The sequence below is a fragment of the Trichomycterus rosablanca genome, chromosome 4 (genome assembly GCF_030014385.1).
Source record: "Trichomycterus rosablanca isolate fTriRos1 chromosome 4, fTriRos1.hap1, whole genome shotgun sequence".
Classification (NCBI taxonomy): Eukaryota; Metazoa; Chordata; class Actinopteri; order Siluriformes; family Trichomycteridae; genus Trichomycterus; species Trichomycterus rosablanca.
The window spans coordinates 8492232-8636410 of NC_085991.1; the positions used below are offsets into that span (position 1 = coordinate 8492232).

At 39.6% G+C, this 144179-nt stretch overlaps 2 protein-coding genes across 2 annotated transcripts; one reads left to right on the forward strand and one right to left on the reverse strand.

Moving 5' to 3' along the window:
* Positions 1–24191: 24191 nt before the first annotated feature.
* On the forward strand, positions 24192–24583 carry LOC134311371 (uncharacterized protein KIAA0040). Its single transcript, XM_062993015.1, has one exon. The coding sequence runs from the start codon at positions 24192–24194 to the stop codon at positions 24525–24527; it is 336 nt and encodes a 111-aa protein (XP_062849085.1). The 3' UTR covers positions 24528–24583.
* Positions 24584–32280: 7697 nt separating this feature from the next.
* tnn (tenascin N) lies at positions 32281–83404 on the reverse strand. Its single transcript, XM_062993921.1, is given in 17 exon segments — positions 32281–32438; positions 34343–34506; positions 36907–37071; positions 37163–37259; positions 41120–41271; positions 56069–56207; positions 56297–56427; positions 60035–60120; positions 60122–60260; positions 60448–60477; positions 65596–65859; positions 70662–70751; positions 70870–71052; positions 76080–76343; positions 82036–82155; positions 82714–82968; positions 83047–83404. Coding segments are annotated over 17 exon segments (2760 nt in total). The 3' UTR covers positions 32281–32315.
* Between the last annotated feature and the right edge of the window lie 60775 nt (positions 83405–144179).

A 144179-nucleotide genomic window follows, 5' to 3' on the forward strand; every position in this document is an offset into this window, starting at 1 on the left:
CTGTATTTTGCCGTTTTACTTAGTGCCTTTACTTTCCTAGTCATTGTGCAAATGAATGTAATTTCCCTAACAAGAAGCTTAAACTGATACGTTTTGTTTTCATTGCAAAACAAAAGCGCACAATAAATTACGGCACAGCGGCCAAAATCCAAAACACAGCAAAAAAATCATAACCACTGCTTACCTTAGCTTCTGTTCTTCCAGATGCTATTATATTAAAAACTGTGTGTCCCATTAGGAATATAATCCGTTATTTTGTAAATGTACTTATAATTAAAAACCTCCAAACTTTTCCTGGTTGTGAAGTAAAACACGAACTCGTTAGAAAGCCAATCAAGCGTTTCACTGACACATCATCTGTGTGATGCAAACTGAATAAATGCAAATAACAGCAATTCTTATTAAAAATTCAAATTAGAAGGTCTGATTGGTTCAGAAATCCATTAGCGCCAATTATGTAGGAGCGTCCCATTCACCCGAGTTGTTCCTGTGAAGTGCACTACGTAGGGTATTCCACAATTTTAAGTGAGATTCCAATCCAAAGGTAATGAAAATGTTCAAATGAAGTGAAGTTTAAACTGTGTAGGGAGTAGGGAGCGACGCTTCATCACTACGCCGAAAGCTGGCTGGAACATTTAGCCATTGTGTGCGTTGCAGGTTAGGACGGCCGGAGCGTTATTAGAGAGCAAAATATTTATAAAATATTTATAATAATAATAATAATTATTATAAATAATTATATATATATATACTGTGTATACAGTATATATATTATATATATATATACGTATATATATATATAAATATAATTGTCACACGTAACTAATGTTAACACATGCTGACACTAGTGACTTTTGTTGTTCGCGAGTCATTTTTTGCGAGTCATAAGTCATTTGAAACGAGTCCGAGTACCGTGGCATCCTATCACGGTACCACGCTGGAATTCACTGAGCTTCTGAGAGCGACCCATTCTTTCACAACTGTTTGTAGAAGCAGTCTGCATGCCTAGGTGCTTGGTTTTATACACCTGTAGCCATGGAAGTGATTGGAACACCTGAATTCAATGATTTGGATGGGTGAGTGAATACTTTTGGCAATATAGTGTACATCAAAGACTGTGATCATTTTTTTTTTATTTTGGTTGTAAGAAGATAACCCATCGAGCCACCCCCTCAGCCCAATACCTTATTAAGACTTAAGTTAATGGCATTGTTGTTTTTTTCCATTCAAATTGTTTTCTTGCATATACAGGGGTTGGACAATGAAACTGAAACACCTGGTTTTAGACCACAATAATTTATTAGTATGGTGTAGGGCCTCCTTTTGCGGCCAATACAGCGTCAATTCGTCTTGGAAATGACATATACAAGTCCTGCACAGTGGTCAGAGGGATTTTAAGCCATTCTTCTTGCAGGATAGTGGCCAGGTCACTACGTGATGCTGGTGGAGGAAAACGTTTCCTGACTCGCTTCTCCAAAACACCCCAAAGTGGCTCAATAATATTTAGATCTGGTGACTGTGCAGGCCATGGGAGATGTTCAACTTCACTTTCATGTTCATCAAACCAATCTTTCACCAGTCTTGCTGTGTGTATTGGTGCATTGTCATCCTGATACACGGCACCGCCTTCAGGATACAATGTTTGAACCATTGGATGCACATGGTCCTCCAGAATGGTTCGGTAGTCCTTGGCAGTGACGCGCCCATCTAGCACAAGTATTGGGCCAAGGGAATGCCATGATATGGCAGCCCAAACCATCACTGATCCACCCCCATGCTTCACTCTGGGTGGTACGCTTCTTTGGGGCTTCTCCACACCGTAACTCTCCCGGATGTGGGGAAAACAGTAAAGGTGGACTCATCAGAGAACAATACATGTTTCACATTGTCCACAGCCCAAGATTTGCGCTCCTTGCACCATTGAAACCGACGTTTGGCATTGTGACCAAAGGTTTGGCTATAGCAGCCCGGCCGTGTATATTGACCCTGTGGAGCTCCCGACGGACAGTTCTGGTGGAAACAGGAGAGTTGAGGTGCACATTTAATTCTGCCGTGATTTGGGCAGCCGTGGTTTTATGTTTTTTGGATACAATCCGGGTTAGCACCCGAACATCCCTTTCAGACAGCTTCCTCTTGCGTCCACAGTTAATCCTGTTGGATGTGGTTTGTCCTTCTTGGTGGTATGCTGACATTACCCTGGATACCGTGGCTCTTGATACATCACAAAGACTTGCTGTCTTGGTCACAGATGCGCCAGCAAGACGTGCACCAACAATTTGTCCTCTTTTGAACTCTGGTATGTCACCCATAATGTTGTGTGCATTGCAATATTTTGAGCAAAACTGTGCTCTTACCCTGCTAATTGAACCTTCACACTCTGCTCTTACTGGTGCAATGTGCAATTAATGAAGATTGGCCACCAGACTGGTCCAATTTAGCCATGAAACCTCCCACACTAAAATGACAGGTGTTTCAGTTTCATTGTCCAACCCCTGTATGTTTTAATTGTATTTGTGTGTTTAAGATATTCACTTCAGGGATTCATTCCAAATGTAAAACTGTACCAAACCAAAGTTTTACCACAGCAAGTTTTGCTTTCTGTTCTCTTTCCCTTTCCCTCTTAGTCCCCTGAGTTCCTTTTTCACTGGTATATTGCACAGCAGTCTTGTGATGTGTGGATAGTTTCAAAATGTAAAAACTCAAAGCAAGGAAGAGGATGTTTGTTGCAACTTTGTAAGGCAAAGGCAGAGCTACATATAATACTGTATACATTAAAAGTAAGTAAGTAAGAAGTAAGTTAGCAAAAGTAAGTAAGAAGTGAAGGTAAACAAGTAAGGAAATAAAAATGTCAAAAAAAAACCCTGATCAGCCATAACATTAAAACCACTTCCATGTTTCTACACTCACTGTCGATTTTATCAGCTCCACTTAGCATATAGAAGCACTTTGTAGTTCTACAATTACTGACTGTAGTCCATTTATTTCTCTACATACCTTTTTAACCTGCTTTCACCCTGTTCTTCAATAGTCAGGACCCCCACAGGACCACCACAGAGCAGGTATTATTTAGGTGGTGGAACATTCTCAGCACCGCAGTGACACTGACATGGTGGTGGTGTGTTAGCGTGTGTTGTGCTGGTATGTGTGGATCAGACACAGCAGCGCTGCTGGAGTTTTTCTGATCCACTCATACTACAAAGTGCTTCTATATGGTAAGTGGAGCTGATAAAATGGACAGTGTAGAAACAAGGAGGTGGTTTTAATGTTATGGCTGATCAGTGTAAGTTAAAGTAAGTAAATGTAGGTAAGTAAGTAAGTAAGAAATAAAAGTAAAAAAGTAAGTTAAAGTAAATAAGAAGGTAAGTAAAAGTAAGTAAGTAAATAAAAGTAGGTCGGAAGAAAAAGTAAATTAATAGGTAAGTAAAAGTAAGTATGGAAGAAAATAATAAGTACAAGTAAAAGTAAGAAAGTAGGAAATAAGTAAAAGTAAAAAAGAAAAAAGTAAAAGTAAGTAAAAAAGTAAGAAATAGGGAAAAGTAAGAAAATAGTTAATAAGTAAAATTAAGAAATAAAGAAAAGCAAAAGTAAGAAAGAAAGAAGTAAAAGTAAGAAATAAAAATAAGCAAAATAAGCAAGAAAGAAAGAAGTAAAAGTAAGTAAGAAAAAAATAAAGAAAGAAAGTAAGTAAAAGTAAGTAAGAAAGACAAAAAGAAAGAAAAAAAGAAAAAAAGAAAGTAAAAGTAAGTAAGAAAGACAAAAATAAGTAAAAGAAAGAAAGAAAGAAAGAAAGAAAGAAAGAAAAAGAAAGAAAGAAAGAAAAGCAAAAGTAAGAAAGAAAGAAGTAAAAGTAAGAAATACAAATAAGTAAAATAAGTAAGAAAGAAAGTAGTAAAAGTAAGAAATAAATAAATAAAGAAAGTAAGTACAAGTAGGAAAGAAAGACCAAAAGAAAGGAAGGAAGGAAGGACGGACGGACGGAAGGAAGGAAGGTAGGAAGGAAGGAAGGAAGGAAGGAAGGAAGGAAGGAAGGAAGGAAGGAAGGAAGAAAGAAAGAAAGAAAAGTAAAAGTAAGTAAGAAAGAAAGAAAGAAGTAAAAGAAAGAAAGTAAAAGACAGAATATTTATGGTAATTTAGATTTGAATGGTTCCTGAATTATAAAATATCAGTGTGTGTAACAGAACAGATCCATGTATGGTATTGCACCACATCTCTCGTCCCTCCTGCTTTCACAGCACCATGTCAATACATTTCATTAGTCTGACTCATGCTGTGTTCATCAGCGCTCATAAACAACACAATCTATATTTAGCTTTAATAACCACTTCATTTTATTTCACTTACACTTTATAAATAAAGTTACTTTGTGTGGTTTTGTTTTTAATTCCCACATTAGGAAATTTGCCTTCGTCACGCTCCAAAATGCCATTAGGCTCGATACCAGCACTGAGGGGAAAAAAGGTTGGCAAGAGTATGATTCTTGGAGGTCTGCCTGCTCCATTTCTCTAAAACAAAGTCATCTTTTGTATGAGCCATATGGCTCGTTGGGCTCGACTAAAGTGTCAGTCTGTGCTTTGAGCTGCAATATGTTGACGTAGCCTGTAAACCAAGTTAGCATGCAGGTAAAACATTATCTGAAGTTCACAAACACATGATCAGTGTGGTTTTTAATTACAGTTTTATGTCATCTTGACTGCCAGAAAAGTATGTTTTGCAGTGTATTATGTATCATAAATAGGAAGTTTTTTTTATTTCAAGCTATATACAAGTGTGTGTATGTGTGTGTTAGTGTGTGTATGTGCATGTATGAGTGTGTATATATGTGTGAGTAATAGTGTGTCAGTGTGTGTGTATGTGCATGTAAGTTTGTGTTTGTGTATGAGTGTGTGTGAGTTTTATATGTTTGTGCATGTGTGTGAAGTTATGTATGTGTGTGTTTGTGATTATGTGTATGTGCATGTACGTTTGTGTGTGTATATACAGTATGTGTGAGTAATTGTGTCATATTGTGTGTACATTGATCAGCCATAACATTAAAACCACCTTCTTGTTTCTACACTCACTGTCCATTTTATCAGCTCCACTTTGTAGTTCTACAATTACTGACTGTAGTCCATCTGTTTCTCTGCATGCTCCGTTAGCCCCTTTTCATGCTGTTCTTCAATTGTCAGGACCCCCACCGAACCACTACAGAGCAGGTATTACTTGGGTGGTGGGTCATTCTCAGCACTGCAGTGACACTGACATGGTGGTGGTGTGTTAGTGTGTGTTGTGTTGGTATGAGTGGATCAGACACAGCAGCGCTTTTGGAGTTTATAAACACCTCACTGTCACTGCTGGACTGAGAATAGTCCACCAACCAAAAAAATCCAGCCTACAGCGCCCCATGGGCAGCGTCCTGTGACCACCGATGAAGGTCTACAAGATGACCAACTCAAACAGCAGCAATAGATGAGCGATCGTCTCTGACTTTACATGACTCTACAAGGTGGAACAACTAGGTAGGAGTGTCTTATAGAGTGGGCAATGAGTGGACACGGTATTTAAAAACTCCAGCAGCGCTGCTGTGTCTGATCCACTCATACCAGAACGCCACACACTAACACACCACCACCATGTTAGTGTCACTGCAGTGCTTAGAATGATCCACCAACTAAATAACACCTGCTCTGTGGTGGTCCCGTGTGTGTGTGTGAGAGTGAGTGTAATGTACTACCACTGTACAGCAATTCCCACTGCTGTTGGCATAATATTTTACAGAAACACAAAACCACAACCTGCAGTTTCAGTTCTGCTTCCTGTTCTAAACTAATTATCTTCATAAAAAAATCCAGGTAATAAATCTCACTGGCAGTTTATTAGATACACCTATCTGGAACGTACGTTCAGTAATTATTATATAAGCAACATTTACCATACAGATAGATGCCATCTGTCCCTCCATCCCACCCCTAACCCCGTACCCAATTTAGTGTGTCCCACCAGGTGAGATCTTGCATGGAGCTCCAGAGTGAGGGTGATTGACTGTGATCTTGTATTTCTTCCATTTTCGAATTATCGCACCAACAGTGGTCTCTTTCTCACCAAGCTTCTTGCTGATGGTCTTGTAGCCCATTCCAGCCTTGTGCAGGTCTACAATCTTGTCCCTGACGTCCTTTGATAGCTCTTTGGTCTTGCCCATGGTGGTCGAGAGATTTGAACGGAAGAAACTGATTCTGTGACAGGAGTCTTTTATATAGGGACAGGACTAATTTGTGTGCCTCATGGGCACATAACCGGTCTGTGGGGGTCAGAATTCTTGCTGGTTGGTAGGGGATCAAATACTTATTTCCCTTAATTAAATACAAATTAATTTGATATTCTGTCTCTCTCTGTTAAAATAAACCTTCCATAAAAATTATAGACTGTTCAAGTCTTTGTAAGGGGGTAAACTTACAAAATCAGCAGGGGATCAAATACTTATTTCCCCCACTGTATGTTAGTGTGTGTATGTGCAATTGTGTGTGTGAGAGGACCCCCATATGACGAGACACAAACATTAGAGTTTAATTAAGATTCACTGAACACCGCTGAACTGAATCAAAATACGGAGCCGATTAGCGCGATCAGGATTGGCTGGAAAGTAACGAATTACATTTACTCGCGTTACTGTAATTGAGTCGTTTTTTTTGTGTACTTGAACTTTTTAAAGTAGATTTTACAGCCTGTAATTTTACTTTAGTAAGTTTTGTACTAAGAATTGAAATTCGCTACATTTTAAATCACATCCGTTACTGAGTAAAAAAAAATCGCGTCTGGGAAACTGCTGCAGTGAATTCTGCGATAGGGAGTCGGATCTTTTGTCTCGGTTCCTTTTAAAGAGCCGTATGTATGTAACGACTCCCAAATGCGCGAATCGGTTCCTTTATTCTGGCTTAAAGGGCCGTTCAATAGAATCGAATCATTCTACGACACATAATAGTGGTTATACAGTTTGAAAGTTTTATGGGACTAAAATGACACATTACACATCCTTAAATGTTTAAAATGTTGTATCCACCCCCCAAATCACAAGAGGACAAAATCAAAGCTGAGCTGAGTGATCACTTGATCCCCTCCCCCCAATGTAGATACTGATACAGACTCACTCAGTGGTGGAAACAGCACAGTACAGGCTCGTGTTCCTTTTAAGAAACCTGTAAAGAACTTTTTGTAGTTTTTTTCCTAATGTAAGGAGGTTCTGCTGAACAGTATTTAAAATAAAAGTTGTTTGTGAGCTATTCTTAGATATAGATAGATAAGGATATAGATAATTTAGATCTATTTAGTTTTAATTATTGTTAATTATTGTGATATCGTTATTGTTATAAAGTTTGAGTCCCTTAAAAGGATAATTATAGGTGGTGTTGTTACTATTTTTGCACTTCTGCAGCCTTTAATTACAATGCAAAAAAAGAAATTTTAGTCTTATTTTAATTGCATTATACAAGAACAAAAAAAAATCGAAATCGTAATCGACAATCGGGTATAATTTTAAAATAATCGAGATTTATTAATTTTTTCGCAAAATCGCCCAGCCCTAGCACCAACATGGTAATGACATGGTACTCGGGCATGCCGTCTAGTGTGCACAGTATGAGACTTCTATCTCTCTCCGAATTTGAATCTCTGATACTGGTTGGCTGGGCGCCCTCTAGCAGACACAATTGGCAGTGCCTGTAGCAGGCAAATCGGCCACTAGTCCGAGGGACCCTGACGCTGTGCGAGGACCTTGGTTAGTAGCCCGAGGAGCCTGTACAGAAGTGAAGGAAAGCGGAGGTCAGTGCGTGACTCTTAGTGCGCAAGACTGGCCTCACATGCCGAAGTATGGGCGAATTTAGCAGACGCTTTAATCCAAAGCGAGTTACAGTATTGTGAAAGTATATTGTCTAAGCAAGCCTTGCTTAAGGGCCCACCAGTGGCAGCTCGGCAGTGGTGGGCCTTGAACCAGTGATTGCTAGTCCAGTACCTTAGCCACTAGGCTACAACTGCCCTAAAGAACTGAATGTTTTTGATCCAGTGTAATGTGTACATAAATTATTTAATGATGTAAAAAGCGTACGTTTATATACTGATCAGCCATAACATTAAAACCACCTCCTTGTTTCTATACTCACTGTCCATCAGCTCCACTTACCATATAGAAGCACTTTGTAGTTCTACAATTACTGACTGTAGTCCATCTGTTTCTCTACATACATTTTTAGCCAGCTTTCATGTTGTTCTTCAATGGTCAGGACCCCCCAGGATCCCCCACAGAGTAGGAATTATTTGGGTGTTGGATCATTCTCAGCACTGCAGTGACACTGACATGGTGGTGGTGTGTTAGTGTGTGTTGGGCTGGTATGAGTGGATCAGACACAGCATCGCTGCTGAAGTTTTCAAACACCTCACTGTCACTGCTGGACTGAGAATAGTCCACCAACCAAAAATATCCAGCAAACCACTGATAAAGGTCTAGAAGATGACCAACTCAAACAGCAGCAAAAGATGAGCGATCGTCTCTGACTTTACATCTACAAGGTGGACCAACTAGGTAGGAGTGGACAGTGAGTGGACACGGTATTTAAAAACTCACAACACACTAACACACCACCACCATGTCAGTGTCACTGCAGTGCTGAGAATGAACCACCACCCAAATAATACCTGCTCTGTGGTGGTCCTGTGGGGGTCCTGACTACAGTCAGTAATTGTAGAACTACAAAGTGCTTCTATATGGTGAGTGGAGCTGATAAAATGGACGTGTATTCAGTGTACGTGTATATAACTAATAATACCTTACAATTATACGTTAAAAATATCGTCCCATTTTCTTATTTACTCGACTGACTCAACAGCTCTTTTTTCTAGTCTATTTTTAGCACTCCTTCAGTGGAAACATGAACTTCAGTTACGTTATTTCTCTATACCACAATGACTGCTTACAAATCCTTCTTGAAGCTTTTTTACCCTCCTTCCCACCCCACCCCTTTCAGCCTGTGAGTGACATCACAGGGCAGTTGAGTGTGTAACCTACCCACAAGAATGTAAGTACGCCAGGCAAAGGAACATGTGAGGAGGAGACACACAGAACTCTTTCTTTCACTCTTGGCCTCGTAGTACCTCGGAGTGCCTCGTAGTACCGAACACGCTCAACGTTCAGGTGAAAAGGAGGAACTAGGGATCTTAACGGGACCGTGTAATGAGAGGCAAAACATCTGGACGCCGTCTGTGATGAGCTGGTAAGGTGGAGCTTTGATGGTGTTTGTGACTTGCTTGTTTGGGAAGGTGATAGACAGCTGTTTTGGTGTACAGCTGTTAGTCACATGGATACTTAACATGCAGTCGGGGCAGGTTATTACAGTTCTGGACATATGCTGCTTCTTTTAATGTAGCATAGTGGCAGTGAGTACAGTTTGGTATAAGAAGGTTTATTTTAAAAGGCCGTCAACCCATGTGAAGGGCCTGTTAACACTAAGTTTGTGTATGTGTGTGTGTGTCTATACGTGTATTATATACTGTATATAATCAGGCATAACCTGATCCAAATAAATGCTGGACAAGTATTGGTTGAAGTACTGGAGTCATCTTTGTAAACATTGCCTTAATAGGTTTAAGAGCAGAATATGATGTCATTGTTGGGACAGTTTTATTGCAGACAGGATGAACCTAAGATATTTCATGTTTTGTCTGCTTCATTTCATTTCATTTATTATTCCAAAAAAAGTTGGGACAGTAAAGCATTTACAACTTTGTAATGTTGCCGTTCCTTTTCACCACACTTAAAAGACGTTTTGGCACCGACTTTGGCATTGTCTTCCACAGGCATGCCTTTGTAATGTGTGCAGCATGTGGTTTTGCATTGTCTTGTTAAAAAATGCATGGACGTCCCTGGAAAAGGTGACGTCTTGAAGGCAGCATATGTTGCTCTAAGGTCACAGAAGTGTAAATGACCTTCGCCAAGGGCACTGACACAGCCCCATACCATGACAGACCCTGGATTTTGGACTTGTTCCTGATAACAGTCTGGATGGTCCTTTTCGTCTTTGGTCCGGACCACACGGCGTCCATTTTTTCCAAAAAAGACCTGAAATGCTGATTCGTCTGACCACAATACACATCTCCACTGTGTGATGGTCCATCCTGGATGCCTCCGAGCCCAGAGAAGTCGACTCCGCTTCTGGACATGGTTAACATGAGGCTTCTTTTTTGCACAGTAAAGTTTTAAGTGGCATTTGTGCATGTAACTCTGTATTGTAGTGCTTGACAAAGGTTTGCCAAAGTAATCCCTCACCCATGCGGTTATATCAGCTATTGTTGGGTGGTGGTTCTTGATGCAGTGTCGTCTGAGAGATCGTAGATCACAAGTGTTCAGCATAAGCTTGCGCCCTTGGCCTTTACGCACTAAAATTCCTCCTGGTTCCTTGAATCCTTTAATGATATTATGCACTGTAGAGGGAGAAATATGCAAATCCATTCAGAATCAGAATCAGAATCAGAATCGGGCTTTATTGGCCAAGTATGCTCACACATACAAGGAATTTGTTTTTGGTTACACAGATGCTTGCAGTGCACGAAAAAATACAGTAAAGACAATCTTATTCAAACAGCTCACTCTCTCTAACACACACATTCATACCTGTAAACATAGAAAACATTGTAAACATTTAGCATGTGCAATTTACATTGTAATTTTAAAAAGGTGCAGTTTTGTGCAATATAAAAACTATAGAAAATATAAAAATATATAAATATGAAATGGAAGTAAAGGTGAAAATCCTGTGTATGCCATTACATAAATGAAATAGGTAGTTTTTGATGTGCAAGTGTCCCGAGTATTAACAGTACAGTAGTGTTCAATTGTTCATGAGCGTAATGGAGTTTGGATAAAAGCTTCTCTGTAGCCTGGTCGTTCGGGTCTTCATGTGGCTGAAGCGTCGGCCTGATGGAAGGCACCGAAACAGGTGATTCCAATCTTTCTTTGAGGTACATTGTTTTTAAACATTTCAATCATTTCTCACACATTTGTTGACAAACCATCTTTGCTCATCAAAGTCTCAGCCTTTCCTGGATGCTGCTTTTGTACCAAATCATGATTACAATCACCTGTTTGAATCATTATTTATTTTTTCACCTCATTACTAGCCCTAAATTGCCCTCGTCCCTACTTTTTTTGTAATGTGATGCAGGCCCGAAATGCAGGAATGGAGGTATATTAACAAATGAAATTAAGTTGAAATATATTGGGTTCAAACTGTCTGCAATCAAATAAAAGTCAAAGTAAATGTAAGGAACACTGCGTTTTTATTTTATTTCCAGTTTCTCAGTTTGCTTGTACAGCTGTGCATAACTTTATTTATTATTTCTGTACCAGGGCGGGTTGCGCCTCTCTACTGAAGCGTGAGCTGAAGCCCTGCACCTGCAAGAATGAAAACAATTCAAATGCAGGATGCTTAACCAAGTCAGAGACACGAAAAATGGAAAAAACACAAATAAATACAGTGGACAAGATAACGGAAATATTGTTAACATCCGCAGCCTGTAAAGGAGAGGTGGATAGAACAAGGATAGTGCAGAATTGAAAATTGGACAAGCAATGGTTGGCACTCCAACCCCACTAACTTTCACAGCCCACACAACGCTGACAGGTCATCACAACACCTCTAGGGTAATGTGTTCTGTCTGCACAGGAAGGACCTGTACCACTCCACCTGGGATTCGAACCCAGTACCTATTTACTGTGAGGTGATAGTGCTACCAACCGAGCCACCACGCTGCCCAATTCTTAACATCACATCCTGTATTTGTGTCAAACTAAGGAGTTTTTTTCATGAAAAATGGGCAGCGTCCTGTGACCACTGATGAAGGTCTCGAAGATGACCAACTCAAACAGCAGCAATAGATGAGCGATCGTCTCTGACTTTACATCTACAAGGTGGACCAACTAGGTAGGAGTTTCTAATAGAGTGGACAGTGAGTGGACACAGTATTTAAAACTCCAGCAGCACTGCTGTGTCTGATCCACTCATACCAGCACATAACACACACTGACTAGAATGATTCACCACCCAAAAAATACCTGCTCTGTGGTGGTCCTGTGGGGGTCCTGACCATTGAATAACAGCATGAAAGGAGGCTAACAAAACATGCAGAGAACCAGATGGGCTACAGTCAGTAATTGTAAAACTACAAAGTGCTCCTATATGGTAAGTGGACAGTGAGTGTAGAAACAGGAAGCTGGCTTTAATGTTATGGCTGATCAGTGTAAGTTAATAATACAGAAAAAAAAAAACCTATATAGGGAAGTGATGCTTTCCTGCATTTCAGGCCTGCAACACATTTCAAAAAAAGTTGGGACGGTAAAGCATTTACCACATTATAATCCTGCAAACACGTTTAATAAATACATCTGCTTGTCACAAACCAACAAACGTGCAGTAAACAATTCTTATTACAGATAACAAGGTAAATCATATCTCTTGCGATTATTTTGAAAGCTATAGGTGGCAAGGTTTTCAGATACACTTTGTGGTTTCCTGTGCTGGAGGACAGCAAGTTTCTTTTCACACCTTCAGGGTAATGTGTGTTTCAAAAGCTTTGTTAACCTGAGCAGAGTACAAAGACTTTCCGCTGCAGGCTGAATAATATTCAACTAAATACAATCAAATGAGGGATGAAAATACTCACTAAATTATGTGATTATTACATTTACTGTCAACTGTGTAACAGCAAACATGGTAATTCACAATTTCTAATTGTATGAGTTGCTATGCTGGAGTTATAGGGTCTGTCTGAAAACCTATTGAGCTCTACATAGACGCATGTACGCATTGTACATCACTCCAGAGAAGAAGGATGCCTAAATTCTTAAATGGCTTAAAATGCTGCCTATTAAGGTGCCTTATTCTGGAAGATCAATCCCAGAATTCAGTGCGGCACAACCTTTCTCCAAAAAAATCCAATAAAGAAGACAGAAACAGAGCAGTATATAAGTATAATTTATTTGCAATTTTGGGTTTTTGGTAAACAGAGGGCAATCTGGCATGCTAACGAGTTGTGTTGCCTCAGTACATTGGTTTGAGTGCGTCTAAATAATCTGCCTCCTAAATTTCGATGTCAGTTAGAATCCTCTCTACTTAGGCAGTTGCCCAGGTCGGCAGTAGGAAGCAAGGCAGCTCACTAGGTTTAATACTAGGGATGCACGATACACTCTACCCACGATGCGATTCACGATACTGGTTTCACGCTACAATTTTTCCCTGACTTTTTTTCAACAAAATTAAATTGAAGACAAATGATGACAGTTTCCTTTTATTATTTCTTAAAAAAATAAAATAAAATACTGTATTTGTACTTATCTTTTATTTATCTAAATAATGAATGCCCTTTTATTCCTGAGGTAGGTACAAACTATGCACATTTCCCTTTTTATGTAAAAAAACTGAAATGAAATAAATCCCACATTAAATAAATAGATGAATAATACAAATAAAGAAAATATCCTTACATATAATATATATTTGGCTGGAAAATACCGAACCTGGCAACCCTGTAGTGACGTCAACCAGGCGAGGTGAATAGCGCCAGTGCCCTCCGCTGTTTAAAGTAAATATTGATTAATTATACATGTAAACCGAATCAAATTTGAATCGTTGCACATGTGAATCAATTTTTAACTGTCTGGTGGTGCATCGTTACATCCCTATTTTAGGCAGACCCATAGACTCATGCTAACACACACTGGACATGATGCCTCTATATAACAGGGCAGCACATACGCAAATGTACTAATTAGTTCCTCTTTTGCTTACTTTGGAAGGTGGAGACAACTGACCAATTCCCCAGAGCCCATGTTGCTGTGCTGCACCCACTTTAACAGCCGTGACACCAAAAACAAGTGAGATTTGTCTGTATAGAGTTAAACCATTCTATTCCAATATTGAATAAACAATTATAATAATAATACATTTTATTTATATAGCGCTTTTCAAGATACTCAAAGACGCTTTACATAAGACAAATAATCAAAACAAATACGTACATACACCATACAAATCATAGTACAAAATCAAAATAGTACATCAACATCAAGAATAATTAAGATAAAAACAAAGAGAGCAGCATAAGACAGTTCATTAAAAATTAGCTAAATTATGAGAGAGAACAACAAATATAGAACATTATTAATTATAAGCCGAAATAATAATAAAAGAAAAAAATAATAATAATGCTTCTTAATGCACATTTGCTTGGAATTCAGAATTCAGCAATTTCGCCATTTACAATCCACAACATTATTAAAAGATTCAGGTAATTATATAAAAAAATATATATATATATGTTTCTGTGTTATAACCATGTGGGCCTGGGAATACATTTACAAATGCAAAGACCAATGCAAGGTTTACAGTTCAGCATATGAGGGTGTTTTAGAGACATGGAAATCATTACTACTGAGGGGTACATACATATTTTGAGGAAACTTATGTGGCCATTTAGATCATTTCTTTCTAAATGTGATTCTTGTTTCAGCAAGATTATGCCAAACCACGGTCTGCAGATTAGAACAGCATGGTTTCATGGTAAGAAAGAGCAAATGCCGGACTAGCCTGCCTGCAGTCCAGACTATAAAAATACACTTACACTAGAGCAACTGCCGATTTAACAGTTATTATTTAATTTTGGTTTTTTATGGAGTGGGTGTAAGTCTCCATCACCTCTGTGTGGTATTGTAAGATGTAACATAAGTTAAGTATCCGGAGGAAGCCACAGTGACAAGATCAAACCCAATTCGTACAGATTGACAAAACCAGGATGTGCAGCACCTACCAGCTGCACCGCCGATGCACATCAAGTCAAAATTTTACATACATAAGAAAAGTACTTGTATCTCATGGGATTTAAATGACACACACATACACACACACACACACATATATACAGTATATGTATACCAATCAGCCATAACATTAAAACAATCTCCCTGTTTTAACATTAATTTTTAGCTCTACAATTACTGACTGTAGTCCATCTGTTTCTCTACATACCTTTTCAGCCTGCTTTCACCCTGTTCTTCAATGGTCAGAACCCTCACATTCTCAGCACTGTAGTGACACTGACATGGTGGTATGTGTGGATAAGACACAGCAGCGCTGCTGGAGTTTTTAAATACCGTGTCCACTCACTGTCCACTCTATTAGACACTCATACCTAGTTGGTCCACCTTGTAGATGTAAAGTCATTGCTGCTGTTTGAGTCGGTCATCTTCTAGACCTTCATCAGTGGTCACAGGACACTGCCCACGGGGCGCTGTTGGCTGGATGTTTTTGGTTGGTGGAGTATTCTTAGTCCAGCAGTGACAGTGAGGTGTTTAAAAACTCCATCAGCATTGCTGTGTCTGATCCACTCATACCAGCACAACACACACTAACACACCACCACCATGTCAGTGTCACTGCAGTGCTGAGAATGATCCACCACCCAAATAATACCTGCTCTGTAGTGGTCCTGGGAGAGTCCTGACAGGGTAAAAGCAGGCTAAAAAAGTATGTAAGGAAACAGGTGGACTACAGTCAGTAATTGTAGAACTACAAAGTGCTCCTGGATATGTTAAGTGGATCTGATAAAATGGACAATGTGTGTAGAAACGAGGTTGTTTAAATGTTATGGCTGATCAGTATATACATATACATATACTGTATATATACAGTATATACAGTGTATCACAAAAGTGAGTACACCCCTCACATTTCTGCAGATATTTAAGTATATCTTTTCATGGGACAACACTGACAAAATGACACTTTGACACAATGAAAAGTACTCTGTGTGCAGCTTATATAACAGTGTAAATTTATTCTTCCCTCAAAATAACTCAATATACAGCCATTAATGTTTAAACCACCGGCAACAAAAGTGAGTACACCCCTTAGTGAAAGTTCCTGAAGTGTCAATATTTTGTGTGGCCACCATTATTTCCCAGAACTGCCTTAACTCTCCTGGGCATGGAGTTTACCAGAGCTTCACAGGTTGCCACTGGAATGCTTTTCCACTCCTCCATGACGACATCACGGAGCTGGCGGATATTCGAGACTTTGCACTCCTCCACCTTCCGCTTGAGGATGCCCCAAAGATGTTCTATTGGGTTTAGGTCTGTAGACATGCTTGGCCAGTCCATCACCTTTACCCTCAGCCTCTTCAATAAAGCAGTGGTCGTCTTAGAGGTGTGTTTGGGGTCATTATCATGCTGGAACACTGCCCTGCGACCCAGTTTCCGGAGGGAGGGGATCATGCTCTGCTTCAGTATTTCACAGTACATATTGGAGTTCATGTGTCCCTCAATGAAATGTAACTCCCCAACACCTGCTGCACTCATGCAGCCCCAGACCATGGCATTCCCACCACCATGCTTGACTGTAGGCATGACACACTTATCTTTGTACTCCTCACCTGATTGCCGCCACACATGCTTGAGACCATCTGAACCAAACAAATTAATCTTGGTCTCATCAGACCATAGGACATGGTTCCAGTAATCCATGTCCTTTGTTGACATGTCTTCAGCAAACTGTTTGCGGACTTTCTTGTGTAGAGACTTCAGAAGAGGCTTCCTTCTGGGGTGACAGCCATGCAGACCAATTTGATGTAGTGTGCGGCGTATGGTCTGAGCACTGACAGGCTGACCCCCCACCTTTTCAATCTCTGCAGCAATGCTGACAGCACTCCTGCGCCTATCTTTCAAAGACAGCAGTTGGATGTGACGCTGAGCACGTGCACTCAGCTTCTTTGGACGACCAACGCGAGGTCTGTTCTGAGTGGACCCTGCTCTTTTAAAACGCTGGATGATCTTGGCCACTGTGCTGCAGCTCAGTTTCAGGGTGTTGGCAATCTTCTTGTAGCCTTGGCCATCTTCATGTAGCGCAACAGTTCGTCTTTTAAGATCCTCAGAGAGTTCTTTGCCATGAGGTGCCATGTTGGAACTTTCAGTGACCAGTATGAGAGAGTGTGAGAGCTGTACTACTAAATTGAACACACCTGCTCCCTATGCACACCTGAGACCTAGTAACACTAACAAATCACATGACATTTTGGAGGGAAAATGACAAGCAGTGCTCAATTTGGACATTTAGGGGTGTAGTCTCTTAGGGGTGTACTCACTTTTGTTGCCGGTGGTTTACACATTAATGGCTGTATATTGAGTTATTTTGAGGGAAGAATAAATTTACACTGTTATATAAGCTGCACACAGACTACTTTTCATTGTGTCAAAGTGTCATTTTGTCAGTGTTGTCCCATGAAAAGATATACTTAAATATCTGCAGAAATGTGAGGGGTGTACTCACTTTTGTGATACACTGTATATATAGATGAACAATCGTTTTTACATAACTTTATCATGGATTTTATAGAAATATAACATAATAAAATATAAATTCATCAACAAAGATAACAAAGATGTTGCATGTGGGTGTAGAAACTCGAATTATTTCCTGTTTCGGCAGCAAGTTTCATTTTACTTCAGGTTTCTCAGGGCCTAAAAGTCTGGTTTTATCAATAATCATCAACAGTACATAGAGTTGTACGATGACTAAAGCAGGGGTTTTTGACCTTTTTGGACATGCATCCCCCTCCGTGTGCCGACCGTGAACTTGCGCCTCAACCCCCCCCACACAGAAACCATTGTGAAAGCTCTTGACACGCTAAAATAACATAATTAACGTTGTGCACATGATACATACGATACAATTTTGCTGATTGAAAATATTACTTTAAAAGATATTATAGCCCGATCCCATCTGAGCCGATTCTATGAGCACATTATATAAATGGTTATAAGTGGTTCACTGTGGTAAATTGTAAGCGGTTCTTGCTTTTGATGTAGATTAGGGCAGAAAACGTTGCTTCACAGAGCCAAGTAGAGACAAAAGTACATCAGTTGCATCCGAGCGGCTCCGAAGAGAGATTTCTAGCCTGTCAAATATCTAGATCTGAGTCGCACAACTGACAGTGAGTGCTATGTCGAACAGCCAGTGAGAACGCAAGATAAGGGGTGAGGAGGAGGAGAGGAGTTGTAAAAAGGTGGGACAGGGGCATAATGTAGTTTATATCAGAATACATCGGCACACACACAAGCTTAACAGTATTTCTGACCTTATCGTTCTCTACAAAACATAACACCAACGTTGCATTGCAAAAATATTTATTAACCTCCAACTCACTATAGAACAGACGATCCACGCTGGTCGCGTAGACAAATCCGCTCAGATTCATTTATTTTTCCCCTTGATTTTACGCTGCACATCAGCACACAAACTTTGATGAATCGCTACTTGTTGACGTGCATTTTTGGACACGGTATCATTAAACCCCTCGTCACTTCTTGCGTTTGTTTTCGTGACAAAACGTAGTTTGGGAGACCAGAGAAGCTCGCCTACGATTCCAGTTGGTGATAGATGGTGTAGTGTGAAACCCCCTATCGCCGATCAGTCGTGTAGTGTGAAATATACACCGACTTGAAAGACTCCCGATTACAAGAGATCCAGTCGTGTAGTGTGAACCGTACAGCGACCTGACGACTTGGAAAGTCGTGTAGTGTGAACTGTAGGTTTCCTCCCACAGTCCAAAGACATGCAAGTGAGGTGAACTGGAGACGAGTGATGAGTAACTACCGTTCCTGTCATGAATGTAACCAAGGTGTAAAAACATGACGTTAAAACTAGGGGTGGGCGATATGGCCTTTAAATAATATCACGATATTTTCTTTTATAAACACTTTTGTTTTCCAGACAGTCAGGAAATCTAAGGTACAAATGTTACTAAATGTACATTAAATTAAGCATCACTTCCAGTAGTGCTGGGCGATATGGCTAAAAAACTCTCATATTTCGATATGCTTTTGAGAAGTAGCGATATACGATACGATATAATGTAAACAAAGTACAATAGCAGGCCACTGCCCATGTTTTACCTTATAATGTTTATAAGTTCTCTTAAAAACACACAATATTGTAGTTCTGATCAATTCTGACTAATTACAGTGTTTATATTTTGTATTATTACAGGCTGTATTTGTATTCATATTGACAATATTTAAATTAAACAAACCAGCAGAATCTCACAATCTTCAAATAAATGAGCATCAAAAAAATCCCGGAAACGTTTAATATTTGATAATGCTTTGATATCATTGCAAAATGAAATCGCAGGGTAAACAGCAGCACCGCGACCCAGATCAACCACACAACAGTATAAAATCATAACAGCAGCTTACCTTGGAGGCCATCTTGTATATTTCCAGAATATTTCCAGAATATATAAATCCATATTTAACTGTGTTTATCCACCTAACTAATGAAAACTTAGATCATTTAACTTTATTGATTCTCTCGGCTGTCCCGGCTGAAAGCTGAAACTGGTAATTCGTTCACTTATCTGTCAATTATACAGCAACCAATGAAGAGAGAGATTCCGCCCAAAATTAAAATTCGGAAGCTCTGATTGGTTTATACATCTAAATCTCTTGAACCGGAGTTGTTTTGCCCACAGAGTCAGCCAAATGAATGAATCTTTACCATAGATAAGAGCACAGTTTTCTGATTCGATTCCAATGAATAATTCGTCTGAAAAGAGTCGTTTCTGACTCATTGCCTCAGTGATTCAGTTTCCATGCTCATACGCGAAGGAAAGCGTTCCGCTTAGCGCTCTTGTGTTTTAAACGTTCTCAGATGGTAACCTGTGTATTCTGTGTTCGTTCACTGACACAGTTTTTGGCCTCACATCATTCTCGGACTCACGCGGTGACCGACACTCCTCGTACTCACGCGGGTGCTTTTGGTTTAGGTGTTGAAATAAATGTGATGTTGCCACCTTTTGTCACAGTATTTTTGCACGTTTTGCAAATTACAGTCGTTTGTTTGGAGTCTGACCTTCTGTATCCGAAAAACTTCCACACTAGTGATGTAGCTCCCCTTTCAGGGACTAGTTCATCCTCAGTGCTAACTCCGGTACGACTCTCTGCATTGGTCGCCATTATTTCACTGTTACGCGCTTGAGAGCGAGTGATGCGCGTTTGCTAACAATATCGCGATATGGCAAAAATCATATCGAATTTACAACTATACCGGTATTATCGTGAACGATATGATATCGCCCACCCCTAGTTAAAACTCTAATAAACAAACAAACAAATATACACTGAAAATAGCAATACAAATACAAAGGTCTCCAAAGCTTTCCAACACACAAAAACAGATTATATTGCGGAAAAAATATGTAATATGAATTATTTGTTCTTTATCGTGTCAATATTCGATATATTTACCTTTTTGGCTCTAAAACTGTCAGACTCTGTCCATACACAGGAAATCCACCCCTCCCCCATTTCATCTGTGAAGAAGAAAACTGAATCACTGAGTAAAAACAAGTCAGAAACAAACAGCTATTAGTTCAATAATTGCAAAATAAAAGCGCACTGTAAACAGCAGCACTGCGACCCAGATCAACCACACAGTAGAATGAAATTATAACCACTTTTACCTGAGCTTCTCTTGAGACCAGCTCTACAGTATAACCGTGTTGTGCCATTAGACATACAGTGCCTTGCAAAAGTATTCAGCCCCCTTGAACTTTTCAACCTTTTGCCACATTTCAGGCTTCAAACATAACGATATGAAATTTTTATTTTTTGTGAAGAATCAACAACAAGTGGGACACAATCGTGAAGTGGAACGAAATTTATTGGATATTTTAAACTTTTTTTAGAAATAAAAAACTAAAAAGTGGGGCGTGCAATATTATTCAGCCCCTTTACTTTCAGTGCAGCAAACTCACTCCAGAAGTTCAGTGAGGATCTCTGAATGATCCAATGTTGACCTAAATGACTGATGGTGATAAATAGAATCCACCTGTGTGTAATCAAGTCTCCGTATAAATGCACCTGCTCTGTGACAGTCTCAGAGTTCTGTTTAAAGCGCAGAGAGCATCATGAAGACCAAGGAACACACCAGGCAGGTCCGAGATACTGTTGTGGAGAAGTTTAAAGCCGGATTTGGATACAAAAAGATTTCCCAAGCTTTAAACATCTCAAGGAGCACTGTGCAAGCGATCATATTGAAATGGAAGGAGTATCAGACCACTGCAAATCTACCAAGACCCGGCCGTCCCTCTAAACTTTCAGCTCAAACAAGGAGAAGACTGATCAGAGATGCAGCCAAGAGGCCCATGATCACTCTGAATGAACTGCAGAGATCTACAGCTGAGGTGGGAGACTCTGTCCATAGGACACAATCAGTCGTACACTGCACAAATCTGGCCTTTATGGAAGAGTGGCAAGAAGAAAGCCATTTCTCAAAGATATCTATAAAAAGTCACCTGGGAGACACACCAAACATGTGGAAGAAGGTGCTCTGGTCAGATGAAACCAAAATCTAACTTTTTGGCCACAATGCAAAACGTTATGTTTGGCGTAAAAGCAACACAGCTCATCACCCTGAACACACCATCCCCACTGTCAAACATGGTGGTGGCAGCATCATGGTTTGGGCCTGCTTTTCTTCAGCAGGGACAGGGAAGATGGTTAAAATTGATGGGAAGATGGATGGAGCCAAATACAGGACCATTCTGGAAGAAAACCTGTTGCAGTCTGCAAAAGACCTGAGACTGGGACGGAGATTTATCTTCCAACAAGACAATGATCCAAAACATAAAGCAAAATCTACAATGGAATGGTTCACAAATAAACGTATCCAGGTGTTAGAATGGCCAAGTCAAAGTCCAGACCTGAATCCCATCGAGAATCTGTGGAAAGAGCTGAAAACTGCTGTTCACAAACGCTCTCCATCCAACCTCACTGAGCTCGAGCTGTTTTGCAAGGAAGAATGGGCAAAAATTTCTGTCTCTCGATGTGCAAAACTGATAGAGACATACCCCAAGCGACTTGCAGCTGTAATCGCAGCAAAAGGTGGCGCTACAAAGTATTAACGCAAGGGGGCTGAATAATATTGCACGCCCCACTTTTCAGTTTTTTATTTCTAAAAAAAGTTTAAAATATCCAATAAATTTCGTTCCACTTCACGATTGTGTCCCACTTGTTGTTGATTCTTCACAAAAAATTACAATTTCATATCGTTATGTTTGAAGCCTGAAATGTGGCAAAAGGTTGAAAAGTTCAAGGGGGCTGAATACTTTTGCAAGGCACTGTATAATCCACTTGTTTTCTTCTTGGCGGCCATCTTTTATGTTTCCAGAATATTCCCAAAATATATAAATCCATTTCCAACCGCGTTTGTCCAGTTAACTATCAAAAACCATTTTAGTTGGATGATTTATTCTCTCAGCTTTCCCAGTTTAAAGCTGAAACTGGTAATTCGTTAACTAAACTATCAGTTCATAAGGAACAATATCTGAATTACACTGGAAGCTCTGATTGAATCACGACTGAATCGCTGAATCAAATGTGCACTGATTCATGGATAAACGAATGATCTTTACCATAGATATGAGCACAACTCCCTGATTCGATTCGAATGAATCATTCGCTTGAAGGAGTCGTTTCTGACGTGTTTAGGTGAGTGATTCAGTGATGCTTTTTCACATACTGATGTGAAGAAATGGGGGAGGGTAAATTTCATGTGTATAGACAGGGTCTGACGGAGCTTTCGAGCCAAAAAGGCACAAATGTATCGAATAATGACACTATTAAGTACAAATAATTCATCTTATATATATATTTTGTTTGCAATATTATCTTATTTTGTAATGGAAAGCTTTAAAGACTTTTGTATTTGTATTTTTAACTGTTTTATATTACAGTGATCAGCCATAACATTAAAACCACCTCCTTGTTTCTACACTCATTGTCCATTTTATCAGCTCCACTTACCATATAGGAGCACTTTGTAGTTCTACAATTACTGACTGTAGTCCATCTGTTTCTCCGCATGCTTTGTTAGCCCCCTTTTATGCTGTTCCTTAATGGTTAGGACTCTCCCAGGACCACTACAGAGTAGGTATTATTTAGGTGGTGGGTGATTCTCAGCACTGCAGTGACACTGATATGGTGGTGTGTTAGTGCATGTTGTGCTGGTATGACTGGATCAGACTGATGACTGAGAATAGTCCACCAACCAAAAATATCCAGCCAACAGTGCTCCCTACGAGCGTCCTGTGACGACTGATGAAGGTCTCCAACTCAAACAGCAGCAATGGATGAGCGATCGTCTCTGACTTTACATCTACAAGGTGAACCAACTAGGTGGGAGTGTCTAATAGAGTGGACAGTGAGTGAAAAGCAGGTTAAAAAGGTATGTAGATAAATAGATAAACTACAGTCAGTAATTGTAGAACTACAAAGTGCTTTTATATGGTAAGTTGAGCTGATAAAATGGACACAGTGTGTAGAAACAAGGAGGTGGTTTTAATGTTACGGTTGATCGGTGTAAATGCAGTTCCACGGGACCTTGGAACACAATAACAGGTTTTCCCATAAATCCTTAGGGGAAAAATACCTTAAAACTTAACGCCTTTTAAACCCCACTCCCAGAACCAATTGACGTTGAGTTTTGAGGTACCACTGTAGTTGTAATTTGTCATACTGCTGTATAATAGTTATTGCTATTACATAGTCAATATTTTTATTTAATACTCTATTTTATTTACTTTAACTGTATTTACTCTATGCTGAAGCTGCAATAACACTTAAATTTCCCCCATTGTGCTTATTATAGGATTCTTATCTAATCTTAAAAACCCAACTGTCAACCTTTCTCAGGTTAAAGGGTATACAATAGGAACAATAGTTTTGCTAGACTAGATTCAAGTTTTGAATTTGAACCCTTTTGGACTGTACCAAAAGTCCCTGTCTAGTGGGAATTAAGTATTAAAGACCTTCTCTTTTTCTCTTTGTTAGGATGCTCTGATGCCATGATTTCTGGAGACCTCTAGCAGACAGAACGAAGATGAAGCTGCAGTGTTTCTAATCAGGACCCATCATCTTTGCTGTTGCTTCCATTCAAATCCAACAACAACAAAGACAAATCCAATAAAAAAAGACACGTTTCTTAAGCAACGCTTTGGTCTTCAACCAATCAGAGACACTGAAGACACTCAAGTCTCTGAGAATGCTGGTGGCGTTGGATGGGATGTTAAACTTCATATCTTCTCTTGAGTAACCAAAGTCAAGATCGTCTATTTGCGCTATGCAGGAGGACATTGCTACGTTTTTTAATAAACTGTGGACATTCGCAAGCCAAAAGCACGAACAGGGCGTTTACAACACCGGCTGTCTGGTTGTCCTTCTCATACTTCCTCTGATTGTTATTCTCACCTTCCTGGCCGTCTGCTGTCACTGCTGTTGCTGTCATACAGGAGGACGCCGGTGCTGCCGGCATCGCGATGGCGCCATCAACAAAGGAGCGAGGTCTGAGAAGAAGAAGAGGAAGAATGGCAGCCAGAAAGAGGAGGACTTGTGGATTTCTATGGATTTCAAAGCAGACCCTATGAGTCTGGACAAAATGAGCCACACTGTAGTGTGATAATATATAATACGCTTATACACTGATCAGCCATAACATTAAAACACTGTCCATTTTATCAGCTCCACTTGCCATATTGAAGCACAATTACTGACTGTAGTCCATCTGTTTTGCTACATACCTTTTTAGCCTGCTTTCACTCCGTTCTTCAATGGTCAGGACGACCACAGAGTAGGTATTATTTAGGTGGTGGATCATTTTCAGCACTGGAGTGGCAATGACATGGTGGTGGTGTGTTAATGTGTGCTGTGCTGGTATGAGTGGATCAGACACAGCAGCACTGCTGGAGTTTTTAAATACCGTGTCCACTCACTGTCCACTCTATTAGACACTCCTACCTAGTTGGTCCACCTCGTAGATCGCTCATCTATTGCTGCTGTTTGAGTTGGTGAAAGTGGTCACAGAACGCTGCCCACGGGGCGCTGTTGGTTGGATGTTTTTGGTTGGTGGACTATTCTCAGTCCAGCAGTGACAGTGAGGTGATTAAAAACTCCAGCTGCACTGCTGTGTCTGATCCACTCATATCAGCACAACACACACTAACACACCACCACCATGTCAGTGTCACTGCAGTACTGAGAATGATCCACCACTTAAATAATACCTACTATGTAGTGGTGCTGGGAGAGTCCTGACCATTAAAGAAATAGATGGTGCAGCGGTAAAAATCTCGAATACATCGTATTGATTCTCAGCTCTGCCTTGCCGGCTGAGGCTGAGCGGCCACATGAACAACGATTGGTCTGTTGTTCAGATATGGGCGGATATTCAGATATTTATACTAATCTTATTTAAAAAGAAAGCCAACAATCAGGAATTTTTAGTGTTTTAATTATTTAGTGTATGACAATTTTCACGACAGTTTATGAAAACATTTGACATGGCTTTCCAGACTACACTCTAAAAAATTAAACATTGGGTCAACAAAAAAAATTAAGGCAACGTTTTGCATTAGTCTTTTTGAGTTATGCCAACTGCTCTTGGAATTATGTTGATCCAACACAATATTTTAAGTTTGGTGGATTAGCTTTTCATAATTTAGTAAAAAGCATTTTTAAATAACATGAACTTAATAACTGTCAACATGAACAGATATTTTTAAGTTGAATGAATATTAAAGAAATCAAGCGGTCAACAAAAACAAATTAAGGCAACATTTTGCATGTCTTTTTGAGTTATGCCAACTGCTTGTAGAATTACTTGATCCAACATCCTGTAGCCTAATATCTCTAAACATTCATTTAAATGTTTGTTGACTAGCTCCTAGCATTGCACTGAATCTTTTTTCACCCAGCTCATGCTTCTTTCTCAGTAATGTCAGTCTTTCTGAATAAAGTCAACAAAGCAAAGACAATATGGCATTAGACAATACGGCTACCTTTATTCTGCACTGTGATTTCACATCACATTGTACTCAAAGCATAAAAAAAGATAGAAACTTAAATATTTGGCCTACTGTACACCATTACAAAACACTTAAGAGCCTCTGTTTGATTCTGCTGAATGTGAAACAATTTAAACAATGATACAAGAACATGGAAACATGAATTATTTTCCAAGACTGGATGATTAGTGACAGAACGCATCTACTTTAACATTCCAAGTGGGCAACAATAAAAACTATGAAAAAACAACATCACTTTTGTAAAATGTTTGTAGCAGTTATAACACGAATTCATGAATTGTCCAAAATCAAGAAGGTTTGTGCCTTGAGAACTTAGACGATGCATATGCAGAGGAATTTGAATTTGTTAGTGTGGTCGGAGCGAATTCAAACTATTGAGAAAATAAAGTTGAACAATGTATGTATTTAAATTGGTAAAGCTTATTTTTGTTCTTTATTATTTAATCAAACATGTTAAGTTTAGGTAAGTCATTATAATGTGTTGAAACAACACTTATAATTTGTGAGTTATCAGAACTCAATAAAATAACAACTGCAGGTAAAAAATCTGGTAACATCATGTAACTTGATTTTTTATCATACAACAGTGGGCTAAAGGCCATCTGAACTACTTTTTAGAGTGTACTTTTTAAAATACAATAGTATTATGATACTCTCCTTTTTAGTATTTCATAAATCACATACTGTAAGACCCTACGTCCATGATCAATCACGTAAAGGGTACTAACCTGTCATTACAAGACTCGTAGCATGAATGGTACAGCAGTGCTTTGTGTTTAAAAGACATGTTTTGTGCACCTTTGTGTATATATGTGTGTACGAAAAGTACATTTGTGTTTTTTATTAGTAGTATTTTTATTATTTATAAAAGAGAGTTTCTTCCTAATGTGTAAAATATCTATACTGTAAAATACAGAATGATTTTAAAAAAATAAATAAATAATTTGAAGCACTCAATAAAAATGTATTCAGACTCAATTTTGAGTACAGTTGTTTTTCATATAGGCAAATAATAAAAAAACACAGAGTTTCTTACATTTACTTTGACTTTTATTTGATTGCAGACAGGATGAACCTGAGATATTTCATGTTTTATCTGCTCAACTTCATTTCATTTATTGATACAACATCCATTCCTGCATTTCAGGTCTGCAACACATTCCAAAAGAAGTTGGGACTGTAAAGCATTTACCAGTCCAGTACCCGTACCCTCTTCCTCCGCACCCATGCCTTTGTAATGTGTGCAGCAGGTGGTTTTGCATCGTCTTGTTGATAAATGCATGGACGTCCCTGGAAAAGATGACGTCTTGAAGGCAGCATAAGTTGCTCTAAGATCTCAATGTACTTTTCTGCATTAATGCTGCCATCACAGAAGTGGCACTGACACAACCCCATACCATGACAGACCCTGGCTTTTGGACTTGTCGCTGATAACAGTCTGGATGGTCCTTTTCGTCTTTGGTCCGGAGCACACGATGTCCATTTTATCCAAAAAAAGACCTGGAATGCTGATTCATCTGACCACAAAACACATTTCCACTGTGTGATGGTCCATCCTAGATGCCTCCTAGCCCAGAGAAGTTGATGCCGGTCCTGGACATGGTTAACATAAGGCTTCTTTTTTTGCACAGTAACGTTTGAAGTGGCATTTGTGCATGTAACTCTGTATTGTAGTGCTTGATAAAGGTTTGCCAAAGTAATCCCTCACTCATGTGGTTATATCAGCTATTGTTGAGTGGCGGTTCTTGATGCAGTGTTGTCTGAGGGATCGAAGATCACGGGCGTTCAGCTTAAGCTTGCACCCTTGGCCTTTACGCACTGAAATTCCTCCCGATTCCTTGAATGGTTTAATGATATTATGCACTGTAGAGGGAAAAATATGGAGATCCTCTGATCATCTTTGCTCATCAGAGACTCAGCCTTTCCTGGATGCTGCTTTTGTACCAAACCATGATTACAATCACATCATTATTTAGTTTTTTCGCCTCATTACTAACTTGCCCCCCTTTCCTTTTTTTTGGAATGTGTTGCAGGTCTGAATTGCAGGAATGGAGGCAAATTACCAAATGAAATGAAGTTGAGCAGACAAAACATGAAATATTTTGGGTTCAAACTGTCTGCAATAAAATAAAAGTCTAAGTAAATGTAAGGAACACTGCATTTTTATTATTGTATTAGCATTTTCCATACTGTCCCAACCTTTTCTGATTTGGGGTTGTAAATACATAATATTGATGTCTGATAGCGTTTCTAATCAATCCACAACAAGCAGGTGAGAAATTCACTAGACCCATGTACAATGATACAGGATGTCATTAACAGCTTTCAAAGCTTCGTCAAGATTGCTAATGCCGAAGAGAGGTGATGAGTAACTACCGTTTGAGTGTTTCTGTTCCTCTCCAGCTGCAGGGGTGTAGCCAGTAATAAGTGAGCGAGTATTTCCGAAGATGGAAACAATCTGAAACTAAAGTGTTTTTGAGCTGTAAGCCTAACTGTAATCCACCTACGGGTTTATTTCCTCCACCCAAACAAACCCTCATTGTTTTGCATTGGCTCAAGCTTCAAGCTTTTCTGAAAGGGGAGGAAAATTTGACAAACCTAAAAGGGAAGTTCAACCTAATAATAATAATAAAAAAATGAATAAATAATTGACATAATTGACAGTCCAGCTCACCGTTGAAATATGAACCTCCTTCCTGATGATGTGCTGCCTAGGGGGGAGATCATGGCTCTCGTTGGTGTAATGAAGAAATGAGAAATGCCCTTATCTCCACCATGCAGCTCCTGACAGGTCTTAGATTTTACGCCTCTGGTGGATTTTGGCAGACTCTTGATGATGCCCATGGGCAAAGCGAAGCTGCTGTGTCTAAATGTGGGCATACTGTCACTAAAGCACTGCTGAGCCATGCACCAACATACAGTATATAACAATATCTATGCACTAGGGATGCATTCTCTGGGTTAAATGTGCAGGTCATATGCAACCACCAACACTGTGTGACTCCTTTGTTTGGGCCAATTCTTGAGTGTGTCAGATGGCAAGGGACAATGCATTTACAGGTAGATATGTACCGCCTGAAGCTACTAACCCACCCCTGTATTAAATCCCCAGACAGAGGCTGAGGAGAGATACAACACGGCACTTCGCAAAAGATGCATATTGAGAGAGCTTTGGGTATTTGGAAAATGTGTTTTCAGTGTTCACCAGTGAGGCATAACATTATGACCACCCTCCTAATATTGTGTTGGTCCCCCTTTTGCTGCCAAAACAGCCCTGACCCGTTGAAGCATGTACTCCATTAGACCCAAGGTTGGCAGGACCCAAGGTTGCCATGTGTTCCCCAGGTAAGGAAAACGTGATTCATCAGACCGGGCCACCTTCTTCCATTGCTCCGTGGTCCAATTTCGAAGCTCATGTGCCCATAGCAGGCGCTTTCGGCGTTGGACAGGGGTCAGCATGGGCACCCTGACTGGTCTGCGGCTATGCAGCCCCATACGCAACAAACTGTGATGCAGTGTGTATTCTGACACCTTTCTATCAGAACCATCATTAACTTGTTCAGCAATTTGAGCTACAGTAGATCGTCTGTTGGATTGGACCACACGGGCCAGCCTTCACTCTCCATGTGCATCAATGAGCCTTGGCCGCCCATGACCCTGTCGCCGGTTTACCACTGTTCCACTTTTGATAGATACTGACCACTGCAGACCGGGAACACCCCACAAGAGGTGCAGTTTTGGAGATGCTCTGACCCAGTCGTCTAGCCATTACAATTTGGTCCTTGTCAAACTCTGAATTCTGCTTTGGAAAAATTGTGGGTCTTTAATCATCTTTTGAAGATGGTGAGAGTCTCCGACAGGGGACGTCCGTTCCACCACTTGGCAACTTGTCTTCCTCAACAAGTTGGACAATCAAGACGTAATTGTTTCATTATTATTTATCCAAGATTATTTTTTAGATAATGACCAAGCATTTCAGACAAGACAGCCTTTCATTGTTCATCATTTCCTCAACTGGAATTCTTGCTTCTATTAAGTTGCCAGGTGAAAAAATCTGAAGAATTTCTGAAGCATCTGCTAAAAACGGTACTACTAAAAACACCTGGTTGTTAAAAATAAAAGATCATCCATCTGTGTATCTCTGTGACACACACAGAAAGCAATTTGCATTCGAATAATAATAATACCTACTGTGAATACAGAGCCGGATCTTGCTGGATACTGATAGCAGACCTTACCTCACTGGTTTGTTTCTTGTCGAAACAGATGCTTCATCATTTGAAAGAAACTCTTATAACACTTTATGTTAAAGTCCATAAGTATTCAGAAGCTGAATGTCTGCCTAGTGGGTTAAAGAATAAATAATGAAAGTAATGCACAAGAAGAAAACAGCCATGTTCAAAGGTTTTCACCACCCGTGACTTTAAAAGCAAGGAAAAAAGGTATATATTTTTATTATTACATTAATTGACAATAATTTAAAATAGTATCACATTAAGGTTTTAGTAGTATAGTGTATAAAATGTAGCTAAATTAATAAATATTTCTACAAAAACTACCAATAAATCTGATTATTCATATATACTGTAGGTCAGATGCTATGATCCAGGAAGAATTGTTGACAGCAACCCAATGGGGACAATCTTAAAATATATAAATAAAATAAAATAATTCATTAATTAAATACAAAAAAATGCTGCTCAGAGTAGAGGAATAATGCGATCCGGGTGTGTCTCTCCCTGCACAAGGCTGATTCGCATATGAACTCGCCTCGTGCAGGTGAAAAAATGCGGCCGGCTACTGCTCACGTGTCGGAGGGGACGTGTGTCAGTTCGCTCTCCTCAACCAGGGGCGGGGGTCAGCACCAGTAGAGAGGAAGCATAATGCAATTGGGAAAAATCGGACGCACTAAAAATCGGGAGAAAATTTAGAAAATGCATAATAATAATAATAATGATAATAATAATAATAATAATAATAATAATAATAATAATAATAATAATAATAATAAACAGAGAATAATAAATAAAAAACCGAGTTATACATAAATAAAAAAGAGAAATAAAATCTAGAGGGCAGGTAGCTCCCCATGTAGCACCCCAACCACCTACAGTAAGAACAGAAAGACACAACTACGAGTTTGAGGTGTTGTCTTGGCCTCTAAATTCCCCAGATCTCAATCCAGTCGAGCATCTGTTGAATGTGCTGGACAAACAAGTCCGATCCATGAAGGCCCCACCTCACAACTTACAGGAGTTGGTGCCAGATACCACAGCACACCTTGAGGGGTCCAGTGGAGCCTATGCGTCGACGGGTCAGGGCTGTTTTGGCAGCAAAAGGGGGACAAACACAATATTAGGAAGGTAAATACATAAGCCAATGAGTCATAATAGTATTTATCCTTATGGTCAGGGAGAAATTATATCTCTGTGTGATGGTGGCGGCTTCTCATACATGTGTTCAATGAAGCTGATAAGGGCCAGATCGTTATGGCTGGATGCTGAGCCAAAGTATGTCTAAACCAGCAAGGGGTGATTTTGGGCAGCTCATTGCATTTGGATGCACTGAATATGAGCCATCCTGCAATGTATATGGGTTGAAGGTCCTGCTGTTTAGCTGTTTATGGCCTTGGTGGGTCAGAGCTGTTTTGTCAGCATATTAAGCTACTGACTTTTACTTTTCTGCTGGTCTGGGATGATCTTGATTACTAGAGTTTCCTAATGTTTATTGTTTCCATTAGTGGCCTTTTATCCACTGTTGCATAAAGCCAAGTTTAGTTTAACTCCGAATCCTTACTGCAGTCACGACCTATGCAACCAGCACCACACCACAGATGTCCACACTATTATATATTTCTTTAAAGAACTTTTATTGATAAAAGAGCATGGCTCTTGAATGTTACAAATTATTTAGTACAGTACTACAGTACACCCACGTCTTTTAATATTACATACAAGCTTAATACATACAGCGTTTAGCTCCTACTTTTAACTCGTTATAATGTCATTATAACAGCTATTAATTAAAAAAGAAATGGCATTTGCATCTTACATCTGGCTAATTTACAGTTCATATGTTCATGTTGGAAGTAGCTTGTATTACAAAAAAAATACACTGTGATTATATCACTCAAACGCCATTAATTCACTATGTGCCATAAATGCTTAGGAAATGTTCCCATAATGCTTACTGTGCACATTGTAAGATTTATTAAATCATAGACTTAGGGTAGTCACAGGATATACTTAATTAATAAAAAAATACAATACAAATAATGCATTATTTTTATGCTTTGAGTGTTTCTGAACAGTATACTATAGTATGATGCTTTAGTTCATCACATGTTCTACTATGTGTCGTTTTGACTTGTAGTGCAGTGATGATCAGACAGCTTCCCTCCTCCTGAGTGATCTCTTCTTTCGGCTAATGGTTCCCACCGGGCGGATCTTTATCTCTGAGAAGTCTAGCGACGTGAGATGGCCCTTCCATGGCTCCCAGTTCATCCCCTGGTGGTAAAAGTTCAAGCAAAAAGTACGCTTTTAACCTCCTTGTGAGATTCACCAATTTCTCAGCTAAATTACGCAACTACAATGACAGCTTAATAGCCGTAATTCAAGACTGTATTTGTTTTATAGACAAGAGGAAAATTCATTTAGTCATTTAGTGTGTACGGCTGCCGTTTTGTTCAGCGCTCGTCTTGAGCTTGATCATCAAAGTGACAATATGAGACGAAGCTGCGTTTGTGTGGAATAACCAACAAATCCAGTCTGAAAGCATCCACATGTATCTGTGTCTAGCTGGATTTTCTGCTTATCATTAAAAAAAGCTTAATGTGACTAAATGTATTTAAAGAATGACACAGGAGCAATAAACGTCTCCTAATTATTACTGCTCATAAGTTCTCTCCACTAATTAAATACCTGGCTTGTTGTTTTAGTACAATAAGTCACGTTAAGCTTCGTGCACCGACACACTACATTGGAAATAACGGCACAGCCAGCGCAAAAGTGATTTTGCTGTGAATGCGCCTTTCATGAACGTAATACAGTATTCCAAGATTAAGCATCTCCATGATTAAGAAGCACAAGGAAACAATAAAGAATTAAAGGTAAAAAGGTTTAATTGTATTTAACTGTTTTTAATTGTATTTCAGTGTTTTATATTATATTTGTGTTATTTTCAGTGTATAAGTGTCAAAAACAACCCCATTATTTTACATTAGCCCTAAATATATGCAGTTCCACGGGACCATGAAACGCATTAACAGGTTTCCCATACATACTTATGGAAAAAAAATACCTTGAAACTCAACACATTTTAAACTTGATGCCAGTCTCAGAACCAACTGACGTCGAGTTTCAAGGTTCCACTGTAAATAAAACTGAATTGTAATTATTTTCAGGTACATCAGCTAGAATTTAGTCATGAACCATTAAAAACACTTTAGGAAACATTCAGGGAACACATTTTGATAGGCTCATGTTAGGAGAGTAAAAGACTATTTTAACAGTAATAGTTCAAATAATACTATTGAGTGAAGTGTTATGGTTCAGTTCAGGAGTGTGATTTCATCAAATTTTAACAGAAGATCATAAAATCAACTAATTATTATTATTATTATTATTATTATTATTCATTATTATTATTTTTATTATTATTTATGTTATTATTATTAGTAGTAGTAGTAGTAGTATTATTGTTATCCTTATTGTTGTTATCATTATTATTATTATTACTAATATTATTATCATTATTGTTATTATCATTATGATTATTATTGTTATTATTATCATGATTGTTATTATTATTATTATTATCATTATTATTATTATTATTGTCATTATTGTTATTATTATTATTGGTTGTATTAGTAGTAGTATTACTTTTTTTATTTAAAATGAATTTCTTACTTGTATTTGAGTGGTGTAAAATCCTTATTCTGGAAATCATATATTTAAATTTTAAAGATATTTATCTTATAATATTTATGTAATTTATCTTATTTATCTTATAATCTTATAATATTTATTTTTATATTATATAATCTGTTTGCAAAAAAAGCTAAATTAAATCATGTTTTAGTAGTGATTTTTGGCCAACAATGTATATTATATGGACTTCCATCTGCATATACATGTAAAATGTCATGATCAGTGTGTCAATATTGTGGCCAAGAGGCTTTAGGTTATGGTGCTGTAAGACATTCACAAAGTTGAATCAGTTCATCTGGACACAAGTTCTGATTCAACTTTGTGGATTTGTGTACAGGGATTATTAAGCATGCATCAACAGATGCTGTAAGACATTGTTTTAATGGCGCCCCCTGGTGGTCATTTCACACGTTTGGTTCAATCAGTTCAAGACTTTTAATTTATGCAAAAGAGGAACCAAATGTTCAGGCGTGTCTTACTATGCTGTGATTGTTGTCCCCGTGTTTGCCGTTAAGGTTGGCCAGATGGCAGTTTTTGTACCACCAGGCTCCATGGTGGGTTAAAGCACAGTTACCCAGCGCGATGTCATTGTCTGAATCCACTGTGGTGAAAGGTCTGCCTTGGTGGTAGGTCATGGCATCACCTGTAGAAAGAAGTGAACAGGTAATTAGGCTATATCATAGAAATACAATCTATATGTTATACTGTTAGTACTAGTAGGTTTTATAGTCTCTGTATATATGTGGTACATGCATACATGTGATCTTACTGACTAGGTGCAACATAACAAAATAAAGCAATAATAATGTTTAATGATTGCAATACATTTTCATGTGCACAAATTGTGTGATTTCTGCCATTATCTTATTATTTATGAGGGCTTGTAAACATAATTAGCTTCTCAAATTAGTGGAAAGATAGTATATTATTTAAAGGTTAAGGTTTAAACAAATTTATTATTATTATTACTACTACTACTTTTGTTATTATTATTACTACTACTATTGTTATTATTATTAGTAGTAGTATTACTACTATTGCTATTATTACTACTATTGTTATTATTCTTATTCTTATTACTATTGTTATTATTATTACTATTGTTATTATTATTACTATTATTATTACCATTATTATTATTATTATTATTACTATTGTTATTATTATTATTACTACTATTATTATTACTACTACTACTACTATTGTTATTATTATTATTATTATTTTTTTTTACTACTACTACTATTATTATTACTATTATTATTATTATTATTATTATTACTACTACGACTATTATCATTATTACTACTACTATTATTATTACTTTTATTATTATTATTATTATTACTACTACTACTATTATTATTATTATTACTACTACTACTATTATTATTATTTTTATTATTATTACTACTACTACTACTATTATTATTATTTTTTTTTTTTTTATTATTATTATTTTTATTATTATTATTACTACTACTACTATTATTATTATTATTATTATTTTTGGCATTTAGCAGACGCTTTTATCCAAAGTGACTTACAGTCTAAAAAAATGAGGGTTAAGGGCCTTGCCCAACAGTGGCAGCCTGGCAGTGGTGGGGTTTGAACCAGGAACCTTCTTTTCACTAGGAGTTGGGCCTGTGACTGCACAGTGTGTGTGGCCACAGTGGCCCCTCTGTTAATTCATACCACATGACATAGCTTTTTTTGTCCTATGACCACTGATGGTCTGTAACGCGTTACTTAGTAACGCGTTACTCTAATCTGACCACATTTTTCAGTAACGAGTAATCTAACGCGTTACTATTTCCAATCCAGTAATCAGATTAAAGTTACTTATCCAAGTTACTGTGCGTTACTATTTTTGTCATTTTCCTTAGTGAAAAGATATTTTTGCTTTCTTCTTGGCAGGGGCGGAGCCAGGGGGTGGCCAGTGGTTGCCATGGCCACCATAAAGTGATCTTCGGCCACCCCTCTGCCCACCCCCCCCCACCACCGCTTTGCCGGCAATTTTTTGGCGGAAGCATTTCTGCACGCAGGAGCAGCGCACCTCAGATGAGTAGTTCTTCACCAAAACAGTGCAGTAATACACTCAACATAAATGTCAACCACCAACACTATTACAGAAGTACAGTAGTACTATTTAGTAGTATTCGTGGCGCGCTACCAGTAAAAGCGCCAGTTGGCTCTGCGCATTCCAGTGTTGCCAGACTGGGCGATTATCCGCCAAATTGGGCGGATTTTGTTGGAAAACAATTTAATAGCAGGTAAATAACACTTCTATTTAAAAGAAAATCTTCCGTTTTAAGAAGCTCCAGCATTGTAGAAGGCTATTAAAAGTAAAGTCAATTTTCAATGCTGATTTAGCGTAATAGTGTTGGTCAGTCTGTATCATATTCTTGAAAGAAAATTTAAATTTGTTTTCCTAGCATTCACACTGGCATGTTCTGGGATTCAATTGAGTCTCATCAGTACACACAAGTTGGCAGCCAAATGATAAATTATTGCAAAGGAATATCTTTGAAATATTCCGCATTATTTAACTAATAAAGTAACTTGTAATCTAACTTAGTTACTTTTAAAATCAAGTAATCCATAAAGTAACTAAGTTACTTTTTAAAGGAGTAATCAGTAATCAGATTACTTTTTCAAGGTAACTATGCCATCACTGCCTATGACAGCCCAACAACCTGTTTGTGCCTTGTCATTTATACCCAGTTATTTATACCTATATTTGATAATTGCTATCAAATTGGTGGTTCTGATATATTGGCTTGGTATCTTGACACCCTGTACAGGGTGCCAATCCATTGCAGGGCTTCGGCCACCCTCTCAGACATATCTGTGTAGATGCCAAACCCGGATCTCAGCAGTGGTGGGCTAGCTTAACAGACTGCTGTGCCAATTTTGCGTTTATCAGTTATAATCAAAGGCATGTCTGCTGATGCGGCATCATTTTGGCACTTTGCACATGCACGATGTGTCAAATATATGCCAGTTATAACAAAACAAGACACTATTTTTTGTATTTACTCACCTGCATTTCCTCTGTAATTACCAACGGTCAGTTTAAACTTCTGCCTAGCCTGTCCTAGTTTAAAATCATCGTAGACCGCATAGACACGCTCGGCTCGCAGGCCCAGATCAAAACGCACTTCATATTTTGTAGGAGTGTTGGTGAGCTCGTAAAGCTTTTCCAAGCCTGAAAAGCACAGAAGAATACAGTTACATTAGCTACATACATAGTACATCCATAATATGTAGCTACTGTATAAAAGGATTTTGCTGTATACCAAGCCAGAATTCATCGGTCAGTTCTCCGAAGCCGTTCACGTACTGTTTCCAGCCTTTTCTAAACTCCAGTCTACCAGTGTTACGTCTCTGGAAGACCTGGGTTAATAAGAAGCACAAACAAATTTTAGACATGGCATGTAACATACTGTATAAGAGTAATGTTATGAATTACAGTCAGTCTAACACATGATATGTCAGTCATATGGGAAGTCCTGAGATGATCATGTTTGATACCCATCTCAACTGTAATGGATATATAGATTAGGGCTGGGTGGTATATTGTAAATATCAATATACAGTGTATCACAAAAGTGAGTACACCCTTCACATTTCTGCAAATATTTCATTATATCTTTTCATGGGACAACACTATAGACATGAAACTTGGATATAACTTAGAGTAGTCAGTGCACAGCTTGTATAGCAGTGTAGATTTACTGTCTTCTGAAAATAACTCAACACACAGCCATTAATGTCTAAATAGCTGGCAACATAAGTGAGTACACCCCACAGTGAACATGTCCAAATTGTGCCCAAATGTGTTGTTGTCCCTCCCTGGTGTCATGTGTCAAGGTCCCAGGTGTAAATGGGGAGCAGGGCTGTTAAATTTGGTGTTTTGGGTACAATTCTCTCATACTGGCCACTGGATATTCAACATGGCACCTCATGGCAAAGAACTCTCCGAGGATGTGAGAAATAGAATTGTTGCTCTCCACAAAGATGGCCTGGGCTATAAGAAGATTGCTAACACCCTGAAACTGAGCTACAGCATGGTGGCCAAGGTCATACAGCGGTTTTCCAGGACAGGTTCCACTCGGAACAGGCTTCGCCAGGGTCGACCAAAGAAGTTGAGTCCACGTGTTTGGCGTCATATCCAGAGGTTGGCTTTAAAAAATAGACACATGAGTGCTGCCAGCATTGCTGCAGAGGTTGAAGACGTGGGAGGTCAGCCTGTCAGTGCTCAGACCATACGCAACATACTGCATCAACTCGGTCTGCATGGTCGTCATCCCAGAAGGAAGCTGACGCACAAGAAAGCCCGCAAACAGTTTGCTGAAGACAAGCAGTCCAAGAACATGGATTACTGGAATGCCCTGTGGTCTGACGAGACCAAGATAAACTTGTTTGGCTCAGATGGTGTCCAGCATGTGTGGCGGCGCCCTGGTGAGAAGTACCAAGACAACTGTATCTTGCCTACAGTCAAGCATGGTGGTGGTAGCATCATGGTCTTGGGCTGCATGAGTGTTGCTGGCACTGGGGAGCTGCAGTTCATTGAGGGAAACATGAATTCCAACATGTACTGTGACATTCTGAAACAGAGCATGATCCCCTCCCTTCGAAAACTGGGCCTCATGGCAGTTTTCCAACAGGATAACGACCCCAAACACAACCTCCAAGATGACAACTGCCTTGCTGAGGAAGCTGAAGGTAAAGGTGATGGACTAAACCCAATTGAGCACCTGTGGCGCATCCTCAAGTGGAAGGTGGAGGAGTTCAAGGTATCTAACATCCACCAGCTCCGTGATGTCATCATGGAGGAGTGGAAGAGGATTCCAGTAGCAACCTGTGCAGCTCTGGTGAATTCCATGCCCAGGAGGGTTAAGGCAGTGCTGGATAATAATGGTGGTCACACAAAATATTGACACTTTGGGCACAATTTGGACATGTTCACTGTGGGGTGTACTCACTTATGTTGCCAGCTATTTAGACATTAATGGCTGTGTGTTGAGTTATTTTCAGAAGACAGTAAATCTACACTGCTATACAAGTTGTACACTGACTACTCTAAGTTATATCCAAGTTTTATTTCCATAGTGTTGTCCCATGAAAAGATATAATAAAATATTTGCAGAAATGTGAGGGGTGTACTCACTTTTGTGATACACTGTACATTATATAGCCAAAAGTATTTGCTCATCTGCCTTCACACACATATGAACTTGAGTGACATCCCATTCTTAATCCATAGGGTTTAATATGATGTCGGCCAATCTTTTGCAGCTATAACAGCTTCAACTCTTCTGAGAAGGCTTTCCACAAGGTTTAGGAGTGTGTTTATGGGAATTTTTGACCATTCATCCAGACGCGCATTTGTGAGGTCAGACACTGATGTTGGACGAGAAGGCCTGGCTCACAGTCTCCACTCTAATTCATCCCAAAGGTGTTCTATTGGGTTGAGGTCAGTCAAGTTCAACACACCAAACTCGCTCATCCGTGTCTTTATGGACCTTGCTTTGTGCACTGGTGTGCAGTCAAGTTGGAACAGGAAGGGGCCATCCCCAAACTGTTCCCACAAAGTTGGGAGCATGAAATTGTCCAAAATCTCTCGGTATGCTGAAGCATTAAGAGTTCCTTTCACTGGAACTAAGGGGCCGAGCCCAACTCCTGAAAAACAACCCCACACCATAATCCCCCCTCCACCAAACTTTACACTTGGCACAATGCAGTCAGACAAGTACCGTTCTCCTGGCAACCGCCAAACCCAGACTCGTCCATCGGAATGCCAGACGGAGAAGTGTGATTCGTCAAACCAGAGAACACGTCTCCACTGCTCTAGAGTCCAGTGGTGGCGTGCTTTACACCACTGCATCCGACACTTTGCATTGCGCTTGGTGATGTAAGGCTTGGATGCAGCTGCTCGGCCATGGAAACTTGTTCCATGAAGCTCTCTACACACTGTTCTTGAGCTGATTTGAAGGCCACATGAAGTTTGGAGGTCTGTAGCGATTGATTCTGCAGAAAGTTGGCGACCTCTGCGCACTATGTGCTTCAGCATCCGCTGACCCCGCTCTGTCATTTTACGTGGCTACCACTTCGTGGCTGAGTTGCTGTCGTTCCCAATCGCTTCCACTTTTTTATAATACCACTGACAGTCGACTGTGGAATATTTAGTAGCGAGGAAATTTCATGACTGGACTTGTTGCACAGGTGGCATCCTATCACGGTACCGCACTGGAATTCACTGAGCTCCTGAGAGCGACACTAATGTTTGTAGAAGCAGTCTGCATGCCTAGGTGCTTGGTTTTATACACCTGTGGCCATGGAAGTGATTGGAACACCTGAATTCAATTATTTGGATGGGTGAGTGAATACTTTTGGCAATATAGTGTAGATGCCAAGTCTATGGGGACTGTTTCAGCAGTCAGATAATTACAAATCTTACAAATGTAACAAATCATAAACGTGATTCATAGGCACGATTAGATGATGTGCATTGATTATGTTATTGCAGTTTTTTTAAACCCCATCTGACACGATTATAAACATTTAAAGAAGATCTGTAAGGTTGTTAAGGGTAATGGCATGTACATCATCTTCCCATCCTCAAGATGTTTACTTGCAGATGGTAATGGCATCCCTATTAGTGAACCCAATATTTATAAGTTGATGCAAGCGCCATCTTCTGCTATAGTGGCTGTTCCAACTTCTGTTTTCTACTTTTTATAGCTGCCAATTATTAATGAGGTGAAATTAGAACATGCTAGCCCACCATTGCTCAGCTATTGGCCGTTGTGATTGCCTGAATATATGAGAATAGTTGGGCTGAACTGATTCCTCATGTCTGCTGCATTGGTGGCCTCTGCTGGCTATCAGAGGTACTGCACAGAGATGGTGAATAATGGAGAGCAGTGTGTGCCAGGGTGTGTGTTTGGTACAGGGTAACTGAGGAATTGGCTATGACTAGATGGGAGAAAAAGGGGAAAACAAAAGTTCCCTCTTTTTATTGTTATTTGTTTGAGAACGTAGGATGTCACACACTGGTGGATTGAGCAGCTGGCAGATTTGTGACTACTTGTTCTCTGTCTGTTTCAATCAATATCTGTTTCCCTGTCTTTTTTCTCAGTCAGCCTGTTGGGTTCTGTATACAGTACAACAAAATTTGCGGTTCCTATCCACCACTTAGTGCAGCTAATGAGAAAGAGTTATGATTTATTTCCAGCAATAAATTAACTTACAATCCAGCCACCGCCATCAGTGGTCATGTCGCAATACACCTGCATGGGCTTGCTACGATTGTTGGCCACGTAGATAGTGAAAACTCCACTCTGTGTGTTTCCATTGTTCATGATCTGTGTACAGTCCATGGGGAAGGGGTAGGCCGCTCCCACTACCAAAAGCAAAAAAAGGATTACAATAAGAGATGATAATACAACTAGAGCAATGTTTGTCTTAGTTAAACACATTTGAACATTGAGAATATATATATATATACAGTATATATACTGTATATATATATATTTACAGTGGAACCTTGACTTACGAGTTTAATTCGTTCTGTGACCAAGCTCGTAACTCAATTTGCTCGTATATCAAATCAAATTTTCCCATTAAAATGAATTGAAACGCTATTAATCCGTTCCAGCCCCGCAAAAACCACACCGATTTTCTTTGTTACGTGTTTATAAATAAGAAGAATTTACTTTATAAATAACAAATAATGTATAAAAAAATAATAATACATAATAAAAGAGAATGTAAAGAAATAAACTGGTTTTATTAAGTGTATTTACCAGACGAAGATGCTGGCGGAGGTGGAGATTGGCGGAGGAAGTTGGGGGAGTGTTTCATTTCGTGCTCTATCACTTAACTTACTCACTACACACTTAATGCTACAATATATTGCTAAATTTAACGTACACACTATGCTACACTTTATCGCTAAGCTTAATTGCGACTTTTTAAAAATACATATATTTTTTTTACTTCACTTAATCTTATTCTTCACGGACTTTTGGCTTTTTCGTCACATTTTCCTCTCTTTCACTTGCTTGTACGGCAAGATAACCAGGTAAACTGAACTCAGCTGACCTCGTAACTCAGATCGCGGCTCGTATCACAAAGCAAAAAAACGACCAAGTGACAGCTCGTATCTCGGAAAATTCGTAAGTTGGGTCACTCGTAAGTCAAGGTTCCACTGTATATACAGGGGTTGGACAAAATAACTGAAACACCTGTCATTTTAGTGTGGGAGGTTTCATGGCTAAATTGGACCAGTCTGGTGGCCAATCTTCATTAATTGCACATTGCACCAGTAAGAGCAGAGTATGAAGGTTCAATTAGCAGGGTAAGAGCACAGTTTTGCTCAAAATATTGCAATGCACACAACATTATGGGTGACATACCAGAGTTCAAAAGAGGACAAATTGTTGGTGCACGTCTTGCTGGCGCATCTGTGACCAAGACAGCAAGTCTTTGTGATGTATCAAGAGCCACGGTATCCAGGGTAATGTCAGCATACCACCAAGAAGGACAAACCACATCCAACAGGATTAACTGTGGACGCAAGAGGAAGCTGTCTGAAAGGGATGTTCGGGTGCTAACCCGGATTGTATCCAAAAAACATAAAACCACGGCTGCCAAAATCACGGCAGAATTAAATGTGCACCTCAACTCTCCCGTTTCCACCAGAACTGTCCGTCGGGAGCTCCACAGGGTCAATATACACGGCCGGGCTGCTATAGCCAAACCTTTGGTCACTCGTGCCAATGCCAAACGTCGGTTTCAATGGTGCAAGGAGCGCAAATCTTGGGCTGTGGACAATGTGAAACATGTATTGTTCTCTGATGAGTCCACCTTTACTGTTTTCCCCACATCCGGGAGAGTTACGGTGTGGAGAAGCCCCAAAGAAGCGTACCACCCAGACTGTTGCATGCCCAGAGTGAAGCATGGGGGTGGATCAGTGATGGTTTGGGCTGCCATATCATGGCATTCCCTTGGCCCAATACTTGTGCTAGATGGGCGCGTCACTGCCAAGGACTACCGAACCATTCTGGAGGACCATGTGCATCCAATGGCGGTGCCGTGTATCAGGATGACAATGCACCAATACACACAGCAAGACTGGTGAAAGATTGGTTTGATGAACATGAAAGTGAAGTTGAACATCTCCCATGGCCTGCACAGTCACCAGATATAAATATTATTGAGCCACTTTGGGGTGTTTTGGAGAAGCAAGTCAGGAAACGTTTTCCTCCACCAGCATCACGTAGTGACCTGGCCACTATCCTGCAAGAAGAATGGCTTAAAATCCCTCTGACCACTGTGCAGGACTTGTATATGTCATTTCCAAGACGAATTGACGCTGTATTGGCCGCAAAAGGAGGCCCTACACCATACTAATAAATTATTGTGGTCTAAAACCAGGTGTTTCAGTTATTTTGTCCAACCCCTGTATATATATATAGAATATTCTATATATATATATATAGAATATTGCTCAAATTAATTTATTTTGTCTGTTATTTGTTTGTTTTTACTTAGATTTTTCTTTATGATTTTCCTTTTTTGTGGTTGTATATTTTTATTTTTAGTTTTAACTTAGATTTTTGTTTTGTGGTTGTTTATTCTTATTTTATTTTACTTAGATTTTTCTTTACTATTTTCTTTTTTGTTTTGTGGTTGTTTATTCTTATTTTATTCATTCATTCATTCATTCATTGTCATTCTTATTTTATTTTTTATTTTTACATTTTTGTTTTGTGGATGTTTAATTTCATTTTTAAATTAGATTTTTCTTTATTGATTTTCTTTTTTGTTTAATCTTATTTTATTTTACTTAGATTTTTCTTTATTTTTTTGTGATTGTTTATTCTTATTTTATACATAGATTTTTCGTCATTATTTTTATTTTTTTTGTGATTATTTTTTTACTAAGATTTCTCTTTACCATTTTTTTGTTTTGTGATTGTTTATTTTTTTACTGAGATCTCTGTTTACCATTTTTTTTGTTTTGTGGTTGTTTAATTGTATTTTTTAATTAGATTTATTTTTACAATTTTTCTTTTTTGTTTTGTGGTTGTTTATTCGTGTTTTATATTTACTTAGATTTTTCTTTATTATTTTCCCTTTTGTTTTTTGTTTGTTTAATTTCATTTTTAATTAGATTTTTCTTTATTATTTTTCTTTCAGTTTTGTGGTTGTTTATTTTCATTTTATTTTTACTTAGATTTTTCTTTATTATTGTCCTTTGTTGTTTTGTGGTTATTCTTATTTTTATTTTTACTTGGACTTTTCTTTATTATTTTCTTTTTTTGTTTTGTGGTTGTTTATTCTTATTAAATTTTTACATAGATTTTTCTTTATTATTTTCCTTTTTTGTTTTGTGGTTGTTTATACTTATTCTTATTTTTTACTTAGATTTTTATTTTTACTTAGATTCTTATTTTTACTTAGATTTTTATTTTTATTTAGATTCTTATTTTTACTTAGATTTTTATTTTTTCTTATTTTTACTTTTACTACTTTTTCTTTATTGAGATCATTTGGTGTCTGCTGCCAAGTTTTCAATTCAGTGAATCATCAGGCACAGAAATAGTTTTGCATGATCATGTGATCACATTTAAAAACATTGATGTTCTAGTATTCCATGTAAAATTGTTTTGTGGCCTCCTAAAATTATGAAATGTAAGCTATATCTGAAGCACAGACTACCAAGTAGATGACCTCTCAAAAAACTAAAAGATTTTTTTTGTTTAGGAAGGCTTGGAGCTAGTTGGATCTAAACCTGATTATTAACATTAGTGTATAACACATTTTGCAATATGCCAGTTTTTTTTTCTGTGTGTGTGTGGGCGCCCACCTGCCGGGTCCACGTTGACCAGCAAAGGCTGTGGAGGCAAAAACTGTCTTTGAACTGCACTTCAAAAGCATTCTCTGCGCCTAATTAGCGTGACTTACTTCACCTAGGGGAAAGTTCTTCATAAGTGGCCTGTAGCTCTTAGCTTAGCTCATGGCTATGTTCCTGCCTGTTTGTTTGTATCTTCTCTTTGTTGGTTAGGCAGATAAGCTGGGCAGAAGGTCAGACTTCACAACATGCCTGGGTTTTCCTTCTCGCCATCTTTATGTCATTCTTTTCATCTGGTTTCTGGGGACTCAGCTGGTGGTGTGGCATTTCGTAAGCAGCTGTCATACGAGAAACCTCCTAGATGCAAGTGGTGATCTGGTGATCTTGTGGAAGGGTTTGCTTGTGTAACCCCCGTTAAGAACATACCCTATACTTGAGTCACCCCTACAGAGCATGCGCATTCTTTTCCCTCCTTTATTCTCTCTCTGAGTGAGTGTGTGTCAGTGTGCAGAGGAGCTTGTGTTTAGTCACAGCCTCTATACAGAATATTAGGTTTATTAGAACACTGTAGTTGTGTTAAAAGTTCCCTGCTGCAGTATTTTTCTGAGTTTTGCCCTGAGCTGAACAAACTGACATTAGATGCTGTTATACTGTGAAGGAAAAAAACTCCGGTTGTTTTTTAAGGACAGAAAAGTTATCAGATTCCCGAGATCCAAGATGGCGAGCCAGACTGAAACTACGATTCCCAGCAGGCTGTGCTAGTGACGTCAGCAGCACCTGAGCACCGAGCAGCGCAGCAGAGAGAAGGAGAGAAAGAGAGACGCGCAGATAAGGGAGCGAAACACACACACACACACACACACTTTAAGTCTACCCGGGTAGTGAAGCATAAACACACTTTCTTTGAAACACACACCGAAAAAAGGGGTACAGAGAGACGTGATACACGGAAAGAAACCAGATCTTTGTTACTGAAATTTTACATTTTCTCCTTTTGGACTAAAAGGGGGTTATAAAAAAAACTGAACGTTATTGGTTAATGGTTGTGGATTGTGTTAAGTTTAAGCCGAGACTGTATGTAAATATTTGCTATTGTGATCCTGAAAGACAATTATTTCAGGAAATTGGGTTAATTTGAACTGGGTTATATCGCAGTGACTGGAAATATTTGTTTCTTTTTGTTTTTTTTGTATACACATATCAACATACACCCTATTATATCTTAGTATTTTAGATACACATTCCCTACACTACACTTTATTTAACTATTTCTTTTAAGTTCCTGGGTTAAGTGTATTACTGTAGTGGGAAATTCCTTTAAATTGCTACTGAAATTGAGCTCTATGTGAATTTTGTTTTATTGTACTTTATTATAAGAGTCACTTTATTGTTTTGATACTGTTGTGAAGAGCTAAAACCCAGAGTGTGGAAAAATTATTTTCTATTTAGTATTTTCTGTAAATAAATGAAAGAATTTCATTTATAAAACTATCAACTTTCTGTCTGTTGTAATTCTGTCCAAGCCCTCCTCCTAGAACCTAGTGAAGTACTGATATTGGTCCATAGGAACTATATAAAGTATTCACAAATCTCAAGGTTTATTTGTGATCTGTGTACATGTAGAGCTGGTGGTAATAATTACGATCAGAGTGAAATTATTCCACTACGGTTCAAGCCGTGCGTTACATCTTTTTGTGGCGAGCCAGCCAGGAGGGCTTCTGACAATTTGCAACCAGACTGTTTTTCACAAGTTAACGTTTTCCCCCAATTTTAGTACTTTTCTCTGTTCTTTAAATCTTGTGGTTTTGCACTTTCCATAATGGATATTGGGGAGGTATATGCTGTGAATGTGAGCAGATCACTTTATGTGTCTGGCATTTCGGGTAGTGAAACTCATGATGAAATGGTAATTGCCTTAGAACAATTTGGTACTGTGACAAAAGTTGTCAAGCTCCAGACAAAGCAGACAGGTGATACTATAGCCATTATCGAGTTTGATTCTGAAGCTCCCATTCTGAGACTTGAACCTGATTTTCCCTATGACCTTCCGAGAGCAGCAGACGCACAATGGGTTCTTGATGGCATAAAAAATTTGCCAGAGCTCCAGTCTGTGGTTCGAGGTAGGCAAAAGATACTGGAACATGAGTGTAAGAGTGTTGATTCTGACAATTCTGACAGTTCTTCTGATTCCTCCACTACAAGTGAAATCTCACCACGCCATGAGACACTTGGCAGTACCGTTTCTACTCCCCGAAAGTCCTCCCAAAGTGCAAGAGGGCCATGCCCCATGAACCCTGAGACCTTGAATGATATGATAAATTCTCCAGAGGTACAAAGGGTAGTGGTAGAACACATTATTAAAAATGAATCTGGGCCAGCACCGAACTATGGATCTAAATGGTTACGAGCTTTCTCAGGGAAAACACCAAAACCACCTGGGGAAGTAGACTTTGAAACATGGTGCCTTCATGTAGAGCTTATGTTTCAGGACCGCCTTCCTATTGATGTTCAGAGGAGAAAGATATTAGAGAGTCTTCTCCCACCAGCAGCAACAGTTGTAAAGCAACTTGGTCCATCTGCTCATCCTGAAGAGTATGTCACTCTACTTGAATCTGCTTATGGATTTGTTGAGGATGGAGAAGAAATTTTCGCAAAGTTTTTGAACACTCACCAGAACTCTGGAGAAAAAGCCTCTGATTATCTCCATAGACTACATGTTCTTATTGGTTCTGCAGTTAAACGAGGGGGTGTAAAACAATCTGATGCAAATCGCCACTTGCTAAAGCAATTTACCCGTGGTTGTTGGGATCACACCCTGATACTGAGTTTACAGTTGGAGGCAAGAATAAGTAATCCCCCAGATTTTTCAGAGTTCCTTCTTCTGCTTCGAACTGAAGAGGACAGAAGAGCTTCAAAACTAGAAAGAATGCAGAGACATTTCAGCAGTTCCAAGCAAAAACCATCTTTGAACGTTCACTCTGTATTTCACATGCCCTCACCACTGGATCCATATACTGAAACAATGCAAAAGTACATGAGTGAAACAGAACAGCTAAGGAAAGAGCTTGCTGAAGTAAAGTTACAACTTAGCGTACAAAAGTCCAACAAAGAGAAGAAACAAGATTCTTCGGAATACATAGACCAAGAGCATTTATCTGGGGTTCAGGCTAACTTTTCCCCCCACCAGGAATCTACCACCCTCAGGGCTGCTGTACAGGCCCATCAGGCTATGCCTAAGCCCCAGCCAAAGGCTTGGTTTTGTTTTAGATGTGGGCAAGATGGCCACCTTGCACGACAATGTGTTGAAACTATAAACAAATCGCTTGTTGACCAAAAGTATAAAGAGTTAAAAGTCAAGCAGGATGAGTGGAAAATCAGACACGGCCAGCCGTTAAACAGGTCAGGGCCACAGTAGAGGGACAAACTGGGGCCCACAATTTTGATCTTAGTCCCAACCAAACCAGGTGTGAGAGCTTACTTGAAACCCAACCACGTAACGATCTGATGTATGGACTAGTAGGCCCTAGGTGTATGGCCACTGTTGTTATTGAAGGTAGACAATGGCAGTCTATTTTGGATTCTGGTTCCCAAGTAACCACCCTGTCAAAGTCCTTTCATGAACAGTACTTACCTTCACATCCTATATTTCCTTTAAATGATCTCCTTGAAGTAGAAGGTGCTGGAGGTCATGTTGTTCCTTATCTTGGCTATGTTGCCATTAACGTCTCTTTCGATAGTAGTATTACTGGGCAACCAGCTGAAGTAAACACGCTGGCTTTGGTTGTTCCAGATTGTAGGTCTAACATCAGTGTTCCTGTGCTAATAGGCACTAACACCCTGGATATGTTATACAGTACATCTCTCCATTATGGTGACACTATGTCAAATGATTGTCAAGGGACACATTCCTATTCTGCTCTTTTAAGGGACTTGTGTCGCCGCCACAAAACAGATCAAGAAGATGGTAGGGTAGGCAAAGTAAGGTTGCAGAGCAAAAGCAATGTCGTCATCCCCGCAGGCCAAAAGGTCGCTTTGTCAGGCTATGCAAGAGATGTCTTGCACACACCTGGAGCCCCGCTCCTTGTTGAGCCACCAGTTCTACCATGTTTGCCCAGTGGTCTTGTTTTTTGTGGCTACATTATGACGAGTCCCTCTACGAACTCCTTCAAAGTTCCTGTTCTTATTAAAAATGAAACTGACCATACCATCACCATCCCTTCAAAACGTCTTGTGGCTGAACTATTTGTGCCAAAAGCGTACATTTCTTTTCCCCAGTCCCCAAGAGTTTCAGAGTCCAAGTTATGTGAGCATTCCAGATTTTCAGCTTCTTGTAGTATGTTAGCTCCTGTGAATGATCAAAACATGATTTCATTTAATTTGGATGAGTCTCCACTAAGTGCTGAATGGAAAGACAGAATAACCACCAAACTCAACTCTATTCTTGACGTGTTTGCCTGTAGTGACCTAGATTATGGCCACACAACAGCAGTCAAACATCATATCCGGTTGTCTGACCCCACACCATTTAAGCAGAGAGCTAGGCCCATCCACCCATCAGACTATGAAGCTGTTCGACTCCACTTAAAAGAGCTACAAGACGCAAGTGTAATCAGAGAATCAGAAAGCCCTTTCGCATCACCTGTGGTTGTAGTCAAAAAGAAAAGTGGCGCTATTCGACTTTGCATTGATTACAGGAAGTTAAACAGCCAAACTATTAAAGATGCCTACGCTTTACCAAATATCGAAGAAACTTTCTCAGTATTACATGGTTCCAAATGGTTTTCAGTTATGGACTTAAAGTCAGGGTATTATCAAGTGGAGATGGATGAGGAAGACAAGCATAAGACGGCTTTTGTTACTCCAATGGGATTCTGGGAATTTAATCGGATGCCCCAAGGTGTCACGAATGCACCAAGCACCTTCCAACGTGTCATGGAAAAGTGCATGGGAAGTATGAACCTGAAAGAGGTCTTGGTTTTTCTTGATGACCTCATCGTTTTCTCTGATACTCTGGAAGAACACGAGAGCCGCCTAATGCGTGTTTTAATGAAATTGAAGGATTTTGGGCTAAAACTTTCTCCGGAAAAATGCCATTTTTTCAGAAAGTCTGTTCGTTACCTTGGTCACATTGTCTCAGAGAATGGGGTTGAGACAGACCCTGAAAAGATATCCGCCTTGACGACCTGGCCTAAACCAAGAAACATCCGTGAGCTCAAATCTTTTCTTGGATTTACAGGATATTACAGACGCTTTGTTAAAGATTATTCAAAGATTGCAAGGCCACTAAATGATTTGACCGTTGGCTATGTTCCACCAAAGCGAGGAAAAAGAAGCAAGCCCCACATAAATGTTGCCCAAAATTTGGGGGATACATTCGGTGAAAAGTGGACTGTAAAATGCGATGAAGCTTTTAACACTCTAATTGAGAAATTGACAACTGCTCCTATTTTGGGTTTTGCCAATCCATACCTACATTATGTTTTACATACAGATGCTAGTGTACAAGGGTTAGGTGCAGCGCTTTATCAGCAGCAAGATGGTCAGCTTAGAGTTATTGCCTATGCTAGCAGAGGCCTCTCCCATTCTGAGAAAAGGTATCCCACTCACAAATTGGAATTTCTAGCTGTAAAATGGGCAGTCACTGACAAATTTTTTGATTATCTTTATGGAGCAGAGTTCACCATTATGACTGACAATAATCCTTTGACGTATGTCCTGACATCCGCTAAACTGGACGCTGCGGGACATAGATGGTTAGCTGCGTTGTCGACTTTTAATTTCAGTATACGGTACCGAGCTGGGAAAAGAAATCAGGATGCTGATGGACTTTCTCGTCGCCCTCATGATCAGCTGGAGTCTGACTCCAGTTTGCAAGCTGAAGATGACAGAGTTAAGCAGTTCCTCTCTCGGATCATGGAGAGGGAGGGTGACACCCATTTTCCACCAGAAGCTATCTAAGCTGTCTGCCAGAGACATCTATGCACCCCTGCCGATCATGGTGATGACTCCCCAACCATCATTGAGTGTCTTGCCATTAGTGTAGATGCTATTCCTACTGAGTATACATGTGTAGAGCAAATACCTGGGTCCAGCACTTTGCCATCAATGTCATTGCAAGATTGGGTTTCAGAACAGAGGAATGATGCAGCCATCAATCGTGTTCTTTCCTTTGTAACTTCTGGAAAAAGGGTGTCTTATAGGGCAAAACAGCGTGAAGACAGAGAAGTGCAGTTATTGCTGAGGGTTCGAGACCAGCTTGTTCTAGACAACAATGTGCTTTACAGACGTCGAATGGTAAGGGGGGAGCCATCTTTCCAGCTGGTCCTGCCAAAAACATATCGCGAGACGGCTCTTGATAACCTTCATAATTCAATGGGACACATGGGAGTAGAAAGGACGCTTGATCTCGTCCGTACTAGGTTTTACTGGCCACACATGCAAGCAGATGTGGAGAAGAAAGTTAGGACATGTGAGCGGTGCCTTAGGCGGAAAACTAATGCAGAAAAAAGCGCTCCATTGGTTAGCATCAGAACTAGTAGGCCTATGGAGTTAGTTTGTATTGACTACCTCTCATTGGAGCCAGACCGTAGAGGGACAAAAGACATCCTCGTCATTTCTGATCATTTTACAAAGTACGCAGTTGCTGTTCCCACTGCAGACCAGAAAGCGAAAACTGTGGCAAAGACCTTATGGAACAGTTTCTTTGTTCACTATGGACTTCCTGAACGATTACATAGTGATCAGGGTCGTGATTTCGAGTCTGCCTTGATTAAGGAGCTGTGTCAGCTCCTTGGGGTTAAGAAGACCCGAACCACACCTTATCACCCTAGAGGTAATCCTGTAGAGCGGATGAATCGAACTCTTCTTAGCATGCTGGGAACGCTCCAGGAAGAGGAAAAAGGAAGATGGCGAGATTTTGTGCAACCACTAGTTCATGCTTATAATTGCACAAAGAACGATACAACTGGCTTTTCACCATACCAACTTATGTTTGGTAGGCAGCCTAATCTACCAATAGATTTGGCTTTTGGACTTCCCAGAAAACAGAACGCTCAAACTCATTCAGAGTATGTCAAGAGGCTGAGGGAAAGCCTGAAGGAAAGCTACAAGCTTGCAGTTGAGCACAGTGAAGTGAATGCTTCCAGGAATCAAGTCCGCTATAACAAAAGGGTTCGGGAGTCTGTCCTTGAGCCTGGAGATAAAGTCCTTGTCCGAAACGTAGGACTACGAGGGAAGCATAAATTAAGTGACAGATGGAGTCAGGAGATTTATGAGGTTGAGAAACAGATAGGTGATTCTCCTGTATATGTTGTCACCCCAAAAACCTCTGGGGGACCAGAGAGAACACTACACAGGGATTTGCTGTTGCCTTGTGGGTTCTTGACAGCACCCTCTGAGGTCAGTGAGAACACTGGTGTAGCTGGGGTTGAAATACCAAATGCTCATGAAAGTTTGGCCGAAGCCGAAATGCCTGAGTGTCCAGATGATGATGATACAGATGGAGAAGACTTTTCTGGTCCAGGAATTCTTTACAAAGACAGTGATCTGGAAATTCTAACAAAAACATATCCAATCAGAGCAGATGAAAGAGCCCAGAGGAACCCCGTGAGGGACACAGGTCTTAACCCAGATGCAGAAGCGTTCTTTCCAAGAAATTTAGAAACCGGTGATGTGTCAGATGAAGTTTCACACACAGGTGAGGTCCCTGGGCTAACTCTTCCTGATACAGAGTCCCATGTAGATCCAATTCAAGAAAACAACCTAGATAATGTGTGTGAAGAGCATGCCTCATCCGAGTTTGTACAACCTGTACTTTCATTGTCTGATGATACTTCAAAAGTGATTCAGCCTGATTCTTTGGCAGCTACAAATGATATCGAGGAGAATCTTCTACCGACACTTGAATGTTCGGCAGTTCAACTTGATGAAGTTGAAACTGTTAAGGATCATTCGAACCCTGTTGAAGAGACAGAGTTGAGGAGATCAATAAGACAGAGATCAGCTCCAGAAAGGTTCACCTACCAATCAATGGGGAATCCTCTAATTCTAGTGATGCAGTCCTTGTTTAGTGGACTTGATAGGGCTTTTACTGAAGCGTTGAACTCAACCAACCTTAACTTAAGCCAGTTCATACCTGGTAGTGAAAATGAAAGAAACATGCAGGGACGCATGTGAGTTCAAGGCGGGGAGGATGTAACCCCCGTTAAGAACATACCCTATACTTGAGTCACCCCTACAGAGCATGCGCATTCTTTTCCCTCCTTTATTCTCTCTCTGAGTGAGTGTGTGTCAGTGTGCAGAGGAGCTTGTGTTTAGTCACAGCCTCTATACAGAATATTAGGTTTATTAGAACACTGTAGTTGTGTTAAAAGTTCCCTGCTGCAGTATTTTTCTGAGTTTTGCCCTGAGCTGAACAAACTGACATTAGATGCTGTTATACTGTGAAGGAAAAAAACTCCGGTTGTTTTTTAAGGACAGAAAAGTTATCAGATTCCCGAGATCCAAGATGGCGAGCCAGACTGAAACTACGATTCCCAGCAGGCTGTGCTAGTGACGTCAGCAGCACCTGAGCACCGAGCAGCGCAGCAGAGAGAAGGAGAGAAAGAGAGACGCGCAGATAAGGGAGCGAAACACACACACACACACACACACACACACACTTTAAGTCTACCCGGGTAGTGAAGCATAAACACACTTTCTTTGAAACACACACCGAAAAAAGGGGTACAGAGAGACGTGATACACGGAAAGAAACCAGATCTTTGTTACTGAAATTTTACATTTTCTCCTTTTGGACTAAAAGGGGGTTATAAAAAAAACTGAACGTTATTGGTTAATGGTTGTGGATTGTGTTAAGTTTAAGCCGAGACTGTATGTAAATATTTGCTATTGTGATCCTGAAAGACAATTATTTCAGGAAATTGGGTTAATTTGAACTGGGTTATATCGCAGTGACTGGAAATATTTGTTTCTTTTTGTTTTTTTTGTATACACATATCAACATACACCCTATTATATCTTAGTATTTTAGATACACATTCCCTACACTACACTTTATTTAACTATTTCTTTTAAGTTCCTGGGTTAAGTGTATTACTGTAGTGGGAAATTCCTTTAAATTGCTACTGAAATTGAGCTCTATGTGAATTTTGTTTTATTGTACTTTATTATAAGAGTCACTTTATTGTTTTGATACTGTTGTGAAGAGCTAAAACCCAGAGTGTGGAAAAATTATTTTCTATTTAGTATTTTCTGTAAATAAATGAAAGAATTTCATTTATAAAACTATCAACTTTCTGTCTGTTGTAATTCTGTCCAAGCCCTCCTCCTAGAACCTAGTGAAGTACTGATATTGGTCCATAGGAACTATATAAAGTATTCACAAATCTCAAGGTTTATTTGTGATCTGTGTACATGTAGAGCTGGTGGTAATAATTACGATCAGAGTGAAATTATTCCACTACGGTTCAAGCCGTGCGTTACACTTGCATATTCTGTTCTAGGCTTCTGTTCTGTTTTAGGTTTTTCATGTTCTGTTTATCTGGAGTTTTAAAAGATTGCTTATATGCTAATTTATTGAACAAGTTTTAGAACATTTGTGGTTGTTTATTGTTATTTTATTTTTACCTCGATTTTTCTTTATTGTTTAACTTTTTTGTTTTGCTTTTTTTTTCTTGTTTCTTTTTATTATTTTACTTATGATTGTTTATTCTTATTTAATTTTTAATCAGATTTTTCTGTATTATTTTTCTTTTTTGTTTTATGGTTGTTTATTCTTATTTTATTTTTACTCAGATTTTTCTGTATTTTTTCTATTTTTCTTTTGTGGTTGTATATTCTTATTTTTATTTAGATTTCTTTAGATAATTTTTATTTAGTATTTATTTTTTATTTTCATTTTTTTTCTATTGTGATTGTTTATTCTTATTTTTCTTTTTATTTAGATTTTTCTGTATTTTTTCTATTTTTCTTTTGTGGTTGTATATTCTTATTTTTATTTAGATTAGACTTTTTTATTTTATTTATTTTTTATATTCTTGTTTCTTTTGTGTTTGTTTATTCATATTTTTTATTTAATTTTTTATTATTTTTCTTTTTTGTTTTATGGTTGTTTATTCTTATTTTATTTTTATTTAGATTTCTCCTAATTATTTTCCTTTTTTGATTTTTTGGTTGTATATTCTTATTTTTATTTTGTACTTAGATTTTTTGTAATTTCATTTTTATTATTTATCTTTTCTTTATTATTTTTCTTTTTTCTTTTGTGGTTGTTTATTTTTATTTTTTACTTAGATTTTTTTAAATTATTTTTATTTTTTGTTTTGTAGTTGTTTAAACTTATTTTTATTTTACTTAGATTTAGTCGTTTAATCTTATATTTAACTTTTCTGTTTTGTGGTTGTTGTTTTTTTTACTTAGATTTTTCTTTATTATTTTTCTTTTTTGTTTTGTGGTTGTATTCTCTTATTTTATTTTTTACTTAGATTTTTCTTTATTATTTAACTTTTTTGTTTTGTAGTTGTTTAATCTTATTTTTATTTTACTCAGATTTTTCTGTATTTTTTCAATTTTTCTTTTGTGGTTGTATATTCTTATTTTTATTTCTATTTAGCTTTCTCCTAATTATTTTTCTTTTTTCTTTTTTGGTTGTATAATGTTATTTTTTACTTAGACTTTTTTATTTTATTTATTTTTTATATTCTTGTTTCTTTTGTGTTTGTTTATTCATATTTTTTATTTAATTTTGTATTATTTTCATTTTTTGTTTTGTGGTTGTATATTCCTATTTTATTTTTACTTTGATTTTTCTTTACTTTTATTGTACAGTGCAGCTGGGTGTCATGAAAGACGCTTAAAAATAAAATGTAATAATAATAATAATTATTATTATTATTAATATTAGCCACAATATACTTCTGACTAACTATACTCCACTTAAGGACGTCACATATTTATAACACAGATAATCTACTCTATATCTTTGTAATTTAATAAGCTAAAAACTGAAAAGACATTTAGCATTTTTAGGGCATAAAAAATATTTTTTGGCTCCAAACTCAAAGTTAAATTTAATGACCCTTTTCCATTGCATAATAACCTATGGTACAGTCTGCTTTGAAATCCATTATGACCCATTTGGGAGCTGTTTCCATTTCCAAATGATCTGTACTGTACCTGAGTACCCTTGATTAATTTGGTTACTGTTTCTAGCCAAGGCCTAAGTGTACCAAAGCGGGTCATATGGCTTGAAACACTTAAGTTTTTGGTCACCACTTTTGGTCAGCTGACCAGGTGCAAGCTCTCATTGGTGTGTGCAGTGGAAAATATGGTGGTACATTACCGGTACTAAATGTCGTCTCCACCACTTTACTCCTCTTTAAACCTCTATAGGCGATCAGAGTAATGATATACTTCTTCCCAATGGACAGACCAGACAAGCTAAATCTGGTGTCTCCTGCTTTAAGCTTCTGCTCAACAGCCTACAAGGAACAACAACAACAAAAGAATGAACCTTCTGCACAGATTACGTACAGAAACCAGACGTTACATATAGCTGTCATGGTCATACCTGCATGCTTCCATCTTCAGGTCTGTAAGTGAGGATGTAGCCTTCAATAAGAGCCTGAGGAGCTTTCCAGGTTAAATCTGCAGACTCCATCTGGACATTCACAGCTTTCAGATTCTCCGGAGCATCAATTTCTAAAAAATATCATGAGAAGATGAAAGGTCAGCGCATTACATACTGTGTTATTGCACCATGGTAAGAGATTACATCTATACCCTAAGTATAACTATGAAGGTAGGCTGTCCAGAAGTCTGGTTTTAGCGCAAACTTTGTGTTCGGGTGCGTTATCCTGCTGAAAGAAGCCACAGCCATCAGGGAATACATCAGGGTGTGCTTAAGTAGGTGGTACATGTCAAAGTATTATTTGTATGGGTTTATATTCCAGAATGTTCTATTCCTTACCACAATTTGATATCTACACACAGTTCTTGGACTTCATGGCTTGGCCGGTAAAAGTAAACATAGCAGAAAAGCACAAACCATCAGTCGGTGGTGATTGAGGGCAGGAAGAGGCCAGGTGGAGCCGAAAAGGCCAGGTTAAAAAAAGAAAGTCGTTGGAAGAAGATGCTGCCAAATGTGCCAAATTAACAGAGCTGTTTTCCAGTGGACAGACCCCAGTTGCAGCCGGTAAAGAGAGATATTGAAATAATTTTATATTGTCAACTTAGCGTAGTTTATTTTGTAGAACCCAATACACACCATTAATCACAAATATCCAGTTTCAAGCTGAAAATAATAAACATAATTTGAAGTGTAATATATTAAAAAGCCTAACTCATTAATGGAATGTTTTTGTTCCGACTCTACTGTACTGAGGACAGTCTAACAGAGTTATTTAAACTAACATAGTTATCTGTAATGTAAAATATAACGTAACATGCTATATGTTAAATTGTTCAGACATTCAGAAAGATGTCAGCACGATAGCCTTTTTTATTTTAACAAATGGAGACAAATAGCCTAAATCACTATCAATTTTACACCATCATAATATAGGCTAAATTATTAAAAAAAAACTTCAAGCATGTTATGTTATTCAGCAAAATAGGCTAACCCTTAATGAAATGTTTTATTTTAGCCTCAGAGCAGCAGATAAGCCATGTCTCATGTCTATAGACAATGACACCGTTATTAATAAAATTGCAGAAACCAGTGCATTGCTTAGGAGGCTTTTGATGCTGTAGGTAGCCACTAAATATGCGTGTAGTGAAGCTACTTAAGAGTTTAGTGGAAACCTAACAATAGAGCACCTCTCTGTTGGGAAGACAAATGCAATTTTAATTTCAAATGATTTTTATTTCAAGTTATTGCTTCTGTACAAATGTAAATACGTTTTCATCTTTATCAAATTTTTTTGCCTTTTAAAACTTTATCTGATTTAAATTTAAATTAAACATGTTTAAGTGAAGTGTTTTCTGTTATATACCCAATAAAAAGGCATTGTAAGAGCTAGCTGCTGTTTCATTTATTCAAATTCCTCCTCCATGGAAAAAGTGGGCCGGGTTTGGGCATGAAACTCCCGGGCTGAAAAAGGTGCCCACTCCGGCCCTGTATCTAATTGCTATTATTATAAATATTCTGCTCTCTAACGCTAACGCTCCGGCCAACTTAACCCGCAACGCACGCAATGGGTAAATGTTCCAGCCAGCTTCCGGCGTAGTGATGAAGCGTCGCTTCCTACTCCCTACACAGTTTGAAGTTCACTTCATTTGAACATTTCAGTTACCTTTGGATTGGAATCTCACTTAAAATGGTGGAATACCCTACGTAGTGCACTGCACAGGAACAACTGGGGTGAATGGAACGCTCCTACAGAATTGGGGCTAATGGTTGAAAGACCGCTTTCTGAACCAATCAGACCTTCTGATTTAAATTTTTAGTAAGAAATGCTGTTATTTGCATTTATTCAGTTTTCATCACACAGATGATGTGTCAATGAAACACTTGATTGGCTTTCTAACGAGTTCGTGTTTTACTTCAGAACCGGGTTGAGTTTGGAGGTTTTTAATTATAAGCACATTTACAAAATATCGGATTATATTCCTAATGGGAAAACACACGGTTATAAATTTAATAGCATCTGGAAGAACAGAAGCTAAGGTAAGCAGTGGTTATGATTTTTTTTTGCTGTGTTTTGGATTTTGGCCACTGTGCCGTGATTTATCGTGCGCTTTTGTTTTGCAATGAAAACAAAACGTATCAGTTTAAGCTTTTAACTGGAACCTTCTTGTTATGGAAATTACATTAATTTGCACAATGACTAGAAAAGTAAAGGCACAAAATAAAATATTATAAAATATTATATATTTTCTGTTTACTTCTACGCTACATTTCCAATATATGTTTTGTGTTTATTATATTGACTCATGACTTGACTCGGACTCTAGCCTAAAGACTCGTGACTTGACTCAGACTCTTATTTTGTGACTTGTGAACATCTCTGGTACATAATAAAGTGCGAAGCAAAAAAGTCAAGGGCTCTGAATACTTTCTGAATACACAATATTTTCTTGAACATGCAGTTCCACAGCTTTACCAGCAGATGTCACAACCTGTAAAGTACCATGTGTAAAGTACCAGGTTTTTGTTGGCGAATGCTTTAATTTTCTAACATACATTCAAGTTCATTTAAATGTAGTGCGTTCTGTTCAAGGGTTCATAGTAACCACAAGCATTGGAAACATCTGGGATCAGGTAACCTGTCTCAGTGTGTGTGTGGGTTGTAGCTTTATTGCTGGAACAAGGGTTCTTGAAACCCTAGACGTAGACTATATCGACGACTCCTGGCTTCAAAGCAGTAAGCCTGTAGGAGGTGCTTCCTGTACATACTTGAGATGTAACTTAGTGTGAAACCATCAATGTCTGCTGTCACCTCTCTGACCAAGAGGTAAGTAGGACCCTGTGGTGGCAGTGATAGATTAGTGGTTAAGGTCATGAACTAGTGATCCACCAAGTTGCCACTGTTGGGCTCCCGAGCAAGAATCTTCACCCTCAATTGATCAACCTAAACTGTCCACAATCAAATTGTAGCGTCTGCTAAATGCCATAAATGTAAACGTTTTCTAAAACAGGCAAGGTTACTTACTTAAGAGTCACAATCCCAATAGATTTAAATGGCAGTTTAATAGGTTGAGTCCCAGTACGATTCTAGAGTAATTACTGGGATGGCTCATGTGGAACGAAAGCTGATACATTACTGGTTAAACGTGCCAGTAATTCTTGGGTAACCTGAGTTTTTAGTGTGAAAGGGGCTCATTAGCAGCATGTACTGTAGTTTGTTATTTTACCTCAACATCAAACCTTTATCAACAACATTTCAACCACATCCAAGCTGACTGGTCTAAAGACCAGATAATTATGAAAGAGAACGTTTGGCAACCTGTCTCTCGTGTTGTAGCTTTGATGCTGGAGCGAGAGCCCTTGATATAGCCCAGAGGTAGAGGTCATAGGCTACTCCTGGCTACAACACTGAGCCAGTATAAGGTGCCCCCCCCCAACCGCACCTCTTCAATGGAGTCATCAGCCAAGCGGTAACTCAGTATGTTGAAACCCTAGACGTAGTTTATATAAATGACTCCTGGCTTCAAAGCAGTATGCCTGTAGGGGGCGCTTCCTGCTCATACTGGAAATGTAACTCAGTGTGTAACTGATTCGGATTCTGTCCCACGTCCCCATCGCCAGGCCAAGAGGTAAGTAGGACCCTGTGGTGGCAGCGATAGCTCAGTGGTTAAGGTCATGGACTAGTAATCTCAATTTGTGTTGCAGCTTTTATACCGAAGCGAGAGCCTTTGATAGCCCAGAGGTAGAGGGTATAGACGACTCCTGGCTACAGCAGTGAGCCTGTAGGAGGTGCCCCCCCATCGCACCACTTCAATGGAGCCGTCAGCCAAGCGATAACTCAGTATGTGACCATTGATGTCTGCTCGGACTCAGTTCCACAAACCTATCTGCGCCAACAACACTGCTCCTGAATGGCACCCTTGGAGCTGAGAGGGTTAAGAATCTTGCTCAATGGCCCAACAGTGTTGAACAGTGGCTGAATGCCACAGCTCTACCAATTAGGCTACCACTGTCCTTAAAAGTGATGTTATTTTCAAGTAGTGCCCTAAGTAGATAATTTGTGTTATTTGAGATGAGGCCGATATAGTCTTTACTGGCCAAGAGGTTAGTAGGAGCATCTAGTTCTAAAAAGCCATATGCTAAGCAGATGCACCAACTACATCTTAGGTTGTTTAACTCGAGGTGGTTCTGATGGGGAACCTGTTTACCCATTTGAGATTGCAGCCTGCAAGTTGAGACTGCTGTGCCAACAACGTTGCTCCTGAATGGCACCCTTGGAGCTGAGAAGGTTAAGAATCTTGCTCAATGGCCCAACAGTGGCTGAATGCCACAGTTCTACCCATTAGGCTTCCGCTGTCCGTCAATGCTTGTATTTTTAAGTAGTGCCCTAAGTAAGGATTACGTGTTATTTGAGACAAGGCTGATAGTCTGTACTCTACAACATCTGTGGCTGAATGCCACAGCTCTACCCACTGGGCTACCACTGTCCCTAAATGTTTGTTATTTTCAAGTAGTGCCCTAAGTAGGAAATATGTGTTATTTGAGGCGAGGCTGATAGTCTCTACTCTACAACATCTTAGTATTTTCACCAGATGCTGAACAAAGGGTATCATTAATCGTGTCCTGGCAATGTTTTCAATTTTGTGTTCTTTTTCCCTACCAGGTTTTTGTTGTTGTTATTGTTGTTGTTTTTGTGTCTTGTGCTCCTCTGTGGAAACCCGACCACAAACCTCACGTTCCAAAACAATGTCTATTTATGGAGTTACCTTTGTAACTTCAACAGCTTTGACTCTTTTGTGATGTCTGTGAGTCAAAAGTGGTAAAAATGAGGACAGTGGTAGTCAAGTGGGTGGGGCGTTGGACTAGCAATCAGAAGACTGTGTGGTTAAACCTCGTCTCTGCCATGCAGCCACTGTTGAGTCTTCAAGCAAGACCCTATACCCTACAATGGCTGACTCTGCGCTTTGACCCCAGCTTCCCAACAAGCTGAAATATGTGGATAAAGAATTTCATTGTATTGTACACATGTATATGTATATATGACAAATAAAGGCATTTGTTTGGTCAGGAATTGACGTCCTGACTTGCAATTTGGTTGTGCAGGTTACTTACATATAGGTTATGTTTATATAAGTACAACCCCAAATCAACTTCATTTCATTTATTAATAAACATCCATTCCTGCATTTCAGGCCTGCAACACATTCCAAAAAAAGTTGGGACAGTAAAGCGTTTACCACTTTGTAATGTTGCTATTCCTTTTTACCACACTTAAAAGACATTTTTTACGCACCAAAATTCCTCCCGATGCCTTAAATGGTTTAATGATTTTATGCACTGTAGAGGGAGAAATATGCAAATCCCTTCCAATCTTTCTTTGAGGTTCATTGTTTTTAAACATTTCAATCATTTTCTCACGCATTTGTTGACAAACTGGAGATCCTCTGATCATCTTTGCTCATCAAAGACTCCTGTTGATATCACCTGTTATCATTACTAGCCCTAAATTGTCCCCGTCCTAACTTTTTTTGGAAAAGGCCTGAAATGCAGGAATGGAGGTTTATTAACAAATGAAATGAAGTTGAGCAGATAAAACATGAAATATCTCAGGTTCAAACTGTCTGCAATCAAATAAAAGTCAAAGTAAATGTAAGGAACACTGCATTTTTATTTTATTTGCATTTTCCATACTGTCCCAACTTTTTCTGATTTGGGGTTGTATATTACATATTACATATAGTGTTCATTGCTTTCAAAGATGCTGAGATTGATGTAATACCCCTTAAATTAGGATCTCACACAATTGTGGAGTGTAAATACTAATACTCAACATTTTATCCTGTTCAAGTGATAGTAAAGGAGATAAATACAGCACAGTAGGTCAGCAATAAAATCTTTTCCCACAGTCCTAAGCGGGTCACCGACACGCACAGACGTCTTCCACTAAAACAGGCATGTAAGGGCCAGAGGAAAGAAAAACACTACAGCCTGTGCACCTCAAGAGCTTCTATTCCCTGTTCTGAGATCACAGCGTCCATGAGGCGTCCCACCATTTGAGTTATGAGACCGGTCACCGTCTGTTTCACTCGTCTTCTTTCAAAACACAGACCATGGAAGGAGCCTACAAAGAGGTAAACCTCTGTACCATCTGGTCCCTGGTACCTACTGTTCACATAAACACTGTACGGCCAGAAGTATTCGGATATCTGACCATGTGCTTGTTGGACACCCACTTGGAAGCATGTATATAATTAATATAATTTATTTATTACACCTGTTAGCAATTGTTGTGGTTGGAATACATAAATCTGGTGCAGGACTAGGGCACTTGTAGCCTAGTGGTTAAAGTACTAGACTAGTAATCTATAGGTTGCTGGTTCAAGGCCCACCATTGCCAGGTTGCCACTGTTGGGCCCTAGAGCAAGGCCCATCAATAGCTTGAACAGTACAGTATACTGTCACAGTACTGTAAGTTGCTTTGGATAAAAATTAAAAAATTAGAAGGGGTGTCCCAATACTTTTGTCCATTTAGGCTTACAGACAGCGTTGTGTTTTCTGAACCTCAGCTGGTAAAGCTTTTAAAGAATCTGGTTTGTAGGCAGAAACCATGGTGCTTTCTATTCTAATGGTATTTACTGCTGTAAGTAAATGCGCTGGTGGTCAAGCATTTATCGTATGTCCACATACATTTACATTTGCAGCATGTAGCGAACGCTTTCATCCAAAGTGACTTACAGTTATGACTGAATACAACTTGAGCAATTGAGGGTTAAGGGCCTTGATTAGGCGCCCAACAAGGGCAGCTTGGTGGTGGTGGGGCTTGAACCGGCAACCTTTAGATCACTAGTGCACTAAGGTACACTAACCACTAAGTAAGAACAAGAATGATTTGTACACTGTGTAAATCCCATGAGACCCTCAGTAGGATCCCCAGTGACCAGATGTTTGGGTGGTGGACCATTCCCGGCACTGCAATGCTCTGTGTTGCTCTGGTATCAGGTACAGCAATGTTGCTGGGATTTTTAAATAGTCTTTAAATTTAATAGTACTAGGTGATACCCGGTTATACCGCTGATGATCATTCTCCCTATTTCTTCCAATTTAGCACAACCAGTCAGTCTTTTCTGGCTGGGGACCCCCATTGCATCCAAAGATGCCATATTTCCCTAAAACACGCTCCCTTCATTGCATGCACATAAAAGTCCACCGCCCATACTTTAGTGTAATCGGCGTGATGCCACTGATTTCCACGTTCCTCCACTTCTCTACAGGCGCCTCAGACTACTAACCAGGGTCCTTACACAGTGTCGAAGACCCCACCCCTTTTATTTGTCAATTTTTTCCACCCAGCGGACTAGTGGCCAACTTCTGCCAATTGTGCCAGCTGAGATTTGAACCCAGAGATTATCAGATAGCAAAATATCCCACTGTGCCACCCGGGTGCCAAACTGAGGTTAAAAACTCCCAACAACACTGCACCTTCTACATTAGATTCCCATTTGCTACTCTGAATGGATGTCCTCTAATATACTGGCACCCTGTATTGTGGTGCCCAACTCAGTTTGACTCTAATTAGAAGTGTTATTAAATTATTATGCTAATAGGCGCCTGCAGCAGACTGGCCACTAGTCTGCTGGGTGGGAAAAGACCGGTGGGGTCTTTGACTCTATGTAAGAACCTTAGTTAGTAGCAGAGATGGGGAGCACGTAAGTCGCACACACTGAGACTTCTGACTCGACTCGGACTCGTTTCAAATGACTCAAACTCGACTCATGACTCGAAAAAAAATAAAAAATCGTGAACGACAAGATTCCCTAGCGTCAGCATGTGTTAACATTAGTTACGTATGCCAATTCCATATATATGTATTATTATTATAAATATTCTGCTCTCTAATAATGCTCCGGCCGTCTTAACACGCAACGCACGCAATGGGTAAATGTTCCAGCCAGCTTCCGGCGTAGTGATGAAACGTCACTCCCTACTCCCTACACAGTTTGAAGTTCACTTCATTTGAACATTGGATTGGAATCTCAGTTAAAATGGTGGAATACCCTACGTAGTGCACTTCACAGGAACAACTGGGGTGAATGGAACGCTCCTACAGAATTGGCGCTAATGGTTGAAAGACCGCTTTCTGAACCAATCAGACCTTCTGATTTGAATTGTTAGTAAGAAATGCTGTTATTTGCATTTATTCAGTTTGCGTCACACAGATGATTTGTCAGTGAAACGCTCGATTGGCTTTCTAACGAGTTCGTGTTTTACTTCACAACCTGGAAAAGTTTGGAGGTTTTTAATTATAAGCACATTTACAAAATAACGGATTATATTCCTAATGCGACACACGGTTATAAATTTAACAGCATTTGGAAGAACATAAGCTAAGGTAAGCAGTGGTTATGATTTTTTTGCTGTGTTTTGGATTTTGGCCGCTGTGCCGTGATTTATCGCTCGCTTTTGTTTTGCAATGAAAACAAAACGTATCAGTTTAAGCTTTTAACTGGTACCTTCTTGTTACGGAAATTACATTCATTTGCACAATGATTAGGAAAATAAAGGCACTGAGTAAAACGACAAAATACAGTCGCTAATCTGTTGTTGTTTTTTATCTGAACTTACATATTATTTGTTTATTTCTACGCTACATTTCCAATATACAGTATGTTTTGTGTAGATTATATTGACTCGTATTTTGTGACTTGTGAACATCTCTGGTTAGTAGCCCGAGGCCCCTGTACAGAAGTGCAGGCACCAGCAGGTAGAACATACAGTTCTATTCTTCTTGAAAGTGTTCGTACACACAAGCTCGTGGCAAATCATGACCTATACGTGTCCATTACTATTAGTGCTGTTAGTACAAAAGCTGCAATAAACATTGAGAACAAGCACACGCTTTCAGAAAGAGACATTAAAAAATGCTAGATTGCAAGACAATTTGTAATAAACTTTTCATGACCATATTTGCTAAACCCAAAGCAGGAAGCTTAGATAATGAAAACAAGATGAGAACCTTTTCATCCCAACCTTAGGAACAATGATACATGGAAAACTGAACTCTTATAAAAGGGTAAAACTATGCGGTGTCCTGCCCTTATGAAGCTACTGAAGGTAATGAGGACAAGATGAGAGCACATATTCTTCTAAATACTTCAAAAAATGCCAACAAGAAGCTTTTAAGGAGGAAATAAAATAAAGAAAAACAAAGCTTTATGCCCTTAGCAACGACGTTAGCAGGTTACCTGTCTCGGCCTCGGTGGAGCTCTTCCTGCTCAAGCGAGAACCCTTGTAGGCCCAGATGGTAATCGTGTACAGGACTCCAGGCTTCAGAGAGATGAACTGGTAGGACGTGGCATCTGCTCCTACTTGGATTTTCTTGCTGGATCCGTCAGCGGAGCTGTAGGTCAGGATATAGCCGTCGATCTCGGCACGGACCTTCTCCCACGTCACGGTCACAGTGCTCTCGGTTATGTCGGTGGTGACCAGGTTGGTGGGGGCATCGATGTCTATAGGAGAGACGGTTTTTTGTTAGTGTTAAGAGGCAGGAGATGAAATAAGAACAAGAACGATGTGTAGACTTCTCATGAGACCTCAGTGAGATCCAGATGTTTGGGTGGTGGACCATTCTCAGCAATGCTGGTATCAAGTACAGCAGTGTTGCTGGGATTTCAGCTGGATCACTAAAACTAAGGTTATTTATTTATGTATTTATGTATTTATTTATTTATTATTAATTAATTAATTAATTAATGAATTACTATTTATTTATTTATTTATTATTTATTAATTTATTTATTATTTATTATTAATTACTTATTTATTATGTATTATTTATTTATTTATATATAAAATATTTATATATAAATATATTATTTATATATTTATATATAAATAAATAATAAATAAATTATTTTTTATCCCTATTTTTCTCCCAATTTCCCATAGCCAATCCAAACTCATTTAAACAGGTCAACGTGATTGACATGTAATGTGGCCACTGTTTCTTTCATTTGCAGTTTGTTACCATAGCTACACCTCAGACCGCTTAAAACACAGCTAATCTAGAAAGTTTTCATTCATCAGTAGCCAGTTTGCACCATTTATGCATTTTTCCTTTTGTAACCTACACTGTTTGTAAAGATGAGTGCGCAACCAAGCACCAAGAAACCAAAAACAGTTCATTTTTAAAAAATGATAAGGTCAACCTTTTTAAAAAGTAGATTGCAATGACCTGTCGACTGAAATAGTAGATCTCAAGCTCTGAAAGTATGGGCACCCCTGGTGTACAGTGTACAGATGGGCTACAGCTGGTAATTGTACACCCTCAACATTCATCTCTTAGGCAGGTGTTTGTAAAATATTAAATAAATGGACGTACCAGATAGCTGTACCTAATAAAGTGCTCGGTCAGTGTATGAATGTTAGACCGCACATGTAATTTTTATTCAACCGCTCTAGGCTCAAATGTATTAAAAATGTACTGTATTTTTTTCAGTTTTCCTATACAGACCTCTCTAGATGTAGCCCAGGGGTTCACTTATCAGGCCAGTGAGCACATTTTAAGGACTAATTCAGTATTTGTATAACCTCAGCTAAACCCTTCTCTTTACCCTGGGGTCTTTTTATTCCAGTGCATTAATGTAAGAATGATGTTCCACAGAACGGTAGCTAACTTACATTTCCATATGTTTAATATGTAAATAAAAAAGCACACATACGTATTAAGAGTGCTGGTTATGTAACTGATTCTATTATAAGCATGACAGAGTGAATATAATTTAATAAAGTTAATTAAATGCTAGGAAATGTTATTATACAACCCCAAATCAGAAAAAGACTGTGTCTTTGATGAGCAAAGATGGACAGAGGATCTCCAGTTTGTCAACAAATGTGTAAGAAAATTGGTATTATCCTGGTACGCTTGGTATTCAGGCCAAAAAGTTCAATTTTGTGCCGTCATGTGCCGTCTGGCCACTCCACCATAAAGGCATGATTTGTGGAGTGCTGCCTGGATGGTTGATCTTCTGATAGGTTCTCCCATCTCCACATAGATACACTGGAGCTCTGTCAGAGTGACCCTCAGGTTCCTGCTCACCTCCCTGGCCAAGGCCCGTCTTCCCCGATCGCTCAATTTTTGGTGGTTCCAAACTTCTTCCATTTACGAATGATGGAGGACACTGTGCTCTTTGGGACCTGTAAAGCTGCAGCAATTTTCTGTACCCCTCTCCAGCTCTGTGCCTTGACACAATCCTGTTTCTGAGGTCTGCAGATAATTCCTTTGACCCCATGACTTGGAGTTTGCTCTGATATGCACTGTTAACTGTGGGACCTAATATAGGCATCTCAAACATCTCGAGCAGTATCAGTGAAAACAAAATGCACCTCAGCTCACTTTTGGGTGTCATATCAAAGGGTGTGCACACTTATGTACGTATGATATATGATAGAATTAGCACAAATTTCTAAAAACCTGCTTTCACTTTGTCTTTGAGTCTGTAACGTAATAAAACGTGGTGAAAGGGGTGTGCAGACTTTCCGGCTTGACTGTATATATAAGCCATCCATAGCTTAGACGTTATTCATCCGTTTGCAAAAAATCTAGCCAAGCATGCGCTAAAATGCTGAGGCTTCAGTGTTAAAATGACAGTTATATGTCTGCAGCTCCAACCACTACACACACACATCCCATAATTGGGCAGAAACTCAATCCCCAGGGTTCCTGAAAAAAATGTGGTGTGATTTTAAAAAGTGGAGACGTTGTAGGAACTGCACATATCTGAATAGCCTGGGGTAAAATAAAGGAAGCTTTTAGTCAGGAAAAGTCAGTTTATTATGTAAGTTTTATGACGAGAAGAAAAATATTGGTAATTAATGGCGCTTTAAAGGACTAAAGATTAAATGCAGAGCAAATAAACGTTGCTAAAACTATTAATTAAATTCACTTTAATGTTTTTAAATCTTGAATAAAAGCTGCAGTTAAAAATAATAATAGAAAATCATTTTAAAAACTATTTAAAATTATTATTTAATTACTGAGTTTGTATACCTGCCTTAGTAAGTAAGTCTGTTATAACTGGTTATAGCATGGTGTCAGAAGCCGGAATGCATGGTGTCCTGTGTAAGGCAAATGCATTAGTTGAACTGAACCACTGCGCTACAGGAAACATGATCACCAGCTACTCAGTCCACCGGAAAGTACAACCCAAGCGCTGAACCAATGTCCAGTAGCAGCAAGTGAATGAGGTTTACAACTACAGCCCCCAAAATTTATTCCACTAACACCTCCTTTAATTGTCAGGTCAGGTGTTTTAGCCACACCCACTACTAAAAGGGGTGTAAAACCAATAAGGTAAGTAATATTCTACTCCACCGGCTTGCACAGAGCTCTGATCTCAACCCAATCGAACACTTCCGGATTGAATTGGAACGTCTACCAGGCCTTGCCACCCCCATCTGATTATCCCATAAAATTGACAGACCTTACAAATGATTCGTAACTGAATTGGCACAAAATTCCGCCTCACCCGAAGAGTGGATCCTGTTCTAGTCCACAAAGGGGTGGGAAATTCGATGAATCCCTGATTAACCCCCACAAGGAACAGTTCTGTCCCCTCTTCTGTTTACATTGTACAAATCAAACTTTCAACACCTGCTTTGTTCAGAAATTTTCAGATGATTCAGCAGTCGTAGGTCGTATTGAGGCAGGATGTGAGCAGGAATGCAGGGGCACGGTCAAGGACTTTGTGGACTGGTGTAGAAGAGGAATAAACCAGTTACCATTTAGGGAATAAAGGTGGAACTTGTCTCTGGTGGCCAGTGCTATTCTATCTATCTATCTATCTATCTATCTATCTATCTATCTATCTATCTATCTATCTATCTATCTATCTATCTATCTATCTATCTATCTATCTATCTATCTATCTATCTATCTATCTATCTCTATCTATCTATCTATCTATCCATCCATCCATCCATCCATCCATCCATCCATCCATCCATCCATCCATCCATCCAAGTAAGAACTTCCTCACCTTGGTCTGCTTCAGCGAGATCGTAGTCGCCATCCACTGACCTTTGCACTTTTGTGGTGGGTGAATCAAAAATGTGTCCATTCTCAAAGACTCTAGTCTAAAGTCTAAACTCTAGTCTAAAGTCTAAACATGGTGTCACATGATGGCCTTTTCTGAAATCGCCGGGCACAATGCAGTAACACACGAGGCCGCCAATCCATTCCTCACAGACATAGGGTCTGTTTATAAACCTAGTGATCCTTCTACATCCTGCACATGCTCTTGAGAAGAAGGCTGTCCTAATTCCTAGATTCCTTAAAATGCTGCCTACTAAGGTGCCTTAATTCTAAGCATTCCTGAAACATTTTTGCTTTGTGGCAGGGCGCATTATCCTGCCACAGCCATCAGGGAATACCGTTTCCATGAAAGGTTGTACATGGTCTGCAACAATGCTTAGGTAGGTGGTACGTGTCAAAGTAACACCCACATGGATGGCAGGATCCAAGGTTTCCCAGCAGAACGTTGCCCAAAGCATCACACTGCCTCCACCGGCTTGCCAACTTCCCATAGTGCATCCTGGTGCCGTGTGTTCCCCAGGTAAGCGACACACACACACCCGACCATCCACGTGATGTAAAAGAAAACGTAATTCATCAGACCAGACCACCTTCTTCCATTGCTCCGTGGTCCAGTTCTGATGCTCACGTGCCCATTGTTAGCGCTTTTGGCGGTGGACAGGGGTCAGCATGGGCAACCTGACTGATCTGCAGCTATGCAGCCCCATACAACAAACTGTGATGCACTGTGTATTCTGACACCTTTCTATCAGAACCAGCATTAACTTCTTCAGCAATTTGAGCTACAGTAGCTCGCCTGTTGGATCGGAACACCATAAGCCTTGGGCGCCCATGACCCTGTCACCAGTTTACCACTGTTCCTTTCTTGGACCACTTTTGATAGATACTTATTAGTTTGAATGGTTTGAAGCTAACTGTGTTAGCTTAGTAAGCGCAAACTGTGATGAATAAATAATCTGCCTTATGAGTTTGATGTCTTGTTAGAATCCTCACTACTTAGGTAACTGCCCAGGTAGGCAGCAAGGCAGCTCACTAGGCAGCTCAATCAGTAGCACTGCTGCAGATTCTAACTCTTGATCCCAGTAAGAGTGGGCTAGCTAATTCTACCTTTGCGTCTCCTGAGCGCCCTTCAATATCAAGACTGACTTAAATATTATTGGTCCATTCTGCAAATGATGGGACATTGTTCCAATTCAGAATTAGGAAGCAGCAACAAACCTGTGACTCCGGTAGCATGGGACAGCTTGCCCTCACTGCTCCCTTGAATGGCCTGCACTATTATTTGGTACTCTGTTCCTGGGTTGAGCCCTGCAAAAAAGAAAAAAAAAAACTTTAATCTTTTAATTCAGTAGATTTACAATGTGTCCGTCTATTTAAGCATCTCAAATCACAATATATACAGAAATGCCAGGTTGGGTGATCTCACCTATGATGGTGTGCATGGTCCTGGCCTCCTGGCTCATTAACACATTGTCCAGGCCCTCTTGACCCTCAGGGCTGGCGTGTTTAAGTTTAAAAAAGTCCACCTTGTTTTCTGGGTTTTGCCAATCCACCTGGATCGAGTTCTCTGTCTGGCCCAGCACCCGGATGCCCTGTACACCTGAAAAATCTGTAGGAAGACAGTTGATAAGACCACAAGTCTCAAGTAATGTTACAAATACAATTTTTATGTTAGTAGTAACAGACTATATTCAAAATATTTTTATGTGTATTATTATTATATGTAAATATTTTTATGTGTATTATTATTATATCTAAATATTTTTATGTGTATTATTATTACATCTAAATATTTTTATGTGTATTATTATTACATCTAAATATTTTTATTTGACTTATTATTATATAAAAGTATTTTTATTTGTATATTATTTATCTAAATGTTTTTTTATTAGTATTATTTGTATCTAAATATTTGTATTTGTATTAATATTATTAAATCCCAATATTTGTATTTGTATTATTATTACATCTAAATATTTTTCATTTGTATTATTATTAAATCTAAATATTGTATTTGTATTATTATATCTAAATATTTTTTTATCTAATGTTTATTTGTATTATAATTATTATTATATAATTTTTTTTTATTTGTATCACTGTTCCATCTAAATATTTTTTTATTTGTATTATTATTACATCTAAATATTTTTATTTGTATATTATTATATGTAAATATTTTTTTTATTTGTATCACTGTTTCATCTAAATATTTTTTATTTGTATTATTATTACATCTAAATAATTTAATTTGTATTATTATTATTATTTCTTAATATTTTTATTTGTATATTATTATATGTAAAAATTATTTTTATTTGTATCACTGTTTCATCTAAATATTTTTTATTTGTATTATTATTACATCTAAATAATTTAATTTGTATTATTATTATTATTTCTTCATATTTTTATTTGTATATTTTTATATCTAAATATTTTTTTTGTATTATTAATATGATATCTTAATACTTTTTATTTATATTATTATAATACTTTAATATTTTTATTTGTATTTTTATTATATCTAACTTGTGTTTATTTGGATTATTATTAGATTTAAATATTTATATTTGTATAATTATAATCCAAATATTTCTTATTTGTTTTGCTATTTTATATAAATATTTTTTATGAATATTGTTTTATGAATATAAATCCCAATATTTGTATTTGTATTATTATTACATCTAAATATTTTTAATTTGCATTATTATTACATCTAAATATTTTTATTTGTATTATTATGATATCTAAACACTTTTTATTCATATTATTATTATATCTAATTATTTATATGTATTACAATTATTATTATATCAATTTTTTTATTTGTATCACTGTTCCATCTAAATATTTTTTTATTTGTATTATTATTACATCTAAATATTTTTATTTGTATATTATTATATGTAAATATTTTTTTTATTTGTATCACTGTTTCATCTAAATATTTTTTATTTGTATTATTATTACATCTAAATAATTTTATTTGTATTATTATTATTATTTCTTAATATTTTTATTTGTATATTATTATATCTAAATATTTTTATTTGTATTATTAATATGATATCTTAATACTTTTTATTTATATTATTATAATATTTTAATATTTTTATTTGTATTTTTATTATATCTAATTTGTGTTTATTTGTATTATTATTAGATTTTAAATATTTTATATGTATTATTATTATATCTAAATATTTATATTTGTATAATTATAATCAAAATATTTCTTATTTGTTTTGTTATTTTATATAAATATTTTTGTTTGTATTATTAATATGTAAATATTTTTTATTTGTTTTATTATTATATCTAAATAATTGTTTGTAGCATTATTATTATTATATCTAAATAGTTATTTTATTTTGAATTATATACTTATTTATTTGTAAATAGAGTCACATTTAAAATCCAAAAGCAAAAATCTAATTCAAAACAATAAAGCAAAAATAATAATATTTAGCTTATTACATATGTAACACAAAATGCAATTTTTTAGCTTAATAATGTACCAAAAAAAAATCTAATTTGCTTTACAGGGTCATCTAGTCTGCTGCGTGGGACAAGACCAGACTAAAAAAAGAGGATGGGGTTTTTTAATGCTGTGTAAGGACCCTGGTAAGTAGCCCAAGGAGCCTGTACAGAAGTGGAGGAATGTGAAGGTCAGCACGTGACTCTCCATGCCCAGGACTGGCGTCACGCGCAAATCTATTAAAGTATGGGTAAATAAGAAGCGGTCGGTGGCAAAATATACCCTCCTCAGATGTGATGGGGGTCCCCAGCAGAGTAATTGGCTAAGCTGGAGTAATTGGATTAACTCCTTACTGCAGTCAAAAGGAATCATAGTGCCTACAGAGTTATAACAGGTTGTGTAAAAATGGGCGGGCAGCTAGCAGCATGTCTATTTCCAGCCGCTTTCTTATTGACATGTAAATTCTTAGCTGACAGTATTTAACACAAACGTTTCAGAACAGTTGACGCAACCAGACGACCGACACATTTCTCAGGGTTTTATAGGAAGCTGACCACTTCAAAGGCCCAAAGCCTCTGTACTCTTTACTGACCACAAACTCCAAACATTCATCACCATAAAATGCATCTGGTGCTTAAAATGCTGGGAACAAGACATCCAATTACTGTGCAAATAACGAGCTAAGACCCTCCGTGTTTGCCACATCCATTATAAACATTTACACTGGAACAAAGTGTTGTGACTACAGAACCTCAGCGAGGCTAAATAAAGAGGTTCTGTACACGGGATCAAGTGCTGACACACGCTTTCAGTAGAGTGAAAATATAGCAATAAAACCCACAGTGCAGTATGGGTAAATATACCATTAGCTTCTGATAAAGGAAACCTGCCTGGAGGACAGTGGGGATTCCATGTGATTATAAACTACATTTTAAGAACAGAAAGCTTTCTCAAGGTTTTTTTTTGGTGTTTCTAAAATGTTTAACATATTTTAATTGAAGCTTTTAAGAATCAATATTTAAATACTACTAATAATAATATTACTACTACTACTACTAATAATAATAATAATAACAATAATAATAGCAATAAAATAATTGTATACTACACTACTACTACTAATAGTAATAATTATAGTAATAATAATAATAATATTAATAATAATAACAGTAATATGCCACAACAACTACTACTAGTACTACTAATAGTAATAATAATAATATTAACAACAACAATAATAATAATAATAATAATAATAATAATAGTAATATGCTACTACTACTAGTACTACTAATAGTAATAATAATAATGTTAAGAACAACAATAATAATAATAATAATATTAATATGCTACTACAACTACTACAAGTACTACTAATAGTAATGATAATAATAATAATAACAATAACAATAACAATAACAATAATAATAGTAATAAATAATTACATACTATACTACTAATAATAATAATAATAATAAAAGTAATATAATAATAATAATAACAACAATATTAATAGTAATAATAATAGTAATAATAACAATAATAATAGTAATAAATAATTATATACTATGCTATTACTACTACTACTAATAATAATAATAATACAATTAACAATAATATTATTAACAAAAATAATAATAATAATAATATGCTACTACTACTAATGATAATAATAATAATTGTAATAATAACAGTAACAATTATAATAATAATAGTAATATACTACTATTACTACTAGTAGTAATAATAATAATAGTAATAATAACAATAATAATAGTAATAAATAATTATTTACTATACTACTACTACTACTAATAGTAACAACAACAATAATAATAATAATAATAACAATAATAGTAATAATAACAACAACAATAATAATAATAACAATAATAGTAATAAATAATTATATACTATTCTACTACTACTAAAAGTTAAAGTAATAATAGCAATAATAATAATAATAATAATATGCTACTACTACTAATAGTAATAATAATAATAATAACAATAATAATAATCATAATGATTAATATTATTATAAATTAACAATAATAATAATAATAGTAATAAATAATTATATACTATACTACTACTAATAGCAATAATAATAATAGCAATAATAATAATAACAATTATTATAAAAATAATAGTAATATGCTACTACTACTACTACTAATGATAATAATAATAATAACAATTATAATAAAAATAATAGTAATATGCTACTACTACTACTAATGATAATAATAATAATAACAATAATAATAGTAAGAAATAATTATATACTATACTACTACTAATAGCAATAATAATAATAATAATAATAACAATAATAATAATTATAATAATAACAATAATAATAATAACAATAATAATAATAATAAATAATAATATACTATATTATTACCTATTACAACTAATAGTAATAATAACAATAATAAAATACTACTAATAAGAAGAAGAAAAATAAGAAGGAGAATAAGATCTACTTTTAATAATAATAATAATAATTTTTCAGCTCTTTTTCGTATTTAGGTGTCACCACAGCGGATCTGGTTTGCATACCAGACTGGCACAGTTTTAATGCCGCATCCCCTTTCTGATGCAACCTTCTTACATCTGTACAGATGCCCGACTGGCCGATAGCTCCACTAAGATTCAAGCTCTGGATTCTAAGATTTAAGATTTGGTGGTTGGGTAGTGTACTTTACCGCTGCATCACTTATTGTTATTATTATTATTATTGTTCACTAATATTGTGTTGGTGGAGGAGGGTTAACTAATACTTAACCAATTTTAGTTTTGCTATTAAATATACATCCACACAGTGTCTTTGTACTTTTAAGTAAAAACTTATATAATAAATATTATACTGTAATATACTATTTATAAAAGCAAAGGAAAAAGAAATGTAATGTGTTAACTAGCTAATTTTGTATATATAAGATAAGTTGATGGCTCTTAATCAAAAGATAATGGGCAACTAATGTTGAATGTCAATCTGGTAATAGTGTTATGGACTGTAGATGGTGAAATGCCTAAAATCCTTCAAGTTTGTCAAGAAGAAACATTGTTTCTAAGCTTTCGGGCTGTTCTGCAAAATACATATGTATGTGTATATAGTGACAATAAAGAACCCAAAATACCTGTTTTGGCTGTGATGCGGTCCGACTCGCTGCTGATGCCCCTTATAACAGCGTACACTTGCACAATATAGGTCACTCCAGATTTGAGGCCTGTGATCAGGTAGGAGTTCTCAGTGTTGGGCACCTGGACCTCCTGGATGGCCCCTTCGTTCCCGTCGGGGTAGTAGGAGAGCACGTAGTGCTCAGCTCCCTTTACGTGTTGCCACTCCACCAGCAGTGATACATCGGTCACGCTGATCAAACGCAGACCTGTTGGACTCAGCACTGCACACAGACACACACACAAATACACACAATTTATTATCATGTACATATAATGTACATACATGTACAAATAAATAAATAAATAAATAATCAAATATGCAGATAAATGTTGAGGATATTCAATTTTGTTCATGTTTCCATCATTAAGGCAATTAGTGGTGACCGCTTTTATGTGCAATTCATTCCACATCCCAGAAACAGCTGTATATCAGCCACAGCAAAGCTCCCTTTGCATCCCTCAGATTATGGGGGAGCTGGTAACCATGGATACAGGATGTTTGTTTTGTGCTTCCAGATGCAAGGTGGTCCACTTCTTAGTTTATCTCTTAAAAAAATAAATGGCACAGCAGGATACTTCTGAACTCCCAGAGTTCGAATCTCAGCTCTGCTACCGGTTGGCTGGGCGCCCCAAAGTCTGCTGGGTGGAAAAGGACCAGACTAATAAGAGGGTGTTAGATGCTGTAAGGACCCTAGTTAGAAGCCCAAAGCACCTGTATAGAAGTAGAAGAACGTGGAGATCAGCAAGTGACTCTCCATGAGCGAGACTGGCCTCATGTGCAAATCCACGGAAGTATGGGCAAATAAGAAGGGACTGGTAGACTGTGCACAGGTTGGAGGGAGAGTGTGTCAGGAAAATATACCCTCCTTGGACGGGATCGGGGTTCCTAGCAGAGTAAGACTAATTAGCTACACTAAAATTGGCTGGCAAAGGGGGCACAGAGGCACAGATGATTGATGCGTTAAATTGCTTCAGATGGACGTTATTCTATATATCACGGTTTCTTCCTCCCACACTTGCAAGCTCATTTGTTGGCTAACCTGCTTTTCTCTGAAACTGTGATACTGGGTTGCTTGGTCCAGTCAGGGCTCCCACTGGTGTGCAATGCAAGCATATAATAGCTTTCTGGGAACTTACATCGGAAGCGCCCTGGGATAGCATGTATAACCCCACCCATAAATCCATGTTATTTACAGTGTGCGCCAGTTGTGGTTGGGGTTCCGCTTATGCATTGCCTGTCCCGGCTGGTTCTGAGGGTTCCCTATCATTTCTTTTATTTTCTTTAGAATAGCATTGTTGGCTTGTGTCTTTCAATTATTATTTTCATTATTTTGGCCACCTTGTTTATTTGCAATTGTCCTATTTTTGTTAGTGACCGTATTGTTCTACCTTGGTTAAAGCATTTGCATTTGGGTTCAACTTCTCTTTTGCAGGTACGTGGCTTCACCTCACGCTTTAGTAGCAAGGCACGACCTGTGTCATTACAGCAGGCCTGTGTTAATTATATCTGGCAACCCAGACCATGCCATGGATGAATAAATAAATAAATACATATTTTTTTAAATAAATATTTTCTATTTATTATAAAATATTTATAAATATAACACAAAAATAAAAACAATCTACATTTGCACTCTATTTTAACTCAATTTAACCCTGTGCAATTTATTTACATAAGATTATATTTAGTTATTTATTTAAATTTTACTTATTTAACTATTTATTGTATTTATTTAATTTATTATTTATTTTAATTTTTTTTTTATTTAATAAACTTTTTATTGCATATTTCCAAAAACAAATGCCACAGTCAGACACAAAAATAAAAAAAAGTTTTCTTTAGTTTGCACTCTACAAAATTTAAACCCTGTGCAATGTATTTATTTGAATAAGTATATATGTAAGTTCATAAAAAATTTATTTAGTTATTTATTTAAATTGTATTTAGTTAGTTATTAAAATTGTATTTATTTTACTATTTACTGTATTTATTTATTTAAATATATACTAGTCTTTTAATTTAATAAACTTTTTATTGCGTATTTTCAAAAACGAATACCACAGACACAAAAATAAAAAAAAGTTTATTTTGTATTTTTTTAATTTGCACTCTACACATTTTATTTAGTTATTTATTTAAATTTTATTTATTTTACTATTTATTGTATTTATTTCAATATATCTACTATTTTTAATAAACTTTTTATTGCATATTTCCAAAAACAAATGCTAGTAATACACAAAAATAAAAAAACAATTTTTTTATTATGAAGTTAATGTATTTTTTTTTGTTTTTACAGATGTCCACTATTTTATTGCACTGTGCTGTACGTTTGAGCATTTTTACCATTTAGCAGCAGCTTTTAAACCCTGTGCTATTTCTATGATGAGCTACAGTTTTAATAAATTGAAAACTAATGTCAGACTCATTGTAATGACAAATAGTGCAGGCATTACGGTTCCCCTCACATTACATTACAACCTATCATTTTGGTAAATCTAGTTTGGGCCTCTTCCATGATGCCATCTATCTCCTTTGTGTAAAATAAACACACTCTAAATTCGCAGTGTGTCAAACATTTAAGTCGGCAGCCAGTCTTAATCATTTTTATTTTTTTTTATTTTAAAAAGCTGGAGCTGGTTAACAAACAATCGTACACCTTCAGACGGGCCGAAGTTTCCACTGATCACAGACTCGCTGACCAAAGGGTTGGTTGATTCAAGGAAATGAAAGAAAAAATGAGAATACACACAGGAGGTGAACTAGATGCAGGGAAGACCGCAATAACCAGGAAAGAATTCAAAGCAGGTTTGGACACTGTTTCACGTGGTGAAGGGGTCAAGGAGTCAGCGTTTTCCTACGGTTTAGCGGGAGCCTTTCCATTCAGTGGCTTTTAATGTTCATGCAGCCTTCCAGGTTCTGCCAGTAAGAATTAAATAAGAACCCAGAAAAGGCCTAAGGGATAAATAATTTAGTCTAAAGGCTGAGCTAATAAATGTGTAAAGAAGCTAATTCTGATAAATCATTGTAACAGCATGTTGCTATATACAGATTATATACAGTACTATATTGTACATTTGCAGTAAATATTAGTACTTTTTTTGACAGTTGACAGCCATGGTGGCCTCGTGCGGGTTAAAAGATGCAGTCGGCTATTGAACACGTGTCAGAGCGGGTGTGTGTCAGTCTCGCTCTCCTCAATCAGAAGTAGGGATAAGCATCAGTTAAGATGTTTCTCTGCATACTTTTGTTCAGCCCCCTTTCACCCTGTTCTTCAATGGTCAGGACCCCTACAGGGCCACCATAGAGCAGGTATTATTTAGGTGGTGGATCATTCTCAGCACTGCAGTGACACTGACATGGTGGTGGTGTGTTAGTGTGTGCTGTGCCGGTATGAGTGGATGAGACACAGCAGCGCTGCTGGAGTTTTTAAATACCGTGTCCACTCACTGTCCACTCTATTAGACACTCCTACCTAGTTGGTCCAACTTGTAGATGTAACCTAGTGATCTCTCTAGGCTGTCTACATTCTTAGATAGCTTAAAATGCTGCCTACTAGGGTGTCTTAATTCTAGGCGATAATCTGACTGAATAATGAGGGAGCATTTAAACCTTTCTTAGCGGTGAAGGCAATCCCAGCATTCAGTGCGGCACAACTTTTCTCACAAAAAAATGACAAATATGATGGACGAATGCCGCATGCAAGGGTTGTGCCGCCTCAGCCCACTGGTTTGAATGGCCTAAGGATAAGTAATCACTGTCTAAGTTGATGTCTTATTAGAATCCTCTCTACTTAAGCAGCTGCCTGGGTTAGCAATAGGCAGCAAGGCAGCTCACTAGATATTCAGACAGACCCGTGGTGTCTTGGGTTGTTTAACAATACATTAAGGAGTAGTTACATTTATACAGTCTTACAGTTAATGCTGATGTGGCCATCAATGGCGATGAGTTTGACCCCCCTGCATTAGTCAGTTGCAGGTACGCATGCATGTGCGTCCACACCTGGTTTAAAGCTCTTATTTATACCACTCCTTACACAGGAACATCATTGTAATTTTAATTTAACCCCTAGATGCGCCTTCAGAATGACTTCATACCGCTATCAACCAGGTACAGCAAACAAATGATTGGCGTTTATATTCTTCTGTACTATTAAAGCTCCCATTAGTGTCAAGATCTACTGCTGCTCTGCACGCTTGGCCTTTGCTCCAATGGACTCAATTATGCTGTCCCCTAACATCACAAACCTCAACCAGAGGTGTTACCATGGACAATAAAGACTTCCCTGAGGCTCATGCCATTCCCAGTAGAATCACTTCTTATCTCTGCATTCCTGCCCTGTGGCACCTTCATAAAAAATCATTTGAGAAAATCATTGCATTGTACAAACACATTATATACAGTACATATACATCGATCAGCCATAACATTAAAACCACCTCCTTGTTTCTACACTTACTGTCCATTTTATCAGCTCCACTTACCATATAGAAGCAATTTGTAGTTCTACAATTACTGACTGTAGTCCATCTGTTACTTTCATGCTGTTCTTCAATGGTCAGGAGCCCCACAGGACCACCACAGAGCAGGTATTATTTAGGTGGTGGATCATTCTCAGCACTGCAGTGACACTGACATGGTGGTGGTGTGTTAGTGTGTGTTGTGCTGGCATGAGTGGATAAAACACAGCAGTGCTGCTGGAGATTTTAAATACCGTGTACACTCTCTGTCCACCCTATTAGACACTCCTACCTAGTTGGTCCACCTTGGACATGTAAAGTCAGAGACGATCGCTCATCTATTGCTGCTGTTTGAGTTGTCTTCTAGACCTTCATCAGTGGTCACAGGACGATGCCCACGGGGCGCTGTTGGCTGGATATTTTTGGTTGGTAGACTTTTCTCAGTCCAGCAGTGACAGTGAGGTGTTTAAAAACTACAGCAGCGCTGCTGTGTCTGATCCACTCATTCCAGCACAACACACACTAACACACCACCACCATGTCAGTGTCACTGCAGTGCTGAGAATGATCCACCACCTAATAATACCTACTCTGTGGTGGTCCTTTGGGGGTCCTGACCATTAAAGAACAGAGTAAAAGGAGGTTAAAAAAGTATGCAGACAAACAGATGGACTACAGTCAGTAATTGTAGAACTACAAATTGCTTCTATATGGTAAGCAGAGCTGATAAAATGGACAGTGAGTGTAGAAACAAGGAGGTGGTTTTAATGTTATGGCTGATCAGCATATATACATATATATATTTAACTGCTTAATCAAGGGCAGCTATGTAATGAGATGGGGGATAATGGGGATCAGTGCGTGATCTGTATGCGATATAGATTCACACATGATAGGGTTTCGTGTGGGTCAAAAGGAGTGGCTGGCTCCATATCTGTGCAATGGGGAGCGTGTGTTGATTGTGGATATAGAATGGATCAAAAGTGGGTTATTGGATATGACTAAATTGGGAAAGATATGGGGGTATGGTACGGCTATGGTAACCCTTGTTGTTGCAGTCATCGGGGCAGAGCTGGACGTCGCAGTTTTCCCCGGTGAAGCCTTCGAAGCAGACACACTTGACGTCTACGCAGTGTCCCTTGTTGATGCAGTCATCGGGGCAGCTAAGCAAGCCGCAGTCATGGCCGGGGTAGCCGGTGTGGCGTCCGTCCTTAACCCCTAAGCTTGGAGCTGTACTTTCTGGGCATACAACAACTGACTCCAGTTCATAGGGGCCTACAGGGGGTCTCAATGCTTTTAAAGGATGAGATAGAAGGTTAGGTGACAAAATATACAAAGAAAACATGGGCTACAGTCAGTTATTGTATACCTACCTATGCATTTAGTAGTAGGTGTAGGTCAATGATTGGTCAATTCAATTAAAATTAAATATGAAGACCATTGAATCCTTACCCATGGAGCAGTCACTTCCAAAAAAGCCCTCGTTGCACACGCACTGCCCGTCAACACAGCGCCCGCTGTCGTTGCAGTCACTCGGGCAGAGCTGGACATTGCAGTTGTCCCCGGTGAAGCCTTCAAAGCAGACGCACTTGCCGTCAACGCAGTGTCCCTTGTTGTTGCAATCATCAGGGCAGAGCTGGACATCGCAGTTGTCCCCGGTGAAGCCTTCAAAGCAGACGCACTTGCCGTCCACGCAGTGTCCCTTGTTGTTGCAATCATCAGGGCAGAGCTGGACATCGCAGTTGTCCCCGGTGAAGCCTTCAAAGCAGACGCACTTGCCGTCCACGCAGTGTCCCTTGTTGTTGCAGTTATCGGGGCAGAGCTGGACATCGCAGTTGTCCCCTGTGAAGCCTTTGAAGCAGACACACTTGCCGTCCACACAGTGTCCCTTGTTTTTGCAGTTATCGGGGCAGAGCTGGACATCGCAGTTGTCCCCTGTGAAGCCTTTGAAACAGACGCACTTGCCGTCCACGCAGTGTCCCTTGTCGTTGCAGTCATCGGGGCAGAGCTGGACGTCGCAGTTTTCCCCAGTGAAGCCTTCGAAGCAGACACATTTGCCGTCCACACAGTGTCCCTTGTTGTTGCAATCATCGGGGCAGAGCTGGACATCGCAGTTGTCCCCGGTGAAGCCTTCGAAGCAGACGCACTTGCCGTCCACACAGTGTCCCTTGTCGTTGCAGTCATCGGGGCAAGTAAGCAATCCACAGTCGTGGCCGGTGTAGCCGGCGTGGCAGACACATTGGCCGTCCACGCAGTAGCCGTTATCGTTACAGTTATCAGGACAGGAAGACGTGGAGCAATCCGGACCTTCCCAGCCAGGGTTACATTTACAGCTACAGGTGTCGTGCTGGAAGGTCCCGTGTCCACTACAGCTTGTGTCCACACCTAGAAAAAAGCAGGAGGTCAACATCAAAGACTAGATCAAAAACGTCAATGCCCAATTTTGAAAGACCTCTCCCGTACCTGCGCTAGCTTTACAGCACCCCTGAGTGCACTGAGACTTCAAGTAGGTGACCTCCTCCTCCAAACCGTTGACGCGGTACAGCAGAGCCTTGAACTCCTCCGAATCGGCGCAGCTGCAGCCGGACGACGCGAGCCGGATGCTGTGTTTGAAGACGATGTCGTTTTCCCCGTCCAGCGTTATGACCTGACCGTCTGCTGACTGGTCCTGGGAAAGCAGACCCGCCTGGGCGTCCTGGTTACAACCGGAGCCGAGCTTGTACACGTGGCTAAACGTGACTGCTTTGTCGGGTTCTTCTGCCAGGGTAACACCCAGGGTCGCTAGCAGGAGCAGCAGGTGCCAGTCTATCCTAGGGAGCATGGCCTGCAGAAAATATATATATGAAATGGACAGTGAGTGTAGAAACAAGGAGGTGGTTTTAATGTTGTGGCTGATCAGTATATATATATATATATTAGGGCTGTCGAAGTTAACGCGATAATAACGCATTAACGCAATCTCAATTTAACGCGATTAAAAAAAATAGTGCCGTTAACGCAAATTCTAGTTCATGTTGAGACTTGACTGGTAGAACCAACGTTTTAATGTCGGACTTGCCACCGTTGTTCATTTGCGGTTTGTTAAAATAATATAACTGAGCGTCGTAGGGATGCACTTGCATAATAAAGAAATAAATACACGGTATATTCACAAGTTGTCGGGAGCAAAACACTTTATTAACTTAATCTGTTACGGCACTGAATACCGGAGTCAAGCACGCTAGTCCATGAACTATGGAAGCCCCAAAAGGGTCAAAACACACTCACTTCGTGTAGAAACGTCCACTTTTCACATTTCACTTAAAAAACCTTGTTTTCTATAACATTTACACAGATTTTATTTAATGCGATTAATCGCGATTAACTATATGAAATTCTGAGATTAATCGCGATTAAAAATTTTAATCGTTTGACAGCCCTAATATATATATATATATATATATTATATTACAGTGGGGGAAATAAGTATTTGATCCCCTGCTGATTTTGTAAGTTTACCCCCTTACAAAGACTTGAACAGTCTATAATTTTGATGGAAGGTTTATTTTAACAGAGAGAGACAGAATATCAACAAAAAATCCAGAAAAAAAACATTAAATAAAAGTTATAAATTAATTTGTATTTAATTAAGGGAAATAAGTATTTGATCCCCTACCAACCAGCAAGAATTCTGACCCCCACAGACCGGTTATGTGCCCATAAGGCACACAAATTAGTCCTGTCCCCGTATAAAAGACTCCTGTCACAGAATCAGTTTCTTCAGTTCAAATCTCTCGACCACCATGGGCAAGACCAAAGAGCTATCAAAGGACGTCAGGGACAAGATTGTAGACCTGCACAAGGCTGGAATGGGCTACAAGACCATCAGCAAGAAGCTTGGTGAGAAAGAGACCACTGTTGGTGCGATCATTCGAAAATGGAAGAAATACAAGATCACAGTCAATCACCCTCACTCTGGAGCTCCATGCAAGATCTCACCTGGTGGGGTAAGAATGATTCTGAGAAAGGTGAGGTCAGTCCAGAATTACACGGGAGGAGCTTGTCAATGATCTCAAGGGAGCTGGGAGCAGAGAAATGCTGGATATGACACCAAGAACACCATCCCCACCGGGCATTTCTTTGCCTCCAAACACGGCGAGTGGAGTTGATGCCAAAGAGCTCAATTTTGGTCTCATCTGACCATATCACATTCTCCCAAGCTTTCTCTGAATCATTCAGGTGTTCATTGGTAAACCTCAGACGGGCCTGTACATGAGCCTTCTTGAGCAAAGGGACTTAGCGGGCACTGCAGGATCTTAATCCATTACGGCGAAGTGTGTTACTAATGGTTTTCTTGGTGACTGTGCTCCCAGCCCCCTTGAGATCATTCACAAGCTCCTCCCGTGTAATTCTGGACTGACCTCACCTTTCTCAGAATCATTCTTACCCCACCAGGTGAGATCTTGCATGGAGCTCCAGAGTGAGGGTGATTGACTGTGATCTTGTATCATCTTGTAATAATTTTCGAATTATTGCACCAACAGTGGTCTCTTTCTCACCAAGCTTCTTGCTGATGGTCTTGTAGCCCATTCCAGCCTTGTGCAGGTCTACAATCTTGTCCCTGACGTCCTTTGATAGCTCTTTGGTCTTGCCCATGGTGGTCGAGAGATTTGAACGGAAGAAACTGATTCTGTTACAGGTGTCTTTTATACAGGGACAGGACTAATTTGTGTGCCTCATGGGCATATAACCGGTCTGTGGGGGTCAGAATTCTTGCTGATTGGTAGGGGATCAAATACTTATTTCCCTTAATTAAATACAAATTATTTATAACTTTTATTTAATGTTTTTTTTCTGGATTTTTTTGTTGATATTCTGTCTCTCTCTGTTAAAATAAACCTTCCATAAAAATTATAGACTGTTCAAGTCTTTGTAAGGGGGTAAACTTACAAAATCAGCAGGGGATCAAATACTTATTTCCCCCACTGTATATATATATTGCCTGTTATATACTGTATATTGTGTCATGCTTAATCTCCACTAATGCTGACCCCGGCTCTGACTGAGAAGAACAAAGCTCCCTCCGACATGTGGGCAGCAGTCGTATGCATCTTATCTCCTACACTTGACGAGTGCACATGAGGATCAGCACTGTGTACGGAGAGACACACCCTGACAGCACTCTTTCCTCGTCTCTGTGCAGGCACCATCAATCAGGCAGCAGAGGTCGTAGCTGCATCAGTCCCACCCCTTAATATCCCACCCCTATATGAACAACAGGCCAATCGTCGTTCATGTGGCTGTTCAGCCCAGCCGGCAGGCAGAGCTGAGACTCGAGACGATGTATTCGAGATCCCAGCTCTGGTGTTCTGTGCTAGTGTGTTTCCATTACACAGTTCTAGAACATGAACACCACTGCAGTTCTCAGATTTTTACCTTGCCTATTAATTACGTTTTATTTTATGTAGCACTGGATTTATCTTGTGTAATTCGGTATAAAGAAAACCTTTCCTTTCCCTGCCTTACACGCTTAATAAAGATTAATGCTTGATCCAGACGTTCCATTAGGTTTAATGCGGTGAGGTTGTTTTATTTGACAAATATCTGACCCTACGGGTTAAATTTAGCAAACCCTTGTGCTAGGCAGCCATATTCCATCTTAACCTTTAATTACAGCGCCGCAGCTACCAGAACTTTAAGGCGCATGGATGGCTTTCTAATGACAGTGATGTCATCTCATAGAAGAAAGAATATTAGATGTTTCATTGAGGGGTTTTATTGGAAAACCAGAAATATCTGTGGAGGAAATTCACCAAGAATATCCGGCTTGAATTACTTAGATTATTATGCATGTTTAAAAGTAGCAGTCTGCTCTTGTGTGGTCTAGTTTACTGAATTACAACCTAGAATTCATTTTATATTAGCTGTGCAACCCTAAACTGAGGTATATGTCGTCACCTTATAGTTATTTACTTTGACTTTATACCTCTATTGCTGCATTTCAGATCTGCAACATAATCCAAAAAAAGTTGGGGCAATTTAGGGCTAGTAATGAGGTGAAAAAACTAAACAATGATGTGATTCCAAACAGGTGATTGTAATCATGGTTTGGTACAAAAGCAGCATCCAGGAAAGGCTGAGTCTTTGATGAGCAAAGATGATCAGAGGATCTCCAGCATATTTCTCTCTCTACAGTGCATAATATCATTATACGATTCAAGGAATCAGGAGGAATTTCAGTGCGTAAAGGTCAAGGGCGCAAGCTTAAGCTGAACGCCCGTGATCTTCGATCCCTCGGACGGCACTGCATCAAGAACCGCCACTCAACAATAGCTGATATAACCACATGGGTGAGGGATTACTTTGGCAAACCTTTGTCAAGCACTACAATACAGAGTTACATGCACAAATGCCACTTAAAACTTCATTGTGCAAAAAATAAGCCTTATGTTAAACACGTCCAGAAGCGGCGTCGACTTCTCTGGGCTCTGAGGCATCTAGGATGGACCGTCACACAGTGAAAACGTGTATTGTGGTCAGATGAATCAACATTCCAGGTCTTTATGTGTTAAAAATAAACTGTTATCAGGAACAAGTCCAAAAGCCGGGGTCTGTCATGGCATGGGGCTGTGTCAGTGCCCTTGGCAAAGGTCATTCACACTTCTGCGATGGCAGCATTAATGCAGAAAAGTACATTGAGATCTTAGAGCAACACGTGCTGCCTTCAAGACGTCATCTTTTCCAGGGACGTCCATGCTGTGGAAGAAGAGGGTATGGGTGCTGGACTGGCCTGCCTGCAGTCCTGACCTGTCCCCAATACAGAACGTGTGGAGAATTTCGAAATGACGACCCCGTACTGTTTCACGTTTATTAATAAATGAAATGAAGTTGAGCAGACAAAACATGAAATATCTCAGGTTCATCCTGTCTGCAATGAAATAAAAGTCAAAGTATTTTCCATGCCGTCCCAACTTTTTCTGATTTGGGGTTGTATAATGTACTTTAAACGTATGGGGAAAAAGCCAATGAAATAAAGTGTAATAGAAAGCACTGTGGGACTGTGGAAAAAGGAAGTACATTAAGAAATGTAGGAGCCTTGGGAGCCTAGGAGCCCCAAGGTAGGGGGCTTTTGGAAAAGTAATTTGAGAAACCCTTTGAGAGTATAATTATATATCAATAAGCGTGCCTTGCACTGTTTACAAAACCGTCACTCACCCTAGGTGTATAACTCACTTTTAATGCACGGTTAGAATAAACTAGCGAGGGCCATAACGGATGACAACGTCTACCCTATTTAATAACATGAGCAACCTGCTCATTTTTTATTATTTTTTTCCACACAATTTAATCTGAGAGAACTTCGTCGTCAATCATTAAAGAAAAATATCATAAAATTGTTCAGCCTTGGCGATCTGGATGTGCAGACGAGGAACTGAGCACGTGCAATCTGGAACATATGTTACCAGGATTGAAGTAAATACAAAACAAGTGAGTTTTTTCCCCAAATATGGACATACCCATCCATTCCGATGGTCCATACAAGATAAAGCCTCGTTGTGAGACTTTACAGTTTCTGATTTGGCGGAATTCTCAGAGTGGTTTGTTCTTCAACCTTAGCGAATCAACAGTGAATTTCATTCAGATGGAAAAGAGGGGAGAAAAAAATCAATTTCCTTTGAAACGTGAGGCTGTGGTGCATCCACGATTATAATAATCTCATTCAGCGATTACTGTGGGGGCTGCGCAGCACCAGGGTTCGACGGAACTGGGCTGGAGAACCTTGGTTCCAGTCATTTCAATCCACCTTTGAAAAGCAAGAAGTAGGGCGTATATACACTGATCAGCCATAACATTAAAAGCACTTTGTAGTTCTACAATTACTGACTGTAGTCCAGCTATTGCTCTGCATACTTTTTTACCCTGCTTTCACCCTGTTCTTCAATGGTCAGGACCCCCACAGGACCACTACAGAGCAGGTATTATTTAGGTGGTGGATCATTCTCAGCACTGCAGTGACACTGACATGGTGGTGGTTGTTTTTAAATACCATGTCCACTCACTGTCCACTCTATTAGACACTCCTACCTAGTTGGTCCACCTTGGACATGTAAAGTCAGAGATGATCGCTCATCTATTGCTGCTGTTTGACTTGGTCACCTTCTAGACCTTCATCAGTGGTTACAGGACGCTGCCCACGGGGCACTGTTGGCTGGATATTTTTGGTTGGTGGACTTTTCTCAGTCTAGCAGTGACAGTGAGGTGTTTAAAAACTCCAGCAGCATTGCTGTGTCTTATCCACTCATACTAGCACAACACACACTAACACACCACCACCATGTCAGTGTCACTGCAGTGCTGAGAATGATCCACCACCTAAATAATACCTGCTCTGTAGTGGTCCTGTGGGGGTCCTGACCATTGAAGAATAGGATGAAAGGGGGCTAACAAAGCATGCAGAGAAACAGATGGACTACAGTCAGTAATTGTAGAACTACAAAGTGCTTCTATATGGTAGAAACAAGGAGGTGGTTTTAATGTTATGGCTGATTGGTGTATAATTGCATTCAGTTCACAACACAGCCACAAACTAATGTTCACAACAGCCCATCAAAAGAACCAAGTGCTCTGTCAGCAATTTTTACCCGGATGTTTACCAATCTGCCAGCTTCTTTAAATCTCCTCTATAGCTTCGCCTTTCTATTCCAAAATTGCTGACATAAGACAATCATCCAGCACCAGAGCATTCTCTGCACTTTCCATATACATTGGTGAACACAAATCATAATAACAGCTGTTGCTTGATGCACAAAGGGTCAGGTAAAAAACGCAGAGTTTTTTACATTTACTTTGACTTTTATTTGATTTCAGACAGTTTGAACCCAAGATATTTCATGTTTTATCTGCTCAACTTCATTTCATTTGTTAATATACCTCCATTCCTGCATTTCAGGCCTGCAACACATTCCAAAATAAGTTGGGATAAGAGCAATTTAAGGCTAGTAATGAGGTGAAAAAACTTCAGAACAAAAGCAGTACAAAAGCAGAATCCAGAAAAGCATCAAAAAAAGATTGCCAAAATAAAAGCTGAAACACTAAATCACTTGGTCTCCTCGGTGCCAAAACGTCTTTTAAGTGTGGTGAAAAGGAACAACAACATTACAAAGTGGTAAATGCTTTACTGTCCCAACTTTTTCTGATTTGGGGTTGTAATTCACCAACTTCATCATGGACTCAGCTAGATGTATTTCTAATAAAAGAGGTGGTCCTGTCCATGCCTGCTTCTGTAATTTCCTTGCCATGGTCTCAAGCTCCCTCCGGGGTACTTAAAATCATCACATGTAGACCGCATTCCAATACCTGCTAATTGCCCCATAGCTTCACACATATGCCAGCAAGCTGTGAAAACCAAAACCTGGCAAAAAGGAATGACAGGTTGAAGGTTACGACCTCCAGTGCAAGGTCAGCGCAGTTACAGGCATTAACACAACCCTATTTAAATGCGCGGACCTTCAGGGGCAAGACCTAAGTACCGATACAAGGTGATACTTAATTAAATCTAAGCTGCATTAGCAATAGCCAATGAAACAGGGGAGGTTTTTCCACTTGCAGACAGTAGTTAATATTTTTTAAAATTATTTATTTAAATGTTTTAATGTTTTATTTTATTTATTTATTAAATGTGGATGCGGCATTAGTCATAGCCAATGAAACAGGGGAGGTTTTTCCACTTACAGACTTGCAATGTTATCCTTTTTGTATTATTATTTATTTAAATGTTTGTAATGTTTTATTTTATTTATTTATTTATTAAATGTTTTTAATGTTTGATTTAATTAATTTAATTATTTAAATGTTTTTAATGTTTTATTTTATTTATTTAATGTTTTTAATGTTTGATTTTATTTATTTATTCATTTAATGTTTTTAATGTTTGGTTTTATTTATTTATTTATTAAATGTGGATGCTGTATTAGTCATAGCCAATGAAACAGGGAAGGTTTTTCCACTTGCACACAGTAGCTTTTTATTTATTTATTTATTTAATGTTTTTTTGTTATGTTGTTTTTATTTATTTATTAAATGTGGATGCTGCATTAGTCCTAGCCAATGAACCAGGGGAGGTTTTTCCACTTGCAGACAGTGGTTATTCTTTTTTAAATTTATTTAAATGTTTTTTAATTATTTATTTATGCACTTACTTACTTATTTTTTTACTAATTTATTAATTAATTTATTTACTTATTTATATATTTATTTGCAGCTGATAGTTTGATCGTCAGACATAAATTTAATAGTTTTTTTATTTTAGTAAATCAGAGCTTCTGTGGTTTCCTAAAAGTAAATTCATTAAAGTGTAACTATAAGAAAAAAAGAAAAATAAATTACTAAAAAAATAGTTCACAAAATTCTGCCTATTTAACAAAGGTGGTCATAAACTAAGTGACTTTAAATGCCCTTTAAATGTATTTACCATTTATTTATTTATTAATAAATTAATTTTTTTTCTTGCAAATGTGGATGCTGAATTAGTCATAGCCAATGAAACAGGGTCGGTCTGTCCACTTGCAGACAGTGTTAATTTATTTACCTATTAATATATTTATTTACTTATTTAAATATTTATTTATTTTATTTATTTATTTGCAGCTCACAGTTGCTAGTCAGACATACATTTTATAGTTTTTATTTTTATTTTTTTTTATTTTAGTACATCAGAGCTTCTGTGGTTCCCTAAAAGTAAATTAATTAAAGTTCAACTATGAGAAAAAAAAATTACTAAAAAAAATAGCTCACAAAATTCTGCCTATATAACAAAGGTGGTCATAAACTAAGTGACTAAATTACTTTTAAATGCCCTTTAAATGTATTTACCTTTTATTTATTTATTAATTAATTAATTTAATTTTTTTCTGCAAATGTGGATGCTGCATTAGTTATAGCCAATGTAACAGAGGATTTTTTTTTTCTCTTGCAGACAGTGGTTATTCTTTTCTTAATTTATTTCAGTGTTTTTTTAATGTTTTTTAGTTATTTATTTATTTATTTATTTATTCATTTATTTATTCCTTTATTTATTTGCAGCTGACAGTTTTTTAAATTTTAGTAAATCAGAGCTTCTGTGGTTCACTAAAAGTAAATTCAGTAAAGTGTAACTATAAGAAAAAAAAAAAATATATATATATATATTACTAAAAAAATAACTCACAAAATTCTGCCTATTTAACAAAGGTGGTCATAAACTAAGTCACTTTCAATGCCTATCTATTTGCATTTGTGTAAATGTATTTACCTTTTATTTATTTATTTATTAATTAATTAATTAATTCTTTTTTCTTGCAAATGTGGATGCTGAATTAGTCATAGCCAATGAAACAGGGGAGGTTTTTCCACTTGCAGACAGTGGTTATTATTTTTTACATTTATTTTACTGTATTTTCTTTTATTTAATTGTAATGTTTTATTTTATTTATTGATTTATTGTTTGCAGCTGATAGTTTGATAGTCAGACATAAATGTTATAGGTTATTTTTTTTTATTTTTTTTTATTTTAGTAAATCAGAGCTTTTGTGGTTTCCTAAAAGTAAATAATAATAATAAAAATATAAAATAATAAAAATAACTTACAAAATTCTGCCTAAATCCCAATAAAATAAAACAAAACTACAATGGTAAATTTTAACGTCAATATAATGTGACCAATTTGTAAATATAATGTGAGAGGAAGAAGCCGGGTGAGTTCCACAATCCCGCGGCAGCAATTCATTTTTTTAATGTGTCCGGGGAAAAGTTGAAAGCAACATCAATCTTAGTGTCAGAGACAGAAGTATAAGGCTACTGAGGAGAGTGGCTGGAGGAGGGAAATCCCAGACTCTGTGTCCTCCTCATCATCCGAGACACATTAAACAGCAGACAAAAAAAGCTCTGTTCTTCTGCTTTCCGAGCGCTCCTGCTTTTAAACCAGATGAGGCTTCTCGGCGATATGGAAAAATGTCTCTAGCCGGTTTAAAAGCGCCCACAAACATTTAACACGAAGCAAATTTCCTTTTTTTCCTCTTTAGTGCCAGGAGCTGAAAGTAATTATGCTGGTGTCTGGGTTGCGGATCCGTATCCTGTGCTAGGGAAGTAGCGCAGGGGGCCCAAACCGCAGCTGCATTGATAAGGTTATAGGGGCCCAACATCAGTTCTTTACTTGAAGCACATGTGCTTTATTATTATCATCTCAATCTGAGCAGCTGCAGGGAACATCTGTTGTTAATAGGAACTGTGCTTTTGAATCAACGTGTAGGCAGAACGGTAGCACTTTTCACTGAGATCTTAAATCATGACACTTCATGATCAAATCCCATCAGTTTTGTCTATTTATTTACTTATGTTGGGTATGTATGTTTACATTTTATTTCATTTAAAAACTGTTAGCCCCCTTTCATGCTGTTCTTCAATGGTCAGGACCCACAGAGCAGGTATTATTTAGGTGGTGGATCATTCTCAGCACTGCAGTGACACTGACATGGTGGTGGTGTGTTAGTGTGTGTTGTGCTGGTATGAGTGGATCACACACAGCAGCGCTGCTGGAGTTTTTAAACACCTCACTGTCACTGCTGGACTGAGAATAGTCCACCAACCAAAAATATACAGCCAACGGTGCCCCGTGGGCAGCGTTCTGTGACCACTGATGAAGGTCTAGAAGATGACCAACTCAAACAGCAGCAATAGATGAGCGATCATCTCTGACTTTATATCTGCAAGGTGGACCAACTAGGTATGAGTGTTTAATAGAGTGGACAGTGAGTGGACACGGTAAGTGAAGCCGATAAAATGGACAGTGAGTGTAAAAACAAGGAGGTGGTTTTAATGTTATGCCTGTTTGGTGTATACTTAATACTAATTCTTAAATGATATTAAACAAATTATGTAAGTTACAGTTTTACCACTTTTTACCCCCAGTCTGTAAATCTCACCACATTTTTCATGGCCACTTTGTCACAGTCAGGTGCAAACATCATATCCAAAGGACTTTAGTCTAAATACCTTGTTACTGTCCTTAATAACCAAATTTTATTGTACTTTAGTTATTCTTAGTTAGTTAGTTCGTTTGTTTGTTTTAAAATTGATACTTTTATTAAGGCACATCATCAAATTTAAACTGAAAAGCGATTTTTTAAAATAGAAGTCGATTCTCTAATACTTGACTCAGTAGTGATCCGATTCAGCTGGAGTCGATTCATTACTAATTCGTCAGAATAACGTTATACAAAAAAATGACATTTTCATTATTAATTATTTACTGTATGTACATAATATTTTTTTCTCAGCTAAGGTAAGTTTTAAAGCATCTATTTTTATGCTTTTATCAGGACAAAATGTCATTAAATAATTTATTTATATTTATTAATTTATTTATGTTTGCCACCTATTTGAGCAGTCATACATGTTTATATATACATATACGTACAGTTAAAGCAGATAAAAATATAAAACACAGTATAAAATACAATGTATCATGCAGTAGATGTACTACATTTCATGTCTGTGCCTAACTTTATAATTCTAACACAATAATTATTTTACTCCCTAATAAAAGTCATAATTTTAAACATAATAGAACTCAAAGTTATCATACCACTGCAGTTCTGTTCACCTCTTTGTAAAATTCCTCCTCCGTGGATGTGAACACCTGCCGAGTAGCTCTGCCTGGGCCCTCCTGACACTGCACTGAGTCCTCCAGCTCCAAAATATCTTCACACACTTTAAATGAGCAGCCTTGAGCCAATAGGCACCCTGGGCGTTCCTCCCTCCATCCAGCTCAATCACAGAGGGAGATAATGAGCGGCATTCCACCTCTTGACGTCGTCTGGAACGAATAGCTTCTTCAAACATGACTTCAGTCAACCCCCTCGCTCCATGTAGGCTGGTTTTTATAAACACTGTTTTTTGTTTTTTTTGCTATTATACATCTACAGTAGCCCTCAATTCGAATGTATATCTGTTCCAGTCAGTGCAATATGAAAGGAAACCCCGGGACAAAGAGCCAAAGTCAACAGAGCCGTGAGTCTGTGGTTTGAACGCACCGCTGAGCTGTGCATTTATTTAAAAGTCAGCGTATTTACACATCAGATTCACATCAATTTTCTTTCATAATGCATTAATGGTGGGGAGGAACATAAACTTTGCATCTATTTCACCATCTGATGTCAAGGGTGCTGTCAAGGGGGTGACCTTTAAAAGTTAAATGTTAAAGTGTAAAATAATAAAATAATAACAAAGCACTGGACTACACTATATGGCCAAAAGTATGTGGACACCAGACCATGTGGACCATATAGAAGCACTCTGCATGCTTTGTTAGCCCCCTTTCATCCTGTTCTTCAATGGTCAGGACCCGCGCAGGACCAATACAGAGCATGCATTATTTGGGTGGTGGATCATTCTCAGCACTGCAGTGACACTGCTACGAGTGGATCATACACAGCAGCGCTGCTGGAGTTTTTAAACACCTCACTGTCACTGCTGGACTGAGAATAGTCCACCGACAAAAAATATCCAGCCAACAGCGCCTCGTGGGCAGCGTCCTGTGACCACTGATGAAGGTCTAGAAGATGACCAACTCAAACAGCAGCAATAGATGAGCGATCGTCTCTGACTTTACATCTACAAGGTGGACCAACTAGGAAGGAGAGTCTAATAGAGTGGACAGTGAGTGGACACGGTATTTAAAAACTCCAGCAGCGCTGCTGTGTCTGATCCACTCATACCAGCACAACACACACTAACACACCACCACCATGTCAGTGTCACTGCAGTGCTGAGAATGACCCACCACCTAAATAATATCTGCTCTGTAGTGGTCCTGTGGGGGTCCTGACCATTGAAGAACAGCACAAAAGAGAGCTACCAAAGCATGCAGAAAAGCAGATGGACTACAGTCAGTAATTGTAGAACTACAAAGTGCTCCTATATGGTAAGTGGAGCTGATAAAATGGACAGTGAGTGTAGAAACAAGGAGGTGGTTTTAATGTTATGGCTGATCGGTGTATATTCAAACACATGAACAAATGTTATTAACATGATATTAGACTGACCTCTACAGTAGGTGATCTTTTTTAGCTTTAACAACAGCTGATTTTCTAGAAATTTGAAATATGTCTGTGGGAATTTGTATCCATTCCAACAAAAGAGCATTTGCATGGCTGGGGACTGATGATTGATGTTCCAGTTCATTCCAAGGCTGTTCGGTGGGGCTGAGGTCAGGGATCTGTGCAGGTCACTGGAATTCCTTCAAACCTTGGACCTTGACCTTCCCTAAACTGTTGCTGCAAAGGTTGGAAGCACTGTGGCTGAAACACATACATTTAATCCTTAGAATTGTCCCAATGTTTTTGTCCATTTAGTGGAGATATTCATCTATCTGGTATGTACATTCATTAATTCTGTTATAAGCTACACCTACCATACAGATGACCTTTGTGGGTATACAATTACTAACTGTAGCACAACTGTAGCACTCTGTAGATCCCCCCATACCCTGTTTATCAAATATGGACCTCCATCTGACCCTTACTGACTAGATAATGTTTGGCTGATGGGTCATTCTTAGCATGCAAGAAACAATGAAACATGCCAATGACATAGTATGAGAATATCAGGTGCAGTAGTGTTGTTGGGATACTAATTAAACTTACTGGCCTCTTTATTAGCAACACAAACCCTATATTTCGAATCCAGCTCTGCTATCCGGCAGGATGGTCATCTACATGAACAACGATTGGCTGTTGTTCATACAGGGTGGGAGCCGGACGAGGATTCCTCATAACTGATGCAATTACAACCTATGCGCCCGCACAGAGACGAGGTATAATGCGTTGATCAGGTTGTGGCTGTCTATACACAAGGCTGATCCGCATATGAACTCGCCTCATGAAGGTGAAAAGATGCAGTTGGCTACTGCACACATTTCGGATGGGGCGTGTGTCAGTCTCGGCTCTCCTCAACCAGGGTGGAGATCAACATCAGTTAGGTAACTGGATACGCAAAAGTCGGAACAAAAGGAACACAAACCCTGTTAGCACAAATTATAGGTGTACAGGCTGGGCGCCCCTAGCAGGCACAACTGGCAGTACCTGCAGCAGACAGAACCGGCCACTAGTCTGCTAGGTGGGAAAAGTCCATACTAAAAAAAGGCGGTGGGGTCTTCCACGCTATGTAAGCTGATCAGTAGCTCAAGCCGCCTGTACAGAAAGGGAGGAACGTGGAGATTAGTGTGTGACTCTCCATGCGCAAGACTGGCCTCACATGCAAATCCACCAAAGTATGAGCGAATAAGAACTGTCACTGCTGGACTGAGAATAGTCCACCAACCAAAAATATCCAGCCAACAGTGCCACGTGGGCAGCGCCCTGTGACCACTGATGAAGGTCTAGAAGATGACCAACTCAAACAGCAGCAATAGACGAGCGATCGTCTCTGACTTTACATCTACAAGGTGGATCAACTAGGTAGGAGTGTCTAACAGAGTGGACAGTGAGTGGACACGGTATTTAAAAGCTCCAGCAGCACTGCTGTGTCTGTTCCGCTCATACCAGCACAACACACACTAACACACCACCACCACCACGGTGTCAGTGTCACTGCAGTGCTGAGAATGATCCACCATCTAAATAATACCTGCTCTGTGGTGGTCCTGTGAAAGTCCCAAGCATTGAAGAACAGCATGAAAGGGGGCTAACAAAGCGTGCAGAGAAACAGATGGACTACAGTCAGTAATTGTAGAACTACAAAGTGCTTCTATGTGGTAAGTGGAGCTGATAAAATGGACAATGAGTGGTTTCAATGTTAGGGCTGACCTGTGTCGTATCTCTAAATAACTCGGGAGTCGAGTTACCCATCATGATCACTTGTAGAACTGTTGAAACTGGAAACCAGACCAGGTGTGAATATGTTTAAACAGAAAAAGGAATCTGGAATCATCCACAGTCTGAACACATTCTTCCTGATGCAGCTCTGATCCAAACCAGTCGCACAGAAAATATGACAGGATGTGATCATTAACAAAGTCCGATTACAGGACCGTTCCAGCAACGTTCCACTATTTTATTATAATGGCTGTTTTGTTGGGCTAGGTAGGAACATGTACGCTGTAAAAATACTTAATACACGACCGTCTCTTTAAATATTTGCCACTTTGTAATGTTGCAGTTCCTTTTCACCACACTTAAAAGACGTTTTGGCACCGAGGAGACCAAGTGATTTAGTGTTTCAGCTTTTATTTTGTCTCATTCTTCCTGCAAACACGTCTTAAGATGTGCAACAGCACGGGGTCGTCGTTGTCGCATTTTTCATTTCAGAATTCTCCACACATTCTCTATTGTGGACAGGTCAGGACTGCAGGCAGGCCAGTCCAGTACCCGTACCCTCTTATTCCGCAGCCATGCCTTTGTAATGTGTGTGTAATGCGTCTCTCAATGTACTTTTCTGCATTTATGCTGCCATCACAGAAGTGTAAATGACCTTTGCCAAGGGCACTGACACAGCCCCATACCATGACAGATTCCTTGAATGGTTTAATGATATTATGCACTGTAGAGGGAGAAATATGCAAATCCCTTCCAATCTTTCTTTGAGGTTCATTGTTTTTAAACATTTCAATCATTTTCTCACCCATTTGTTGACAAACTGGAGATCCTCTGATTATCTTTGCTCCTCAAAGACTCCTCAAGACTGCATACCGGAGGGGGCGGTCAGCGGTGAAGGGTCGAATCACTATAGAGGACGCATTCTGGGTAATTGGACATGACTAGACTAAGGGATCAAAATTGGGGAAAAAAGAGGGGAAAATATATATCAGTGGAGGCTGCTGGTCTTTCAAAGAGGGGAAGCTCATTGTCGGCTTACATCATAAAATTTGTCAATTTATTTATATATAAATTGTGCCCTCTGTTCCTTTTCAAGAAAATGGCCTGAAATGGGTTGCAGTTTGTCTTTCGACCTCAATCGCAAAATCCGCAATGGGACTGAAGCTCCCAGTGATAGCTGTCAATCAAAACGGGATTCAGCCTTTCGACTGATCCTCCAATCATCTTGCAGAAGCTCAGCGTCCAGACCCGCGTCCGGGGGCGGGACAAAATCGTGTCATTTATCTAATGACCGTCGAGTTTCGAAGCAATGAAAAAAACCCTCCCATGCAGTCCCATAGAAGTGAATAGATGCTCAGCTTCTGCGGGCAAATGCATTGATGCTGCGGGAATGTATGAGAAGTTCGATTTGTGATAAGCAGCTGATTCTGAACGAACTCGTCTTCGAGATGAACGTGTTCTAACGCATTTGTCAATGAAATGTTAACACAACTGTACATATTTGACCATTTAATTTTTGACATTTTAGGGGAAGCTTCCCTTGTAGTCTTAGAGAAATCGCCACTAATATATGTACAGTGTATCACAAAAGTGAGTACACCCCTCACATTTCTGCAAATATTTCATTATATCTTTTCATGGGACAACACTATAGACATGAAACTTGGATATAACTTAGAGTAGTCAGTGTACAGCTTGTATAGCAGTGTAGATTTACTGTCTTCTGAAAATAACTCAACACACAGCCATTAATGTCTAAATAGCTGGCAACATAAGTGAGTACACCCCACAGTGAACATGTCCAAATTGTGCCCAAATGTGTCGTTGTCCCTCCCTGGTGTCATGTGTCAAGGTCCCAGGTGTAAATGGGGAGCAGTGCTGTTAAATTTGGTGTTTTGGGTACAATTCTCTCATACTGGCCACTGGATATTCAACATGGCACCTCATGGCAAAGAACTCTCTGAGGATGTGAGAAATAGAATTGTTGCTCTCCACAAAGATGGCCTGGGCTATAAGAAGATTGCTAACACCCTGAAACTGAGCTACAGCATGGTGGCCAAGGTCATACAGCGGTTTTCCAGGACAGGTTCCACTCGGAACAGGCTTCGCCAGGGTCGACCAAAGAAGTTGAGTCCACGTGTTCGGCGTCATATCCAGAGGTTGGCTTTAAAAAATAGACACATGAGTGCTGCCAGCATTGCTGCAGAGGTTGAAGACGTGGGAGGTCAGCCTGTCAGTGCTCAGACCATACGCCGCACACTGCATCAACTCGGTCTGCATGGTCGTCATCCCAGAAGGAAGCTGACGCACAAGAAAGCCCGCAAACAGTTTGCTGAAGACAAGCAGTCCAAGAACATGGATTACTGGAATGCCCTGTGGTCTGACGAGACCAAGATAAACTTGTTTGGCTCAGATGGTGTCCAGCATGTGTGGCGGCGCCCTGGTGAGAAGTACCAAGACAACTGTATCTTGCCTACAGTCAAGCATGGTGGTGGTAGCATCATGGTCTTGGGCTGCATGAGTGTTGCTGGCACTGGGGAGCTGCAGTTCATTGAGGGAAACATGAATTCCAACATGTACTGTGACATTCTGAAACAGAGCATGATCCCCTCCCTTCGAAAACTGGGCCTCATGGCAGTTTTCCAACAGGATAACGACCCCAAACACAACCTCCAAGATGACAACTGCCTTGCTGAGGAAGCTGAAGGTAAAGGTGATGGACTAAACCCAATTGAGCACCTGTGGCGCATCCTCAAGTGGAAGGTGGAGGAGTTCAAGGTGTCTAACATCCACCAGCTCCGTGATGTCATCATGGAGGAGTGGAAGAGGATTCCAGTAGCAACCTGTGCAGCTCTGGTGAATTCCATGCCCAGGAGGGTTAAGGCAGTGCTGGATAATAATGGTGGTCACACAAAATATTGACACTTTGGGCACAATTTGGACATGTTCACTGTGGGGTGTACTCACTTATGTTGCCAGCCATTTAGACATTAATGGCTGTGTGTTGAGTTATTTTCAGAAGACAGTATATCTACACTGCTATACAAGTTGTACACTGACTACTCTAAGTTATATCCAAGTTATAGTTCTATAGTGTTGTCCCATGAAAATATATAATAAAATATTTGCAGAAATGTGAGGGGTGCACTCACTTTTGTGATACACTGTATATATATATATATACTGTATATATATATACTGTATATATAAAAAAAAGATTGCAATGCATTTCAATTATTTCACTCACTACCATGCATAATATTGTGAAAAGATGTAGGAAATCCAGAGGAATTTCAGTCTGTGTAGGAAAAAGCCAGATATTTAATAAGACTGGTGCATTTTAAAGCACAATATTTGACAATGGAGACCCTCTATGAAGCAACTGTACAATGTCAAGCAAAAATGCTCTTAGTTCCCAAACAAATACATAACATTTCTTTAAAAAGGTGATATGTCCAACTTTAAACTTTTCCAGCCATCAGATTAAGCAAGAAAATACATTATTTTGCCAAAAGTTTTCACTCACCCATTCAAATAATTGAATTCAGGTGTTCCAATCACTTCCATGGCCACATGTTTATAAAACCAAGCACCTAGGCATGCAGACTGCTTCTACAAACATTAGTGAAAGAATGGGTCACTCTCAGGAGCTCAGTAAATTCCAGCGTGGTACCGTGATAGGATGCCACCTGTGCAACAAGTCCAGTCGTGAAATTTCCTCACTACTAAATATTCCACAGTCAACTTTCTACAAAGTCAATCGCTGTAGACCTCCAAACTTCATGTGGCCTTCAGATTAGCTCAAGAACAGTGTGTAGAGAGCTTCATGGAATGGGTTTCCATGGCCGAGCAGCTGCATCCAAACCTTACATCATCAAGCGCAATGCAAAGCGTTGGATGCAGTGGCGTAAAGCACGCCGCCACTGGACTCTAGAGCAGTGGAGACGTGTTCTCTGGCGTGACGAATCACGCTTCACCGTCTGGCAATCCGATGGACGAGTCTGGGTTTGGCGGTTGCCAGGAGAACGGTACTTGTCTGACTGCATTGTGCCAAGTGTAAAGTTTGGTGGAGGGGGGATTATGGTGTGGGGTTGTTCTTCAGGAGTTGGGCTTGGCCTCTTAGTTCCAGTAAAAGGAACTCTTAATGCTTCAGCATACCAAGATGTTTTGGACAATTTCATGCTCCCAACTTTGTGGGAACAGTTTGGGGATGGCCCCTGTCTGTTCCAACATGACTGTGCACCAGTGCACAAAGCAAGGTCCATAAAGACATGGATGAGCGAGTTTGGTGTGGAAGAACTTTAATGGCCTGCACAGAGTCCTGACCTCAACCCGATAGAACACCTTTGGGATGAATTAGAGCGGAGACTGTGAGCCAGGCCTTCTCGTCCAACATCAGTGTCTGACCTCACAAATGCGCTTCTGAAAGAATGGTCAAAAATTCCCTTAGACACACTCCTAAACCTTGTGGAAAGCCTTCCCAGAAGAGTTGAAGCCGTTATAGCTGCAAAGGGTGGGCCGACCAGGGTTATTATCGTTAACGAAAACGAACGAAATAACGAAAACTGAAATTGAAAAAACATTTTCGTTAACTGAAATAAATAAAAACGGTAATTAAAAGAAAAAACGATAACTAAGTGGAACTGTATTATGCGTTTACAAAACTAACTAAAACATACTGAAATTATAGATAGAATACCCTTCATTTTCATGTTTGTCAATTTATTTATAAGCCTTGTGAACTGATATGAAATCAATTTTTTCCACTCGAGCAGTTTTACGTTAGCTGCCGGTACGGTACGTCATGGTCCCTGACGGCACTTCTTGTTTACAGTCCGTTTCTGCTCACCACGCTAGCCTGCAAAATAACAACAACAAAAGTTGGGAGAAAGCGCCAGAGTCCTATATGGGATTTCTTTGAATATGACTGTGACAAAGATAAAAGCGAGTGTCTTGTAGTGGAAACAGAACAACCACGTCTCTGGAGCAGCGTGTTTTCCTCGAAATCAACAAGAAATTGTTGATTCATTGAAGTATACCCATATCTCTCGCTCTCTGTGTGTGTGTGTTCACTTTCTGATGTTATATACAACATGCGAGGTACAGTATTGTTAGTTCTACTCTACTGCTATGCCAAAAAGCTGTACCTGCATCTAGTGCTGGGCATTCCACTTCCTAATTTATTTTTGAGCTGTTAATTTTGGTCAAAAATTAATAAAAACCTGTACAGTTCATTGGGTTTTTGAGTTTATGTTTTTCTCAGATTGAGCTCCCTGATGTGTGTCTCATGAATAAGTTTATATTATTATGTTCATGTGTGTCCTTAGTCTATTGACTAATTTCAGCAGCAGTATTACACATATTTTGCACTTAAGGCTGCTACAGTGGGGCCAAAAAGTATTTAGTCAGCCACTGATCGTGCAAGTTCTCCTACTTAGAAAGATGAGAGAGATCATCATAGGTACACTTCAACTATGAGAGACAAAATGAGAAAAAAAAATACAGGAAATCACATTGTAGGATTTTTAAAGAATTTATTTGTAAATTATGGTGGAAAATTAGTATTTGGTCACCCACAAACAAGCAAGATTTCTTGCTCTCACAGACATGTAACTTCTTCTTTAAGAAGCTCTTCTGTCCTCCACTCGTTACCTGTATTAATGTCAACTGTTTGACCTCGTTATCTGTATAAAAGACACCTGTCCACAGCCTCAAACAGTCAGACTCCAAACTCAACCATGGCCAAGGCCAAAGAGCTGTCGAAGGACACCAGGAAGAAAATTGTAGACCTGCACCAGGCTGGGAAGAGTGAATCTACAATAGGCAAGCAGGTTGGTGTGAATAAATCAACTGTGGGAGCAATTGTAAGAAAATGGAAGACATACAAGACCATTGATAATCTCCCTCGATCTGGGGCCCCACGCAAGATCTCATCCCGTGGGGTCAAAATGATCATGAGAACGGTGAGCAAAAATCCCAGAACTACACGGAGGGACCTGATGAATGACCTGCAGAGAGCTGGGACCAAAGTAACAAAGGCTACCATCAGTAACACACTACGCCGAGAGGGACTCAAATCCTGCAGTGCCAGGCGTGTCCCCCTGCTTAAGCCAGTACATGTCCAGGCCCGTCTGAAGTTTGCCAGAGAGCATATGGATGATCCAGAAGAGGATTGGGAGAATATCATGTGGTCAGATGAAACCAAAATGGAACTTTTTAGTAAAAACTCAACTCGTCATGTTTGGAGGAAGAAGAAGAACCCAAGAACACCATATCTACTGTGAAGCATGGGGGTGGAAACATCATGCTTTGGGGCTGTTTTTCAGCGAAGGGGACAGGACGACTGATCCGTGTTAAGGGAAGAATGAACGGGGCCATGTATCGTGAGATTTTAAGCCAAAACCTCCTTCCATCAGTGAGAGCATTGAAGATGGAACGTGGCTGGATCCCAAACACACCGCTCGGGCAATGAAGGAGTGGCTCCGTAAAAAGCATTTCAAGGTCCTGGAGTGGCCTAGCCAGTCTCCAGACCTCAACCCCATAGAAAATTTGTGGAGTCCGTGTTGCCCAGCGACAGCCCCAAAACATCACTGCTCTAGAGGAGATCTGCATGGAGGAATGGGCCAAAAACCAGCTACAGTGTGTGCAAACCTGGTGAAAACTTACTGGAAACGTTTGACCTCTGTCATTGCCAACAAAGGTCATGTTACAAAGTATTGAGTTGAACTTTTGTTATTGACCAAATACTTATTTTCCACCATAATTTACAAATAAATTCTTTAAAAATACTACAATGTGATTTCCTGAATTTTTTTTTCTCATTTTGTCTCTCATAGTTGAAGTGTACCTATGATGAAAATTACAGACCTCTCTCATCTTTCTAAGTAGGAGAACCTGCACAATCAGCTGACTAAATACTTTTTGGCCCCACTGTATCTTGTGGACTGTTACAGTTTTTGTGGACAGTTGGTGGTTCAACAGTAACTGAATAAATTTTTTAAATGGTATCTTTTGTTGAGTTTTTATTACACAATACTTACTCTGACCTTTTTGAATCCTGCACCTGAAAAATAACCTAAAGTATAAAAAAACTAAAACTAATATTAGAACAAATGAAAACTAAACTAAAACTAAGCATAAAAAAACTAATAAAAACTAGCAAACCAACTCTTAAAAACTAATTAAAACTAACTGAATTAGAGAAAAAAAAGTCACAACGAAATAAAACTAAACTACAATGAAAAATCCAAAACTATTATAACCTTGGGGCCGACATCATATTAAACCCCATGGATTAAGAATGGGATGTCACTCAAGTTCATATGCATGTGAAGGCAGACGAGCGAATACTTTTGGCAATATAGTGTATGTTAACAAAAAACAATGAAGTTGTTCATTCTTTGTATTGTTTAATCCTTGATTTAAGGTTCAAAAATGACTTGCCTCTGTGTTTGACAGCAGAGAAAACCACATTCACATAGTTTGCAATGAATGACAGATTGTTTCTTCGTGCAAAATAGACTTGGGGTTTGAAATTCAATTAAGTCGCTTTATTTAAGTGGTTTAGTGAAGGTGGGTCAGTTCTGACTTTTAAACAAGGAGAGTAGAAAGAATGTGAAGTCCAGACAGGGTTAAAATAAATACAGGGCAAAATGATTTGCAAAAAAAAAAAAAGATCTCTGTTTTTATTTACATATTTTTCTATTATATTAACATTGTCTTTGGGTACCTCTTATGGGCTAAAATATAAAAAAGAAGAACTTTGTCCAGTTATCGATAATAAACTGAATTAAAATTACCCTAACAGACTACAAAGCATGGGCTAAAATTCCTTATAATTTAAGATGGATGGATGGCTGGAACACAGATAGATACTGTCAATACTATGTTAGTGTATAAATGAAATAAAGATACTGTATGTAATATGTAACAATAAACAATTATGACAGTGTCAAGTGCAGAATTAATAATAGATGTACACGTAGGCTTATTTTTAGTCATGGCTACTACTAATAATTTAAATGATTTAGTATAACAAAAATGCAATAACAGAGGCAATTAAGTTCTTGTACTGGTGTACATGTACAACCATGGTCAGTACTGGAGTACACATACCCCAGTGGGTACTCCTATATGTTTACGGAGAACATCAACAAATGTATCATTTATTCATTTATTTTAGTACGCTGTTTTAGTGCCGTTGCATCTAGATATGCAACCTGAAACGCAAAAAATGGTGAATGGCGCCGCTCAGGTGGCGCAGCTGTAAAACCCGCTAGCACACCGGAGCTGACGTTTCAAACTCGTCGGTTCAAAACTCAAAGCTCTGCCATCCGGCTGGGGCTGGGCGGCTACATGAACAATGATTGGCTGCTGTTCATACAGGGAGGGAAAAGCTGGAGAGGAACTTCTAATTACTGAGCAAATTACGACCTCTGCTGGCTGATTGATGGTGTCTGCACAGAGTCGAGGAATAATGTGATCAGGGTGTGGCTCTCTGTGCACAAAGCTGATCTGCAGGTAAAAAGATGCAGTCGGCTACTGCACGTGTCGGAGGGGGTGTGTGTCAGTCTCAGCTCTCCTCAATCAGGGTGGGGGTCAGCTCCAGTGGAGAGGAAGCATAACGCAATAGGCTAAAAACTGGGAGAAAAAGGGAGAAAATGCATTTAAAAAAAATAGTGAATTGCGATGATCAGAATGATCGCGGGGGGCTTTTCATGTATTCCAGTATGCGATATTGCACTATGTGAGACCCCAGCCTCAGAAGAAGCTGCACGTGTGTCCAGAGGGGGACTTGATCGGCTGCATTCTTCATTTGGGGGTGGAAGTCTGTGGTGTGAGAAAGGTTACAGTCAAAAAAATCAGGCACAACTACACTGGGGAGAAAATGCACACCTTAAATCTACACACAAGCATTTAGACACACCATAATAATTTTTTTTGTAATCTTTTAGCTTTTTTTCCCCCCTGAACTGTTTATCTTGGTTTTTTAATAATTTTTCACTTAGTTATTTTTTAGGATAGAAAATAAAAAAAATAAAAAAACTCACTAATTTAAGTTCTGTCAAAAGTTTAGTTTAGGCTTTTGAAAAGAAAAGTGAAAAAAAAATACCAATTTTTAAAATACCCTTTTGCTAGTTTAAGTTTTGTTAAAAGTTTATTTTGGGCTTTTGAATAAAATGTAAAAAAAAAAAAATTTTAATAAATAAACATAATAATAATAAAAATAAAAATCAATTAAAAAAAACCTTTCACTAATTTAAGTTCTGTTAAAAGTTTATTCCGGGCTTTTGAAAAATATGTGGACTTAAGTTTTGTAATATGTTAATGCTGGGTTTTTTGAAAAATGTCATTTGCTGGATAGAAAAGATTTATATAAAAAAAAAGTAAAATATTTGATAGTAAAGAAAGTTCTAAAATACCATTTCACTTTGAAGCCCGGTAGTCTAACTGAATTAAAACTGATTTTAAAAAATGGCACTTTAAATGTAACAGAGCAAATGTTGGGCATTCCTACCCACCCCTGTGCGAGTGTATATATGAGCGTGTGGGGGATCGCAGAGAAGAAACGTAGCATGGTGTAAACTAGACTTATGACTTCCTTGAACCGTTCTGGAGCCAAGGCTCAGCAAGAGCTATTCCCTGCAGAGCAACTGCCATAATGCAATAATGAACATGCAGTGGAGGAATACAGGAGTACCAAGCTACTTCTTATATTTTGAAAAAGTGTTTGATACCATGTTGAAATGTTTCTTTTACACTGGGGTGTTTATGAGGAACATAGAAAGGCCGCTTTCTTTAAAGCATCATGTAATCTGCATATTTAGTTTAGCATGTTTAGTTTAGACTTGTTTCAAAAGACTCGGACTCGACTCATGACTCGCAAAAAAATGACTCGTGAACATCAAGAGTCGATAGCGTCAGCATGTGTTAACATTAGTTAATGTGGCAATTTTATATACAGTAATCCCTCCTCGATCGCGGGGGTTGCGTTCCAGAACCCTCCGCGAAAGGTGAAAATCCGCGAAGTAAAAACCATGTGTTTATATGGTTATTTTTATAACCCGATTCCATCGGCTTTAGCATCTTGTCATTAAAACCAATGGATTGAAGTAGCACAGCATGCTAACGTCAATATAACATTTCCCTTCATGTAACGATAACGGTTACATTTCCTGACAAGCCCGAACTTGCAAATAAAAACACTCGGTTATACAAGTTAAAAATCATAATATTTTATTTACGTTTGAAAAGAACTCCATTCGGGAGCGCGCACAGGATGACGTAAAAAGCGTCTATGTAGAGAGAGAACTAGCTTTTCGAACACACCCCCCTTGTCTGCAGAACTTTATCAAGTTCTCTCTCCTGTTCGTGTGCACGCTGTCTGTGCACGCCACTACGCATCTTGACCAATCACGTGCCGCTTTAACAGAAAAAAAACCCGAAAAAAAACCCGAAAAAAAAACCGAATTGGCTCCCAACCAGGAGCCGAATCCCATCGTTCACTTTAAAGAGCCGGATCGTTCGCGACTGACCCATCACTAGCAGAAATCCGCGGTTTATATTTAGACATGCTTGCAAATAAAATCCGCGATAGAGTGAAGCCGCAAAAGTCGAAGCGCGATATAGCGAGGGATTACTGTATATAGGTATATATATACAGTGTATCACAAAAGTGAGTACACCCCTCACATTTCTGCAAATATTTCATTATATCTTTTCATGGGACAACACTATAGACATGAAACTTGGATATAACTTAGAGTAGTCAGTGTACAGCTTGTATAGCAGTGTAGATTTACTGTCTTCTGAAAATAACTCAACACACAGCCATTAATGTCTAAATAGCTGGCAACATAAGTGAGTACACCCCACAGTGAACATGTCCAAATTGTGCCCAAATGTGTCGTTGTCCCTCCCTGGTGTCATGTGTCAAGGTCCCAGGTGTAAATGGGGAGCAGGGCTGTTAAATTTGGTGTTTTGGGTACAATTCTCTCATACTGGCCACTGGATATTCAACATGGCACCTCATGGCAAAGAACTCTCTGAGGATGTGAGAAATAGAATTGTTGCTCTCCACAAAGATGGCCTGGGCTATAAGAAGATTGCTAACACCCTGAAACTGAGCTACAGCATGGTGGCCAAGGTCATACAGCGGTTTTCCAGGACAGGTTCCACTCGGAACAGGCTTCGCCAGGGTCGACCAAAGAAGTTGAGTCCACGTGTTCATCGTCATATCCAGAGGTTGGCTTTAAAAAATAGACACATGAGTGCTGCCAGCATTGCTGCAGAGGTTGAAGACGTGGGAGGTCAGCCTGTCAGTGCTCAGACCATACGCCGCACACTGCATCAACTCGGTCTGCATGGTCGTCATCCCAGAAGGAAGCTGACGCACAAGAAAGCCAGCAAACAGTTTGCTGAAGACAAGCAGTCCAAGAACATGGATTACTGGAATGCCCTGTGGTCTGACGAGACCAAGATAAACTTGTTTGGCTCAGATGGTGTCCAGCATGTGTGGCGGCGCCCTGGTGAGAAGTACCAAGACAACTGTATCTTGCCTACAGTCAAGCATGGTGGTGGTAGCATCATGGTCTTGGGCTGCATGAGTGTTGCTGGCACTGGGAAGCTGCAGTTCATTGAGGGAAACATGAATTCCAACATGTACTGTGACATTCTGAAACAGAGCATGATCCCCTCCCTTCGAAAACTGGGCCTCATGGCAGTTTTCCAGCAGGATAACGACCCCAAACACAACCTCCAAGATGACAACTGCCTTGCTGAGGAAGCTGAAGGTAAAGGTGATGGACTAAACCCAATTGAGCACCTGTGGCGCATCCTCAAGTGGAAGGTGGAGGAGTTCAAGGTGTCTAACATCCACTAGCTCCGTGATGTCATCATGGAGGAGTGGAAGAGGATTCCAGTTGCAACCTGTGCAGCTCTGGTGAATTCCATGCCCAGGAGGGTTAAGGCAGTGCTGGATAATAATGGTGGTCACACAAAATATTGACACTTTGGGAACAATTTGGACATGTTCACTGTGGGGTGTACTCACTTATGTTGCCAGCTATTTAGACATTAATGGCTGTGTGTTGAGTTATTTTCAGAAGACAGTAAATCTACACTGCTATACAAGTTGTACACTGACTACTCTAAGTTATATCCAAGTTTCATGTCTACAGTGTCGTCCCATGAAAAGATATAATAAAATATTTGCAGAAATGTGAGGGGTGTACTCACTTTTGTGATACACTGTATATTAAATTTCATTTTATGCTCTCTAATAACGCTCCGGCCGTCTTAACCCGCAACGCTTGCAATGTGTAAATGTTCCAGCCAGCTTCCGGCATAGTGATGAAGCGTCGCTCCCTACTCCCTACACAGTTTGAAGTTCACTTCATTTGAACATTTTCGTTACCTTTGGATTGGAATTTCACCTAAAATGGTGGAATACCCTACGTAGTGCACTTCACAGTAACAACTGTGTTGAATGGAACGCTCCTACAGAATTGGCGCTAATGGTTGAAAGAACGCTTTCTGAACCAATCAGACCTTCTGATTTAAATTATTAGTAAGAAATGCTTTTATTTTCGTTTATTCAGTTTGCGTCACACAGATGACGTGTCAATGAAACGCTTGATTGGCTTTCTAACGAGTTCGTGTTTTACTTCACAACCGGGAAAAGTTTGGAGGTTTTTTATTATAAGCACATTTACAAAATAACGGATTATATTCCTAATGAGACACACGGTTATAAATTTAATACCATCTGGAAGAACAGAAGCTAAGGTAAGCAGTGGTTATGATTTTTTTTGCTGTGTTTTGGATTTTGGCCGCTGTGCCGTGATTTATCGGGCGCTTTTGTTTTGTAATGAAAACAAAACGTATCAGTTTAAGCTTTTAACTGGAACCTTCTTGTTATGGAAATGACATTCATTTGCACAATGATTAGGAAAGTAAAGGCACTGAGTAAAACGGCAAAATACAGTTACTAATCTGTTGTTTTTTTATCTGAACTTACATATTATTTGTTTATTTCTACACTAAATTTCCAATATATGTTTTGTGTATATTATATTGACTCGTGACTTGACTGACTCGTATTTTGTGACTTGTGAAGATCTCTGGTTAAAATAAGGAAGCTAGCTCACTAGAGAGTCTAGCTAATCAATTTCTCTCAGGCTTCTTTTTTAATCCTGGATGGTTATAACATCACTGTACTTGTTATATTCCAATTATGAGCTGATTGTTTTCTGTTACGTTATAAAACTCGCTTGATTTCATTTTAGCAAAACAATCATCTTTGTATTTGTACGCTAAATAGAAGCATTAGCAAGATACGTTTTAACGAGGTAAGTACAAACCTAGAGAAATACGCCAGACTCCACACAGAGAGTAAGTGAGCTGAATATTAAACCTGTGTTCCTGGAGCGACACATCATTTACAGCATAAATATAATTTATTAACCTGACTGCTCGGGAAATCTGAACAGCTCATAACACTGGTAATTAAACTAGTGTTTAAGGTCAACGCTGGTACACAGGTCTCAGTTGGAAGTACTAATCCCTGGATAAAATACAGTATTTGTAGCAATACTGTAGTCCATTTGTTTCTCTGCATGCTTTGTTAGCCCCCTTTCATGCTGTTCTTTAATAGTCAGGACCCCCACAGGACCACTTTCATCAGAGCAGGTATTATTTAGGTGGTGGATCATTCTCAGCACTGCAGTGACACTGACATGATGGTGGTGTATTAGTGTGTGTTGTGCTGGTATGAGTAAATCAGACACAGCAATGCTCACTGTCACTGCTGGACTAAGAATAGCCCACCAACCAAAAATATCCAGCCAACAGCGTCCTGTGGGCAGCATCCTGTGACCACTGATGAAGGTCTAGAAGATGACCAACTCAAACAGCAGCGATAGATGAGCGATCGTCTCCGACTTTACATCTGCAAGGTGGACCAACTAGGTAGGAGTGTCTAATAGAGTGGACAGTGAGTAGACACGTTATTTAAAAACTCCAGCAGCGCTGCTGTGTCTGATCCACTCAGACCAGCACGACACACACTAACACACCACCACCCTGTCAGTGTCACTGCAGTGCTTAGAATGATCCACCACCTAAATAATACCTGCTCTGTGGTGATCATGTGGGGGTCCTGACCATGGAAGAACAGGGTGAAAGCAGGCTAAAAAGGTATGTAGAGAAATTGATGGACTACAGTCAGTAATCGTAGAACTACAAAGTGCTCCTATATGGTAAGTGGAAGTGATAAAATGGAAAGTGAGTGTAGAAACAAGGAGGTGGTTTTAATGTTATAGCTGATCAGTGTATATAATATACACCAAAGTTCTATTACATTTATTGTATCGTTTATTGATATCATGCACTGTAGAGGGAGAAATAAATAGAGAAATATGCAAATCTATCCATCCAGCCATCCATCCATCTAAGACTCTTTCGTGGATAGAGCTTTTGTGCCAAATCATGATTACGATCACATTTTCCATACCGTCCCATCTATTTCTGATTTGGACCATATAGACGTGTAAAGTATTGGGACACACTCCTATTAATGAAACAAATTCATATGTTTTTATCAAGCACCTAGCCATGCAGTCTGCCTGGTACTGTAATCGGATGTCACCATCTAAACAGGTCAGCTTGTGGAATTTCTTCCCTCCTAGATATTCCACGATCAACTGTGTGTGGTACTATTGAAATGTGGAAGCGTTTAGGAACCACAGCAACTCAGCCACGAAGTGTAATGTTATGTGGTCTGCTGCTTCGTGGCTGAGTTGCTGTGGTTCCTCAATGGTTCCACAATTCAATAATACTGAGTCTAGGGAGGGAAGAAATTCCACAAACTGACTTGTTTGTGAACTGGATGCTGGTAAAAGCTGACAGCATTAGCAGTTTAACTGGTAACAGGTGAGGTCACCACTAAAGGCGTAGTCTTTGCAAGCAAGGATGGGTCACGATGGGTTCGAGACAATGTTTCTTAGCACCAGATTGCAAGTCTTTCACCATCTACTGTTCATAATATCATGAAAAGATTCAGGGAGTTAAGGGAAATCTCAGTGCATAAAGGTCACATGCATGACCATCGAGCCTTCAGGCGGTACTGTTTGAAAAACTATCATGCTACCTTGATGGATATAGCAACATGGGCTCAGCAGTACTTCGGAAAATCATTGTCACTTAACCCAGTCCACCGCTGCATCAAGAAATACAACCTAAAACTGTATTATGGAAAGAGGAAGCCATATATAAATTGTGTGCAAGAACATTGGCGAGTTCTCTGGGCCTGAAGTCATCTGAGATGGACCGACAGACATGAAACCTGATGATGAAACCAGGATGAACCTGAGATATTTCATGTTTTATCTGGTCAACTTAATTTCATTTATTAATATACCTCCATTCCTGCATTTCAGGCCTGCAACACATTCCAAAAAAAGTTGGGATGAGGGCAATTTAGGGCTAGTAATGAGGTAATGAGTAATAAAAACCTCAATGATGTGATGTAAACAGGTGATTGTAATCATGGTTTGGTACAAAAGGCTGAGTCTTTGATGAGCAAAGATGATCAGAGGATCTCCAGTTTGTCAACAAATGTGTGAGAAAATGAATTAACTGTTTAAAAACAATGAACCTCAAAGAAAGATTGGAAAGGATTTGCATATTTCTCCCTCTACAGTGCATAATATCATTAAACGATTTAAGGAATCTGGAGGAATTTCGGTGTGAACGCCCGTGATCTTCGATCCCTCAGACGGCACTGCACCAAGAACCTCCACTCAACAATAGCTGATATAACCACATGGGTGAGGGATTACTTTGGCAAACCTTTGTCAAGCACTACAATACAGAGCTACATGCACAAATGCCACTTAAAACTTTACTGTGCAAAAAAAGAAGCCTTGTGTTAACCATGTCCAGAAGCTGCGTCGACTTCTCTGGGCTCTGAGGCATCTAGGATGGACCATCACACAGTGGAAACGTGTATTGTGGTCAGACGAATGAAAAATGGACACCATGTGCTCCGGAACATAGACGAAAAGGACTATCCAGACTGTTATCAGGAACAAGTCCAAAAGCCAGGGTCAGTCATGGTATGGGACTGTGTCAGTGCCCTTGGCAAAGGTCATTTACACTTCTGTGAAGTACATTGAGATCTTAGAGCAACATATGCTGCCTTCAAGACGTCATCTTTTCCAGGGACGTCCATGCATTTTTCAACAAGACGATGCAAAACCACATGCTGCACACATTACAAAGGCATGGCTACGGAAGAAGAGGGTACGGGTACTGGACTGGCCTGCCTGCAGCTCTGACCTGTCCCCAATAGAGAATGTGTTCCGTACTGTTGCACATCTTAAGACGTGTTTGCAGGAAGAATGGGACAAAATAAAAGCTGAAACACTAAATCACTTGGTATCCTCGGTGCCAAAACGTCATTTAAGTGTGGTGAAAAGGAACGGCAGCATTACAAAGTGGTAAACGCTTTACTGTCCCAACTTTTTTTGGAATGTGAAATATCTTGGGTTCGTCCTGTCTGCAATGAAATAAAAGTCAAAGTAAATGTAAGGAACACTGTGTTTACTCTGGAAATGACTCAAACCTGATGGAACATCAGAACAGGCATTCGGTAAAATGACTGAAAGGCAGGAAAATGTGTAGCCATAACTGTCCCAGTATGGGGCAAGCTTTGATTTTTTGACAAAAGACATTCTTCAGATTCATGCCATCCCAGCCACTCGGGTCTCTGTGGCTTTGATGCCTGTTAAACTCCGCCTGGTTTGTAGAACTTTGTGTTTGAACTGACCCGTTTCACTACATTTCCAGTCTTTATTACTATATTACTATATAACTGACAATATCATAATTAATTTTATGCTCCAAGACACTTGAACTGTCTCTTCTCAACACATGGAGACAGAGATGCTAAGTCGCACACACAGCGACTTCAGACTTCATTCGGACTCGTTTCAAATGACTCGGACTCGACTCGTGACTCGCAGAAAAATGACTTGTGGACAACAAAAGTCAGCAACATTAGTTACGTGTGACAATTATATATATATATATATACACACATACTGGGTGAGTCAAAAGTCACAGTACACTCTTTTATTTCAGAAACGAAAGGGAAAATGACATATCTGAATACTCCAGCAAGTAATGGGTGAGGGGGCCTATCTTTTAGGCTATGTCCGGAACATGGCCGCCATCTTAAAAGCCGCCATATTGGATCAAGGGCAAGTTTTTCCAATGGGAAGGTGGTCATGTAGCATATCAAAGAAGACCAGAATTTTCTCAGAAATCAATTGCCACAATCAGATTGGCAATATCTCTTGTGGTTCAAAACTTTTGTTGTTCGTCACAGGTAACTGAAGATGGAATTGACGAAAGAAAAGAGGATTGAGGTGATTCTGATGTCCGGGGAACGCAGCTGCCGTATCATAGCCGCAGACTTCAACAACCGACACCCAGAAAGACCACCAATTTCACACAGCACTGTTGCATCCCTTATAGTCAAATTCCGAGAAACCGGGACTGTGGACAACAAGCCACGTAGTGGTCGTCCGAAGACCGCTACCGACAAGAGATATTACAAATCTGATTGCAGCAATCGATTTCTGAGAAAATTCTGGTCTTCTTTGATATGCTACATGACCACCTTCCCATTGGAAAAACTTGCCCTTGATCCAATATGGCGGCTTTCAAGATGGCAGCCATGTTCCGGACAAATATAGGCCCCCTCACCCATTACTTGCGTATTCAGATATGTCATTTTCCCTTTTGTTTCTGAAATAAACAAGTCCTGCGACTTTTGACTCACCCTGTATATACAGTGTATCACAAAAGTGAGTACACCCCTCACATTTATGCAGATATTTAAGTATATCTTTTCATGGGACAACACTGACAAAATGACACTTTGACACAATGAAAAGTAGTCTGTGTGCAGCTTATATAACAGTGTAAATTTATTCTTCCCTCAAAATAACTCAATATACAGCCATTAATGTCTAAACCACTGGCAACAAAAGTGAGTACACCCCTTAGTGAAAGTTCCTGAAGTGTCAATATTTTGTGTGGCCACCATTATTTCCCAGAACTGCCTTAACTCTCCTGGGCATGGAGTTTACCAGAGCTTCACAGGTTGCCACTGGAATGCTTTTCCACTCCTCCATGACGACATCACGGAGCTGGCGGATATTCGAGACTTTGCGCTCCTCCACCTTCCGCTTGAGATGTTCTATTGGGTTTAGGTCTGGAGACATGCTTGGCCAGTCCATCACCTTTACCCTCAGCCTCTTCAATAAAGCAGTGGTCGTCTTAGAGGTGTGTTTGGGGTCATTATCATGCTGGAACACTGCCCTGCGACCCAGTTTCCGGAGGGAGGGGATCATGCTCTGCTTCAGTATTTCACAGTACATATTGGAGTTCATGTGTCCCTCAATGAAATGTAACTCCCCAACACCTGCTGCACTCATGCAGCACCAGACCATGGCATTCCCACCACCATGCTTGACTGTAGGCATGACACACTTATCTTTGTACTCCTCACCTGATTGCCGCCAAACACATGCTTGAGACCATCTGAACCAAACAAATTAATCTTGGTCTCATCAGACCATAGGACATGGTTCCAGTAATCCATGTCCTTTGTTGACATGTCTTCAGCAAACTGTTTGCGGGCTTTCTTGTGTAGAGACTTCAGAAGAGGCTTCCTTCTGGGGTGACAGCCATGCAGACCAATTTGATGTATTGTGCGGCGTATGGTCTGAGCACTGACAGGCTGACCCCCCACCTTTTCAATCTCTGCAGCAATGCTGACAGCACTCCTGCGCCTATCTTTCAAAGACAGCAGTTGGATGTGACGCTGAGCACGTGCACTCTGCTTCTTTGGACGACCAACTGTTCTGTCTGTTCTGAGTGGACCCTGCTCTTTTAAAACGCTGGATGATCTTGGCCACTGTGCTGCAGCTCAGTTTCAGGGTGTTGGCAATCTTCTTGTAGCCTTGGCCATCTTCATGTAGCGCAACAATTTGTCTTTTAAGATCCTCAGAGAGTTCTTTGCCATGAGGTGCCATGTTGGAACTTTCAGTGACCAGTATGAGAGAGTGTGAGAGCTGTACTACTAAATTGAACACACCTGCTCCCTATGCACACCTGAAACCTAGTAACACTAATGAGTCACATGACATTTTGGAGGGAAAATTACAAGCAGTGCTCAATTTGGACATTTAGGGGTGTAGTCTCTTGGGGGTGTACTCACTTTTGTTGCCGGTGGTTTAGACATTAATGGCTGTATATTGAGTTATTTTGAGGGAAGAATAAATTTACACTGCTATATAAGCTGCACACAGACTACTTTTCATTGTGTCAAAGTGTCATTTTGTCAGTGTGTTCCCATGAAAAGATATACTTAAATATCTGCAGAAATGTGAGGGGTGTACTCACTTTTGTGATACACTGTATATATATATATGATCCGACATCATTCTGATCGTGTCATTTTCTGCTCTCTAATAATGCTCCGGCCGTCTTAATCCGCAACGCACGCAATGGGTAAATATTCCAGCCAGCTTCCAGCGTATTGATGAAGCGTCGATCGTTACTTAAAATGGTGGAATACCCTACGTAGTGCACTTCACAGTAACAGATAATGTGAATGGAACACTCCTACAGAATTGGCGCTAATGATTGAAAGAACCGCTTTCTGAACCAATCAGACCTTCTGATTTTAATTGTTTGTAAAAAAAGAATGTTATTTGCAAAATACAGTCGCTAAGCTGTTGTTGTTGTTTTTTATCTGAACTTACATATTATTTGTTTATTTCTACGCTACATTTCCAATATATGTTTTGTGTATATTATATTGACTCATGACTTGACTTAGACTCTAGCCTAAAGACTCGTGACTTGACTCGGACTCTAGCCTAAAGACTCGTGACTCGACTCGGACTCTAGCCTAAAGACTCGTGACTCGACTCGGACTCTAGCCTAAAGACTCGTGACTCGACTCGGACTCTAGCCTAAAGACTCGTGACTCGACTCGGACTCTAGCCTAAAGACTCGTGACTGGACTCGGACTTTAGCCTAAAGACTCGTGACTTGACTCGGACTCTAGCTTAAAGACTCGTGACTTGACTCGGACTCTAGCCTAAAGACTCGTGACCTGACTTGGACTCTAGCCTAAAGACTCGTGACTTGACTCGGACTCTAGCCTAAAGACTCGTGACATGACTTGGACTCTAGCCTAAAGACTCGTTACATGACTTGGACTCTAGCCTAAAGACTCGTGACTCGACTCGGACTGTAGTCTAAAGATTTGTGACTTGATTCAGACTCTAGCCTAAAGACTCGTGACTTGACTCTGACTCTAGCCTAAAGACTTGTGACTCGACTCGGACTCGTATTTTGTGACTTGTAAACATCTCTGCTTGGAGGTAAATTGATGGTTATGGTTATGTAGGCTTTGGATACATTTAAACAGTCAACAATCTTATAAATCTTACATAATCGTACATATAATTTTACCTAAATTCCATTGTGTTTATAGTTGCAGATGCTCTGTAAAGGTTTCTTTATTTTATCTTTGAAATGAGACCTCCTCAACTAGTATGTGGTCTTATGACCAGGTCAAACAGCATGTAGTCTAGCTACAATTACCCACAGATCACAAGCAGGCATAAAGCTCACCAAGCATATCCAAAAAACAAAACAAATCTAAATTCTTACTTTACTAGCGCCCGCTGTGTGTCTATAAACTCTTATTTTCGATACGGTACAATTACGAAGCTTTAAAATGTTTTTAATAAAGAATAAATGCCTAAAGTTATAAATAAATAATAAATACCTGTGGTTTTTTGAATCCTTGTGCTTCTCACGAAAGTTTCTGTAGGAAAGGTGTGTAGGAGTTGGACATCATCTCTACTAGACCCCTGAAAGTGTGCTGTGGTATCTGGCCAACTCCTTCTTCCCATAGTGCATCCTGGTGCCATGTGTTCCCCAGGTACACGCACCGGCCATCCACGTGATGTTAAAGAAAATGTGATTCATCAGACCAGACCACCTTCGTTCATTGAGCTGTGGTCCAGTTCCGATGCTCACGTGCCCATTGTTGGCGCTTTCGATTGTGGACAGGGGTCAGCATGGGCACCCTGACTGGTCTGCGGCTATGCAGCCCAATACACAACAAACTGCGATGCATTTTGTGTATTCTGACACCTTCTTCAGTAATTTGAGCTACAGGAGCTCGTCTATTGGCCGTCGCTCCCCACGTGCATCAATGAGCCTTGGCCGCCCATGACCCTGTCATTGGTTTACCACTGTTCCTTCCTTGGACCACTTTTGATACATACTGACCACTGCAGACCGGGAACACCCCACAAGAGCTTTGATGATAAAATGTTCACCTGCTGCCTAATATATCCCACTCAACTAACAGGTGCAGTGATGAAGAAATAATCAGTGTTATTCTCTTCACCTGTCAGTGGTCATAATGTTATGCCTGGTCGGTGTAAGTTCAAAGCCAGGTCAAAATAAGAAACCTGTTAATGCGTTCCATGGTCCTGTGGAACTGCATATATTTTAAGGTAATGTAGACATGGGCGAACATGCAAACTCCACACAGAAAACCCCCGGACTGCCCCACCTGGGGATCGAACCCAGGACCTTCTTGCTGTGAGGTGACAGTGCTACCCACTGAGCAACCGTGCCAGATGTTTATGGGCTATACAAAGCAATATTTATAATGTCATAAATATTTACATTTAGCAGATGGATTTATCCAAAGCGACCTACAACTGTGAGCAATCAGGAGTTGAAGTGGCAACCTGGCAATGGTGGGGCTTAAATCAGCAACCATATGATTACTAGTCCAGTACCTTAACTGCTGAGCTACATCTGTCCCAAATCTATTTGTTTTTACATATATTCCATCTTGTTTGGAAGCTGGGGTCAGATCAATTGTACAACATCCCTAAAGCCAAAACAGTTAAGGGCCTTTCTTAACAGTCCAACAATGGCTGTACGGCAAAGCCAGAATTCAAACCCAATAGCCAAAAGCTCTACCCACTAGGCTACCACTGACAAATTGTATTAACATGCCTAGCTAACACAAATATGTGGTACAAAAGAATAGTACAAAAATTGTGTTTGCATTGCTCCGAGAGCTCTGGTTTCCTCCCACAGTCCAAAGACATGCAGTCAGGCTAAGTGTGTGTGTGATAAACTGTGTGTTTCCTGCCTTTCATCCAGTGAGTCGGACCCACTGTGACTCTGAAAAGGATAAAAAGGTGGTAAAACAGACAGTGAATGAATGATTTCTGGTCAAGAACTGGTCACACATGATAAAAGTGTTAATACACATTGAGACTGTCTAACTGCTTAACATTAGGGTTTACCTAATGCACACGGTGTCCATTTTTTCCAAAAAAAGACCTGGAATGCGGAATCATCTGACCACAATACACGTTTCCACTGTGTGATGGTCCATCCTAGATGCCTCCGAGCCCAGAGAAGTCGACGCCATTTCTAGACATGGTTAACATAAGGCTTATTTTTTTGCACAGTAAAGTTTTAAGTGGTATTTGTGCATGTAACTCTGTATTGTAGTGCTTGACAAAGGTTTGCCAAAGTAATCCCTCACCCATGTGGTTATATCAGCTATTGTTGAGTGGCGGTTCTTGATGCAGTGCCGTCTGAGGGATCGAAGATCACAGGCATTCAGCTTAAGCTTGCGCCCTTGGCCGTTACGCACTGAAATTCCTCCCGATTCCTTGAATGGTTTAATGATATTATGCACTGTAGAGGGAGAAATATGCAAATCCCTTCCAATCTTTCTTTGAGGTTCATTGTTTTTAAACATTTTAGTCATTTTCTCACACATTTGTTGACAAACTGGAGATCCTCTAATCATCTTTGCTCATCAAAGACTGCTTTTGTACCAAACCATGATTACAATCACCTGTTTGGAATCACATCATTATTTAGTTTTTTCACCTCATTACTATCCCTAAATTGCCCCGTCCCAACTTTTTTTGAAATGTGTTGCAGGCCTGAAATGCAGGAATAGAGGTATATTAACACATGAAATAAAGTTATTTTATTTGCATTTTCCATACTGTCCCAACTTTTTCTGATTTGGGGTTGTAAATACTACTGCAGTCTTTGGTGGTAACTGACCAAAAAAAAAGCATCGCTGACGTAGACCAATTCTGAAGTCTACCAAAATCATGCTATTCACATCTGCCGGCGACAGCCCATCATTTTACCATGCCGTGCATTGTGCACCTCTAGCATATGGATGCGCTAGGTTTATTTTTGGTCACACGTAAAACCCAAAAGCTAACAGCAGGCCTGAGAGATTTCTGAACAAACAAGCTGGCGCAGCAGTTAAAGACATCAACCTGATGGCACGTGTCTGGGCAAGCGTGCACCAAAGCCCTCAGGTGCAATAAAATCGATACATGATGAGACTATACAGTGCAAATCATAAGACGTTATGGTTTAGGCTCCAATTTTTAGTGTGTTGGGGCATTGGGGGGTATGTGTGTTCAAGCTTAATACTTTTAAATGGGTTTAAGAAATTAATTCTATACTTTGCATGCTGACTTTTAATAGCATAAGTTTTTAATGTAAAAAGCAAAGTAGCTTATGCAACTAGGTTTTTATTATGGTCAAGAATGCTACATTAATTTTTTTGCAAGTTTAGGGGGTGTATTATAAAACCGCATCATTAAATTGCTCCTGTTTTATTTCCTCTTTTATTACAACATTATGATTCGTTAATGCGATTTTAGGTGGACTACGGAGTTGAGAAATTCATTCATTTATTGTCTGTTTTACCACAGCTTTATACTACCCAGGGTCACAGTGGGTGTAATTCACTGGACGAAAGGTAGAAAACACCTTGGACAGGTCACCAGTCCATCACGGGGCAAACACACACACTCACATTCACCCACACATTCAAATCTAGAGCTTCAATTCAGAGATGTTCACAAGACACAAAATACAAGTCCGAGTCAAGTCACAAGTCTTTAGGCTAGAGTCCGAGTCAAGTCACGAGTCAATATAATATACACAAAACATATATTGGAAATGTAACATAGAAATAAACAAATAATATGTAAGTTCAGATAAAAAACAACAGATTAGCAACTGTATTTTGCCGTTTTACTTAGTGCCTTTACTTTCCTAGTCATTGTGCAAATGCATGTAATTTTAATTAAAAGCTTAAACTGATACGTTTTGTTTTCATTGCAAAACAAAAGCGCCCGATAAATAACGGCACAGCAGCCAAAATCCAAAACACAGCAAAATAAATCATAACCACTGCTTACCTTATATTACCTTGTATTAAATTTATAAGCATGTGTACCACTAGGAATATAATCCGCTATTTTGTAAATGTGCTTATAATTAAAAACCTCCAAACTTTTCCCGGTTGTAAAGTAAAACACGAACTCGTTAGAAAGCCAATCAAGCGTTTCATCGACACATCATCTGTGTGACGCAAACTGAATAAATGCAAATAACAGCATTTCTTACTAAAAATTAAAATCGGAAGGTCTGATTGGTTCAGAAAGCGGGCTTTCAAGCATTAGAGCCAATTTTGTAGGAGCGTTCCATTCAACGCAGTTGTTTCTGTGAAGTGCACTACGTAGGGTATTCCACCATTTTAAGTGAGATTCCAATCCAAAGGCAGCGAAAATGTTCAAATGAAGTGAACTTCAAACCGTGTAGGGAGTAGGGAGCGACGCTTCATCACTACGCCGGAAGCTGGCTGTAACATTTACCCATTGCGTGCGTTGCAGGTATATACAGTGTATCACAAAAGTGAGTACACCCCTCACATTTCTGCAAATATTTCATTATATCTTTTCATGGGACAACACTATAGACATGAAACTTGGATATAACTTAGAGTAGTCAGTGTACAGCTTGTATAGCAGTGTAGATTTACTGTCTTCTGAAAATAACTCAACACACAGCCATTAATGTCTAAATAGCTGGCAACATAAGTGAGTACACCCCACAGTGAACATGTCCAAATTGGGCCCAAATGTGTCGTTGTCCCTCCCTGGTGTCATGTGTCAAGGTCCCAGGTGTAAATGGGGAGCAGGGCTGTTAAATTTGGTGTTTTGGGTACAATTCTCTCATACTGGCCACTGGATATTCAACATGGCACCTCATGGCAAAGAACGCTCTGAGGATGTGAGAAATAGAATTGTTGCTCTCCACAACGATGGCCTGGGCTATAAGAAGATTGCTAACACCCTGAAACTGAGCTACAGCATGGTGGCCAAGGTCATACAGCGGTTTTCCAGGACAGGTTCCACTCGGAACAGGCTTCGCCAGGGTCGACCAAAGAAGTTGAGTCCACGTGTTCGGCGTCATATCCAGAGGTGGGCTTTAAAAAATAGACACATGAGTGCTGCCAGCATTGCTGCAGAGGTTGAAGACGTGGGAGGTCAGCCTGTCAGTGCTCAGACCATACGCCGCACACTGCATCAACTCGGTCTGCATGGTCGTCATCCCAGAAGGAAGCTGACGCACAAGAAAGCCAGCAAACAGTTTGCTGAAAACAAGCAGTCCAAGAACATGGATTACTGGAATGCCCTGTGGTCTGATGAGACCAAGATAAACTTGTTTGGCTCAGATGGTGTCCAGCATGTGTGGCGGCGCCCTGGTGAGAAGTACCAAGACAACTGTATCTTGCCTACAGTCAAGCATGGTGGTGGTAGCATCATGGTCTTGGGCTGCATGAGTGTTGCTGGCACTGGGAAGCTGCAGTTCATTGAGGGAAACATGAATTCCAACATGTACTGTGACATTCTGAAACAGAGCATGATCCCCTCTCTTCGAAAACTGGGCCTCATGGCAGTTTTCCAACAGGATAACGACCCCAAACACAACCTCCAAGATGACAACTGCCTTGCTGAGGAAGCTGAAGGTAAAGGTGATGGACTAAACTCAATTGAGCACCTGTGGCGCATCCTCAAGTGGAAGGTGGAGGAGTTCAAGGTGTCTAACATCCACCAGCTCCGTGATGTCATCATGGAGGAGTGGAAGAGGATTCCAGTAGCAACCTGTGCAGCTCTGGTGAATTCCATGCCCAGGAGGGTTAAGGCAGTGCTGGATAATAATGGTGGTCACACAAAATATTGACACTTTGGGCACAATTTGGACATGTTCACTGTGGGGTGTACTCACTTATGTTGCCAGCCATTTAGACATTAATGGCTGTGTGTTGAGTTATTTTCAGAAGACAGTAAATCTACACTGCTATACAAGTTGTACACTGACTACTCTAAGTTATATCCAAGTTTTATTTCTATAGTGTTGTCCCATGAAAAGATATAATAAAATATTTGCAGAAATGTGAAGGGTGTACTCACTTTTGTGATACACTGTATATATAATTGTCACACGTAACTAATGTTAACACATGCTGACGCTAGGGACTTCTTGTTTTTTTGCGAGTCATGAGACGAGTCAGAGTCATTTGAAATGAGTCCGAGTCGAGTCGCAGACTCGAGTCCTCATCTCTGCATGTGTTTGGACTGTCAGAGAGACCAACAAAGACATAAAAACTCCACACAGAAAGGACCCGGACCTCTCCACCTGGGAATCGAACCCCGGACCACCTTGCCATGAGCACCAAAAAGCGGATTGCAAAACTGGAACCCACGCAGGAGCTCAGTTCTGTACTGATTCAACAAGTCGTGTTTATTATAGGTACGTTTATGAGTTTCCAGAATCCGTGGAGATTCTGCAGCGACTGGCTCTGCAATATTTCCATTATTCACCAAGTATTATATGACACATGGAACAAGTTTAATTACAGGGTTGAGCAGGACGCTTAGGCAGAAAAATTAGGTTGGTACATACTTTCCTAAATGTATGTTGTAATGTAATACTAAACACATAAAGATAAGCATATATACAGTGTATCACAAAAGTGAGTACACCCCTCACATTTCTGCAAATATTTCATTATATCTTTTCATGGGACAACACTATAGACATGAAACTTGGATATAACTTAGAGTAGTCAGTGTACAACTTGTATAGCAGTGTAGATTTACTGTCTTCTGAAAATAACTCAACACACAGCCATTAATGTCTAAATAGCTGGCAACATAAGTGAGTACACCCCACAGTGAACATGTCCAAATTGTGCCCAAATGTGTCGTTGTCCCTCCCTGGTGTCATGTGTCAAGGTCCCAGGTGTAAATGGGGAGCAGGGCTGTTAAATTTGGTGTTTTGGGTACAATTCTCTCATACTGGCCACTGGATATTCAACATGGCACCTCATGGCAAAGAACTCTCTGAGGATGTGAGAAATAGAATTGTTGCTCTCCACAAAGATGGCCTGGGCTATAAGAAGATTGCTAACACCCTGAAACTGAGCTACAGCATAGTGGCCAAGGTCATACAGCGGTTTTCCAGGACAAGTTCCACTCGGAACAGGCTTCGCCAGGGTCGACCAAAGAAGTTGAGTCCACGTGTTCGGCGTCATATCCAAAGGTTGGCTTTAAAAAATAGACACATGAGTGCTCTCCAGCATTGCTGCAGAGGTTGAAGACGTGGGAGGTCAGCCTGTCAGTGCTCAGACCATACGCCGCACACTGCATCAACTCGGTCTGCATGGTCGTCATCCCAGAAGGAAGCTGACGCACAAGAAAGCCCGCAAACAGTTTGCTGAAGACAAGCAGTCCAAGAACATGGATTACTGGAATGCCCTGTGGTCTGACGAGACCAAGATAAACTTGTTTGGCTCAGATGGTGTCCAGCATGTGTGGCGGCGCCCTGGTGAGAAGTACCAAGACAACTGTATCTTGCCTACAGTCAAGCATAGTGGTGGTAGCATCATGGTCTTGGGCTGCATGAGTGTTGCTGGCACTGGGGAGCTGCAGTTCATTGAGGGAAACATGAATTCCAACATGTACTGTGACATTCTGAAACAGAGCATGATCCCCTCCCTTCGAAAACTGGGCCTCATGGCAGTTTTCCAACAGGATAACGACCCCAAACACAACCTCCAAGATGACAACTGCCTTGCTGAGGAAGCTGAAGGTAAAGGTGATGGACTAAACCCAATTGAGCACCTGTGGCGCATCCTCAAGTGGAAGGTGGAGGAGTTCAAGGTGTCTAACATCCACCAGCTCCGTGATGTCATCATGGAGGAGTGGAAGAGGATTCCAGTAGCAACCTGTGCAGCTCTGGTGAATTCCATGCCCAGGAGGGTTAAGGCAGTGCTGGATAATAATGGTGGTCACACAAAATATTGACACTTTGGGCACAATTTGGACATGTTCACTGTGGGGTGTACTCACTTATGTTGCCAGCCATTTAGACATTAATGGCTGTGTGTTGAGTTATTTTCAGAAGACAGTAAATCTACACTGCTATACAAGTTGTACACTGACTACTCTAACTTATATCCAAGTTTTATTTCTATAGTGTTGTCCCATGAAAAGATATAATAAACTATTTGCAGAAATGTGAGGGGTGTACTCCCTTTTGTGATACACTGTATATATATATATTAGGGCTGTCGAAGTTAACGCGATAATAACGCATTAACGCGATCTCAATTTAACACGATTAAAAAAATTGTGCAGTTAACGCAAATTCTATTTGGCTCTGCGAGTCATCCGTAGTTCATGTTGAGACATCTCTCATTAAGACGCCGTTTCTCAAATAACCGAGCGTCGTAGTGATGCACTTTCTTAATAAAGAAATAAATACACGGTATATTCACAAGTTGTCGGGAGCAGAACACTTTTATTACTTTTTCTGTTACGGTACCGAATAGCGGACAGCTAGAGTCGTTAGCCAAGCATGCTATTCCATGAACTATGGAAGCCCCAAAGGGTCAAAACACACTCACTTCGTGTAGAAACGTCCATCAAACCATTGTCACAATACAACCACAGAAAAGTCTGTTACAATAACTATGCCTTATCCCACCTAAAGCACCGCTGATCTACAATGTTTGCTGATGGAGAAATTTTAACCTACAATCTGACATATATACGAAGTCAAGGGTCTCTGCTGGATAGTATTACTGCCTAGTATGTGAGTGAATAAAACTCCCTTACAGTTTTCTCTTGTCCCAGCAGTTTTTAACATTAGTACATTTAGCATAAAATGTGTTCACCATTTTAATTGTAACATTTCACTTAAAAATCCTTGTTTTCTATAACATTTTCACAGATTTTTTTTTTTATGTGATTAATCGCGATTAACTATATGAAATTCTGAGATTAATCGTGATTATATATATATATATACCCATATTATATATATAAATATATATACCCATCAGCCATAACATTAAAACCACCTCCTTGTTTCTACACTCACTGTCCATTTTATTAGCTCCACTTACTATATAGAAGCACTTTGTAGTTCTACAATTACTAACTGTACTCCATCTGTTTCTCTGCAGGACCCAGGACCACCCAGGATCATTTTCAGCACTGCAGTGACACTGACATGGTGGTGGTGTGTTAGTGTGTGTTGTGCTGGTATGAGTGGATCAGACACAGAAATTCTGATGGAGTTTTTAAACACCTCACTGTCACTGCTGGACTGAGAATAGTCCACCAACCAAGGGGCCAGTGATAGCTCAGTGGTAAAGGTACTGGACTAGTAAACAGAAGGTTGCCGGTTCAAGCCCCACCACCACCAAGTTGCCACTGTTGGGTCCCTGAGCAAGGCCCTTAACCCTCAGTTGCTCATTGTGTAAGTCGCTTTGGATAAAAGCGTCTGCTAAATGTAAATGTAAACCAAAAAAATATCCAGCCAACAGCGCCCCGTGGGCAGCGTCCTGTGACCACTGATGAAGGTCTAGAAGATGACCAACTCAAACAGCAGCAATAAATGAGCGATCGTCTCTGACTTTACATCTACAAGGTGGACCAACTAGGTAGGAGTGTCTAATAGAGTGGACATTGAGTGGACACGGTATTTAAAAACTCCTGCAGTGCTGTTGTGTCTGATCCACTCATACCAGCACAACACACTAACACACCACCACCATGTCATTGTTACTGCAATGTTGAGAATGATCCACCACCTAAATAATCCCTGCTCTGTGGTGGTCCTGACCATTGAAGAACAGCATGAAAGGGGGCTAACAAAGTATGTAGAGAAACAGATGGACTACAGTCAGTAATTGTAGAACTACAAAGTGCTTCTATATGGTAAGTGGAGCTGATAAAATGGACAGTGAGTGTAGAAAGGTGTGTGTGTGTATATATATATATATATATATATATATATATATATATATATATATATATATATATATACTGTATATATATATAGATAGATAGATATATATGTATATATGTATGTACAAATCATAGGTCACACTTGAACCCCCTGTGGGTTCCAGCATGGACCCATATCTGTATTTCTGAATCCATAATTCAACTGGAAACATGAAAAATAGGCTGAATTTTACTGGTGAGCTTTTCCTAGGAACAGAGCAGACCGAACAAAAACACATCAGGGCGTTCCATTTCATAAAATTTTATACACAATGTTCAGACACAAATATCAGTATAAGAAAAAAAATAGAGTTTAATACAACCGGTTATGTAACATCTGGTGCTTTGGAAGCTTTTGAAATAAGACCCTATTTTGTCTGAGGGTCTAGGAATAAATGATATAGTTAAAATATAGAATGTATCCTCTAATTATACAGTTTAGGTGTAGTTTTAGGACACACACTGCCACTAATAGGCCATTAATTACATTATTTCAACTTTGGGGCAACAGTTTGGCATAGTCTGTGCATAAAGCACGATCCATAAACGCAGGGTGGAAGAATTTTGTCTGAAGGAACCTCAGTACCCTGCACAGCACCCTGACCTCAACCCCATATAACATCTTTATGATAAAGTAAAACATAGATTGTGAGCCAGGCGTTCTTCAACATCTGTGCCTAGCCTCACAGACGTTCTTTTGCCACACCGGGCAGAAATTTCCACTTACACACTTAAACTGTTGTAAAAAGCTTTCTCAGAAGACCTGAGGTTGTAAAAGCTGTGGTGTGGAGGGCTGAATATTTTTGGAAATTCTTTATTTATTTATTTTATTATTTTATTTTTTTTATTACTGGACATTTTTTGTCTAGAAATCCTAGAAAAACAAAAATAAAACCATTAAAAGCAATTGGTAACAATAAGGTTATTCAAAGTCAATTTACAGTCAAGCCGGAAAGTCTGCATACTCCTTTCATCTTCTCATCTACTCATTCTATAATAGATTGAGTTCTTTTTTTGCCTCAAACATCTACACACAATCACCAATAATTACAAAGTAAAACAGGGTTTAGAAAATATGTAATTTCATTTTACTGACAAAAATGGTTTATTTAAGGGTTAAATATCTGTACCCACCCTTAGCCTAATACTTGGTTGATGCACCTTTGGCAGCAATTACAGCTTCAAGTCGTCTTGGGAAAGAAGCTATGAGCTTGGCACACTTGTTTCTGGACATTTGTGCCCATTCCTCTTGGCATATCCTTGCAAGCTCCGTCAGGTTGAATGTGGAGCGTCGGTACACAGCCATTTTCAGCTCCTTCCACAGATGTTTGATTGTATTCAGGTCTGGGCTCTGGCTGGGCCACTCAAGGACATTCACAGAGTTGTCCCGAAGCCACTCCCGTTCCTGTTCTCTTGGCTGTGTGCTTCGGGTCGTTGTCATGTTGGAAGGTAAACCTTCGCCCCAGTCTGAGATCCAGAGCACTCTGGAGCAGCTTTTCTTCAAGGATCTTGGTGTGCATTCATCCCCACGTCATGATGCTGCCACCGCCATGCTTCACTGTAGGGATGGCATTAGCCAGGTGATGAGCGGTACCTGGTTTCCTCCAGCTGTGACGCTTGGTATTCAGTTCAATTTTGGTTTCATCAGACCAGAGAATCTTGTTTCTCATGGTTTGAGAGTCCTCTAGATTCCTTTTGGCTGTCATGTGCGTTTTACCAAGGAGTCGCGTGCTTTGTGGAGTGCTGCCTGGATGGTTAATCTTCTGATAGGTTCTCCCATCTCCACATCTCCACAAGGATACGCTGTAGCTCTGTCGAGTCAGAGCTCGGGTTCCTGCTCACCTCCCTGGCCAAGGCTCGTCTTTCTCAATCGCTCAGTCTGTCCAGGCGACCAGGTCTCGGAAGATTTTTGATGGTTCCAAACTTCTTCCATTTATGAATGATAGAGGCCACTGTGCTCTTTGGGACCTGTAAAGCTGCAGCAATTTTCTCCAGATCTATGCCTTGACACAATCCTGTTTCTGAGGTCTGCAGATTATTCCTTTGCCCTCATGGCTTGGAGTTTGCTCTGATATGCACTGTCAACTGTGGGACTTTATATAGGCAGGTGTTGGCAATCCCCAATCATGTCCAATTAATTGAATTTACCACAGGCGGACTTTAATTAAATTGGTGAAACATCTCAAGCAGTATCAGTGAAAACAAAATGCACCTCAGCTCATTTTTGGGTGTCATATCAAATGGTGTGCAGACTTATGTACATATAATATGACCTGCTTCCACTTTGTCATTGTGGGCTATTTTATGTAGAATTATTTGACAAAAATGAACTCAATCTATTACAGAATGAGTCATAATGTAATAAAACATGGAGAAGGTGAAAGGAGTGTGCAGACTTTTCGGCTTGACTGTAAAATCCACAAAGACTTAAAAGACTCCCGATTACTAGAGATCAAGTTGTGTAGTGTGAACTTCCCAATTAAACCTCTGTGGAATACTTTGGACCAGCACTTCATACCAGCATTATAAAGACACCAATTATTCCTCCACTACAGTACAGCTCGTGATGGTCTTAAACCTTAATTTAGGTTCTATAGGTAACAGTAAGCCCTAATGACATTTAAATAATAGGAACATATTTTAAAGCAATCAGGCTTACACTGAACTCAAAAGACAAGGGTTGGAGATCATGCAAAGTCAATTACATTTTTATATAAACTAATACTGTGTTTTTTGGCACTACGAAGCCCCAGTCTGAGGATTTCCAAAACTTCAGACTGCAGACTCTACTGTAATCATTCCCGAATGCATTTCCTCCAGAGAAATAAAACTAATAAATGTATAATTGTGCTTTAGGTATTTTAAACATTGATTTATTGCTTAGTTCAGGCTAAAAATTATGGTCTAATGACCCTCTAATGTGAGGTGTTCAAAGAATTGAAGAGCTGATGAGGTTCGGGGTTGTAGAGGTGCCCTGCCCTGCCTCGTATGATCTGACAAGCTGACATTCATTAATCCTTTATAAGACGAACTGTCTAAAAACGAACGGGTTTAGTCCTACCTTCTTAAACCCCGCCTAAAAAACTGCCACTCAACAATAGCTGATATAACCACATGGGTGAGGGATTACTTTGGCAAACATTTGTCAAGCACTACAATACAGAGTTACATGCACAAATGCAACTTAAAACTTTACTGTGCAAAAAAGAAGCCTTATGTTAACCATGTCCAGAAGCAGCATCGACTTCTCTGGGCTCGGAGGCATCTAGGATGAACCATCACACAGTGAAAACGTGTATTGTGGTCGGATGAATCTTTTTTGGGAAAAATGGACCCCAGGCGCTCTGGACCAAAGATGAAATGGACCATCCAGACTGTTATCAGGAACAAGTCCAAAAGTCAGGGTCTGTCATGATATGGTGGTGTGTCAGTGCCCTTGGCAAAGGTCATTTACACTTCTGTGATGGCAGCATTAATGCAGAAAAGTACAAAGTACGCCTTCAAGCAACGACGTCCCCGTACTGTTGCACATGCTAAGACATGTTTGCAGGAAGAATGGGACAAAATAAAAGCTGAAACACTAAATCACTTGGTCTCCTCTGTGCCAAAACGTCTTTTAAGTCTGGTGAAAAGGAATAGCAACATTAAAAAGTGCTAAATGCTTTACTGTCCCAACTTTTTTTGGAATGTGTTGCAGGCCTGAAATGCAGGAATAGATGTTTATTAAATAGAGTTAGATAGAGTTTTTAAATACCGTGTCCACTCACTGTCCACTCTATTAGACACTTCTACCTAGTTGTTCCACCTTGTAGATGTAAAGTCAGAGACGATCGCTCATCTATTGCTGCTGTTTGAGTCGGTCATCTTCTAGACCTTCATCAGGGGTCACAGGACGCTGCCCATGGGGCGCTGTTGGCTGGATGTTTTTGGTTTGTGGACTATTCTCAGTCCAGCAGTGACAGTGAGGTGTTTAAAAACTCCATCAGCGCTGCTGTGTCAGATCTGCTCATACCAGCACAACACACACTAACACACCACCACCATGTCAGTGTCACTGCAGTGCTGAGAATGATCCACCACCCAAGTAATACCTGCTCTGTAGTGGTCCTGGGAGAGTACAGACCGTTGAAGAACAGGTTGAAAGGGGGCTAACAAAGCATGCAGAGAAACAGATGGACTACAGTCAGTAATTGTAGAACTACAAAGTGCTCCTATATGGTAAGTGGAGCTGATAAAATGGAAAGTGAGTGTAGAAACAAGGAGGTCTTACTGTACAGATTTCGGTGCAGCCAATGTGGCATCATTGTGCTTTAAACGTTACACTTTATTATCATATTAGCTAATAAATGGATCATCACATCCCGAAACATTTTTTTTATCTGAGCAACGTTCTTTCCTGTTTTCCAACCATAACTGTTAATCCCATCAAAGTGAGGTAAAGTCATCAGATCCAAAAATGACAAACAGTACAAGGAGAACATTGGGTTTCTTTGCATTTTTGAAGCACCATCTGTAAATCCATTCAGTCGGACCACCAGGGTTAGTGGGAAGCGAGTTCTTGAGGGACTCTATTTCCTTCGCCTTAAGTGTAGAGGATGCTTCACGGCACTGTCTGCCACAGTATAGGAAACATTTCATTTACCTATATATACAAAGGAAAAGGTTTATGTACATGGATGTCTGTTTAAATAATATTTATTTGAAACACTTGCACGTCTTTGGACTGTGGGAGGAAACCAGAGCTCAGGTGGCGTAGCTGTAAAATACACTAGCACACCAGAGCTGGGATTTCGAATATATCGTATCGAATCTCTGCTCTGCCATCCGGCTGGGCTGGGCGGCCACATGAACAATGATTGGCCTGTTGTTCATATAGGGGTGGAGTAGTAGTAAGCCGGATAGGGTCTCCTTGTAACTGATGCAACTACGACCTCTGCTGGCTGATTGATGGCGCCTGCGCAGAGTTGAGAAACAATGCATTGATCAGGGTGTGTCTCTCCCTACACAGGGCTGATCCGCATATGAACTCGCCTAGTGCAGGTGAAAAGATGCATACGGATGCTGCCCATGTATCGGAGGGGGCGTGTGTTGGCTTTGTTCTCCTCAAGTCAGAGCGGGGATCGGCATTAGTGGAGAAAATGCATAAACAAAATACAAAAAAAAGATCTCCAACTGCTTCATCTGGTAATGGAACCTAAGACCATCTTGCTGTGAGGAGACAGCGCTACCCACTGTGCTATTGTGCCGCCCTACCCCAACATCAGCACGTTGCACAGATCAGTGAGACCTTGAACCTATGTTGAAGGCCAGTGATAGCTCAGTGGTTAAGGTACTTGACTAGTAAACAGAAGGTTGCCGGTTCAAGCCCCGCCACCACCAAGTTGCCACTGTTGGGTCCCTGAGCAAGGCACTTAACCCTCAATTGCTCATCGTGTTCCGCTCACTGTGTAAGGCGCTTTGGATAAAAGCGTCTGCTAAATGCTGAAAATGTAAATGTTGCTCTAAGATCTCAATGTACTTTTCTGCATTAATGCTGCCATCACAGAAGTGTAAATGACCTTTGCCAAATGACCCCAAACCATGACCGACCCTGGCTTTTGGACTTGTTCCTAGTAACAGTCAGGATGGTTCTTTTCGTCTTTGGTCAAGAGCACACGGCGCCCATTTTTTCCAAAAACGACCTGGTTCATCTGACCACAATACATGCTTCCACTGTGTGATGGTCCATCCTAGATGCCTCCAAGCCCAGAGAAGTCGATGCCGCTTCTGGACATGGTTCACATAAGGCTTCTTTTTTGCACAGTAAAGTTTTAAGTGGTATTTGTGCATGTAACTCTGTATTGTAATATACAAAATAAACAAACTTTGTGCCCAGTGTTTCCATATGTTATCACATCTACCAGAAAATAAGAGAGGCAGAATCATCAGAGGCAGCCGACGCTCGATAATGAACCTATGACATGTTCGTGTACATAAAAATATTCAAAAAACAAAAGAATGTAGAGTACCAAGAGGTTTATTCCTAACAGAGATTTTTCTTAAACAGCTTTTGTTTTTAAGAAAACAAAGTTGAGCTTCCCATTGTTTTGTGGTTGGGAGCAGTCGGTCGAATAAATGCAGATCTCAATTTTTACAAGGTCTATTTCATGCCAAATCAAGCATGACATGGTGGGCGGCTGAGCCTGTGATGGAAATATTATTTCTTTCGTATATTCAGATAGTATTTTCATTTCCTTCATTTATATTCCGAGCTCACGCATCAGTTCACGTTCCAGTAATGTGATCATCTAGTTTACCTATTTAGTTTCATGACAGACGGGCTTGAAAAATCGGAAATAAATAAATATCAACACTTACTGAGTTCATGTGATATTATACAACCCCAAATCAGAAACAGTTGAGACAGTATGGAAAATGCAAATACAGTAAAAATGCAGTGTTCCTTACATTTACATTGACTATTTGATTGCAGACAGTTTGAACCTGAGATATTTCATCTTTTGTCTGCTCAACACATTCTAAAAAAAAGTTGGGACGGGGGCGATTTAGGGCTAGTGATGAGGTAAAAATTCTAAATAATCATGTGATTCGAAACAGGTGATTGTAATCATGGTTTGGTACAAAAGCAGCATCCAGGAAAGGCTGAGTCTTTAAAAACAATGTACCTAAAAGAAAGATTGGAAAGGGATTTGCATATTTCTCCCTCTACAGTGCATAATATCATTAAATGATTCAAAGAAGCTTAAGCTGAACGCCCGTGATCTTCGATCCCTCACGGCACTGCATCAAGAACCGCCACTCAACAATAGCTGATATAACCACATGCGTGAGGGATTACTTTGGCAAACCTTTGTCAAGCTCTACAAGCACAGAGTTACATGCACAAATGCCACTTAAAACTTTACTGTGCAAAAAAGAAGCCTTATGTTAACCATGTCCAGAAGCGGCGTCGACTTCTCTGGGCTCGGAGGCATCTAGGATGGACCATCACACAGTGGAAATGTGTATTGTGGTCAGATGAATCAGCATTTCAGGTCTTTTTTGGAAAACGAAAAGGACCATCCAGACTGTTATCAGGAACAAGTCCAAAAGCCAGGGTCTGTCATGGTATGGGGGTGTGTCAGTGCCATTGGCAAAGGTCGTTAACACTTCTGTGATGGCAGCATTAATGCAGAAAAGTACATTGAGATCTTTGAGCAACATGTGCTGCCTTCAGGACATCATCTTTTCCAGGGACGTCCATGCATTTTTCAACAAGACAATGCAAAACTGTTTCACATCTTAAGACGTGTTTGCAGGAAGAATGGGACAAAATAAAACCTGAAACACTAAATCACTTGGTATCGATAAAAGGAATGGCAGCATTACAAAGTGGTAAATGCTTTACTGTCCCAACTTTGTTTGGAATGTGTTGCAGGTCTGAAATGCAGGAATGGATGTTTATTAATAAATGAATAAATTGTTAATAAATGAAATGAATGTAAGAAACTCTGTGTTTTTTTTTTATTATTTGCATTTTCCATGCTGTCCCAACTCTTTCTGATCTGGGGTTGTATAATATTTGTTTTTAAGAGTGCTTTCTGTGCAGTTTGAAAGAACAGTAATGGCTTGGGAACGCTGAAAGGAATTCATTTATATTGTTTTCATAAATGCAGGGGGATGAACTCTGAATCAGTGCAGCCCAGACTTAAAGCTCCCAGAGAGTTGTGGCTTTTCAAGGCTTCACAAGGTGCTTAAAGTTTCAAATAAAAAAAGAATAGCGTGTTATTTCTGGCTACTTTTGGGAGAGTTCCGGAGCGATGAATGCTCTATAGAATCTGGTACAGTAGGTATACAGTAGCACTAATGCAAGCTTGACTAAAAGAAGCAGACGATGACAATCGATCTCTGGTTGTTACGTAACATCGGCTGACATATGGTCCGCTGGGCGTTTGTTTACACTGCGCAACAAAGTGGCCCTTGTCTGGAGTAAAATGTAACTCTCTGCTGACTTCACACTGTTTAAAGGGTGATTTCCTGAACTTTATGTGGCATTATTGTATACGGGAGGGAACATGTGCACCGGCAGACGTGTTTAAAGCCAGGAAGAAAATGAACGCTTGAATAAGCCGCTGAATGATCAGCGCTGATTTAGTGCGCTCGAGTGTGAGTGGGCTACCTGAAAAAGCAAATACGTCTCTCTTTGAATGGCTTTTCAGTGTTATCTTATGAAATATTACTCTTAAAAAAGTTTACCACAGATCTACCATGTGCCTTTGGTCAGACAAGCACGTTTTTTAAGGTTGCAATTGACATAACATTAAAACCACCTCATTGTTTCTACACTCACTGTGCATTTTGTCAGCTCCACTTACCATATAGAAGCACTTTGTAGTTCTACGATTACTGAATGTAGTCCATCTGTTTCTCTACATGCTTTGTTAGCCCCTTTTCATGCTGTTCTTCAATGGTCAGGACTCTCCCAGGACCACTACAGAGCAGGTATTATTTGGGTGGTGGATCATTCTCAGCACTGCAGTGACACTGACATGGTGGCGGTGTGTTAGTGTGTGTTGTGCTGGTATGAGTGGATAAGACACAGCAGCACTGCTGGACTGAGAACCAAACATATTTAGCCAACAGAGCCCTGTAGGCAGCGTCCTGTAACCACTGATGAAGATGACCAACTCAAACAACAGTAATAGATAAGTGATCGTCTCTGACTTTACATCTACAAGGTGGACCAACTAGGTAGGAGTGTCTAATAGAGTGGACAGTAAGTGGACATGGTATTTAAAAACTTTGTCTGATCCACTCATACCAGCACAACACACACTAACACACCACCACCACGTCAGTGTCACTGCAGTGCTGAGAATGATCCACCACCTAAATAATACCTGCTCTGTGGTGGTCCGGTGGGGGTCCTGACCCTTGAAGAACAGGGTGAAAGCAGGTTAAAAAAGTATGTAGAGAAACAGATGGACTACAGTCAGTAATTGTACAACTATAATGTGCTTCTATATGGTAAGTGGAGCTGATAAAATGGACAGTGAGTGTAGAAACAAGGAGGTGGTTTTAATGTTATGGCTGATCAGTGTATGTACACACATATTATTATGGGTATTTCATATATGTTATAAACTTATATTTACATATATCTAGAGTCCTTACAGGTGACATATGTGGAAAAACCATTATTGATATAGGGGCATATATCTCATATATTACATTTCCGTGTGGGCAGGACTGATTTCTAAAATAAAGTTGTATAAGTATAAATTGCCTCTTTTGTTAAAGCAGAACTTGCAGCTTCTCTAAATTGGCAAACCAATGGCAGCTACGTATCATAGCACACCATTTGGCCATAACATTTTCACTTTACAGTGGTACCTTGTAACTCGACATCCCCTAAACTCTAAATCTATGAAACTCAACGCCCTTCGTAGAGAAATTTGTACCCTTAAACTTGACGTGTGTGCGACTGCTGTTTTGCTCAGCGCTTGGCTTGAGCGGTGCGGTAAAACGTCATCAAAGTGCGAATATGAGACGAATCTGCATTCGTGTGAAATCACATGTATCTGTGTTTAGCTGGATTTTCCTCCTGTTTCACTTTTAAACTTGTGTTATATGCTGAGAAACACTGAGAATCAGCTTTTCTGAGAGAGTCTAAAATGCTTATTGTTAAAAAAAAAGCTTAATGTGACTTGATGTATTAAAAAAAACGACACAGGAACACTAAACCTCTCTTAATTATTACTGCTCATAAGTTCTCTCCACTAATGAAATTCCTCGCTCGTTGTTTTACTACAATAAGTCATGTTAAGCTTTGTGCACCGGCACACTCCATAGGAAATAAAGCACAATACCAATGCGCCTTTACTGAACGGAATACGATATTCCAAGATCAAGCATCTCCACGATTAAGAAGCATAAGGAAACAATAATTAAGTAAAGGTAAAGTGCAGGTTTTAGTGTATTTAACTGTTTTTAATTGTATTTCAGTGTGTTTATATTATATTTGTGTTATTTTCAGTGTATAAGTGTCAAAAACAACCCCATTATTTTACATTAGCCTAAAATATGTGCAGTTCCACAGGACCACGGAACACATTAACAGGTTTCCCATACATCCTTATGGGAAAAAATAGTTTAAAACTAAACGGCTTTTAAACTCAACGCCACTCCCAGAACCAATTGTCGTCGTGTTTCAAGGTACCACTGTATTCTAATAATTATAAAAAAACAGTAGCCCTAATATGATGTCTTAACAAATGCGATTGGAAAAAATAAACCTAATACCAGCTTAGCTTGATTTTCCTTATCTTAAACCTTTATATTAAATGTAAGCAGTTGTTGACTTTGTACAGTCACTTGTAACAAACCTACCTGACATATAGTTCAACAGGGAGAGAGGATTACAGCATCATGCCCGCCTGCCATGGCACTAATGGCCCTTGAGGAGGCATAGAGCCGCAGATGACTGACAGTGCCCATTCCCTTAATAAGCAGTCTCCGCGCCTCATTAGGTGTAAATTCACTCCACTGGAGGATTCCCTTCAAATTCCTGCGTCAGTGCCAGATCCATGCTGGCTTTTATGTCTTACTTACATATGATTTTCACTTTTACACTGGTGTGTGTATTTTGGCATGCTATATCTTCTTTCTGGGGAACTCAGCCCCTCAGTGTTGTGGCAATTTTTTGGCTATTAGAGGACCCCACACAAGAATTCCCATCCTGCAATTGAGTTCATTTCTCCAATCACTTCCATGGCCACAGGTGTATAAAACCAAGCACATAGGCATGCAGACTGCTTCTACATACATTAGTGAAAGAATGGGTCGCTCTCAGGAGCTCAGTAAATCCCAGCGTGGTACCGTGATAGGATGCCACCTGTGCAACAAGTCCAGTCGTGAAATTTCCTCGCTACTAAATATTCCACAGTCACCTGTTAGTGGTATTATATGGGAATGGGTTTCCATGGCCGAGCAGCTGCATCCAAGCCTTACATCCATCACCAAGCGCAATGCAAAGCGTCGGATGCAGTGGTGTAAAGCACACCGCCACTGGACTCTAGAGCAGTGGAGACGTGTTCTCTGGAGTGACGAATCACGCTTCTCCGTCTGGCAATCCAATGGGCGAGTCTGGGTTTGGCGGTTGAAAGGAGAACGGTACTCGTCTGACTGCATTGTGCCAAGTGTAAAGTTTGGTGGAGGGGGGATTATGGTGTGGGGTTGTTTTTTAGGAATCAGGCTCAGCCCCTTAGTTCCAGTGAAAGGAACTCTTAATGCTTCAGCATACCGAGAGATTTTGGACAATTTCATGCTCCCAACTTTGTGGGAACAGTTTGGGGATGGCCCCTTCCTGTTCCAACATGACTGCGCACCAGTGCACAAAGCAAGGTCAATAAAGACACGGATGAGCGAGTTTAGTGTGGAAGAACTTGACTGGCCTGCACCTCAACCCGACAGAACACCTTTGGGATGAATTAGAGCGGAGACTGCGAGCCAGACCTTCTCGTCCAACATCAGTGTCTGACCTCACAAATGCGCTTCTGGAAGAATGGTCAAAAATTCCCATAAACACACTCCTAAACCTTGTGAAAAGCCTTCCCAGAAGAGTTGAAGCTGTTATAGCTGCAAAGGGTGGGCCGACATCATATTAAACCTTATAGATTAAGAATGGGACGTCACTCAAGTTCATATGCGTGTGAAGGCAGACGAGCGAATACTTTTGGCAACATAGTGTACCTTTTTACAGATGTGAGATTTAAACCACGGTACCCAGGAAGCTTGTGCTGTGTCACTGAATACATCATAATGACAAAGAACCTAAAAACTGACTCATACTGCCACCTGCTGGGTACATTATGTTATAACAAGGTAGTTTTACCTGCTAATAGTGTTAATAAAATCTTTTGTTACTTTATTTTATCAAGTTGTTACTATTTGCTAAGTATATTTTACATTTAATAATTAATTTATTTATTAATATATAACACAACAAAAGTCGAAATACTGTATGTGTGGTATAAATAATACAGAAGAGTGTCTGACCTACTTGGTTGGGTAGGGGGTCCTCATTTCATTTATTCATTCATTCATTCATTGTCTGTTTTACCATCGCTTTATTCTATTCAGGGTCTCAGTGGGGACGATTCACCAGGCGAAAGGTAGAAAACACCCCAAACAGCTCGCCAATCCATCACAGGGCAAACAAACATACACACATTTATGGGCAAGCCGTAGCCTAGTGGTTAAGGCACAGGACTAGTGATCCAAAGGTCACTGGTTCAAGCCCCACCACTGCTAGGTTGCTGCTGTTGGGCCCTTGAGCAAGGCCTATAACACTCGGTTGCTCAGACTGTATACTGTAATGTAAGTCGCTTTGGATAAGGGCGTCTGCTAAATTGTAGGGCGTCGGCAATTGTAGTAGCTCCAACTAGCCTGACCACACCTAAGTTATGCCTGTCGCATTATCGTTTCAAAATTCTCCGCACATTCTGTATTGGGGACAGGTCAAGACGGCAGGCAGGCCAGTCCAGTACCCGTACCTTCTTCTTCCACAGAAGTATATATATATATATATATATATATACAGTCGAATCCGGTTAATTGGACCACCGGTTAATCGGACCAGCCGCTTATTCGGACCGAATCCTAAAGTACCGAAACAAATCCTATTATGTACGTGTAATGTTATTCGCTTATTTGGACCAAAATTCCGTTTAATCGGACCAAAGAACGTGAGAGCGAATAAGAAAAAGAAGCCACTTAGAGCGGATGCAAAGCGGGTCAGCGAGATATGGGAGGATTCCTGGGCTCCCCGGGAGAATTTATGCTTTTATCAAAGGTCAGGAAATCCGAAAAGTTGTGTTGACAAGAGCAAAACCAGCGGGAGGTGAACACGCCCACCACTTTCTTTCCCACAACGAAGCACCCAGTAGCCAGCAGCGTGGTTATTGGATCCATCTGCATCTCCGCTTTTCGGTGAAATGAAGTCAAGCGTAAACAAGAGTGTCCGGCAACACGTGCAAGGAATTCCCTCCTGTCAATCACGATTAAAGTCTACACGAGAAAGCTATCATTCCACTATCATTCCTTGTAACATAGGGCAAACGATCGCGTCCCGATGTGGTCCGATTAACCGGATTCGACTGTATATACAGTGTATCACAAAAGTGAGTACACCCCTCACATTTCTGCAGATATTTAAGTATATCTTTTCATGGGACAACACTGACAAAATGACACTTTGACACAATGAAAAGTAGTCTGTGTGCAGCTTATATAACAGTGTAAATTTATTCTTCCCTCAAAATAACTCAATATACAGCCATTAATGTCTAAACCACCGGCAACAAAAGTGAGTACACCCCTTAGTGAAAGTTCCTGAAGTGTCAATATTTTGTGTGGCCACCATTATTTCCCAGAACTGCCTTAACTCTCCTGGGCATGGAGTTTACCAGAGCTTCACAGGTTGCCACTGGAATGCTTTTCCACTCCTCCATGACGACATCACGGAGCTGGCGGATATTCGAGACTTTGCGCTCCTCCACCTTCCGCTTGAGGATGCCCCAAAGATGTTCTATTGGGTTTAGGTCTGGAGACATGCTTGGCCAGTCCATCACCTTTACCCTCAGCCTCTTCAATAAAGCAGTGGTCGTCTTAGAGGTGTGTTTGGGGTCATTATCATGCTGGAACACTGCCCTGCGACCCAGTTTCCGGAGGGAGGGGATCATGCTCTGCTTCAGTATTTCACAGTACATATTGGAGTTCATGTGTCCCTCAATGAAATGTAACTCCCCAACACCTGCTGCACCCATGCAGCCCCAGACCATGGCATTCCCACCACCATGCTTGACTGTAGGCATGACACACTTATCTTTGTACTCCTCACCTGATTGCCGCCACACATGCTTGAGACCATCTGAACCAAACAAATTAATCTTGGTCTCATCAGACCATAGGACATGGTTCCAGTAATCCATGTCCTTTGTTGACATGTCTTCAGCAAACTGTTTGCGGGCTTTCTTGTGTAGAGACTTCAGAAGAGGCTTCCTTCTGGGGTGACAGCCATGCAGACCAATTTGATGTAGTGTGCGGCGTATGGTCTGAGCACTGACAGGCTGACCCCCCACCTTTTCAATCTCTGCAGTAATGCTGACAGCACTCCTGCACCTATCTTTCAAAGACAGCAGTTGGATGTGACGCTGAGCACGTGCACTCAGCTTCTTTGGACGACCAACGCGAGGTCTGTTCTGAGTGGACCCTGCTCTTTTAAAACGCTGGATGATCTTGGCCACTGTGCTGCAGCTCAGTTTCAGGGTGTTGGCAATCTTCTTGTAGCCTTGGCCATCTTCACGTAGCGCAACAATTCGTCTTTTAAGATCCTCAGAGAGTTCTTTGCCATGAGGTGCCATGTTGGAACTTTCAGTGACCAGTATGAGAGAGTGTGAGAGCTGTACTACTAAATTGAACACACCTGCTCCCTATGCACACCTGAGACCTAGTAACACTAACAAATCACATGACATTTTGGAGGGAAAATGACAAGCAGTGCTCAATTTGGACATTTAGGGGTGTAGTCTCTTAGGGGTGTACTCACTTTTGTTGCCGGTGGTTTAGACATTAATGGCTGTATATTGAGTTATTTTGAGGGAAGAATAAATTTACACTGTTATATAAGCTGCACACAGACTACTTTTCATTGTGTCAAAGTGTCATTTTGTCAGTGTTGTCCCATGAAAAGATATACTTAAATATCTGCAGAAATGTGAGGGGTGTACTCACTTCTGTGATACACTGTATATATATATATATATATACAGGGGTTGGACAATGAAACTGAAACACCTGTCATTTTAGTGTGGGAGGTTTCATGGCTAAATTGGACCAGTCTGGTGGCCAATCTTCATTAATTGCACATTGCACCAGTAAGAGCAGAGTGTGAAGGTTCAATTAGCAGGGTAAGAGCACAGTTTTGCTCAAAATATTGCAATGCACACAACATTATGGGTGACATACCAGAGTTCAAAAGAGGACAAATTGTTGGTGCACGTCTTGCTGGCGCATCTGTGACCAAGACAGCAAGTCTTTGTGATGTATCAAGAGCCACGGTATCCAGGGTAATGTCAGCATACCACCAAGAAGGACAAACCACATCCAACAGGATTAACTGTGGACGAAAGAGGAAGCTGTCTGAAAGGGATGTTCGGGTGCTAACCCGGATTGTATCCAAAAAACATAAAACCACGGCTGCCCAAATCACGGCAGAATTAAATGTGCACCTCAACTCTCCTGTTTCCACCAGAACTGTCCGTCGGGAGCTCCACAGGGTCAATATACACGGCCGGGCTGCTATAGCCAAACCTTTGGTCACTCGTGCCAATGCCAAACGTCGGTTTCAATGGTGCAAGGAGCGTAAATCTTGGGCTGTGGACAACGTGAAACATGTATTGTTCTCTGATGAGTCCACCTTTACTGTTTTCCCCACATCCGGGAGAGTTACGGTGTGGAGAAGCCCCAAAGAAGCGTACCACCCAGACTGTTGCATGCCCAGAGTGAAGCATGGGGGTGGATCAGTGATGGTTTGGGCTGCCATATCATGGCATTCCCTTGGCCCAATACTTGTGCTAGATGGGCGCGTCACTGCCAAGGACTACCGAACCATTCTGGAGGACCATGTGCATCCAATGGTTCAAACATTGTATCCTGAAGGCGGTGCCGTGTATCAGGATGACAATGCACCAATACACACAGCAAGACTGGTGAAAGATTGGTTTGATGAACATGAAAGTGAAGTTGAACATCTCCCATGGCCTGCACAGTCACCAGATCTAAATATTATTGAGCCACTTTGGGGTGTTTTGGAGAAGCGAGTCAGGAAACGTTTTCCTCCACCAGCATCACGTAGTGACCTGGCCACTATCCTGCAAGAAGAATGGCTTAAAATCCCTCTGACCACTGTGCAGGACTTGTATATGTCATTTCCAATACGAATTGACGCTGTATTGGCCGCAAAAGGAAGCCCTACACCATACTAATAAATTATTGTGGTCTAAAACCAGGTGTTTCAGTTTCATATATATATAATTTTTCCTAATATGCATCTAAAGAATATCACACACATACTCCTTTTAATTTTTTGTTTAAACAAAAAACGTTAAAAGAACGTTCATATAACGTTACACATTGAACAGAATATTTATCAAGGTCACGTAACGTTTATAGAACGTTCTATTAACGTTATGGTGAGAACGTTTGCTCATAACATTAAGAGAACTTTTACATAATTACATAATGTTAGTGTAAGTTGTGGGAACGTTCCCTGTTAGCTGGGTGGAACAACACAAGCTTAGGTAAGCAGTGGTTATGGATTTTTTGCTGTGTTTGGGATTTTGACCGCTGTGCCGTAATTTGCAATAAAAACAAAGAGTCAGTTTAAGCTTTTAACTGGTACCTAGGAAAGTAAAGGCACTAA

Bases quoted from the DNA above. Each gene is read 5' to 3' on its own strand.
- LOC134311371 (XM_062993015.1), top strand. From the start codon at position 24,192: ATGCAGGAGGACATTGCTACGTTTTTTAATAAACTGTGGACATTCGCA.